Here is a 143,144-nt window from a genome sequence, read left to right as displayed (position 1 = left end):
GGCACCCAGCAGAGAAGGCCCAGAGTGCCCTGCCTCCTTCCCTCACCCTCCTTCCTGGGACATTTATTTGAATACCACCGGGGAGTGGGTCACTTTGGGGTATTTATTTGTTTAAGCATGGGTGGTTCCTACTGAGGAGGGTGTCGGGTTTCAAGGTTGGAGGACCAGTGCAAACAGAGAGTGGGTGGTCTGGAAAAAGTGGGCAAGGGGCAGGGGACGAGAGAACCCATTCGCCCTTTTCTGTTTGTAGGTGGAAATGCTGAATGAAGGGTGACCTTATGTGTGACCCAGTTATCTCTGAGACAGAGTAACTTGGGAGGGGGTGTGTTCAGACTCTGGGAGAGTCTTTTCATGGATTGTTGAAGAGTATTTGGAAATCATCGGGCAATTATTTAGGGGCAATAACTCTCTTATTAATTTATCTCGAGGGCTCTCTGGTGTCTATCTGAGTGTCTTGAGGAGGAGAGGAAGTGGAGTTAGAACCGGGCTGGACTGGTTCTAACCGCAGACCCAACTCAGGGATTCTGGAAGATTCCTAAAAAGCTGCTGGGTGCAGTAGTGGCATGACGTGCTAGTTGTTGGCCAGAATGAATGGTCCTGCCTTGTGTCCGAGGGCCCGCCTCCTTTCCGGGTTAAAGTAGTCAGAAAAATATCTCTGATTCGTTTTGGGGTTCACATCAGCCCTGACTGACAGAGCTCGGAGCTTTATATTGGGCAGGTCACTGTCAAAAAGAAAACAACACAAAAACAAAGAGAAGATGAAGGAAAACCAGATGCAAAGGTGACCTTGGGACTCTCTGGGCCACAATATCCTGAAACCCAGCAGCAATGAGCAATGGCAACGTAGCATGTTGTCCGAAAGTCCATTCCAAAGTTCTTGACTATAGAATTGGAAGTTTATAATGACAGGCTCACCGTTAGTCTCCACAGATGGGATGTGAAAGAACTGAAGGGTTTGCCAGGAGGGAACACACCAGGGAAGGTTTGGGGAACATGGTGGTATCCAGTTAACTCCATTGCTAAGTACAAGAGATGCAGGGAGATAGGAGGAGTGGCCATTGTCTCCATGTCCTACCAAGGGAAAGAGGAGGTGGGGTTCACGGAGCAATGTGGAATGAAGTCAAACACCAGAAATTCTCCCCTAATCCAGGGCATCACTTTTTTAAGAGTTGGAGGGAGAGGACCACTTTTTACCACGTCCTAAGTCCGGTTCCCTCTGGACAGAAAAAAAAGACTCACTAGATGAATAGCCGCCCCTCTTGGAGACGTTGGTAGAAATTCCTGACGCGCGCACTGAAGTGTTTAGGGATGAAGGGTTCAGATGTCTGCAGTTGACTTGGACATGCATTTAAAAAGTGAGATGAATTGACGGATAGATCTGTGCACAGGTATGCGATGAAGCAAACATAGCAAAATCTTGACAATCGTAGCATCTAGGTGGTGGGTGTGTGGGTACAACATTTCTCTGTGTTTGAACATTCTCAAATAAAACGTTGGAACAAAGTACCAATCCCTGGGCCACCCATGGTGATTTCGATTCAGTGAGATGGTGATGAGATCTAAGAATTTTTTAAAGCATTGCAGGGGATTCTGATAGAGAGCCAAGTTTGGTCAGGCATCTGTGGGATAGATTGGTATTCCTCCAATTGGATGTACACAGGAATCCCCTGGAGATTCTGTCGAAACACAGAGTCTGATCAGCAGGTCCGGGGTGGGACCCGAGTCCGACCTTTCTCACAAGCTCCCAGGTGCTGATGCTGCTGGGGCACGGACCCCACCTTGAGTACTCACAGCTCTGAGTTCGAGAGTCGCATACTCGAATGCCTGAGCCAGCCAGGAGTCCCTATAAACAAGGCTTTGCTAGAACATGGCCATGCTTGTTCATTGCCATATTGTGTCTCCTTCCATGCGACAGTGGCATTGTTAAGCATTTGCGACAGAGATCCCCATGGCCCCAAAGCTAATAACATTTACTGTCTGGCCTTTTACATGAGAGGTTGGCTGACTTTTGATGGATTGGCGAGGCAGCCAACCAGAGCCAGGGTGCAATCTTCAGCCGTGCTTTCCAGCAAGAAGAATAGCCCGAGGAGGATGAACTTGAACTCAGCATCACTGCAGCTCGGGTTTCTGCTCAGACTTTTTGCTTCAGTCTCGTGGCCTGCCTTTCACTCCGACAGTTAGTTGCTTCCTCTCAACATATTTTCATTTGATGCCAAAATTTCCGATCTGTTTTCTTAAGAGCAGGAGGTCTTGATCCCAAAGCCAAGGCCATCGCACAGCTCTCTGTGGAGTGGGCTGAGGGAGGCCAGCTGCTGGCCACCTTCCACTCCCACACCGTGGGGGGCCTTCGTGGACCCGCTCTGAGCCCCGCTGCTCCTGGGAGATGGCAGCAGCTAGAGGCTTCCGCCCCATCCCATCAACCAGCCACCGTGAAACCCTACGGAGAGGTCAGGAGGGAAGTGGGAGGGGAGGAAATGCCAATCAGTCCATCAAAGCCCCACCCTCCCGCCCCTTCTAGTCTGGTGGTGAGCAGGGCCTGAGGACCCTTGGCCCACCCCCAGGGGCCGAGGGCAGGGCAAACAGGGGAAGTGCATTTGGTAATGATTCTAGATTTCCTGTTTGGTTTCTGTGCAGGGGGCGTTGGGATATGCTAACTTGCTGTATGTGTGTACCCGCACGTTGTGCCCCTCTTCTCCTGGGGTTGTTGGTTTTTTGTTTTTTTTTTTTTTTTCTTTGCTACTTTTTCTCCTCTAGGGCTTGTTTGCATTTTTTTCTTTTTATTATTGTTAAATGGTGTGAGGCAGAACAATGGGCCAGTTCCCAGCCTCCTCTGGGGGAAATTTGTGGAAAAGGAGAGGTGAGAGGAAAGGAGAGGCCAGGATCCCCGGCCTGGGTTCCTGGGGATTTGGCTGGAGTGCCAGATAGATTCTGCGCCCCATGGACATACACTCGTCAGGCTGTAAAGAATCTGTTTGGGGGGGCTCCTGGGTGGCTCAGTCCGTTCAGTGTCTGCCTTCGGCTCAGGTCATGGTCTCAGGGTCCTGGGATCGAGCCCCACATCAGGCTCCCTGCTCAGCGGGGAGTCTGCTTCTCCCTCTGCTTGCTGCTCCCCCTGCTTCTGCGCTCTCTCTCTGACTAAACAAATAAAATCTTTAAAAAAAAATCTGGGTAAACATTTATTTGGTGCTTCCTGTGTGCATGGCCTACAAAGACACACAGAAAGCCTAGTCTTGTCTTGTAAGAGGTCAAAGGTGGGAGAGAGAGCGAGACTTCAAAGTCGTATAATAAATGCAGTAAATAGCAGAAACAAGCAGGGATGGAGGTGGGGGTTTGGGGGGGGCATGTTAGGATCCTTTAGCTCAGCTTTCTCTTCCTAGCAGGACTGAGCCCTGCTCTTGAAGATGGCGAGGGCATCTCTCACCAAACAGCTGAGAAGAAGTAAGCCCCAGCGTCACCGCGAAGCCCCTCCCAGCAGTGCTGGGTGTCCCGGTGTCCAGAAGTAGGACGGTCAGGCTCCGTAGTCTCCCTGGGGATGTGAGCTTCTGCCTCTGCGGGGCCAGGGGTGGGGGTTGGGTCTCAGGGTCTCCCTGCCTGCTACCTAGCCTCTGGGAGCCTGGGGCTCCAGGGAGGAGGGGCCTGCACTTCCTCGGGGGCACAGACGTGATCTGCCTCCTTTTCATTAAGTGCAAGGACTTTGATCCCCCCAACAGGGAGAAAAAGAGAGCCCTCCTTTTCAACACCTTCCAATATCCTTCCCCCTCGCTGTGCCTGGCCGCACTGTCACCTCACCTTGAAGGAGACAGGATGTGTTTCCAGCTGGGCCCTTTCTCTTCATGATTTAGACAGGGAGTGAGTGGAGTTTATTATACTGATTGTGGCCCCAGCCACGTGGCTCAGGTTGTCCCTGAAAGCAGCAGGTGGAGGGGAGGGGACAGAGACACAGGGTTCTCAGTGCCCCCCCCCCAGGCCTTGCTCAGCTCAGGTTTGGGGGGCGGGGGGCAAGCTGCGTGTCATGCAGCCGTGCCTCTGGGTTTCCAAGCTGGCAGGGAGAAAGGATCATGACCCCATTGTCATCTCTCCTCTTTCCCTCCTGTCCCCTCTCACCTGTTGTTCTAAATGCTAAATGGTAAAAAAAAAAGAAAAAAAAAAGAATCTTTGGCAGGGTTCATATGATGTGAGTGTTTTCGATTTGCTTGGGAACTCGCCACCTGAAGTTCTTTCGGAGCTGGAGAAGCCTGAGCCAGTCCGTGAACTCTGAACTGAGGGAAGGCGGGAAAATAAATAGAACGCTGCTGTCCCTGTCTTGGTGTATCACAAAGGGCAGCTTAGAGAGCCCATTCCGTCCCATCGGGCTGCTGTGGTGCACCCCGGAGCCTTTGCAAACACCCCCTCCTGACAGCACTTCCTCAGACAAATCGCTTTGGGGTGGGGGGACTCTCGTGGATGCGTGGCGGGGCCAGTGCAGGTGTGCTCTGCTTCCCATTAGAAAGAGTGCGGCAAAGACGGGAGCAAGAATCTTCTAGAAGCTCTGGGGTTTCCCCGGAAATGAAAAGATCTCAGAAGCACACGGATTTCCTGTTGCTTTCCCATCTGTCAGCTCGGTCTTTCTGGATTTTCCTTCCACACCCTAGCATTGTAGAGAGGAACGTCACACGTGGTCATTTTGCCAAGTGAGGATTCATGTAGAAATGGGAATAACTACTTCCCAATGTATGTCTTTGGAAAATTCATATACGTATACGTACGCACCTGTGTCTATGTGTGTGTGTATATACCTTTTGGGCGCATATATAATGTAGAAAGAATTTTACAAAGGAGGGAAGCCCCCTGTATACGCAATAGCTGCCCCCCCCCCAAGATGAACGCGCTGTGCCTGGAAGGGTCACCGACATGTCCCGGTTTGCTGGGGGATGTCCGTATTTGAAAACTGGAAGTCCTACATCCCGAGATGACACTGTCTGTTAGATGGTTTTGTACACAGAAGGAACTTGAGACAGACACGTCGAGCGAGTTGTCCAAGGCCCCGCGCAAAGTCCGTGGCTGAGGCGAAGCTTCTGCTCTTTGGCCTCATTCTGCGACGCGTGCGTGTTTTATAGGGACACTTCAGATCTTGCAAATATAAACAGGAGATCCAGAATGACGGGCAGTGGCTCCGGGGGGTGGAAATCTGGAAATGATGAGCTCTCAAAAGGGAGGGCAAAGCCAGGAGGAGGATCCAGACCCTCCAGGCTCTCGAGCCTGGGGTTCTAAGGAGGATCAAGGACTGGCCTGGGGCCCAGTTCACCTTATGGATGGACGGAAAGCCACCCTCCAGATGCCTGAAACTCCTCCCTTGGGTCCAGTGTGTAGCCCTCTTCCTGTGGTCCGGCCCATGAGTCCACGAACCAGAGGAGCCAGGATTAGAGGAATGAGGATTTGCTGAGGGCTTTCCTCATGTGAGCAGCCTGCATCCCTCTCCCCCCTCAACCCCCAGTCCCATTCCAGCCCTTCTGCTCCCGCAGGGGCTTCCAGAACAGGTCCTCCTTGCCTGTTGGCCAGACCTGCTCAGGGCGGGCAAGCAGAGAGATGGAGAGCTAATTACTGTTTTCTCTTTTCAGTCCCTGTAGCGCTGCCAAACGAGGAGCCCTGTTCTGTAGGGACCCTAATCCTTTGCTAGGGCCTGGAGGTGTCCCAGGCAGGTTTCCATCTTGCTCATTATCATGGGCCCGCTTCCAGAACACGTCCACTTGCTTTCTGTGACTCCGCCCACCTCACACACCTGTACTTCCTGCGGCAGGGCCCCCCTCCCCCCACTGCCCCAGCCACCTAGAGGAAGGGATGGTTGGCTTTCTGTGGGTCTCCTAATCTCCAGAGTGGAGCTGATAGGAAACCAGGCCGGGCCATTCCACCTACCTGGCCGAAAAAGCAGGGGCCCTCTTGGGAGTTTCCTAGTTTCAAAAGAAAGGGATGGCAGGGGCCTGGGGTGTGAACGTCCTGGGGACAGAGCTCCCTGGGATAAGCAGTAGTTCCAGAGAATGCGAAAGCCAGCAGGAATCCACCTCGGGATGATTTCCTGGGCTGCTGCCTCCCATTTTGAGGGAAAAAGCCTAGCTCTGGCCCATGCAGCTGGGTATGGTTCCCCGGCACCCCTCTGTCCCAGCCCCATCTGCCCCCATCCCGTTCCCATTGAAATAATCACAGGGTAGGCCCAGCCTGGCAGCGTCGTCATGACAACTGCTCTAATTTCTTTTAATCCCAGTGTTCCTTCCTAAAGGGACCTCCTCCAGCCCCCTCTCCCCCCTGCAACGTGTTTTAATTGTAATAACTCCTGGGTTTTCGGGAGGTAATGACCGTGTGTGGGGAGCCGGCGTTGGCCTGGCTCCATCCCCAGAGCTGCCCGCCCAGCGGCGCCAGGCGGCCCTCCGCCTCCCAGCGGGAGTCCTGGAGGAGCCCAGGGCAGGCTCAGGCAGGGTCTGCCAAGGGGGTCTGCGGCCTCGGCGCTAATGAACACAAGCCGGGGGAGCCCCAGCCCTGCAGGGTTTGTGTCCCGAGGACATTTTATGGCACACCACCCCTTACCCCCCATCTGCACGCTCTCCCCCACCTCTGTGCACACCTTGAAGGGAATCCACAGGCCATTACTCTGCTCCAGGCCCCAGCCAGCCACACTGCTTCAGGGATGTGACCCTGAATGCGTACTCAGATCACCTGGGGGCTTGTTAGGATGCAGTTCCCAAGTCTTGGTGAGGCCCGAGATCCTGCCTTTCTCATCCCCTCCCCGGGGGGTTGCCCACGCTGCCTCGCCTCAGACCACATTTCCCATAGGAAGAATCTGGAGCGACCCTGTGCCATGGATCTTTCTGCAGAGACGGAGATGCCCCATATTTAGACTGTACAATGTATTCCCTAGGCGTTACCCACAGGAGCCTGCTGAGCAGTCGGGATGTGGCTAGAGCTGCTGAAGAAGGGAACTGTCCGTTTGATGTCACGTTCATCCGTTGCAATTTAAGTAAGCACATGGAGGCTGGTGGCTGCCACACTGGTGAGCGCAGAGGGCCCAGTGCTCAGCGTGGGTACGACTTTGCTCGAACGGTCTCTGCAACAGAGACCATTGGATGCAGCCACCTGGTCATCGTGCAGCCTGCATCTGCCCCGTGGACCCTCCCGTCCTGTTAACCTTACGCTGCGGAGACCCCCACTCCTTTGCTCCACGCAGTGCTCCTCTCTGGTTTCTGTCCCGCTGAAAGGGGACTGCAGAGACGGGAGCACAAGGTCTGATGGCCCGGCTTGGAATCAAGAACCTGAAGTCTGACCAAAGCCTGCAAAGGTCTGCAAGACGCCCAGTTCTTCTGGGAAGCCGGTTATTTTCAAAGCAGCCCCGAGGTGCCTGGACTGCTATGGGCCATCGGACACTGCCTTGTGACTGCTCTTTCTCTAATAACCTAAGGGACAGTTTTGGGGTTGACGCAGTAAGGCTGCGGGAGCACTTGGCCCACTTTTGCTTCCACCCAAGCCTTCCCATTCGCACGCTGAAATATTAGATGTGCAGTTGGGAGTCCAACAGCAAAATATTTCTGAAATTGTGTGTGTGTGTTTTTCTTCTAATTTAATGTGCCAGACAAGCCTCCCTGTAATTAAAACCAGAAACAAGGACCAGACTTAGACAGAGATTTGAAGGCTGTAAAATTCTAGGACAGGTTTATGTAAAGCAATTAAAAAGGGAGTTAAAAATTGTTAAAAAATTAAACACTAATTACTTTTTTTTTCTCCTCTCATTTCTGCTGAGCTGTTTTGGCCGTGGAGCTCGAAGAACGATATAAAAAGGAGAAAGTTTTGCCTCGTTGCTGTAAATCATGTTCAACAAATGCTTCTCTGCATTTTGCAGCTGAACCCATCTGCTGTCAATTAGCCTAAATCATGCCTTTTCAATTAAATGGGCTTAGGGAAGTCTGGTAGCGAAACGGGTGTGCATGCGTGCGTGTGCGTGCGTGTGTGTGTGCGTGTGTGTGTGTAGGGGGCCAGGGCGGTGGTGGTGGAGGGTGGGAGAAAGGTGAAGTCTGATTTTAGTCTGTGAGGTGGAAATATCTTTTAAAAGGTGTGATCCTATTTTAGTGTTTTCCATATAAAATGGGGTCTTATTTGCTGTGCTGTGGGGAGTGGTGAAGGGTGGAAACACTGTGAAGGAGGTGAGCCTTGAGAACTGGGAGTAAATTAATTCTCGTGAGCTCCAGGGGAAGCAGCCGGGCTGAGCAGGCTGCCTGGAGGTGGCGTGGGGGGCTCCGAGGCTGCTGGGTTAGGGGCATCTAAGGAGGAGCGATGGCTGCAGCCAGGGGCCCTTGGGGCTCACAGACAGACATTCCTTTCAGGGACAATGGGCTGAAGTCGAGGACCGGGTGACACATTCTGGCACACGCCAGTGAGCAAGGAGGGAGGGGGAGGTGGTATAGTCTTTCAAAATAAAGCGGACTCCTAATACCAGTAGACGGTCTGGGCTTGGTCTCGTCTCTAGGGACAACATGGGGGTATCTGTGTCTGACTCTGTTCCTTTTAGAGTCCCCAGGCCATGTAGCTGCCTGTGGTGTCCTGGGGAGGGGAGGGGGAGCTGGGTTGTGATTCCCTCAGAAGCCAAGGGCCCTTGAATTTCGGAGCAGCTGGACGGGAGTGTGTGTGTGTCTTTGTACGTGGGACCCCTCTGTGTGCTCATGTGCCCACCTCTCGCTTCCCAGCCTGTGATGGTCCCAAACCCTCCCAGCTCCTGGCTCCTTCTCAGCTCCGGGGTCCATCACGTGAGGCTGTACCTGAGACAAGGGGACATTCGGGGTGGTCGTTTGTCGTATGTGGCACTCGCCTTTCATTTCCTGTGGCCGTCTCTCCCTTGAAGAAGAAACACGTTTGCCTTGACTCAACGCAAAATTTGCATTCTCTCCTCCCATCCGCAGAGGGAGGGGTGGGCGATGAAGTGTGTGGTCTGCTGATGAATGTTTATTTTTAGTCACCCAGCGTCCTCTCCGGCTGGTCTCCGCTCCCACTGCGGGACAGCCCTGAGCAATCAGCAACCTGCTGGGAAACCTGCAACTTGTTTGGGGTTAGAGGGGGGATTTGGTAAAGGAAGGTCTGGTGACAGGAGCTAGGTCTTTGAGATTCAGGTTGATGTAGACTTGACCAGTAGTACCGATCGCTAACATCCATCGAACACGTACAGCGTTCAAGCACTAGCCTCAACGCTCTACCCCCGATCCTTCATTTCCTCCTCACAGTTGAGCCCCGAGGATAGAGCATCCATAGCTCTGTTCTTCAGAAGAGGACACTATGCCACAGAGAAGTTAAGACACTTGCCCAAAGTCACACAGCTTGTAAGTGCAGCATCCAGCTTTGAACTCCGCCTCGTGCTCTTGACCCCGACACTCGCTGCATCTTAGAGTCAGGGTGGCCCTCTGAGAATTCCCACTCCGGCTGCTGCGGTGCCCCGGGGCGGGGGCAGTGCCCAGAGGTGGTCTTGGGTGTCATGGACAGAGTTCTGACTCTGGAGTGAGGGGCACCTAGATTTGCATCCTAGCTGGGCCACCTGCTGCTTCTGTAACCGCCACCAAAGCACTGATGGTCTTGGCTGGCCTGTGAAATGGGGCAAAGCCTGACCTCCCTGGAAGGGTGCCGCTGCACATGTGTTGAGTAGGGCCGGCATGGAGAAGACACTCCATAAACAGTGGGCTCTTTGCCTTCCTTCCTGGTGGCCTGATTCCATGAAGCTTGACCTGGTTTCTTTCTGGCTCTTGGCCTGTGATTTCCTGTAGGATACAGTTTTGGGTCTCTTTCCAAGTGATTCACTCTAAACAAGACCCGGGTGGGACACTGTCCACGGTGCAGGTCCACACCCTTCCACGGGGACTCTGACCACACGGAGCTTTCCTTTCCCTAGGAAAGGCCGGCCACCTCCGGACCCCAAGGGCTCTGCTCTTTGTGGCAGCTGGAAGGAAAAGGTGAGGCCACGTCACCCGCTGTTCTCTGTCCCCAGCCTCTTCAGGCTGCCTGGCATCCCACTGGCTGGGCAGGGGAGGGAAGGGCCACCTGGCCTTGCTCCAGAGCCGCCCGGCAGGCCCAGCCATGCAGGCTGCCCTTGTTCTGAGCCCCTTTAATCCGATGGCTGAGTGCAGTGATCCGTGCCTAGGGCTTCCAGGAGCCTCCCTGAGCCAGGCACCAGTGTTCCCAGCCACGTCCGAGGGAGGTGGAGAGGTTGCTGCCTGGCTCCACGGAGCTGGCAGGATGTGGGCGAAAGAACGGGGGGCCAGAGGCTTCGCTGGGAGGCACAGAGGTGCCTGGTCCCCTGGGAGGTCCTGTCTGGGTCAGGGGATGGAGGCTGGGAGCTGACGCTGGGAGAGGCTGCCCGGGGAACACGGGATGGACGAGCTGGGGGAGCCCACTCTGCAGGTACTGCTCCCTTCCGGTCATGGGCTCCCCATCCTCCTCCTCCCACCCAAGCATGGCACCTAGCATTCCCCAGCCTGAGCCCCCATGACTGCATCGTTGAGCCTTGCCGCAGCTCTCGGTCGCCCACGTCCTGTCCTTCTCCTCTTCCCTGATGTTAGGATAATTTGAAAACTACCTTTTGAGCAGGGACACTGGTGTCACATGAACCAGGTTGTGACTTCAGGTGCTGTCACCTGGGCTGCTGGACCTTTGGCAAGTTACTTAGCCTCTACGAGCCTCCGTTCCTTCGTGTGTGAATGGAGAACAAATCGCACTTCTGAGCGTGGCTCAGATGATCTGCAGTGACGCACACAAAGCCCCTAGCCGAGCGCCCGGCATAGGGAACCAGCGAGCAGTCAGCTCTTCTATGTCCTCTCTGTCCCCCCAAAGTCACCTGGGCTTGGCACCGACCCGCCCACCCCCGTGGGGTCCTCACGGACCTTCCTCTGTCAGACCCTGTCCCATGGGATGCTGTCGGAGCCTGGTGGCCAGGCTGTGTCTGCCTCCCCTTTGGGAGGAGCCCGGCTGGGCCAGCGTGCTCCTCGGCCTGTAGTCGGTCACAGGATGGGGTTGAAATCAAACTCAGCGCTGCTGGTCCCGCGCTCCTGGTGGCCAGCTAAGAGGCGGCCCTCTCTCCTGTGTGCAGACACAGCCTCTGGGCACGGCCACGCCGCGCCGTGACTGCGGGGAGAAGCTCGGCGTCTGGAATAACACCACTGGCCTTGAGGTTTGTGCAGCGTCTCCTCACCTGGGAAGCTGGCCAAGCCAAATCGGCATCTCGCTCTCCAGGGGCCTGGAGAGCCAAACTGGTGGTTTCTCCGCGGGTCCCCATGCCCTCGCTGCCTGGAGGCACGAGTCCCCAGTAGCCCATTTCTGGGGTTCTTCCTTCCAGCCAGCACACCCCTTCATGAGGACAGCTGTCATCAGAGCCCTCCCCGCTTGCCTCAGCTTCTTGGTTCTAGGGAAACCCTGTTGCTAACCCCGGAGAAAGGGCAGACCAGCTACCAACGGGGGAGCAGGGTCCCAAGAGACCCGGGTAGCATTCCCGGGAGACCACAGCTACCGGCGTGAGCCTAAGTGTCTGCCCACTTGAGCTGGTCCAAACGGAGCCAGCAGAGCCATGACTGGAAACAGAATGAGATCCAGGTGTCGTGATTCCACTCCAGCATCACCTCCTCCAGGGAGCCTTCCCTGAGTTATATTCATTCAAAAATTTTTTCCCCTGGGTTATGGTTTACCCTGTGTTTCCCCCCCTTCATACGGTGGACTTGACAAGGGTTTTAAAGATGAGCCAGGTACCCCGAATGTGTTCCTTGCAGGCAGAGTCTTGGGTTTGGCTGCGTGGGTCTCAGGTTTCTGGGAGACTTACCTGTGCTGGAGACACAAGTTGGGCAGAGGACACAGCAGTCAAGGACACTGCTGACGGCCCCCATGTGAGGGACTGACGTTGGGTTAGACGCCAAGTGGCAGGACGGACGCCCAGTTTCTAAAGCGGGGAGAGGACGGGGCTCGTCTGGTGGGAAAGCCGTGCTGCCCGCTAGCCAGGGAGCCCGGGAGCCCAGGAGCCCAGGAACACGGTGGCGGGGAGGAGTGACGGCCGGTGGTGTGGCCACTCCTTCCAGCACAGCGAGCATGAGTCAGGCTCCTGGGCTACTTTAAAGGGGAAAAATGAGAGGCATAGTTCAAGTTACCAGGTCTTAGACACACAAACACTATTTTGGAGTCAGGAGCTTGGGTAATTTGAGGCCCTCCGCCAGCAGCCCTGGGTCTCTGGGGTTTTGGGTATCCTGGAGTGGAGGACTGGAGCTGGTGACTCTTCTGGGAGGCTCCGACCGCAGTGTGGGAGAGCCACCGGCCGTAGTCAGGAAAGGGCTGTCCGTGGGTCCAGAGGCCCTGGGCGAGGGCCGGCTTGGCCCCTGCATCGCTGGCTGGCTTTGGAGCAGTCCCTTAACTGTCGGGAGCCTCACCTACGGATTGTAGTTGGTGGACTCTGCCTCACGTAGGCTCCACTCTTGGCATGACAGTTAACATCAGGGGGTTCCCGTTCAAACGTACCTTCCAAAAAAATACTCTACAAATGTCAGCTGCTGTTGATATTGGTTTCAAGGGGTGGTTAGCAGGGCTCAGGGGAGCTCAGCCCTGACCCCCACCGGCACCCCCTGACAAGCACCTTTAGCTGGGTCCTCTGGAACCTTCTCTAAATCAAGAAGTTGGTTTTGCCTGTTTGTTTTGGCTTCTGATAGAGACGAAAGCCTCATGAGAGGTGGAGAGCCTCCTGACAGCCAGGCCAATGCCCAGGATGCCTGGCCTGGACACCACCTCCGGGAAAGTGGGGCTCTTGTGACCGGTGACACCGCATGGGATTTCTCTGCAGAAAGTAGGTGGACGTGGAATTTGGCAAGCTTGCTGTGTCATCGACCCTTCCAGCTCCTCCTGGAAAAGTCCTGGCCCGTGTGCCCTAGGGGAGCAATGGTCCCTTCGAGCTGGGCCAAGTTATTGTTGAACCCGTTCTGGGTTGTCCTGTCCCTGCCCAGTTGTCGTGAAATGCCACTTAAGCCAACAGTACTGTCTTCCCAGGGCCTCTGACTTAGCCCAAACCCTTTGTCTTTGAGTATTGGCAACTATTTATAAAGAAATATCATTTTATACATTCAGCTTGAGTGGACCCTGTAAGCCAACATACAGAAGAAGTTTACGAGTAAATTAGTGCAAAAAGTACGAAGAACAACAGGCTTATGTTTCCTTTCAGGGACCGAGAAATATGAACTTGGACATGAAATACAGTGTAGCAGAGGGATTACGAGGCGAGACTCAAATCCACGGATGTTTTCAGATCTCAGCAACCCCTAAGCTTCTTACTTTTGGAGGCCCCACCCCTCATCTTATCAAAAGTCTTAAAATGTCCCCACACCCCACATTAAATATAATTTTATGGGGGGAGGAGAACGAGAAGACTTTTATTATTTTTTTGAGATTTCAGGTCTATTCTCATGATTTAAACTTGATTATGTTCATTAATAACTATTTGAGAATTGAGTTAAATTGCCATTGGCCAGTTAACAAGGTTATTTTGAAGATACTCAGCTAAACATTTGGTAGAAATAGGTTTTATAGTCCTTTAGAGTCCTCAGCCAACATGTTTTCTTTACTTGAAGGGTTCGCATGTTTTGTCATGGGCTCATGAAAAGCCTGTCGGCTTAAGTCCTTGCACCTGTATGTCCTAGCAAAAGAAAGTCTTCCTGAAGTCGGGAGGCCTGAGTTTGAGTCCTGGCTTTCTAGAAACTATTACTCATTGTGTGATGTGTCTCAGCTCCCCTGTCTCCATCTGTAAATGGGGCTGATTTGTTCTTGCTGTGAGGATTACCAGGGAGAATAAATGAAGGCACACAGCCCAGTGCCTGACTCCTACATAGAAAGCTGTCCAGTTAAATATGTTAGCATTAAAAACCCTATATTTAAAAAAAAGGCGGCGGGGGATGGGGGCGCCTGGCTGGCTCAGAGGAGCAGGCGACTCTTGATCTCGGGCTTGAGTTCAAGCCCCACGTTGGATGTGGAGATGACTTAAGTAAATAAAAAAAAAAACTATAAAAAAGGACACATGATTCTAGAGTCTGAAAAAAAAATAATTCGGACAATATTCTCCCATTTTCTAGTAAGGTCCTGGAAGCTCAGATTATAATATATATATTATACACAAACACACACACACACAGAGTAATTATCAGAGATTTCATTCATTAAGAATTGAGAATAGTTTCACCATGTTTTAGGTTTACCTCTAGATTTCCTATGATAAAAAGCATAGCGCAGGGAGTTAATGATAGAATAAATATTTGGTGGAGAGAGGGAAGGTTTTGGTCTACTTGAGGGAACAAGCTTCTCAGGCCCTTAGAAACATCTTCTTGGAAACAATTAGTGTTGTTAATTAGGGAGAATCCTTATCAGATCTCACAGAACCTCTTCTTGGCCACGCCGCCTTAGATGGGGTACTCAGCCGTTGGAAATGGTACAAGCATCCGTCTTTGGCAGCTTTTGGTACCTGGGGGTTTTCACTAATTCAGAACAGCCTTCCTCCCTGAATTTGACCTTGGGAGCTGTGTGGAGGTGGACTTTGATGGGCGGCGTCATGGGAGTCCCCGGGAGGTCTTCCCTGGGCACGTGATGAACATGCACGTGACATGAGTCACACCTGAACGACTTCAGGCAGTTTACCCAACACGATACTTGGCAGTCCTGTTTCTTGTCTTTCTAATTGGAAGGGCAGAAAGGAAGGTTGATGGATGGGAGGCTGTAAGCTGGAAAACATGCGGGCATTTCAGGGGAGGTCCTAATCGACGTGTGGGACCACTTTGGTCGGGTCAGTTTCTGTTTCAAGACCATGTGCCTTGGTCGTCTCAATGTATTCTTGATGGTGTGGGATTCAGGACACCTAAATTCTATGGGAACCCTGTTAATAATAAGCCGTGTGGGCTTCAGATAAGAACCTACAACTGTGGATTAGCTAGGGTTTATGGCGTATTGAATTCAATAGGAATGATATATTGGGGTACGTTAGATACTTTCCAAGAGCAAGCTCGGAATGAATGAGGTTGCATTTGACTTTATCACCTGGTTGAAAGAGTGAACGTGAGCAGGATGAAGCTTTCGCGGGGCAGATCCCCAGACAGTTAAACAACCATACCCGAAGTATCAATCAAAGGCTCGTTGCAAACATAGTTGTGCTTTAAGCCTCCATCGGCCTCTGAATTTTTATCAGTGACCTGACAAAAGATCAAGAAAGTCTAAGGATGACCGTAGGCTAGAATCGAAGTCCAGATGATGGATGCAAGCCTTAGCATCCCTGATAATCCCCGCAGACCCAAATGCTCAGCCAAACCCAACAAGATGGAAGACTTTCAACTATTGCTGTTCAATTTTGTGTGGTTTCAAATTCAGAAGCACAAGAAGTAGATTAGAGAGCCCTCCGTTGGCAGCAGTTCACATGAAAGAGATCTGGAGGTTTTAGTTGACCACAAGCCTAATATGATCCAACAGTGTGACTGTTGCTAAAAACTAAAATCCTTGTAGGCTGCTTTAATGGACATATGGTACCCAGATCCAGAGAGGTGATTCTACAGGGTCCCCTGCACTGGGCAGGCCATGTCTAGAGGAGTATGTTTAATCTTGGACATCACATATGAAGAGAAACAGGATGACCGTGGAGACGTGTGACGGAGGTGAAGCTGAAGTTATCTACGTGGATTAACTGGTATGGAAAGACCCCTAGATGCTCTTCATCCCGTGTTTTCTTCCTAGGTATGCTGGATGTCAACATTTACTGGCCTCCCCCCATCCCCCAACCCCCGGAGTTCGTTTGGGCCAACAGCCGACTGGCTTCTGGATGATGGATTATGGGTAGCTCTGATGCACTCCGTTTCTGCTGCCCATGAAATGTCCTCATGATGCTACTTCTGTGACTGCTCTTTCCCTTCCCTGGTCCTGAGAGTGTGACAAAACAAGATCCGAGGAGCTGGGCACCCCGACTCCTTTGAAATCCCACTTGGAAGGCTCCCTCTCAAACACATCCATTTGGTCTGTGGCAAGAATGAAACATACACGTTTCCAGGGGTAAGGGAGCGTTTTGTTACAGCAGCTCGCGTGAGTTGCCCTGATTACTCTAGTACAGCCGTGGGAAAGAAAACCCAAGGAAGACGTGATGGTTTTGCACTAACAGTGTGGGTGGCAGAACAGTGTCTTAAGATACTGCCTTGTTCTCCCAACTACACGGCACTGAAAAGAATGTAAAGGTGATTTTATCCTCCTGGAAATATTCCTGGAAAATGGCTCCTGTCTGACCGCACCCCCTCCCCGAATGCCCTCCCCAGGACAGTTTCTTTTGTAATCCGACTCCCCCCACTTGCCAGTTATGTGGCCTCCAATCAAGTTACTTGAATACTTTGTGCCTCAGTTTCTTAATCCATAAAAATGGGCACAAAACAGTGCCTACTTACTGGAGCTGTCACAAGGGTTGAATGTATTAATCATATACCATGCAATAGTGCCCACCTGTGTTAGTTTTTATTGATTTTTTTTTTAAACCTTGTTTAAGGGGCTGTCCTCAAGAAACTCCTCGTTCCGGTCTTTAGAAAGCTTGGCAGATAGGGTTCTTCACCAACGAGAAAGAGACAGGTTTTGGTTTTTCCATGGGGGATGGAGTCAAAGTCTGGCTGGCCCTTGAGTGCCCTGGATAAGGGAGAGTGGTGACTGCAGGGATTCCTGCAGGAGAGGGGTGTGGGGGGGCAAGGGGCCAGATGCTCAAGCCAGTGGGGGAGCTTTTGTTCAAGTTGGGGGAGCAACCACCGTTGAACCCAGTGCTGTGAGCCTAAATGATGGAGGCCGCTATCTGGGACACAAGGACCAGAAGCTCCCCTGTGTTCAAGAAGCCACGTGAGCCCCAGGGTTTGGAGAGAATGTCTGCAAAGGATGCCACTAGCCAAAGGTGGGGCTTACCCACCTCTGGGGCAGATCAGTATGTGGATAGGGGGCCACAGGGGATTGCTGAGGGCCAGAGCCTCATGCCACTCCGGGCCCCCCCCCACCCCCATGACCTTGCCTTATAGTTGCTGTGTGTCCTTGGAAAAGCCACTTGACCTCTGTAAAATGAGGCTAACAGTGCTGCTCGGTCATCTGCAAGAGGAGGTGATATTGAGTAAGACCATGGGTAGAAGACTTACAAACTCACTTGTCAATCACAGAGCACTGCCCGCCCCCCATGCAGGTGTCTCTCCTGTTTTAGTTATGAAGGAACTTCCTAACCTTCTCAGGGGACTCGAGATGTTTTTCCAGGCAAGGGGCGCTGGGGAACCAGAAGTGACCAGAGGCCATGGAGGCAGGGCAAACGTTTTCAGGCAGGAGTGATAATGGAACCAGCCATACTCTGGGCTGGTCCTCTTCTTGGGGAGTGTTTTCAGGGCCCTCGAAGGGGATGCCGCCTTGGGTCAGGCTCCCTGCCCCGTTTCAACCACACTGTGCTGCCCTGCACTTCTTGACCCTTCTCAGTCCTCTCCCGAAAGGGGGCTGTGCCCATGCACCCCTCAACCGATGGGGTGGGCGGGCGGTGGGGGGGTGCTGTGGGGAAGGGGAGAGCCCAGGCGCCTGAGCATCTCACGTCATAATTCAGGACTGCCTACAGCCCAGGGAGCTGTTCCACACTGCGGAGGCAGATAATGAAGCGTTCTTCCAAAATAAGAGAATGCGCCTTTTCTTTGCCCCCCCCCCCACCTTTCCCAATAAAATAATTAAACAGGGATTTCTGGAAGCCTGACACCTCACCGCCCTCCCAGTTTCTGGCAGTTTCTGTGGGGAGGGCGAGAGGAGGGGAGAGGCTGGGCTGGGAAGGGGCCTGCTGGTGACAAAGAGAGAGCAGGCCCACTGAGAAGGGTGTGGGGTGTCAGAGAGCACAGGGGAGGGGCCTGCTGATTTCTCACCACCCCAGATGACATATGACTTAGCACGTCCCCAGGTCTCCTGGGCTGCGGCCTGCTGTGTACTTTCAACATGTGTTTGGTATTATCAGTGTTTTTATAATAATAACTGTGGTCTTGAAAGGGACTAAAATTAATTAAAATGCAGCACTCTGCCACATTCTACATTATTATCATAGGAATGCTTGCCTGGAAAGGACCTCCCTTGGGGGGGGTCATCTTACCCATCCCCCTCCCTCTGGCTGGGTCTGTAACCCAGTTGGCTCTACCAGCCAGCCTGGAAGGTTGCAAGTGGGGGAGAGTCTGCTATCTGAAAGGTTAGATTCTCTCTTTTAAGGAAATCTTTCTTGGTATGTTAACGACAGTTACGTAAGACGGCGCAAACATGCAGATGTGGCTTGCGAGGGCAGGATCGCACGGAGGAAGCCCAGTCGGTTGTGTTTATCAGGCTCTGTTGCAGGCTCTCAGCAGAAGGCGCCTGCCTGAAATCACCCCGTGGTTTGGATGGGATCACTGGGATCACTGAAATCAGGAAATAGTGGGGGAAGAAAATTCAGGAAAGCTGGGGTGGGGCCCGGGCCAGCGATTTGCATGTCGAACGTGTTCCCAGGTCAAGCTGAAACTCTTGGTCTGGGAGGTGGACGGGGACAGGACCTGCTCCAAGGCAGGCTTCCCGCCCCTCCTTGGCACCTCTGACGTTTGGGGCCCCGATCAGTTGGGTTGGGAAGCCGTCCTGTGCTCTGCATCCCCCTAAATTGTAAAAACCAGAGATGTCCCCAGACATTGCCAAATGTTCCCCGGGGCGCAAAATCACCTCTCGTCGAGAACCACTGATTTCGGGAAAGGCTCTCTGGAGTTGCTGCCGAGACCCGGTGTCCAGGTGGGGAGAGGGGCTGTTCATCGTTCCGGAAAACCCTGTCCTGCGACCCCACCTCCAGGGAAGCAGCTCTTCTCCAGGGAGAAGTGACACGCGAGTGTGTCAGCGTCACTTGTGAGGAGGGGAACAAATGACTTGCTATGAATAACATCCTGAGGTTTGTGAGTGATTCACTTCTGAAAACAAATTAGAGCAGGTACCGACATAGCAACGCCGTTTGCAGTCTCTCGAATTCCAGTATGGTTTTCCAAGTGGCCGGAATTGGCCACCACTCCAGGCCCGTCTCATTGAGGTCACAGCTCGGATTGCGGGGGCAACTTTTGCTAATATGCCGAGTCGTGTTGCAATTACAAGTGACTGTCATGTTGCACTGTTCCGTGACATTTGGGTTTGTCCAGGGGCCATGCCGCAGATAGGACAGCCACCCTCCAACGCCACCAGGAAGAGAACCCCGGGCTCCTTGTGGTGCTCAGGGGCCATGAGCCCTGCTGGCTCCTGTCCTGTGCCTCCCCTGTCACTCGGCGGCTCTGCCTCTGACATGATTCTCCTTCCCCACACCACCTGGAACCCTCTCCCTGGTCCTCAGGGCATGGCTGACGCCCCCTCCTTCTTCCTGTCTCGGCTCCAATGTCACATTCTCAAGAAGGTGGGTACAGCGGACCTCTAGCTAATGTTGTCCTCTTTTGCCAAGTCCACTGCTATCATTTTGCCCTAATCTCTTTTTGGAACACCTGTCAGTCACCGTGGTTTGTGTGTACGGTGGGTTCCCTGGGAAGCAGATGCTGAGATGGAGTTGTGGGGGCGGGGAGGGAGAGCAGCCTCGGAAAAGAGGGGCCATGAGAATGTGGACGTGAAAAGTCCCTGGTAGCCACGAGGAGCTCTGGAGCAGAGATTGCCCGTCGCAGAAATCCCCTGTGGGTGGAAATGGCTTGGCTCTTGGCCCACCACCTTGCTCAGGCATCAGCCAGGGGCTTCCCCAAGAAGAGCATGACCTCAGCTAGAAAGCCAAAGAGGACCTAGGAGATACTGGGGCTGGGGGCTGCGAGCCAGTCAGGCTCCTTCAGCCAGGCCAGGAGTCCTCAGCAAGGGGACCTGAGTGGCACGGCTCCACGTCAGCCCTTCCGGGCTAGAATGGACATTCTCCAAGGGCAGGGATCTTGTGGCTCTTCCTTGTGGCTGATCTCCACTGCCCAGAACAGAGCCTGCTGCAGAAGGGGTGCACAGACAGCACTGCGGAAAGACGAATGCGTATTCGGGGGGTGGGCAGAGAACGGGTGCTCGGAGGTATGTCAAGCTCCTTTCCACCCACAGATGCAGGTTTTAAAGGCTTAAACAATTATCATGACATTGGGGCACCTGTCTCTTGTAGGGTGGCCTCCGGCAGGGCGGGGTAACCTGCGTTGTGAGTCAGGGGTGGGGAAGGCTGGGGAGGGGAGGGGAGCAGCGGCCCAGGGATCCAGAGGAGAAGGAAAACAGAACTATCAGGTGGGCCAGAGGCACATACCAGGGGGCCGTGGGTGCCTGTCAAACCGGAATGGTTATCTGGTCTGGCAGAGCCCAGCACCTTGGGTGGCCAACAGACCTGAGATATGGTGTTCCCAGAGACGGCGGGGGGGGGGGAGATTGTCCTTTTCTAGTTCAGCCTGCCTCCCTCCCCAGCAGTTTCCTCTGCCAGTGGATGGGGCTGGGGTGGACTTGTCACCAGAGCTGCTGCCCTTGTGAGCAGGCACCTTGCAGCTCAAGGGTCGGTGTGCAGCACCCCGTGTGCGCGGCCTGCAGCGAGGCACAGGGATCTTCCTGGGTGGCAGAGGCGCCTGGGGGCAGGTTCTCCAGGGGCTTGGGGTAAGGAGCGGAGCGTGTCAACTCCATGCACCATGAAGAGGGGAAAGGGGGGCAGGGGTCTGTCCTGGAGAGATGCTGGCACAGAGAACAGAGGTGAGCCTCTGTTTATAAGTCAGAAATGCAAGAACTAGGCTTGATTTTCTCACAACTGCATTCTACCAGGGCATTTCGGCACCCCCCCTTTCGTTGGGGCCCCATTGAATTTCAGGGGACTGGAAGGTTAACAGAGCAGGGTGGCATTAGGGGCCAGCTGCATCTGTGTCCACGCTGGCCTCCCCTGACCCTTCCATCAACTAGTCGAGAGGTTTTTGGCCATCAGTCCCCACCCGTCACTGCTGAGTCATCTTTTGTTCCCAACCGGAGACCCTCCGGGGCCACAGGCTTCCAGCTACTGCTTCAAGGAGCCTTGGAAGCACCCCTGCCCGGGTTCCCAGGATGTCAACTCAGTCCCTCCCCCCCAAACACAGGGACTCTCTCCTAGTCTTGATCCAAGAGCTTCTTGGCTCTTTCTCATCCTGTGTTCTCCCAAATGTGTTGTATTTGCCATACATTTCCAAAGCCTTCTTTGAAACTCGAACTGGAATTGATTATTTCTTTGATTTTCTGCTGTTCTGTCCATTCTCCAATGCAGCAGATTCCATCGGGCCTCACCCACGAGCCGCAGAGAAGCCAAGGAGGGCAAGGCGACATTGTACGGGGAGGCGGGATCACGAGCATTGGTTCCAAGACTTCCAGAACATGATCCCACCACACCTGCTTTGGGGAGCTCATCCTGCTTAGAGCCCAGCTCCTTTCTACTCTTACCTAAAGCTTCTTTCCCCATTTGTGCAGGTCAGGCGGGCCCAGCCCGGAGAACTTAGCAGCTGGTCATCTTCCTTCTCTCCACTGCTTCCCGTAGCAAGTCCTTCCTGTGCCCTGGCCAGACCTCCTTGTGCTGGCGAGGGTGGACAAAGTGGTAGAGCCCACGGAACAGACGCATGCCACGTGACACCATGCTGGGACCTCCAAAGCTGTTAGATCCAGATCTGGTGCCCCCGAATCCACATCTAGTTAGTGTGCTGGGGTGGATGGGGCCCGGGCTCCCAAGTGAGAGTGCCTCAGGCTTAAACAGTGGCTTTGCAGGTTGGCAGTGACCCTGGGAAAATCCATTTCCTTTCCCAGGGAATGTCTCCATCTTTAAATGGGCATAATAATTGTGAAGATAACATACGGTGGTGTTTATGAAGCTCTTTGGCCAGTCTATTCATGACCGATACTGTGCGTTCCCTTCTCTTTCTCCCAGGACGTCCACAGATGAGAGGACGGCTCTCATCTTCTGTGATCCCGAGTGTTTAATGCTGAGAATTCGCGGGGCACTCAGATAACCAAATCAACCAAATGTGGAGGAAGAATTACTCAGAGCTTTCTATCTTTTCTTTCCTAGCTCTGATACCTGGGGAGATGGGGAGATGGGTATCTCAACTTGGCACAGGCTCCAGCAGGGTGTGACTCAGTCTCTTGCAATGCCCTGCATTGCTGGGGACTTATTTCATAGCTGCGAATGTCCTGCTAGTAAGACATGTTTCCTTATTCAGTATCAATTTCTTCAGCTGATTGGCACCGTCCCATCTCTCCTTGTTATGGGTGCTCATCTAACAGAAGTACAGCTGTAACACTGTAGAAGGAAATGCACCATAAAACTCCTGCCTTTAAGTGAACTTGCCATCGACTGAAGCCGTAAGTCTGCAGGAAGGGCGGTGGGAGTGCTTTGTCTTTAAGTCGCGGAGGAAGCATTTGCCATCACCACTATAGCTCCTTCCAGGCATGAAGCTGGGTTCTCTGCCCTTCTGAAGTCAGATGACTTCTCAGGTTTTGTGTGCTCCTGGTTCAAGGTCACTGCTAAGAGCTCTTCTGCTCTGGAGAGGTAAAGGAGAAGTCCTGGGATTTCAAAGGAATGGCTCACTTCGTGAGAGAGGAGCTCAGAGCCTAAGGCCTTGGAGGGGGCAGGGCCAAACCACCATGGGTTCACTTGGGCACTGGACCATCCTCCTGCTCGGGTTGTAAGGGGCCCAAAGAAAAGGTGCACCACGCATTCCATTCCTCAGGCGTGAGTCTTCGGTTGAGGAATGAGGGTTCTTGGCAACATACCTCGGGAATGGAACTGTCTTTATTCTGACTCAGAGGGTGGGGGTTGAGCAGAGCATAGAGGAGAAAAATGGCTCTGGACTAGGTGAAAATCGTTTACCTCTTTTTACCTTTACCCCATCACCTGCCCCTTGTCTGAAAGTGGTGACTCGCTAACCCCACCTATGGGTTCAGTAGTGCCCATAGAATCCCACTTGCGGTCCTAGAGCACCGGCAGAGGGGGTGTTAAGGACTGTCCTGTTTTTGCAGAGCTGTTCTACCTTCTTTGTGCCAAGCAGAAGGGGCCATAGGTGCACCAGTATCTCTACAGCCTCAAGACCTGCCACAGTCCTTCAAAGCTGGCGGCTTCCCTGTGGCCGAGGCGCCAATGCCGTGCCGCGTACTTACCCGCCAATGAAAGGGCTCAAGGCTCAGGCAGAGCTCCAGACTCAGACTCATGGACGTGAAAGCTGGAAGGCACCTAGAAAATAATCAGATCCACTCAATACCTCATCTTACAGATTAAGGCAGGAGGGGCTCGAGACTGGGGTAGGAGGGGCCGAAGGGCACAGAACCAGTTCATGGTGGAGACTCGTGCATATCCAAGTAAGTGGGCATGTGATCCTGGAGCTGAAAGTCCATTGTGATCAGGCACGTCTTCTGCATTCGAATGGACAACCGTGGGTGTGCATTTCCCCGGTTTGCCCCTCTCCACCGTGCCCCACCTGCTCTGTCCCCCAGGAGACTGATCTTCGAGAACTGCATCTAAAGGCTCCCTGGTCCCCTGGCTTCTGGACCTTGACTCTGGACCACGGCGAGTTTTGGAGAAAGACGGGAGAGAGGGAGGACAGTGAAGCCGGGGTGTTCGGTACCTCGTTCTATCCCCCTGTGTTCACTGGGCCGCAGTTGAGCCCCAAAGGATGGTACCACCCTCCCGATTTCCCTACACCTGCCTGCACCTTGTAAAATAATCCTTTTACTAACTCACCTCCAATTACCTAATTCGAGCGTGTCATCCATTTCCTGCCGAGACCCTGACCGACACCATAACTGGAGGTTTGATGGAAGAATTTAGAAATTGCTGTGGCGTTTATGGATCCCTTTTGCTCTCACATTCCTTAAGAGTAAGCTAAGTTTCTGAGAGCCTCACCCAGGAGAATCTGGGGAGCAGGGAGGGGGAGGAAGGACAACACGGAGATAATCACAGGAACTAGCAAAAGGCTAGTGACTCTTCTGTTTCTGCCTTTTATTTAATACTGTTGTTGCCATTCTTATTGTAATTGAAATTATGCAGCCAATATAAACAATACAAGTGCTTGTAGGGTGAATAATTCAGGGCCTCCTTGTGCCATCACCTCTGTCCTTCATCCTAGTGCACTTTGTTCTAGTCTTTCTTTCTAGATACTTTTGTACACACACACACACACACACACACACACACACACACACACACACAGAGCTTGTAAAACAGAACTTTGGCTCATGCTGCTCGCGTCGTTCTGCCACTCTCCCTATCCATGTATGTGGACCCCTCGTTCTTTAACTGTTGCATAAAATTCCATCACCTGGATATATAATCAGTTATTTAACCATCCTGTGGGTTCTTTGTAGTTTTTTGCTGGTAGCCACAAGATTGCAGTCAGCATTCTAACACATATGCACCCCAAGGTGGGCATTTCCTAGGGATAGATATCTACACATAGAATTAGGTTGAAGAACATGAACTTGGTAGATCTGCCCAACGGGCCTCCAAAAAGCCCACGTCGACAGTGCGAGAGGACCTTTTCCTCACGATACTTTCCAAAGCGTTGATTTCTGTGATTCCTGCGTTTTGCCATTTGGATTCCTTCCGCAAGCCCCCTGGTCCCCTTTCTGCAGTCTTGTCTTTCTCCAGGGTGGCTCCTTGACTTCATAATCTTTCGATATGCAGACAAGTATACGTTCTCTTCAGACTGTTCTCTGGAGCTGTATCCAAATTTGAAGCATGTGTTTTTGCCAGAGGTTTTCAGCAAGTGTCCAAAGAGAACCACGATTAAGAAATGAAAGAGGAAAATACAAATCTTAAAACACATGGAGCACATATCCCCTCATGTTGGCTTATATAATTTTATATTCTAGTTGATGTATTGAATTACAGATTTTAGGTCTACCTGTCTATCATCTGCCTACCTACCTACTTTCTGAATTTGCTCAGATGTTCTCTGCCATGTTCTTGGGGTACCACGCACACACAAGCACAAGTACATACGTACATATCCCACTATTGGTTCTGTTTCTCTGGAGAGCTCTGCTGATCAGAGCATTACTCCCTTGCCCAGCTTTGCATTTTAAGAAGAGGAGACTGGAAGCCCCAGAGGCTGCCGAGACTGCACACTGAAAACTCACGAGGCCAGTCTGGACCATGCCCCAGTCCCGTTCCTATCTATGCTCAGCCATATTTGGCCCTTGGGTTTCCTCCATGGCCAGTCCCTGGTCCTCCTCTGTCAGCAAGAGAGCTCTTCTCCAAACCTTCTTGGTGTCAACAAAGACCATGCCTACGACAGGCCCGTTTGGCCGTTCTGCAATCCTTGTCATCTGCAGGGAAACATGCCTCAACAGCCTGCCCTCTCTGACTTCTTCCAGATCACTAGCCCCAGGAGTGTGCCCAGCTGTCTCGACTGGGTCAACTGCTGGCATTCCCCCCTCCCCCACTCCGTGGCAGCTTCTCCCCACCCCCCCTGGGGGGGGCTTGTGCCACATGAGATCTGCAGAGGTCACGCGTCGGGTAAGGGGGAAAGGGGGCAGGCATCCGGCACCATGCTCCCGTGGCCCATGAGCCAACAGAGCAGTCACGGCTCCCTCTCACTGCAGCAAAATGACACCAAAAAAAAAAAAAAAAAAAGTATCTCGGAAGAGATTTGCCCCATTTAAAAAATAATAATAATAAATGATAAAAGGAAAGCCTCTTAGGCCGTGTTGCTTTGGGGTAAGGAAGAGGTGGAGATCTCGCCCGAGTAGGCCTCCAGAGCTTCCTGTTTTCAGGCAAGCGGGAAGCATAGTGCAAACATCCTTCTTCGTTTATGGTCTTTGTTCTTGCTCAACCAGTGTGCCCTTCAGCAGGGTGGCCTATCACACGCATGCTCCCGTCGGCGTTATCTGCCTCAGATCAAAAGAGAAAATTCATGAGAATGCGCTCGGAAGGCCTGGTTACCACACACATGCCAGTTATAATCATAATCATACATGCTTGGGCTGGGACCTCTTGGGGAATCTAGGACTCGGTCTCCCCCTGGATCGGTCTCCTCCCTCGAGCTCAGCCCACCGACGCAGCCTGCGTATTAATGTGCCAGGCACCAAGCTGCCCCCCGGGGACTCCCTCCCCAGTGGGACTCTTGAAGAACCCAGTTAGAGGACGAGTGTTTCCATTCCTCCCAGGCAGTGCTGTGACGGAGGGATCCATTCCTTCTGCCCCTTTGGGCATCCAGCTTTCAAGTGCCATTTGAAAAAGTGCACCTGCCTTCTCCCTTCTCCCCTGAGATCTAGAAAATGCGAAACCACACCTCCCTATTTGCTCCAGACAGTCCCAGTTCACACGAGTTTTCCCAGTGTGGTTATGGATAGCACATTTCTGCTCTCAAGAGTGTTCCAGTTTGGGTGAATGGGTCTGTGGCTCCCTATTCGTAGCCCTCCTGGGCAGCCACGACCAAGTCAAGGACCTTTTCTAGGAACTAGCACAGGGCTTGGCCCCGGGAAGGACCCTCAGAAATGCCAATTATCAAACCCATTTGGGCTGTTGGATCTTGGTGACTTGAGACCTGTGAAAAGTACAAGACCGGGGGTCTGGGCATGATCGTGTGGGTGTCCTGTACAGCCCTCGAGTGGGTAACTGTGCAGAAGGAGTAGGCGGTCAGAGGAGTGGGGGGTGACGTTTGCGTGGTATCCTCACATTGCGAAAAATGAGCCCCAGCTTTGAAACCCCGTCAGCAGGATGCCTGAATCAAGTCAAGGTCTTCATGGAAGACACCAGGCTTTAGGGGGCACTTGGGTGGCTCAATCGTTAAGCGTCTGCCTTCAGCTCAGGGCGTGATCCCAGGGTCCTGGGATCGAGCCCCACATCAGGCTCCTCCGCTGAAAGCCTGCTTCTTCCTCTCCCACTCTCCCTGCTTGTGTTCCCTCTCAGGCTGGCTGTCTTTCTCTCTGTCAAATAAATAAATAAAATCTTAAAAAAAAAAAAAAGACACCAGATTTTAGGAAAATGGCACACGAGTGTGAATGGAAGCGGTTGCTGCCTATTTGTGGCAGCCCGTTGCCACACGCCCAGTGGTCTGGAGAGCTAGGAATATGTGTCATTTGTTTCGAACTTGGCATGGAAGGAAGCGTATTTGCATGTATTCTCGCTGTGGGCTGACGGCACTGGGAGGCAGGAAAGATCAGTGCGCTCATCCCCACTTTTGGTTGTTATCGTTGTTACGACAAGGAATGTTTTGCAGCTGCACAGCTCAAGGGTGGTAGAATCCAGGGTCTTGAGGAGTGCTCCTCGAAGGCCAGTGCTCCTTCCATTCATCATCGTAGGAGCGGCCCTGGAGGGCTGGCAGAAGCACTCTGCCTTCTGAGGGGTGCTTAGATGCTCTCTGCAGGGAGAGTTCGCTCGCGGGACCAAGGATGGGGTTCTGTTCTAGCAGTTCAGGCAGTGACCAGACAGACTGGGGGCAAGGACAGGAGGGGGTCACACCAGCTGATTGCCCTGCACAACTTGCCTCCTGGGCGGCCCCAGGAGCGGGGAGCAGAGGACAGACATGGCCCACGTGTGCCAGGCGGGCGCTCCCCGCTACGTGATTGGGAACATGTGAGGGCAGGGCGAGTGAACTGCGGGTGACCCCGCGGAGCAGGGAGGCTAATTAAAGCTTCTCTTCTCCGCACTTTCAGTCACAAGCCCCCCTGCCCTTCCTCCTGATGGTGCAGCTGATAAGGAGGGATTGAATTTATGAAAAGCGATGAAGACGTTTGGATAAGCCACAGTACCAAGGCAAGCCGGCCGGACGAGTTAGGGCCTGACAAGGCTGCAGGGGTGCCTGAAAGCTTCCGAAGCGACCAGCGAAGCCAGGCCGAAAGGAAGGGGGAGAGCCAAGGTGATTGAACCGAATGTGACCCTCTGGGGGCGTGGCCTCGGGCCTGCACACCTTGTCAGGGCGGGTGGAAGTGGGCTTGCTGAGCGCGGGCCCTGCAGGGGGGTGGTCTGGCTTGGCCCAAGGCTTCCAGACCCGCCACCTGTGTCCCAGGTTCCCAGGAGAGCCCGTGTGAGCTGAATAAACAGGAGAACGTGAAGCCGATGAGTAAGGAATGGGTGGGAGGTGAGGAAAGAGCACCTCCCTTCCAGAGGTGAAGGAGTGAGACCGCCCCCGGGGGAGAAGCAGGGAGATGAGAAAAGCCATCGATTTTGAGCATTTGCCGTGTACCAGGCACTTGCAGTGGGCCTTATATGAAGGAGCTCACGTAATCCTCTGGTATGAGTGCTGTGGTTGTTATTATGCCTGTTGTACTGATGTGGAAAAACAAACCTCAGAGAGGGTAGGTAGCTGGCTCAAGGCCACACAGCTAGATCTAGGAATCTAAACCAAGGAGTGAATTAAAAAACAGAAAAAGTGAGACTCTGGAGGCTTTGTTCTAAATGAGCGTGCTCCCAGCCCATCCCCTGTGCCCCACGGCAGGGCAAGGGCAGGCGGGTCGGCCAGGATTGGAGGGTGAGCTCCATCTTCTGTCTTAGGATGCCTCAATTCCTTCCATAGCTGGGCTCCTTTAATGTCTTTCCCCACCAGTTCCTCGAGTCTTCCCCTGGGAGGAGATGCTATCTGCCTACCAGAAGCACCCCCAAACCCTCAATCCGGCCTCGTGGAAGCACCGGCTTCGTAGGTCTTTGGGGTGAAATACCCTGACAGCTGCCTCACCCCGAAGACCCGTGCCCTCCCGTCACAGAGGAGCCTCAGGATCCCGTGGCCAGCTGGCCTCCTGGTCTGGCCCCCGTGTGCCCGCTGCAGGGCAGCCAGAGAACCAGGGCTGCCCATAGCTGTGTTTCTCCCAGATGCTGCGCGCCTGCGTGGAGTCTGTGAGTCGCGGGCGGAGGATGCAGGCTGAGCGGCTGTCTTGGGGTGTGTCCCTGAGGCCCAGGGTGGGACCAGGAGGAAGGCAGGCTGCCTGGCGTGAGTGCGGGGTTCCGTGGGATGAATGCATCACTGACTTCTGAATTCAGGGAGACCCCCAAGCCCAGCACGCTTGGGAAAGGGTAAGGACAGCAGTGCGGCAGGCTTCTCATCGTTGGCAGGATTTCTGCCACTCAGTCCTCCTGGATCCTGACTTTCTCTTGCCTCCGGAGGCCAGCCTGGAGGAGTTGAAAATAGTAAGCAACACCGGCTAAGTTTTTTTTTTTTTTTTTTTTTTTACCCAAAGTGGATACTCAAACCATTTGAATGAGCCGATTCTGCCGCATGCTCGTCACAGCTGATTCCAGAGCCACACGTAGCACGGTATTTTCAACCCTAGATTTTCCACGAAATTTCCCCTTTGTTGGGAATCCCTTTTGACCAAGGAAGCAGAACTAGGATTCCAGCCCTTAAGGCTGGAACCATCCAGTGTGGTCCAGTCTGATCCAGTTGGCGCTGGGACATAATTAGAAAGAATAAAGCCAGGGTGGGAGAAATGTCCGTGCATTTTGATATAAAATACCCTCCATTCTGGTTAAATGCAAGGCACGGTGTATAAATCAGCCTGGGTCACTGAAGTTAACGGTGCAGACTTGGTTTTAATATTGGTCATGGTGCCTGAGACTCATTTCATTAGTGTCAGTTTAACAGTTGGATACATGGGCCAGGGGTAATATTAATGATTACTTGTTAGTTAAGTGGACGCGGAGCTCTTCCATAAAATCCCAGAGGCACAGGGACCTTCCCGGGCGCTGTTTCCGGCAGGCGCTGCCTTGGCAAGCGCCTGGGGAGGCAGGGTGTGGCCATGGGTCTGGGAGAGCGGGAGCTCCCAGGAGGATGGCTGGTGAAGGGTCCCCAAAACCCCAGCAGGCCTAGCCGGGCTTCACCTGGAGCTCGGCCCATGAGGCCTCTGGGAAAGTGAGCTGCCACCCCTTTGGGGCTGACTCATTGTCTGAGCAAGAGCTTTCCCTATGGAGTCAGAGAACCTCTCACGAGGCAGCTCCCTAGGGTCCAGAAGAAATGAAGGGAGCAGCCCCTGGGCCTCTCTCTTGGGGAAGAAGCCACTTTTGCAGCCTGGGATGGGTTTCCTGTGCCAAGTGGGAATGCTCCCCAGTGATTTATGCAGACATTTATAGAAAGCAGGCTTGTTCATTCATAAAATAGAAGAACAGCGTGTTTTTGCTCTGGCAGGGCTCTGGGGCAGCTCTCAGGGTAGTGTGGCTGATTGTAATCATTTCTAGAAATTCCCCGATTTTCTGGGGGGTGGGGGAGGCCAAGGTTGCACGGGAAGGGGCCGCAAATGGAGCCTCAGTACAGGTCACCTGCCCCAGAGAGCAGAGCTGAACCGAACTGTTAGCGAGGATACCTTCCCTCTCCTGCAGCCCTAGGGCCCTCCCCTTCCCTCAGGCCTCCCTTCTAGACACTCTTCTGTCTTCCAGAGCTTCCTGGCTGGTAGGGGGCCGCGGCCAGGGCCACGTGACGTGAGCATAAGAGGGCCACCTTGTCAGAACACTGAAGGAAGGCCATTCTTCCGGGCCTTGTCTGATCAGTCAGGCCAGGGGCTTCTGGGGAGCCTGGGCTGCCTGTGGACACTGGCCCAGTGGGGCTTCAGGCCCGGCCCCCCGCAAGCAGCCCGCGTCCTTGATTGAGCTGCCTGGTGACTCACCACACCCATGTCTTCACCACGCAGTCTCGCCTGCGGGCCCGGTGGGTGGGTGGGCAGCAGAGAACCAGTTTTGTCAGAAGTCAGAGACCAATAAATAGTGATTTTATTTCAGTGTTGTTCTGACCTCCCAGTTCTGGATGCCAAGTCCTAGGCCATGGGTTTTGGTGGTGTATGGGCCACGCGACAAACGTGGCAGGCAGTAGATCTGGAATTTTTAAGTGAAAAACAGAATCCAGGCAAAATAGAAAGTCCTATTTTTTTGTGTTTTTTTGCCATCCGCTTGAGCCAAAGGCTCAGAAATGGGAGGCTGGGACCAGGCAAGCCCTCTGAATCGTGTCCCAGGAAGAGCGGTATCAGCAACACCTCAGCCACAAGACGCTCTAGAAAGATCCATGGGAGCCGTGAGCAGGGCAGGAGGAATAGAGACAAAGAGAGAAAGGAGAAGGGAGAAGGAAAAGACAGTAGGAGCTGAGAGTAAGGGCAAGTCTGCTCGAGAGCACCATAGCCCGAGCAGCTTAAACCAGAGACATTTGTCTGCTCACAGTCCTGAGGCTGGAGCTCCAAGGTCAAGGTGTCGGCAGGGTCGGTTTCTTCTGTGGTCTCTCTCCTTGGGTTGCAAACAGCCCGTCTTCTCGCTGTATCCTAATCTCCTCTTCTTACAAGGCCACAGGTCAAGATTAGATTAGGGCCCACCCAGATCATCTCGTTTTACCTCTTTAGAGGCCCTACCTCCAAATATAGTTCTGGTTTCCGCGTCCTGGGGGATTTCTGTGGGCCAGACTGAGCAAAGCACCAGAGGGAACTACGGTGTCTAATTTAACCATAACACAACCCGGAGGTGGGGGTACCCTTGTTCCCACGTACAGAGGACATAGGCTCGCGGGACCTCAGGTTGAAATAAATTGTTCCAGTTGCCTGATTTCCAAAGCTCCACCTCTTAAGCAAAAGAAAAATAAAAGGCCGTGGGAGGGAAAGAATAAAAAAACAAGGTTTCCAGGGGGCTGGCATCAGAAATACCCCTGCAGACTCTCCGTGGGCCTTTGGCATCCCTGTTTTACTTAGGGAAGAATCTGAAGGCCATTCCCTGCAGTCCTGTGATGGGGGACCGTCCTCCAGCCAGCACTGCCGACCCATGTGGCAAGAGCGGAGAGTCTCCCAATCTGTACGCTTTGTCCTCATTCTGACCCCAGAGAGAGGGATGCATGGTGTCACCTGAATGGGTTCCCTTCTGCTGGAACATCTGGTGGCCTCCTCGCCCTGCTTTGGGTGTGGTTCCTGGACACCTGCCCTGGTCTCGTCAGCGTCTTAAAGTTGCTCCAACAGGGCCCCAGGGATCATCCCACTGTTTGCTTTTGGATGTAGCCATAGTCCCCTGCCTCGTGCTGGGGCCCGTTTCGGCGTGAGACCCGCAGCAGGGTACACCTGGGTGCATGTAAAGTGAGTGGGGGTGAAGAAGAGCCCATTAGTATCTGCTTGCTTTGGTTTGCTTCCTGCCTACATGAACTGACCACATCATAGAGTGGCCAGGATGCTGGCATCCAAACACCTGGTTGTGTGACCTTAGATAAGTCTCCTGATGTTTTGGGACCTCCGTGCCCTCATCTGTAAAATGGGAATAGGAAAACCTTACCCNCGGGGGGGGGGGGGGGGGGGGGGGGGGGGTTAAGATTTTATTTATTTATTTATTTATTTATTTATTTAACAGAGGTAGAGAGAGCACAAGCAGGAGGAGTGGCAGGCAGAGGGAGGGGGAGAAGCAGACTCCCCACTGAGCAGGGAGCCTCATGTGGGGCTCGATTCCAGGACCCTGGGATCATGACCTGAGCCGAAGGCAGACGCTTAACTGACTGAGCCACCCAAGTGCTCCCCAAATGTTTTTTATTAGGAGATCATGTTGGAGAGGGCAATAATACGAAGAATTAGCTCCAGTGCCAAAAATGAGGGCGGTAACAGGGACTCTCGTGTCCAGGCTGCTAAAAACTCACAGAACTCCACAAACATTACAAGAATGTGGCATTTTTGAGCTACAGCAGTGCAAGGAAATGGTGCCTTCCCACCTCTGCCCTGCGCCTCTAAGCCTTTTACTCTCCGCTCCAAGAAGTGTCTGTGAAAGGAAACGGCCAGTGAGACTTTTCTATAGTCATTTGTTTGACTATGTTTCTTAGGTTCTCGTTACGGTTTGTGTTAAGAGGGGCTCGTCAGTTCCCCCACAAGGCAGATTCCTCTCCCCAGAATGTTGGAAAGCCAAGCAGCTTGTTTCCCGAAACTCTCTTGTCTTCCCGAAGTCTTCAGCTGCCTCATGATCCCGTTGCAACATCCAAGTGAAGAAGGTCAATTTTGGTACCAATTGAAAACATGATATACATTTTTAAAAGGATGGGGGCTTGTCATGAGGACGCAGAAATCACCATGAAGGAGCACTCCCCTTGGCCGAGTCTGGCACAAATCTGAACACCACCATGATCGATTATGGAAATGAATTATTATCTTAGCTCCAGCTGCTGTAACACAAATACTAGCGACTGGGGGGCTTACACAGCAAACATTGATTTCTCACAGTTGGGAAGGCCAAGGTCCAAGCACCAGTAGATCCGGTGTCTGCTGAGGCCTCACTTCCTGGTTCAGAGATGGCCGTCTCCTTGCTGTATCCTCATGTGTGGAAAGAAATGGAGGGCTCTCTGGGGTCTCTTTTCTAAAGACACAAATCCCATTCATGGGGTCTCCACCCTCATGACCTAATCCCCTCCTAAAGGCCCCATCTCCTAACACTGGGGGTTAGGATTTCAACATATGAATTTTGGACACAGGGGGACACAACGTTCAGTCCATAAATATTACAAACCATGAAAAATAGGAATTCATGAGTCCATGCTAATGATATCGCTAGACGGATGATAGAAAGATAATGGATAAATTGCTAACAGAGTCCTGAGGGCCCGAGGGTAGATTTGTGCGGGAGGCAGTAAAGCCCCAAAGCCACCATTTTGAAACCATTTGTTATTTTTAGCCACAGCGACTTGGGGGTTATTTGTTATCTTCGCATAACCCATCCTTATACGCTACGTCTTTGCAAATGGAGTTCCCTCTACTTAGAATATTCCCCCTCCTTCCACCTGCCGAATCTTCGTGTAACTTCCAAGGCCCTTGGTTTAGGTATCACCTCCTTGCTGATGTCCTCCAAAGATAGAACCATCCTTCTAGGCGTTGCTTCACTTTGGCCATGCAGCAAGGATTTATTGAGTGTCTGCTGTATACCAGGCCACACACGGGGTGCACACCATCAATACAACCGAGTCCATGTCTTCCTGGGGCTTTCAAAGGGGGCCATTGTCTGCACAGCCTCAGTGTCCTTTCCTTGATCGAAGTGCCCGAGGGTAGAACTCAGACCTAGCCGTATCTCTATTTCAACACCTGCCACAGAGTAGGAAATCAGTATTTGCCAAAATAGGGCTGTTCGCCCCTTCTCTTGTGCGTCTCCAGCCCTGATCCATAACACTCATGTGTGCCATTTGCACATATTTTCATGACCCCTGTTTGTTCTCCCTTCCCGGAGGTGGGCCCCTCGGGAGCTGGGCTGTGCCTTCCAGTCCCGTGCGCGTCGGGACCGCTGGTCAAGGGGGAGTTGGATGTGCGGTCGATGTCTGCAGAGCGACTCTCACTCACACCTCATAGGGACGGGGCTGGAGATCATCATCTGAGTCCAACACCGCAATGACTTATGCAGAAAATGGTAAACAGATGATGCTGAAAGTGAAGGCTCTCTGTCCTCCAGGGCTATCGCCGTGTCGGGGGCTGGTCTCGAAGAATGACCAGTGTGCAGCCGACAGAGTTCTGGGTCCAGCTCCAGGTCTACTGGTGGCTCTGTGGGTCCTTTGGCCGGTCCCTTCCTTCTCTGACCTTGATGCTCACATCTGCAAAATAGGGAGTGGACACGGATCTTGGCTTCTTTATTTCCTCAAAGGTGACAGAGGTGGGTGGGTCTGTGGGGGACAACTCCAGAAAGAGTTCCAAAAGACCACCGTGGGGGAACCTACACGTTTTGCACTGTTCAGGGGCAGGGAGCGGGCCGCCCTGGCCTGGTCTGAGCCCTTGGACACACCGTTCCGGGGCTTGGACTCCTGGGAACATTTTTGCGAAATAACACTGCTTCCCAGTCCCAAGAGAAAAATCTGGCAGGAGAAAGCCGTGCACACTCACCCTCCCCTCTGCGTAGGGGTAACACATCAGTAGGCGCTCTAACGAGCCAGCACCCCTCCCTAAAGCCATGGCTTGTTTGCTTCTCCTAGGAGCCTGGCACCGAGCCCTAGATACTGTCATTGTCTTGGGGACAGACGCCCCTCCCCCAGCACCTTAAGTGGCCCGCACCGCCAGGTTGGGCGGCTTCGCCCCAAAGCAGGCTCCCACCCTGGAGCACCTAGAGCATTTCCTCCAGCCCCATGGCTGCCGAGAGCCGCCTGATGTGCCCAGCTGGTTGGGTGTGAGTGTGTGCGTCTTTCCGTTCAGAAAGTTCTCAGGCTGGGGTGGTGGGGGCTGGTCTGCAGACACTTCATTCACAACTTGTTGTTGGTTGGTTTTTCTCTTCCAAGGGAGGCGGGGGTGTGGCTGCAAAATAAATCTCAGGGTTTTTTCTTCTCCCCAAAGAAATCATTGTGTTGTAATGCAGGGAGAGCCCAAGCTGATGACATTTTTATGGGGCTGCCTCTAGTGAAGACTGTAGTGTCTGCTAGGGCCATCCAGAGAGCCGGTAGATCTCTCTCTCCCCCCTTTGCCATCACCCGCCCTCTTTCTCTCACAGCAATACAACTTGAGCTCAATACTTGTCTAGAATTCTCAGTGGGGCTACCTAGGCCAAAAGGGGGTGGGGGTGGGGGAGATGACATCATATCCTCATGAGCCGATTGGCTGCTTTCAGCCTTCAGGAATGATATCATCTCTGCTTCTGCCTCCCCACCCCCCTTTTACTTCCAGTCCTTTCCTGGCCGGGCAAGCCCCCCTCCCCAGCACCCCACCCCAGGACACCCCGTTGCCTTGGAGACCACGAGTTTTCAACCTCGTTGTCTGAAGGAATGGTAATTCATTATATGTCTGACATGGGGGTGAAGGGTACAGGGAAGGAGACCCGGGCTGGACGGTTGTGAGGGGAGGTTGTGGACAAAAAAATAATGAACAAAAATATGTTTCACGCATGAGAAACTGTCAAAGATGGTGGAGAGGGAAAGGTCATTGCAAACAGCGTTTGTGAAATCAAAAAACGGAGACAGAATTCTAAAAAAACCAGCAGTGGCCGAAATATGGTTGAAAATACCCCACCCCCGCCCCCCCAGACAGCTCATTAGGAAGGTTTTGGAGGGAGAATCACTGGCGGTCTGGGCCTGTTGTGTTATCTTTGGAGGAAAGGCCATTCCCCTCATTACCCCCTGCCTAGGTGTATACACTGAGACAGTTCTCCCCTCCCACAGGCTTTGCTCAGGGTGCAGGCCGTTTCTGGCCAAAAAAAAAAAAAAAAAAAGGACCAGATAAGGGCCCACCCACACCCTTGGTGTTTGTGGGTATCTCCAAGAACGGGGCACCAATGCCTGGGTTTGAATCCCCAGGAAACAAGGCAGGAGTGAAGAGTCTTATTGAGGTTGCATGCTTGTGTGTGTGTGTGTGTGTGTGTGTGTGTGTTTCAATTATCCATAGATTCCCTGTCTACATGGATCATATTCACTAGGGGGTAATTCAATCCCTGATTTACCTGGGGCAGTTTAAAGGCAACATACAAGTTCCCCTTGGTCGTACCCAATCTCATCTTGTGTCTTCACTCTCTTTCCTCCGCGAGGCTCCTTCTTTTCTTCAGGTGCTGCTGATAATGTGTCTATTTGTGGTTTCCCCGTGTGTGTTCAGTGTTTGTTTTCTTGTCGGGAACATTCTTAAGAATCAGGAATTCCAGATGTGTGGTTTAGAGTATTGGCGGGGCACCTGCCTCCTTTGGTCCCTACTCTTTACTCCTAATCCCCAACCGTTGCTCCTTCTGGGTTTTCTCGGTCCCTTACAGGGAATTCTGAATCTTCTGGTCTGGGTCAAAGGAAAAAAGCAAATGATGAAGAGAGGCTTTAAAGATGTACTTGCTGGGCAATGAGGGGAAAGTCTATAGGTTCATTTAGGAATAGACCCTTCTAGATGTGCTTGCGTATGGCGATTGATGACTTTTTCCCTATATGCCCAGAATATACTAACAACTCAATAAAAGTTGGGTACTGTTAACTTCGTATTTATTCATACGGATTCTTTCAGCTAAAAATGTATTTTATTTTTTTTTTTTTAAGATTTCGTATTTATTTGACAGAGAGAGACAGCCAGCGAGAGAGGGAACACAAGCAGGGGAGTGGGAGAGGAAGAAGCAGGCTCCTAGCGCAGAAGCCTGATGTGGGGCTCGATCCCAGAATGCCAGGATCACGCCCTGAGCCGAAGGCAGACGCTTAACGACTGCGCCACCCAGGCGCCCCTAAAAATGTATTTTAAAATACCAGCTAGAAATGAATGAAAACTATAGCTACATAAATATGTATACACATACACATGCATACGCCCTCACATACACATGGAGGTCTGTGTGTGTGCGTGCATGTGTGTATATGTAATTGCATTCCCTTATTTCTGTTTTTGAAGTTTCCCAATGTTTTGCAGTGAGTAGGTATTACAAATATAATCAAGAAAAAAAAAAGCTATTTAAAGAAATCAGTCATTGGGCAGGATGTTCCAAAGGGCAGATGAATATAATTTCCAAGATGAAGTAACCGGATGTCTGTCAACTCAGCGTTGCAGAAAAAACAAGGTATGCGTTTGTCCCCAGTAGGGTGGTGACACGCACATCTCTGGAGTCCCGTGGCTTCTCTTCCATTCTGCCATGGCCTAATTTCTCAGCCTCAGAGGCAAAGCAGAGTCACTGAGTACCAGGATGGAGGTGATCTTGGGCAGCCTTCCGAACCACCCTCCTCCCATCTAAATTGGACATTTAATGGCTCTTGAAAAGTGAGTATTAATCCGAGATTTACACAAGCTGTGGCCTCGGAATCCACATGGCCAAAACCAAAGTCATAATTTCCCAAAACCGTCTCCTGCCACCCCTTAAAGTTCCCAAGTCTGCCCCCAGAACCACTATTTTTGTCCAAGCTAGAAAAGTTGGAGTCACTTTTGATTAGTCCCTAAATGTCAGTCTCCAAGAGATCTGTCAAGAACAGTTTGTTTTTCCTTCCAAGGCTGTCATTGCCTTCATCCTTTCCAACTTCCCACTGTGCTAATCCAATCCATCCTTCCACTTCCAGCTAAAATGCCATCTCTTCCATGAAGGCTTCCTTGATCATTCCTGCTTTTATGGATAAACATCTAACCTGAATTCCAACAGGATGAACAGACTAGTTGTACCGTCCATCCTGGATCCTGCAGCCTTGCTTTGTTTGATGGATTTGACTTGGTTTCCCACCCAGACCATATGGCTCTGGAGAGCAGGGACCTAATAAGGTTACATTATAGGCACTTGATACAATTTATTGATTAAACAAGAGGAAGTGACCTGCTCTCCTGACAAACCATGCTGGTGTTTCACCTTGCTCCCTTTATAGGTATTTTGCCAAACACCTGATCCGAATAGATGTCTACTTTTTAACTTAAGCAAACTTTTCTCTCTTGCATTTCTGCTTAGTCTGACTTCTTATATGTTCTTATCCTTGAAAATATTAATTAAAATCTACCTCTGGATTTTAATTATTCTCCTAATAAATAGATCCAAATTCTCTCAATTGATTTAAAAGGCAGGATAGTCTAATGTTTAAGAGTATGGATTCTGGAGCCAGACTGCCTAGATCTGGGAGCCCAATATGGTAGCCACTAGCCACATGTGACTACTTGAATTTAAATACATTAAAACTAAGTAAAATTAAGGGTTCAGGTCCTTAGTCACACCACTCTTCAAGGGCCCAGTAGTCCTATATAGCTAGTGGCTTCCATATTGGAAAGCACTGATATGGGACACATCTACCCTTGCAGAAAGTCCCATTGGATAGCTCAGACCAGATCCATATCCCAGCCCTGCTACTCACCATTTGCATGAGCTTAAGCAAAGTATTTGGCTTTCTGGGCCAATTTTCTCATAGTGCCTACCTCCTTGACTTGTTTGAGCCTCATATGAGTTAATACATGTAAAGCACTTATGTCCAGAGCCTTATAACGGATCAATCATAGTTAGCCGTGACGGTCTGCACCAGTCTCCTTTCCCAGCTGTTGACTCATCTCTATGACCTGAACTCTAGTCTGTGAATCCGTATCACATTTTTCATAACCACATTCTCACTACCTCCTGCCAAGAGTTCTCTTTGATGTCCCTTAAAACACAGCATCACCTGGCCAGAAACTCTTCATGGAGACCACCTTCTTACTCACCCCCATTTCAATTACTCTATAAAACCATAGCCAACCCTGGGAAGTGAGAATCACTGTGTGTTGGACCCTCACGGCCTTTCGGCTGAGCTCCTGGTCTTGGTTACCACCCATCCAGCGCTTTCCCTGCCTTAGACCTAGGGCAGCGAGTGGAGAAGCTTGGGTGTTGTTGAGCCAGGCTGAGCATTCTTCACTGGTGACTTAATGAGCCGGCATGACTAAATGACCATTAGCTGGATGTTTGTGTGAACTGCAATAGAAAAGTTCCTCTAAACTTCCTGAAAAGGAAGATAATATATCTAAATAGCTTCCTGTCTCTCTGCTGCCAAGCAGCAGAAGCAAAACAAAGTCCCCGGCAGGGAAGTATTTAGCACGTTGGGTGAGGGAACCAAGCAGGGAGATGAGTGAGACCCCAGGGACTCCCAGCTGCCTGTGACGTTTGGCGACGTGTTTCTGAGCAGATCTCGGACGACATCGAGGATGTACGGAAGGTAGGAAGGACATGCGACAGAGATGGGGTGACCTTGAGGCTCCCAGTACTCACTTCGACATGGTGTCATCTGGGCCCAGAGCGATCTTTGCTTTGGTTCTTAGAAACCTCGGTTCATGTCTTAGCAGGACAGGGAAGAACAGATTGCTTCCCGCCTGCGGGATGATTGCTTCCAAGCCTCCGTGCGTGTTGCTCTGGAAGACCTTTCCATTGCTATTAAACACATGTTTGGGGGCTTGACTTTAAATCGAAACTGCTCCTTAACGTAGCCAAACCACAACACGGACGCCAGAAAAGCCCCTCTTCCATTCGCCGTGGTTGAGTGTGGGCATGTCAGAACTTTCTCCGAAGTCCACATCATGTGTCCCTCCAACCCCCACTCCCTGAGGTGTTCGCAGTGGGGCGAGGCAGGTGGTTTGAGAAAGACAAAGAGTGCCCTGTCCGGGCAGCCCCGCCGGTTACATCCCTGAGGACTCCCTGGGGTCAACTCTGTTGGAAATGGCCCAGATGTGATCTTTGGGTCCCTCTCTCAGCACGCCTGCCCAAGCACCCTTTCTCCCTTTCTCTGACGGCCGGCGACCCTGAGCCCCATCAGCGGCTGTTCTTGGGATCTAGACCAGAAGTTGGCAAACTTTTTCTTAAAGGGCCAGAAAGTAACTATTTTAGGCCTTGCGGGTCAAGAGGCAAAGTCAGTTCTATTATGTAGGTGCTTATATAACCACTTAAAATCTAACCCTTTAAACATTAAAAAAAAAAAAAAAAAAAACCTGAAACCTTCTTAGCTCGAGGGCCATGCAAAAGCAGGGGGTGGACTGGACTTGGCCTGTGGGCTGTAGTTGGCTGACCCCTGATGCAGGAGTAAACCGTGATGAAGAATTGTTGTTTCATAGATGACAAATATTAACTGAGAAGTTACCGGGTGCTAGATGCCATTCCGGATGTTGGGGACACCACTGAATAGCCAAACAAGGTCAAACACGGACTGTGTCCTCAGGGTTCACTCCGTAACGGGGATGATAGGTCGATAAGAAGATCGTTAAGAGACAAATGCAGCCCAGCTCTGGGGTGCGTGGTGTACATGTGGGGATGGGGGAGTGTGTGTGTGAGAGAGAGACAGAGAGTAGGCGTACTAGAGAGGAAAAGAAACAGCTCCCCAGTTCAGGGGATTCTCAAGGTGAGGCTCTGGGATCTCTTGGATTGAATGGGAACCACTGAGCCTGAGGCAGAGGAACAGGGAGGCCGGGCGTTCCCGGCAGAGGGGACAGCATGGCGGTGAGAAACCGCACAGAATTCTGAGAGCGGAAAAGCAAGCCAAGAAGAGGGGGACTTCGGAGTGGGCCATGCCAGCTGTCCTCATTATGCTCTGGTGGAAGGGGTCACTGGGGCCTCACATGTGTGCTGGGGACTTGGCGTCCATTATCAGGGCCTCAGACATGGCCCTGAGGTGTGCTTGTGTGAGTGTCTAGAGCAGGACGGAAGAGCGAAGTGACACGCGAAGCCGCCCAGACAGAAGATGGGACCGCATCCCAGTGGGAGGCTGTGTTATCCTTACGCTAAACCATCCTCTGTCCCTCACTCCCATCACAGGGCCACCAGACTCTATGGCCGTCCCCTCAGTGGTTCTGCCAGCTCAAGCCACGGGTTTGTCGGGAGCCCTGGTGTTCTAAGCCGTGAGCCATGAGTGGCTGGTGGCTGTCATATTGGACCGTTCTGCTGGATGGCACTGGTCTACAGGACCTGAACTGTGTTCCTAACTTGGCTTTGGGCAGCAGTTAAACAACAGTAGAAGAAAGAGAGAGAGAGAAAAGAGAAGGGAAGGGAAGGGAAGGGAAGGGAAGGGAAGGAGGAGAGGAGAAGAGAAGAGAAGAGAAGAGAAGAGAAGAGAAGAGAAGAGAAGAGAAGAGAAGAGAAAAGGGAGGGAGGGAGGGAGGAAGGAAGGAAGGAAGGAAGGAAGGAAGGAAGGAGAAAGGGAGGAAGGAAGGAAAGAAGGGAGGAAGGAAGGAAGGGAAGAGAAAGAAGAAAAGAAAAGCCAGCTCTTCTTCACAAAACAGGCAGTCCCTCGTGATGTGGGAATGTCAGGGCCTCTCAGTGAAGTGAGCAAGACAGAAGAGAAACAAATGGAGCTGAGGTGAGGACTTGGTGTTTTCCCCAATATTACTAAGCAACCGTGTCCTAAAATTTGCAGAGCCAGCGACAGCATTTTGTTTACCAGGAAGAAAACACTTGAAAAGGAGAATATTTGGCGGAAATGCGCTTTGGATTAGCAGGGGTTTTCTTTCTTTCTTTCTTTCTTTTTTTTTCTTTTAATGCTGTTTTGTTTTTCTTCTGGGTTGTTCAAGGTACTGACCTAGCGCTCAGCCCCCTTTGCCAAGAAACTCCTTCCCGGCCTAATTAGCCTGCGGTATTGTGCGAGGGGCTGGGGAGGAGGGAGGGCCGCACAGCCAATGGGGGCCGCAGTTGGCCCCGGGGAGGAGGGGGTGGCTGGGCTGGCCATTAGATGCCGAGGTCTTGAAAATCCCTCTGTAATTAATTTTCTCCTGCATTAATTAGAGAAATGTTGGAACGGGTGCGAGAGGGAGGGGTTTGTTGCCCCTGGGCTTCTTTTCAGGGCGACTTAAGGGAAAGATGGTAATCTGCGGGAGAGTTGGAGACGTGGCCCGGGGGTTTCAGGAGAGGCTCCTGCCTGTGGGAGGGAAATCCAGTTTAAACCAGGGTATGCGGAGCCACCAGCTTTTTTCTGCCTTGGGCTGGATGATGGTAGGCACCTCTTCCCAAGCCTGGGGTGTCTGTGGGAGCGCGCGCACAGACACACACACACACACACACACACACACACACACACACACGATCAACTGCTTCTCCATCATTTGCCCACGCACTCTGAATGCACATTCAGCCCAGTTCTCCATAAAGAGCCTCATTGCCCTCCTCCCTTGCCCCATCCCTCAACCAGTGGCATTCGAATAAAATTGGAGCACCACTGGCTTGTATCCCCTCAAATGACTCCCTTTTAGCCCGCACAGAAGCTTGAGGTCATTTTCCCTGTGCTTTTTCTCTGTTTTTAAAGAATCCGATATGGTGACCCGCCTGCAAGGGAGTTTCTAGCCCCGTGGAAACGACAGTCCTGAGAAGATTCTAATAAAAGCTTCTGGAATCTTCCAGCCCACAGATTTTTCTATCCTGAGTCCCAGTGTGTTGAAAATGACGTTTGGGAGGCAGGAAGCCAGCACACTTCTAGAATCCAATGCCAATTCCCTGGTCCTGTTAGCCGCTTTTATGGAAATTTGAATTGAGCCCAGCTTCTTCTAAACTCTGGTCCCGTATGGATTTTATTAATTCCACCAATGGCTTAATAGTTGTGTTCGAGCTGGTGGGCCCCATCCAACAAGCAATAACCCTATGTCTTCAAGCCTGTCCCTGGGGCCAACACCTTTAGTTAATAGTTCGATGGAGTTCTCCCAAAGAGGGAGGGCCTGTTACTATTCTCAAAGTGGCCAAACCAGCGCCTCCGAGGTAACAGTGTAAGATCTGGGCTCACATGCAGGAGGCGTTTTCATTGATCGCTAACAAAAAAAAGTACGCCGTCAGTAGAACGAGGCCTCCTGGGATGGACGGGCCTGTTGCTGGAATAGAAGGAGGTGGCCTGAGATGAGGTGATGGCCAGCTTACGTGGCTGAAAGTCTTTGACTCAGCTTTCTTCCTCTATAGGCTGGGCCCAAGCAGCTGGACCATGGGTCCCAGCCATTCCATCTGCAATCATTATTGCCCACTGAATGCACTGCTTCCTTATAAACCTTTCAGGCTCTAGGTTTCTTTGGTAGGGCACAGAAGCTCCACATTGCCTCCCCAGCCCCATTCCCTGCTGCTCGTCACCAACAAGCCGCCCAGTGGTGGGAAGGATCTTTGACCCCGTTCTACTCGGCCCACGTGACTCTTATCTCCCCGGAAGGAAGGATGAGTGGAGAGAGGACAACAAAAGAAATGAGGAGCTTGTGGGGCAAGTTCTGGGCAGGAAATGGGGCTGGGAGTGAGGGTGATAAGAACAAGATGGAATCTCCTGGAAGCTATCAGCACCTCTGGGAAGCTGTCCGTGCCCTCTCTCTCCCTGGGCCCATCCCCATTGCATTCTTCACAGCAGCTGTTTCAACTCTTCTCCTCCCTCCTCAGGCCTCTGAATCCACCCCCATCATTCACAGTGGATGACTTCACCTCCGGCTCTACCAAGAGGACGAAGCCACTGGTCTACACGGATGGACTCCGGGTGGCCTGCGAGTCCGGCCGCGCCATCTGGGAGGACCTGGGTTTCAGTCGTTGCTCTGCCACTTCCACAGTTGCTCGCCGGCAGTGGACTTCACCTCCCTCGGCCTCAGTTTCCCCACCTGTCGAATGGGTGGTGGCGAGGTTTCAATCAATGCACGGAACTTGCATGTCAACAAGAAGTCATCGTCGCTATTAACTGTGGCGAATTGTGACAAACGAAGGCCACCTCTGCCGCCACCACCACCATCACCACCATTCACTTCCCTAACCTCACAGCCTGCCCTCGTGTCACAGCCTCACTTCCTTCCGGCCTTCTCCACGACGGGGAGTCCTGCCTCTTGTCTGTGGCCGGCCTCTCCCCTGCAGCAGGAACCAGCAGCTCCCATCAGATTCCGAATGAGCCACTCCCTGTCCTCTTGGTGCTTAGCGGCCCTCAGGTTCCACTAAGCTCCCCCCCAGTGCCTGCCTTCTTGGTTACTCCCTCAAACCGCAGTCCCATCTCTTTCCTTCCTTTCACTAGCAGATCGATCCAAAGAGCCGTCTCTGCTTGTTGACACCACTTCCTGGCCTCCCACGCCCTCCTCAGCCCCCTGCAATTTGCCTTCTGCCCCCGCTGCTCCGGTGAAATGCAGCTTTCAATGGCCTTTCTGATGGCCCTCCTCCAGCCTCCTCAGTCCTTCGGGAGCGTCCGGCTCTGGGGAGGCCAGCGGCCATGCCCAGACTCTCCTCTCCCCTGGCATCCATGATTCTCTTGCTTCCTGGCTCCTCATGTCTTTTGCTCATGACTCATTATCATCTGTCAGGGAGCCCCGAGTGTCGTCCTGTTCGTCCTCTTCCTGGGTGGTCTCCCCCTACTCCCTCTTCAGCCACCATTTTACCCACGAGCCTGCCAGGGCCAGTCCCCAGCTCTGACCTCTCCTGCACTCCAGACGCGTATTTCCAGCTCCTTGCTGACTCTTCCCCCCCAGAGTGTGTGGCTCACCCCACGGATTCGGATTCAACTCACCGAACACTGAAAAAACCGGCCCCTCCGTGCTCCCTCCTTCTCTCCTCTCCCAGTGCACAGGCCCTGCGGACCCCACCTTCAGAGGGGGCGTCGATCTGTTACTTTCTCTCTGTTCTCCTGGGTTCTCTGCCTTTGGAGACTCTCATTTCCTGCCCGGATACTCGAAGTGGCTTTTGAACGGATCCCTCCGGGGCTAGCCTCTGTTCGTCCCCGTGTCTTTCTCGCATTGACAGCAAGGTGAAAAATGGGGGTGGCTACGTCATTCACCGTCCACACACAAACACTTTGTGAGTGCAGGGAGTTCTGTTAATAAGCATGCAGCCGGACCTTCCCAGGCAGACAGAGAACAGGTTCACCCCGTCAGCATGACGTTCTGACGATGCCATTTCCTGGTTTTGAAATCTCATGACGCTGTAATAACACGAGGTCTCAGCACAGTGCTCCTGGGTCCCTTGTGATCTGGCCTCCTCGGTGATTTTAGCCGACCCTTGCTTCTGGGCTCTCTGCTCCTGACTGAGCAGCCCACCCGAGTGCATCATCATGGCCTGAAATGCTGTGTCCCTTTCTGTCTCTGACAGGTCCCCAGCCCAGAAGCCTCTCTGACATCTCCATCCCTGCCCCTTAAGGCTCAACTGAAACGTCACACCCCCCGTGCCCCCCAAGAGGCCTTCACTGATACTACTGGCTAGAATGACTCTCTCCCTCTTCTCTGTTCTGACAGCACATGACACAATCCTTCCTGGCATACCCCACATTTCAAATGACCTGTGCATATTAATATTATTCCCTAAAGATCCAAGGCTTGGGGGGGTGGCAGGGCCAGGTGCCATTTCTCCCTGCATCTCTTGGAGTTTTTAGCACCATTCCCTGCTTAAAGAAGGGAAGAGGGAGTAAAATGTTCTGTCCTACCCTGGGCGTTCACATGCGGTCTCTCGTTCCGACTTTGCAACTCAGCGTGACGGATATCATTGTGCCTCCCACCCCCACACTGTTCCTTTTTTTTCTTCAAACAGAGGAAAGATAAGGCTGGGAGATTAAGTAATTCACACAGCTGGGAAGTCATGGAACTGTATTTCAAACTGGGGCCCGTCTTCTGTAGCGAAAAATGCCTAAAAAGCAGGCTGCATGAATTACTTCTAATCCTGTGGGCTTTCAATACACCCTGCTACTCCCAATATTTGTTTATTGAATACGATTTAATAAAAAAAGAGGGCCTGGTGTGCAACATTGCAACTCACAATGGGCCTTCAAAATGCCCTTGTTCTGACGAAACAGTAATCAAATGCCTCTAACCGGGGCAATCGGAGTGGGACCTGCAGGACAGTCTTGAGCAGGAAAACAAGTCCTAGGCAGGCAGCCTAATGCAGAGTGCGAGGGTTTGCTGTAAATATTTTCTGTCTTAGCGAGGGTGTGAGAGACATTTTATGAGCAAAATAAGCTAGTGGGGCTTCTGATTTTTTTTTTTAATGCAAAATCTCCTTGTTCTCTCTTTCCTTATCATTGTGCAATTAATTGCCAGGATGGTGGGTCTCTATGGAAAGCTGGTGCAGGCCAGCGCCTGTCTCCTGGACTCACAGCCTGGATTCGGAGTTAGGAGAAAATGCGGCAGTCAGGCCGAGCCAAGTCAGGGGTCCTCCCGAAAAGGATTTCGGGAGAAGCCCCAGATGACTGCTTTTTCTTTCCACTTGGGCCGTTCTCACTTGGTGGTTCTCAACTTGACATTTGATTTGGTGACATTTGATTAGAAAAGTGTCAAGGTAATAAAGAGCCCTGGGATGTCACTTTCATTTTATCACCTCCCGTCACGTCACTGGGTCTGAAGTAAAGCTGCTCTGAGAAGCCATTCCTGCCTCCTGGACAAGTGTCCAGTGTCTACAATGGTTTAGGTCAGGTGTCCCCATTGGAAACACACACCAGGGGTTGGGGCAGGGAAAGAGGTGGGAGTGGGGAGAAAGACTGCCTGTACCGCGATGACCTGTGTCCATGCCGAGGTGAGTGGGAAGGATTCCAATCCCGGGAAGGGGAACTGCAAAGCTTCATATCGTAGATAAGTATAGATACAAGTGCATCGTGTGTTCTCCCCGAGGGCTCAGTTTGTCTACAAAACCGAGCACCCCCCGCGCAAAAAACATCTCTTTGCACCCCTTTGAACATGGCTTGGAATGCGGCTAATGTACGATCAACCTTCCAACACAGTGACTGGAGGAAAATGTGACAACAGACCTAGGACTCTGGGAGCCTCTGTGGCCACATGCATGGCAGAGAGAGGAAATCTCAAACCAGCGATCAGCGGTGCCAAGTCTGCAGCCCCTCTGCTGTCATCACTTAGACTCCTGGCTTCCTTCACTCCCCACCCCACCTCCTGCATGAAGGGCTCATGTGGGGTGCGGAGCAGCCTACTTGGAAGGTGGTGCTGAGGATGGGGAAGAGGGAACACCTTGCGGTGGTGACTCAGCAAGGCCCCTGAAGACTGCCCTTCGCCGACTGCTTCTGAATAAAGGTTTCCGATGGATTGTCCGGAGAATGGGGAAGAACTTGGCCTCCTCTGATTCTTCTAGAAGTCTCTCCAAGTATATTTGCTTGAAACTATAGTTTTGTTTTTGTTTTGTTTTTTTTTTTTGAAGCTGGGAGAAATTCCAATCATCTAGGCCAGGGGTCAGCAAACAAAGGCTATGGGCTCAAAGGAACTTGCTGCCTGGTTTTGTAAATAAAGTTTTATTAGAACACAGCCATGTCCACTTGTTGACGGATTGTCTGTGGATGCTTTTGCCATACAACAGCAGAGTCGAGTATGTGCAACAGAGACTGTGTGATCCACAGAGTTTGATACATCTGCTCTCTGGCCCTTTCCAGAAAATTTCTGCAACCCTTGATCGTCCGTTGTTTAGGTTTTAGAATGTGCTATGGCAGGACAGGGACCATGCTGAGCTACCTAGAAACATATATAAGGCCACATGAGCTCTTAAACAATTTTTTTTTAGTTATAAAATTATGAAGAAGCAAATAAAAAGGCACCCATAACACCCATAATTCTGTCACCCTCTAATAAGAACCGTTAATATTTTGCTGTGTTTGCATCTAGCCTTTCCCTGTGCACATTAAAAGTATAAATATATGTCATTATATAATTAAAATCCTACAGTGTTTATTTTTGTATCCTGTTGTGTGTGCTTGTGTTTCCCATTTTATGGTGACCACTCTGCGTGTCCTTGAATATTCCTTGTTAACATGACTTTTAATAACTTGTTAATATGTGTCACGGCATCCCTGAACTTCTGGGTGGTTTTACTTATTCACAAATCAAAATACCGTGTGTTAGAACAAATCCCACGGAGCAGAAATCTGTGTCCGATTCTTTGATTATTTCCTTGAGATAGATTCCCAGAAGTGAAATTACTGGGTAAGAGGGTAAGGACAATTTTCAGGGTCTTGATAACATATTGCCAAATTGCTTTCCAGAAAGACTGTACCAATTTATGTTCCCACCAGCAATGTACGAAATTGCCGCCTTACCCTACTCTCACCAGCATGGAGTACTATCATTAAAAAAAGTTACCAAATTGATAGGCAAAGATTGCATTTTGTTGTTTTGATTTGGATTTCTTTGATTACCAGTGAGGTTAAACATTTTTTTCATCTGTTAAACACTTCTTCATATGTTTATGGCCAAAGGGAATCTTAATAATGGTCTTCAAGTGTGCAAAGGGGTTATTTAGTAGATTGGGACCAGCTGTTCTGGAGAAGAAACTGGAAATGTTGAAACTTGAGCAAGAAAGCAATCGGCTGAAGGTCCTTCAGTGGAAGATGATCCCAAGAGTGGTCAAAGGCTCATGGAAGTCGCCATGCTGCTCAGCGCCTCTTCTCTCAAGGTACGAGGAACAGATGGCAAGTAGCTACAAGTTGTCCGGGGCTTCCAAGTGCTAGGAAGGCTGCTAACAGTTACATATGTTTGCATTTAAATGCTAACAAAAGCCTTAGGGGACACAGGGGACTTGGGCGTAATTTATTATGAATTATCCCAAGCAGGATTAAAATCCTCACCCCAAACCCACTTTACTGCACTGCCTCTAGAGAATGGATTAAATGAGAAGTTCCGGCTGAACAGTTTTGCACAGTCTTCATCAACAGGATGAAGGAAGAGTGAACCAAACCTCCTGTCGTAAGACCTCAGCAAGCCGTCTCGCACGCAGATCATGGCTTGGGCATGGTCGTTTGCTACCAAGAACCCAGTCGCTGCTCTGAGGTTTGTGCTGTTTTTTATTTTTGTTGAATCCATGAGCTTGCACTGCTGGGCTTGGTTCTTTCTTTTCTCATCTTTGTCTTCTGTCCCCACCCTGCTCCAGAGGAGCCACCAATAGCAGGTGCATGCCTCACTGCCAAGTGTCATCCTCGGCAGCGGGTTGACCAGTGGGCTATGCTTTCTTCCTTCTGCGTCCTCCCCTGGCCGTGGAGATGGGGATTGGGGTAATGAAAACCCACCCTGGGCTCTCCTCCTACCCACCACTCAATGGGAGCTTTGTTTTTGCAAAGAACAAACCTGAAACCCATCCGGCCGTGGCAATTGTTGTCTGTGGACTCCTGGGCCATTTGGGTTCTGACTCTGTTAGAGATCTTGTAATTTAAACTTCAACCTGCTTGTTAGAAATTCAAGGAAATCCTCTAATAATATTTTAAATCTTAGGAAAAGCAGCCAAACCCTCCCCTCCCCCATCCCCTTCCTTTGCCCATCCCTCATCTCTCCTTTTAGAGGCGCTCTGAGATCCGGGTTCCGGACATGGTGATGGGAAGTTACTCATTTTCCACAAATATGGTGAATTGCTCTGGCGAGCAATGTCCAGGGTCACAAAAACAGGACGGCCAGACTTCCTTCATTTGGGGAGAGGAGCTGAAGGCATCAAATCTGCCCCCTTTGGTTTTTCAACTGAGAATTTTAGTAGTCTCATCTTCTAGAAGCTTGGAGTTCTTTGTCCTGTGTGGTCCAACAGGAGTTATTGCTCTGAGAAACAATGATCCTTCATCTTCCCTACTTGCCCATTTCCCACCCTCCGTGTCTTTGGAGTGCTGACCCTCATGAACCCCTGTGTGTGTGTGTGTGTGTGTGTGTTTGGAAGGGGTGGATGGAGGGAGGAGCCATGTTTTGTTCACTTCCCGTTGAGATGACGACTCAAGCATCATCATTTCAGGAATGGGTTTGCTTCTGCCCTCTGAGCACAGAAGTCACTAGTGCTGCCTTGAGCGAGGAAGAGTAGCTCTGCTACTATCGAAAGAGCCAGAAGATTGAGGTCACTGTGGCTCTGCCCTGGTTTGCTGTGTGAGTTGCTTCCACCCACTGGATTCACTTCCTGCCCTTTTATAACAAAGGCGTTTTGGCCACCACAATCCATTTCATCTCCCAGAGCCTGTATTTCCACAGTAGGGAGCCATTTCCAGAGTAGCAGGCGACTTGCGTGCCCAGTGTCAAAGTGCCAGACTCCTTGGCCCTCCTGCCCTAAGTTCAACCTTCCCCAGCTCTTCCATCCACCTTTTTCTTCCGTCTGAGCAGCGAAGGCAAATTACTAGTGCTGGCTTGGGTGTGTTGGTTGCATGAAGGATAATCCCCTGGGGGATTCCCGATGTGCCCAGGACCAACAGCATCTCATCATCTGGGAATTTGTTAGAAAGTTCTACTGAACTCAGACCTACTGAATAAGGCACTGTGGGGATGGGTCCTAGCAGCCTGAGTTTTAACATCTAGGGAATTTGAATGCGTGCTCAAGTCCCACACCCACTGCTGTGGGCTAAATCTGGGCAGGAGAATCCAGACACATCCCAGGTCCCCTCTTGTCCCACAACACACTGGAAAAGAAGGGGGACAGGATCTTTTGTCCTTCGTGCATGGGAGGGAGCCAGATCCTGCTGGAGAGATCTGATACTTTCTAAATGAGCTCAGGCTCTTTAACACTACTTTTTTTTTTTTCCTGGAAAAAATGGGCTTCTCCTCTCTCTGGGGTGTGGCAGCAAGCATGTTTGGATTTGGGAAAACAGCTGCCTAGGGAGCAAGGATGCAGTAAATAATCAAATGGAGACAAGAAGGTTTTCAGTTGGGCCACACAATTTAACATTAACTGATGGTTTAGCAGTTAATCGTGATTAATATTCCTTTCACATGTATTATCTCAGAAACTTCCCATTAAGGCATGGCTAAGTTGAAAGGAATTGAGGTCAGAAGAAGACACAGCATATGACCCCTTGGCAGGTTTGATGCTGAGGCATCCTGACTCCTTGATTCTGGCAATGGAGGGGGTTATGCCAGGGACGTCCTTTCCTCCAGCTACGAACAAAGCTGCTCTCATAGGAACTGGGTCTGTAAGCAGCTGACCGTTAGATCCTTGATACATACAATGTTATTTATCGAGTGTTTGTCCACGGATGTCTCAGTCCTGAGCATTGGTAAAAACAACCGACCAGATCAATGAACAAAACTCCCGAATAAACAAGGACGGTCTTACAGAGCTTAACATAGTTTACCATGCAATCCAGCAACTGTCCTCCTGGACATTTACCTAGCTGATTTGAAAACGTATGCCCTGCACACAAATGTTTATAACAGCTTTATTCACAGTCACCAAAAACGGGAAGCAAGTATGATGTCCTCCAATAGGTGAAAGGGATCGAGAAACCGTGGCAGTTACCTACAATGATCAATGGAATACTATTCGGTGGCAAAAAGGAATGAACTATCAGGCCATACAGAAGCATGGGTGGGTCCTCCATGCGTATCGCTAAGTGAAAGGAGCCAGTCTACATGCCCGCGAGTCCATTTTTATGATATTCTGGAAAAGGCAAAAATACAAATGGCAAAAACAGCGGAAAAAAAAATCAGTGATTGCCAGAGGTTCAGGAGGGAAGGACCGCTGAATAAGCAAAGCACGGGGGAGTTTTTAGGGCAATGGAACAATTGTGTTAGATTTGGTAATGGTGCATACGTGACCCCGTGCATTTGCCAAAACCCATAGAACTTTACAGCCCAGAAACAAACCTTAATGTATACAATTGAAAAAATTATTTGGGGGGTGCCTGGGTGGCTCAGTCGGTTGAGCGTCCAACTCATGATTTCAGCTCAGATCAAGGTCCTGTGGGTCGTGGGATTAAGCCCTGTGTCTGGCTCCACGCTCAGTGGGGAGTCTGCTTGAGGTCCTCTCCTTCTGTCCCTCTCCCTTGCACTCATTCTCTCTCTCAAATAAATAAATAAATCTTAAATTAAAAAAAAAAAGAAAAATTATTTGGGAATTTGGAGGATGCTAGGATGGATTGCAAAATGCGATAGAAGAAACTAACCATGTTGGAAATACATGCAGCAATCTCACAGAAGGGTTGGGGAGCGAAAGGTGTGGACCTATGGGACTTTGGAAATTCCTCTGTAAGACTAACGGCAAAAGGGACTGCACACAATGGTACTGTGGTTCATACAGCTGGTCCCCATGGGGGCACGGGCTGATAGTTCTCATACTGCTATACATGTTTACTGGAACTGAACAAGTAAATTAATGGACAGTGGATGGTGGGAGGCCAGCTTCTCACTGTGGGAGTGGGCTTTTCAGATAAGCAAAGGGAGGAGGCTAGAATGATTCATGCCGTAACGGATTAGAGTTGGAAATATCAGTGTGAACTCAAGTTTAGCTTAATATAGATACAGATGTTTACATACAGAAACGTTTATAAATGTGTGTGTGTGCAAACATGGATTAGTATATAAATATGTTTCCTTGCTCTGTCTGCTGAGAGGATTTAGAGTAACATTGCCACACTACCAGTGAGCACACTGAATCCCCCTTTGTTTCTGGTCCTGTTCTCCAGTAAGAAGAACCAGGGTCCATCGAGAAATGGCTGCTTCCAGGGCCAAGGCAGGAAATATCCAAGATGAGCCTGGAGCGTCTGTACTGCCAGAAAGTAAGGGAATGCCTAAACTACAAACAAATAAAAAAAAAACAACCAAAATACACATACACACAGTGATGAGGGTATGTCAAAGGAACATGGGAACCAAAAGGAAAGCGCTCTCAATGGCCAAAGCTGAAACAATTTGAGCAAGAAAATAAATAACATGGTATTGGATTATAAACCAAAGTATAAAATAAATATCCATGAGTCCATACTGATGTAAATAAATGATTGAATAAATAAATAATTGGGGAAGACCATTCTCTGTGCAGAAGAATTTCAAATAATTTATGTCGATACTCTACCATCATGGAGATAGGACCTAGTGACTTCCCGCCGAAGAGCGCAGTCAGGAAAGGAGGCGAGAGAGGGATCTTCGCGGTGGAGAAGCCTGATGAATGCTACCTCAGCTGGGAGGTCAAGGTCAGTATCAACAGCAGTAAAACATGTCGAGAGCATGTAGCCTTGAGATGAGGTGAGAAGGATGGCACTTCCCCTCCATGGTCTTCTTTCCCCGAACTCGTAACTCCGGTCTTACCAGGAGAAAAACGTCAAATAAAGCTGGAGGGAAATTCTACAAAATATCTGACCAGTACCCTTCAAAACTGCCAAGGTCATGACAAACAAGGGAAACTTGCAAATGTCGCAGCCAAGAAGCATGTGAGGTGACGTGGTGACTACACGTGATGTATCCTGGCTGAGAAATTGGCACAGAAAAGGGACATCAGGAAGGACTAAGGACCTCTAAAAAATGTATGGGTTTCATTTAATAATAATGCATCAATATTGGTTCAATAAACCATAGTAATGTCAGGTGTTCGTGATAGGGGAAATGGGGGGGGGGTATATGGGAACTTGCCATACCAACCTCACAGCTTTCCTGTGAATTGAAAGCTATTTTAGAATAAAAAGTTCCCTGAAAAAGACCCGAGGAGATTCTTGCCTTTGAGATTAAAGTCAAGGTCATGGACACTGATGTGGAGTCATCATAAAATACTGAGAACAGATTGATACTGAACTGTGAACAAAATAAGGGAATGAAGTGAATGTAGTTGATGTCCAAGGAAATATGTCAGCTCGCATAAGCTCCGTGAAAACTGCAACTCCTCAGTCTCTAACTGCCACGTCCCCAGCGGGCGAGAGGATGAGTTGCTTGGGCGTCCCAGGGGAGATGCAACTTTAAACACCGTGGTCAGAGAAGGTGGTGCGAAGAAGGTGACATTTAAGTAAAAATCTGAAGGACAGAATAAGCCAGGTGTCTTTGCTGGGGTGGCATGGGGGGACTGAGCTTCATACCATAGAAATAATATTTTTGTTCATCTAATCATCCCAGGATTTAAAAAAAAAAAAAGGCAATCCTGGGTTTAAACAATGAATACGTGTTCTGCTGTATGGAAATGACCATACCTGTAATAGAATTTGATGAAGGGAAATGTCATCGGGGGTTGGAGAAATTCAACAAGGCTTTGGGGAAGGCTGAGTTTGCGCTGGGACGGGAGGAATGGGAAGGGAGTGGGGAGAAAGACACGCACTGCACGGGAAGATGTAGCTGGAACGCATGACGCAGAATGCAATGGGACAGGATGCATCTTAGGGGATGCAGGACGTATGGCTGCCAGTGCGGGAAGGTGAAACAGGAGAAAGGGGAGTTGAAAGTTAGTGAAAAGTTCTTGATTTGGGTATATGGAACATCAACGTGATGTCCAGGGAATGTTGCCTTGACAGGAGGAGATGGAAGGATTGGAGGAGGAAGTTGAGAAGACCAGGGTCTTTCTCGAAAAATTTCTAGGGTGTGTGGATGAAGGATGCACTTTGCCTCGGGTGGTGGCAGAGAGCATGGAGAGGGAATGGCAAGTGGGGGTTAAGTACTGAACTGGGCCAGGGAGCATCAGAGAGCTGATGGAGAGGGAGGGGTCAGAGGGGAAGCAGGCGCTTCTGCAAAGGGCTCTTAAAACTGGCAAGAGAGGAGGCACCTGGCTGGCTCAGTGGGTAGAGACTGTGACTCTTGATCTCATGGTTGTGAGTTCAAGCCCCATGTTGGGCGTGGATCCTACTTAAAAAATAAAAGGAAAATTTTTAAAAATTGGCAAGAAGAGGACAATGGCAATAAGTACACTCCATCTTTGGAATCGATAAGAAAGTCTGTTGTCTGCCCACCTTATGCTGGTGCTACTGGAGGTCAGCGGGCCAATGTCACCGCCTGATTGAATGGATTGGTTGTCGTCACTGGATAGAATCAGAAGAAAGCCGCGTGTCTTCACCATCAGTTACAATCCTTCTAGCCTCACTACAATCCTCGTACTGTTCTGAGTGTTCTCAAACAGTGGTTCTCAACTGGGGGCGATTTTGCCCCCCAGGGGACATGTGACAATGTCTAGAGACATTTGTGATTGTCACAGCTTGAGGGAGGGGTGCTCATGTCATGGGTGGAAGCCAGGGATGCAGCTAAGCACAGAGCACACAGGACAGACCCCCACAATAAGCACTCATCTAGTCCACAGCGTCATGGTGCCGAGCTTGAGAACACTTGCTCTCTGTAGGTGGAAAATCTCTAGGCTCTCAGGACCTGGACAAAAGGATCGCCTCTTTCTCAGTCTAGGGGCGAAGTGAGGAGACTCAGATCCAGTGGCGCTCCCCTAGGTAGGGCAATGTCCCCTAAGGGATGTTTGGAACATGTGGGACGACCTGGGAGGCCCTTTAAGAAGGTGTTGCTTGGGGACGCCTGGGTAGCGCAGTCGTTAAGTGTCTGCCTTTGGCTCAGGGCGTGATCCCAGCGTTCTGGGATCGAGTCCCACATCAGGCTCCTCCGCTGGGAGCCTGCTTCTTCCTCTCCCACTCCCCCTGCTTGTGTTCCCTCTCTCACTGGCTGTCTCTCTGTCAAATAAATAAAATCTTAAAAAAAAAAAAAGGTGTTGCTTGTAATGAGTAGGTGGGTGGGTTCTAGGGATGCTGAATTCCTATGATGCATGGACATTCCTGCGAATACCCTCCTCATGGAGAAAGCTCTGGAATCCATGTGCCCAAGGCCAAATGGCTGTTGGGGGGGCAGGTGTGTAGAGCCAGGCTTGGAACTTTGGCCTGACCGCCTACTTCTTCCTCGTCTGGGATGTGTTTCCTTGGGTCGGAAGAACTCAGAGCTCCACGAGCACCGTTTCCCACCAACTATGAGCAGAGCTTTTCTCAAGAGGACTCTTCTTTGGCCGAGGTGCTCCAGATTCTCCAGCCACCCATCACGAATATCAGGTACTAACTAACATCCTGGTTTCCTCACCTGTAAAACGGAGGAAACAATAGCATGAGGATGAAATGACCTAGTCCTCACATAGTTCCTTGGACAAAGGGGGCAGTGAGGGGGCCGTGTCACCAGCGCTCACTGGAGAACCAGGAGCGGAGAGCCCAGCACCTTGCGTAACCGTACGGGAGTTGTCCACGACTTCAGTTCCATGAGCGTCCTCTGCAGGGAAGGCCTGGGGAAACACAACAGTCACCAGAGACAAGCCGTGGGGTGCGAGCTGTTGTTGGCGAGTGTGTCTGTTTCCTGGGCTGCCATCACAAACCCCAGATCGGGAGGCTGACAGCAGAAACGTAATGTCTCACAGGTCTGGAGGCTGGAAATCTGCCATCCAGCTGTCCATGGGGTTGGTTCCTTCTGAGGGTGAAAGGGAACCTTCCGTCTGAAATCATGCCCTCCTTAGCCCATGCAATTCCTCTTCACGCCATGCTGAGACACACGCCGAGGGTCCAGCATTGAAGGAAGCCTGGAGACTGGCCCCTCCGTGGCCAAGTGCAGCCCCAGAGCAAAGCAACGATGCTGGCTGTTATCCTGGAAAGAGAGACCTTCCAGAAGACTGACCTCAAGGAGAGAAATCAGAACCGTGTGGACCCATTTACTGCCACCTCTGAACCTTACACCAGGGAGCTCATGCATGTGGCAAGAAGCTGATCCAGCAATTACTTTGTGCCTTTGAATTAGGTGTCCCCTTGCAGTGTTAGCAGATGTCTACACAGCGGGGGCATGCAAATAGTTTTGCATTGGGTGTTGCTCTTGGGAACGTGGAGAATCACATTTGGTTAAGTCCAGTCTGCACCCTGATTAATCCCAGCTCCCTTTTCGCTTTAACACATTACCTCTCACCCTTATCATTTCCTCCTTTGGGATGCCCTTGCTCTTTATGCCTGGGTTTCCGTTGTTGTTCCGTTGCAATGAGTTACTGACAGCTGCTATCTCATGCAAATAAGCAGGGACGGGTGGGGGGAAAGCTGGTGGGAGGCACCTGGGCCAACTTCCCTGTTCCCCGGTCTCTGTGCTCAGCCACTAACGTGCAGGTTGCAAAGGGAGTAAAGAGAGGAGTCGAAGGCCAGGGCAGAGCCCTGGCTCGGTCAGCCTGGGCTGTTTCTGCGCGGCTCGGGGAAGTCAGGAGCGGCTGGCCCTCGAGCGAGCAAGAACTTGCTTCCGTGACCAACCGCTCCCCTGCCACTTCCCACCTCGCAAGAGGACAGTCCCAAGTCTCGGCCCTGGCTGCCTCCCAACCTCATGCCCACCCTTCCCCTCACTGGGCTTCAGCCATTTGCTCGTACCATTCTGCTGCCTCAAGTGCTCTTCCCCTAGAAGGGCCCAGGGCTGGGTGCCGTCTGTTCGAATGTTCTCTCCCCAGGGAGGCCCTCGCTGCCAACTTTGTGCAAGATGGCATCTCACCAGCTCACCGTCACTTGTCCTGGCCTGTTCTGCTTTTCCTTCTAGCCCTTTGTACCACTCACCTTAGTTCTCTCTGGGTTGTCCGCTGGCAGCGTGCCCCGGAGGCCTTGACCTTCGTCTCTCTGGTCACCGCCAGGACTGGCCCGGAGGGGGCCCCACGGTGCGGATTTGAAGAAGGGACAACTAGACCATGCTCTCCCCTTTATGAAGCTCTTTCTTTCTTTTTTAAAGATTTTATTTATTTATTTATTTATTTATTTATTTATTTATTTATTTGAAAGAAAGAGAGAGGGAGAGAGAGAGAGCGAGCAGGAGCAGGGGAGGGGCAGAGGGAGAAACAGACTCCCCGCCAAGCAGGGGGCCGCGCTGGGATCATGACCTGAACCGAAGGCAGACACTTTGCCAACTGAGCCACCCAGACGCCCCTATGAGGCACTTCAATAGGACATGTCATTTGTCCCTCACAGTGGCCCTGCGAGGTGTGCAGGGTCGGAAGCCTGAAGGCCATTGTGTAGCCGCGGAGCAGGTGGGGAGAGGGTCTCTTGGTCTGAAGGGTCGGGCGGCCCTGGGTTTGAATCCCAGGGGGCGCAGCCGTAGAGAAACTATGTAATGTGCCTGGAAGGCAGGACGAGTCCACTTTTGGTCTCATAAATTGTTGGCAGATGAACTGAGGTCCTGAATGTGAGATGCTTGGCGTCTTGCTGACCCGGGAAGCCCTCCAAACAGTCGGTTATTATCATTATTGCTGCTGTGGTGGTTATTCGCACTCTCCTGACCAGTGTCCTGTAGCCGTCAAGGCAGAGCGGCGGGGAAACGTTACCTCCCCTGGCTCTTTCTCTGACAGCAGCGCCACCGGCCCACAGAGGGGTCCCCGTGGCAGTGGCTGGAGTAGACTGGGCTCAGAGCAAGCAGGGAACTCATGGGTCTCACCTGCACATGTCGCACCCGGCTTCAGGGCATCCCTTTTCTATCAGATTCAATAACGATGCTTCAGTCTTGTTCTATTCTTTCTAGACTTTTCCATCATAAGTCTTTATTCCCTCATTTCCTGCTGCATCTTGAATCATCACTCTTTTCTTTTCTTCTCTGATCAGATTGAGTTGGTCACACATTATCTTTATAACAAATTTTTAAAAGCCAGCTGCCGTGCCAAAGTGCCTCGAACCCAGCGCTGGGCAAGCCAGAAGGGATGCCCGTGCTACAGCAGTAGGCTGCTGGGGAGGGCTCAGTCTGCGTGCCGTGTGTCACTGGCTGGTGGTGACGCTTTCTCTAAGCTTTGAAGCTTTGGTGTCAGCAGAGAACTATGCTCTCATTGACTTCATTTCGTATTTCCCAGCTTTTCTCGGTAAGTTTTGGAATTTACATTTTAAACTGTGCCTCTAAATGGCTAGAGCCCCTGTAATCTGTCTTAGGAATTGCTTTGGGGAATAAAGGGGGGGCTGGTAGAAGATACTCCGGTTTCTGCTCCCACTTCCATGGCACCATCTTGACTTTGTTTTGCCTTGTTGCTGGGCATTCACATCTGAGTTTTCTGCAACTCTGCAGTTAATAGTTTAGAAAAATCACCGTGTTGTATTTTTATACAATTTGGAGCCGTTTTCTGAGATTTCACTGTGCATTGGTGTAAAGTTCTTTTTCCGGAGAAGCACACCTTCTCCAGACATTATCCTACAATAAATGTCATCAGGGAAATACGATTTGATCCTTAGGACTGTACTTAGGGGAGCCTTTCCAGGAAAGGGAGATGCTGCAAGTGCGATATTCATATCATAGCCTGGGAGTGATTTGGACAGATTATGTTGCACTCTGATGTTATTATAGCATTTATTTATCCACTTAATATCCATTGTGTACTTATTATATGTTAGGCATTAGGCATATAGCAGGGAACAAAAAAGCAAAGTTGGTGCCCTTATGAGGTTTACTTGCAGTGAGGGAGACAGATAATAAATACATCTGTACCATTCATGTCAGACAGTGATGCACTGGGAAAAAAATTAAGCAGGATAAGAGGACAGATGGAGAAACCACAGGGCTGTCCCAAGTAGAATGGCCAGGGGGCCTCCCCAGAGGGACAGGAGGGCAGAGACTGAATGAAGTATGGGAGCAAGTCATTGGCATGTCTTTGGGGAGAACATTCCAGACAGAATAGAAAATGCCAAGTCCCCAAGGCAGGAACATTCTTAGCACGTTCAAGAATCAGCCAGAAGACCAGCATGGCTAGAGTGGAGTGAATGAGGCAAAAGTCGTATGGCATGTGTTCAGAAAAGTAGGTGGGACCAGATCACATAAGGTCTTAATGATCAGAGGAAGGAGGATGGATGTTATTGTCATTTTAAAATATATTCGTTCATCTGTTATCTTTAGGGACTCTGTCCTCCTAGAGAGGAAAGAAGGGAACATGGGTTCTTTGTTTTGCACTTTTGGCACCTGGGGACAGAGTGAGTGCTCAGTAAATATATGTTAAGGGGTCTCTTTTGCTTCAATGTTACAAGTGGGAATAACTTCTCTCCGTGATCTGTCTCCTTTTGGCCTATGAGCTCGGAGGAAGGGTGTGGTGGCCATCAGGAGAGGAATCCAGAATATCTTTAGGGTGCAGGCTGTATGGCAGAATCTCTTATCACTGCTACCCACTCTTCACCACCCTTTCCTTGAGTGTTCTCAACACACTAGGCGCCAGGTGGGGTGTGTGTCTGTGCGGACTCGGGGCCGAGAGTCCCGTTGATCTGGATGGAGTGAAAGAACAACAGGCCACTTTGCATCTGTTTCCAGCAGTCTTTTTTTTAATGATTTTACTTATTTATTTGAGAGACAGAGACCATGAGCAGGCGGTGGGGGGTTAAGACAAAGGCAGAGGGAGAAGCAGACTCCCCGCTGAGCATGGAGCCCGACGCGGGCCTCGATCCCAGGACCCTGGGATCATGACCGGAGCCAAAGGCAGACGCTTCACGGACTGAGCCACCCAGACACCCCCGTTCCCGGCAGTTTTGAAAGGACGTTTACTGGCGTTGTCTAATCAGCTCCCAACTGCTAATGGGAGTGCATGTGTGCTGGAGGTGGGAGGTGGGGTAGGGAAAGCGTGGGGTTGAAATCCGGGAACGAAACTCGCATGCGGGCTGTAGCTTGCATGAACCAACACGAACGATGGCTGAGAAATCACAGCAAGCATCAAGCGTTTGACTTCTCCATTCTTTGAAGACCCTCTCAAAGCCGGCTGGATTCGGCTGTGGAAACGGTCCTTTCCCTGGTGGCCCGGGGTGCGGATGGGGCTCGGCAGGGGAGAGATGCTGGATTTCTCTCCTGAGTGACTGCAAGAGCCAGTTAGTCTCAGCCTCTGACCAGAAACTGAGATTTATTCCTTACTGGCCAGAAGAGAGTTATTTCAAAATCATCTTCCTCCGTTACAAAACCCCCCCCTGGGAGCGCGGTTGGCTGAAGCTGCCTCGGTCTTGGTTTCCCTGTCTTCGATGGACCTAGAGTTATGTGCTGGAAATGAGGGGTTGGGTTCTGGAGGGCCAGGCCCGGGGTCCCTGCCGTCCCTGAAGCTGTCAGCTGGCCGCCTTGGAAACGGGGCCCTGCTTCTGCCACATTCTGGAAGGCCCCGCCCTCTTGTTGTGCGGGTGGGTAAACATTCCCTCTGAGCAGAAGGGCCAGCAAAAACAAACCTCCAGCAAAAGTGTGGGGTTTTTTTGTTTGTTTTTACATTTCTACTTTATTTTTTTGTGTGTTTTTGTTTGGCTTTGCATAGCTTTCTCAATAGAATGCTCAGTTTTTAACCACAAATCGCTATATTTGAGTCCCAGGAAGTTGGGGAATGTTGGAGCGAAGACGGAGAAACATCCACACTGGGGATGCGGTGATGTGTCCACGGCACCGTTTTCTGGATTATGACCAACGTTCGTGCCCGTGTTCGCGTGATGCCTGGCCCTGCTCACGATTCTTTATGGCTTTCATAGCCATCTGAGGGGACCATCGAGTCGCTCGGTTGTTCCTGTGTGCTCCTGTCCCCCTCCCATCCCCATTAGAACATACGTTCCATGAGGACAAGCAGTTTATGTTATGTTGTTCGACACTTTATTTCCAGTGCCTGGCACAGAACCTGCCCACAGCACGTTCGAAACTCAGCAGTTCGTGGAAGGACAGACGGATGAGCGGTTGCGGGCCGCCAAGTCCTCAGCTGTGCGCCTGAAAGCATTAGCTCACATTTTCTTTGTTCTTCCCGTCCACACTCGAGCAGCGAGGTGTCGTTGTGATCCCAAGTTACTGGAAGAGAAAACAGCCTTAGAGAAGTGATAGCACCCGCCTGCGTGCCCGGGGCGGGTGAGTGGTGGAGGGGACCCGAAGGCCGGCCGTGGGACCGGGACCCGCCGGAGACAGGGGACCCTGAGCGTCAGTGCCCTTGGCATCTCACTCGCTCCACCCTGGTCCCGCCCTGCCCAGAACCTGAGCTCTTCCCCAAGGGATAGAACCTTCTCTCGTGGAGGGATTATTCATAAACACGATGTCACACACGATGACATGCACTCACCCCATGCTCACACATATTCACACACACACTTGCACACTAACACATTCACACTCACACACTGACAGTGCACTCACACATCCTTGCACACTGACACGTGCACACTGTGTTTGTCTTCACACACACACTCACCCACAAACACAGTCTTATATTCATGCATGCACACACGTACGCACACGCACACACATGCACACTACCTTTAAGAGTGATCATGGCAGGGGTGCCTGGGTGGCTCCGTCGGTTAAGCGGCCGGCTGCCTTTGGCTCAGGTCATGTTCCCAGCGTCCTGGGATCGAGTCCCGCATCAGGCTCCCTGCTTAGTGGAGAGCCCACCTCTCCTCTCCCTCTGCTGCTGCTCTGCCTACTTGTGCTCGCTATCTCTCTGTCAAGTAAATAAATAAAATCTTTAAAAAGAAAAAAAAAAAGAGTGATCTTGGCCTTCTGGTCTGACTTCTCCTTACCGGGAGCCAAGGAATGGACCCCGATCAGCTACCTTCCCAATTCGTATCATAAACAGGAAAAATGACTCCTTTGGGCCTACGGGCTTTAGAAGAACACCTTCAACCTAGTTGAAATGAAATTTTCTCCAGCTGGGCCTCAAAGAGACCTCTACTAGGGGTTCCTGAGTCTGGAAGCTTTGGCAACTACCCGGATGTTCATTAACGAAAACCCTTCCGGGGCCCCCACCTCAGTTCCGGGCGGGATCCGGGGTCCGGATTTCTGATAGATGGCTCTCACAAGTGACTCTGAGGCTACCAGTCCGTGGGCCGGCTGGCGTTGGGCAGCCTCTGGAGCAAACTGAGGGATGTCTCCTTAAGGATAGAGCCGGCCCTTGGCATCCAAGCGAAGAAACATGCTGAGTTTCACTTACTGCAAAACGAACAGCGTACCCCTAGGAGACAGGTATGGCCGAGTCACCTTTTAGCCCAGTGTCTTATTTGTACTAGAAGGTCCTCCTTAAATAGTTGTTGAAGCCATTAGCCATCAGAGGAGGGAGCAGTAGCCAATTCCCAATCATTGCCAACTCTGTAAATACACGGGGTTTCTCCCAACTTTGTCTGGACTTAGCAGCATAAAAATCTATCCATGCCCAAGGCTACTGCTGAACTGATTTGGAGTGGACCCACATGAGTCATTTTTGCAACTTCCCAGGTGATTCTAATGCAGTGCTAAGGTTGTCGCTGTTCTAGACCAGAGGCTGGCAAACATTTCCTGGAAAGGGCCAGGTTTTGAGGGTCACGGATCTCTGTGACAGTAACTCAGTTCTGCCATTGTATTGCAAAACAGCCATAAACAATATGTAAACAAGTGGGGGTGGCTGGGGCTCAATAAAACTTTATTTATAAAAACAGGCAGCGGGCCACCTTTGGCACCCACGCTATAGTTTCCCAATCCCTGTTCTAGGTTATCCTTGCCTCCAAAAATGTGTGGCCAGAATCACCAGAAGGATGTTTTAAAATGCCAATTTCCTCGCCCCCTTTGATGCTCTTCTCCAAAGTCTGGATGGCAGCCTAGGAATCAGTGTTGATCAGAAACAGCCCAGAACTGGGGGCAATCCTGATGTGGGAGCCGATGACCCACACTTAGAAATTACCCAACAATCATCTGGCTGATCCACCAAGGCGCTAATTTTTCTCCACGCTTTCCCCCTGCCAGGGACTCTCGCTCCAGAGGTGAGGGACCACCTGGTCTGTGTTGCCTTCCTTCCATCTTTCCTTTGCATTCTTTGTGCTTTTGTCCTCGAAGCCCTTCAGTTCCTAAGTCACACCAGTGTGAGGGGAGAGGTGGTGCAGGGCCTTTCGGCTGAGCGGGTGGGAGAGCAGGCGGGCCCTCCTGCTGTCTTTCCTAGGGGGACAGCAGGAGGGGGGTCCCTTCAAGGCTGCTATGGAGGGCACTTTTCCTAGCTGCCCTTGCCCCACCCTCCACGGCCGTGACTCTGGTTCCTTTGGAGCCCCAGTTCCAGGCCCCTGCACCCTGCTGGTTATTACTGGCTTATTTTCACAGGTGAGGTGACAGGAGCCTCTTCCAACTTTCTGCTTTGTGATACGATACTTATCTCCCTGGCCTTCTCCAAGCTCCGGGGTGATGTCTCTGTGGAGGCCTCAGCTTCTGCTCGGTTGTTCTTAATTAAATCTGAAGCTGACTTGAACAAGAGGGCTTTGGGAGCTTGGTGGGCTGCGGGCCAAGGGCCCGAGCAACCGCCACAGAATAGCACCACCTCCCACAGTCCTGATCCCCGGGACATGTGTACAGATTATGGAGAAATCTTCCTGCAACGAAGTTATGTTAACTCTTTCACCTGGGTGCTGGATTTCAAAAGCAACCACAGATCAAGGGCCAAGGCTCTGGCTTGGCTTGCCAAATATAGGGACGGGTTATCTGGAGCCACAGGAATCAAGATCCCCTGGAACTCCCAGTGTGATGCGGGGGTGGGGGGCTCAAGTTCTGAGACACGATTCACCACACCAACTGTATCCGTCCGAACTTTATTAGAGGGTTTTCCCCTTAAAGTGACCCAAGAAATTGGTATATTCAGAACAGAGTATTTGGAGCCTGGGGTACCTGGTTGGCTCAGTCCGTTAAGTGTCTGCTTTCCATTCAGGTCATAATCTCAGGGTCCTGGGATCAAGCGCCACGTTGGGCTTCCTGTTTAGTGGGGAGCCTGCTTGTCCCTCTCCCTCTGCCCCTCCCGCTGCTCCTGCTATCTTTATCTCTCTCAAACAAATAAATAAAATCTTTAAAAAAAAATATTTGGGGCTTCAATGAAGAGGGCGGGGTGCAGAGGCAGGCTTCTAGGGACAGGGACAAGAAGTCTGGGGCTGATTTGGGGTCAGCACTGGGAGGAGAACGTTTCCTAGTGCCTCCATCTGTGCAAAGCAATGGCAGGTGCTAGGGGGCACCGGTCACCATCATGCACACGGAAAGGAGCAGGAGTCGTGTGTCGCAGAGCGGCAGGGAACCCCAGCCTCACTCCACACACACACGTATGTGTTTTACATATGCTCTCTTATTGAATCATTACAATAACACAGAGGCTCACCATCATCTCCACCAAGAAGATAAAGAAACCAAGGCACAGAGAGGTTAAGTAATTTGCTCCGGGCCAAACAGGTGGAAGTGACAGAACTGGTATTGGACTTCAGGTTAGCCTGTTGCCAAAAGAACTGAAAAATGTCTTAAAGTTGACAGGATCCGCCCCCTGGTCACCCCTGGAAGGTATTTTGAGGGCAGCCCAGGAGCAAAGGCAATGTCGCATGTTGGGCTCTGGAGGGAGTTCAATGTGGGAGCAGGTTATTAGAGTGACTGAGGACTTGGAGAAAGGGAGTTAGTGAATACCTCCACGTTCTGCCCCCTTCCTACAGCTGCAGAGCACCCGTGCACCCGTGTCACCCGAGGGGCAGGTGCAGAGGGAAATGGTGACAAATGTAACAGCGAAGTGAAGACTGGTAAGGACCACCGGGCACCGAGACCGAGTGTGTGTTCCTCTCCCCGCCGCCCCCGGGGCTACTGATCCCTTCTTTCAGGGCCTCTGCTGACTGGCAGGCTTTCTTTCTCCTCAAACCTCTCTTTGTTTTGCTTCTGTCCCAAAAGAGGGAGGTTGGTTAATATGGGTAGTTAATTGCACTGTGTCCCCCCTCCCTCAAAATGCACATGTTGGAGCCCTAATCCCCATCCCCCAGAAGGTGACATATTTGGAGATGGGGTCTTTACAGAGGTGATCAAGTCAAGGTGAGATCATGATAGGCTGGGCCCTAACCCTATATGACTGGTGTCCTTATGAAAAGGAAATCTCTGGACACAGGGACACACATAGAGGAAAGAAGATGCGAAGAGCCACAGGGACAAGATGGCCATCTGCAAGTCGAGGAGAGAGGCCTGGACAAATCCCTCCCTCGGGGCCCTCAGAAGGAGCCAACCCTGCCCACACCTTGGTTTCGGACTCCGGGATTCCAGAACTATAAGATGATACACTTGGGTGAAGCCCCCCCCCCACCCCAGTCTCTAACATTTTGTTACTGGAGCCCTAGCAAACTCAAGCAGTAAGTAATTCATACCCAGCACCACCACCAACAATCTCAGGAGCATTTTAAATTTCAAAGAAGAGAAAAAGTTCAAAGAAAATGCATCAGGCGGGGATGGCATCCAAGGTCCTCTGAACCATGGGGAGGCAAATGCTGGGACGGGAGCGGGTGTTGCAGATCTCTGCAGGCCTTGGGCTCCCTTCCACTCACTGCCTGACTCCCTTCTGAGAACCGTCGGGCTGCTTCGTTTGGTATCCTGGAAACTGAGCCAGGCTAGCACCACCACCCCGAGCAAGCAGGGCTCCCTAGAGCTGTGACTTCTGGAAACGGAATGCTCCTGGTCTCTGGCAGGTTAAGAAGCTTCGTGGGGTCACTGTCTCCTCAGCGGCCAAGGAGTCATGTCCAAGCTCCGTGTGAGTTGTATCGCGCGGCCCCACAGCCGGGGGTGTTCCACACGGGGCCCTAGGGGAGACCTGCGCGTGTACACCTAGCCATGAATAAATCACTGGGGCAAAGTTTGGGAAATCTTTGCCGGTGTCTTTCTCTGTTTCTCTGTGTCTCCTCTGCGACAAGCCGAGGTCATCTGTGTAGCCCCATGCTGGGGAGACAACCGTGAATGAGTCTGACCCTCTCGCCCTCCGTCTAGGAGGGAAAAGCCGCAGTGACCGTGGGTGTTCAGAGCTGATGATCGTTCAGAGAGGGGACGTGTTGGTCCCGTGCTCCCGGCTCTGCACTTGGTGCCTGTGGTCCTTTGTGGGTCTGTTCCCATCAATCTTAGATTACAAATGTTGAGGGTACAGCCATGCTGCGGGCATTCTTCTTCCCAGAGGCTTTTCGTGCTCCTCGTACCAAGGAGATGGTTTCTGTTTATTTATTTATTTGTTTGTTTGTTTATTTGTTTGTTTAACAGAGAGAGAGTACACGTGGGTGGAGAGGCAGAGGGAGAGGGAGAAGCAGACTCCCCGGGGAGCAAGGAGCCCGACATGGGGCTCGATCCCAGGACCCCGGGATCATGACCTGAGCCGAAGGCAGACACTGCACTGACTGAACCCCCCAGGCGCCCCGAGGAGATGGTTTTTACCAAACTTGAGTACACGGGATCCCTTGGGGGAAGTTGTGGAAATGTAGGTTCCCTGGCCCTGTCTCTAGAGGACCTGAATTCATGGATTAGGGGGAGGGCCCAAGGATGTGCGTTTTTAACAAGCACCCATACCCCCACCCCCGCCACCCAGTGACTGCGGTGGTTGAAATTGTGCACCGCAGCTTGAGAATGTTTTCCTGGGATACGGGGCCACTTGCTATTTTTCTTTGTATTTTCACAAAATAAAATAGAAGACAAAATTGTGAAAAGTGAAACTGGCAAATGTCAGGGAGAAAAAAAAATTATGTTGCTGAAACTAGCAAATCAATTAAATGTTGGTTGGATTAAATTGGATCCCTGCCACCATAGGATTTTTTTTTTGAGCCTTTTTTTTTTTAGAGCAGTTTTAGGTGTGCAGCAAAACTGAGAAGGAGGTACCAAGATTCCCCATATATCCCTGCCCCTCGAATGCACTGTCTCCCTGACTGTCGACACACCCCCCCAGAGCAGGACATTTGTTCCAATGGACGAGCCTCCGCGGACCCACCATTATCCCCCAGTGTGCATAGCCTACCTGAGTTCACTCTTAGTCTCTCACATTCTAGGGGTTTGGATGAAGGTTTGAGGACATGTATCCACCAAGACAGAATCATGCAGAATAGTTGCCCTGCCCCCAGACCCGCTGGGCTCCACCTCCTCGCCCCTCCTGGCAACCCCTCGTCGGAGGCAGGTGGTATGGTGTTTACATCAGCCGTGGGTCCCTTTCCTTATTAATAATAAAGAGCCGTAAGAGTCTCAAGCTTTACAGTGTTTGATTGAAAAACTTTCCATCACGGATCCATGTTTAATCACTTGGATTCCTTTGATTTTTGTAGGATCGGGACCTTGTTCATCACAGATCCTGGACTCTAACCTGGACTGAGACACCAAGGTCGGTGGATAACATCAGCTCTGTGGCTGTCCTGAAGCATGCAGGTGGCAAGGTGCTGGAGAGCTGTGTGGAGGTCAGTGTCCCCCCAGAGACAGAGATGTGGGGTTCATGCACTGCTTTTCTGCATTGTCCTTGCACTTTGTATCGTCCTAGGGGCCAAAAAAGGCAAAGTCTTGCCAGTCAACTGGGTTGCTGTGTGCCTTAGGTAAACTCCTTGCTCTCTCTGAGCTTTGGTTTGCTTATCTGCAAAATAGTGGTAGCTGAGAACAGCTCTAAGTCGGACATTCTATGGTGTAACCACATCAAACCAGGTCAGCACCCTGGCTTCCTTGTTCCCATCCAACCTGCCCCGGTCCCTTTATCAGCCTAGATCGGGAACAGCGTGAGACACCGAGCGAGCAGTCAGTCCAGACCTGGAGATGGCTCCGTGGCTCTCAGACCTGACCACTCTTTATCAGGCATATTTCTGAAACTCCAGAGTAGGTTAGAAAGAAGGAAGCTGGAGACAGTGATATTGTTTCCCTTAGGGATCCCCTGCCTTTTCCATCAGCCCCATCCAGCTGGGGGCCCCCTGGAGCCCATTTCCCTCCCAGTTTTTCTGACTCATCTCTTTCATCATGTCTCAGGAGCGCAGCGTCTGTCACTCCCTTCTCCTGGGAGACAGGAGGGCCTCGGGCAGTCAGCTGCAACTCAGCGCAGCCAGGACCAGGCATAAGCCTGGAGCAGTTCACAGAGCGGGGAGCTCTGCTTCTAGCGCCGGCCCCATGCACAGCTGCGTGAAGGAAGTTTCCTGCTTTCTTAGCCACCTTCTTCCCTTCCCCGTGAAGCATGAATTAGGAATAAGGAAGCATTCCTGCTTCTTTTCCCTCTCCTCCTCGAGCTGCGACTCTGAAGGACACTATAGATGATTCCCTCTGCTGTGGGGGTCTAGGCATTTTTCACAGACAAGTGCACAGCAGCGCTGAGCTCGCTCAGGGCCAGTAAGGACGTTAGAACCGCTGGAGTCTCACCTCCCTCCACACCTCCAACCTCTTTTCCATTTGATTTCCAGACCCGCTCTTTGCTGAAAACCCAACCAGAACCCTTGCCAATGTGTTTGGGAGAGAAAGCTTACTTTAGATGGGCTTTCCAGTGCTTTTCTATAATTACAGCTTGATTCTAAAGCACGAAATGGTTATTATTATGAAACCAATGTGTTTGCTGCCAAGGCGATAGGAAAGATACCACATAAGCCACACCGACACAAGGTTCAGGGAAATCAGGACTTTTTACTGGATTTGAGAGGAAGGCATACCAGTGAGAACAGAAGACGGGGATTGTTAGCCATGTATACACACTCACGGGTTCTTAGGGGACCAGGAGAGAAAGAAGGAAAGAAATGGACGAGAGAAACACCTTAGTACTGGTGACAGGGAGAACAGTGACTTTGAGCACACAGACACAAAGCCAAATAGCCATTTGCAAGGGTTCTGGAATATATAGACAGCTGTGATGTTGAAATGTATATTTCCCCAAACTCTTACTCATTTCAAAGTGTTTATACAGCGCACTGTGTGCCAGGCATTGTCCCTCACCCTCTCCATATATTAACTCATTTAATTAAATTTCCATTGAGTTTCACAGTTTCTACATTTATGCAGTTTTCACCTGGAGACTGTGAGTGAAATCTGTGAGCACTCCTCACCCAAAGAAGCTCTTGGAATGGTGATAGATTGTTCTAGATTCCAGCCCACACTTTCCCTGTTAGCACCTGCACCTCTGCCTCCTGGCCTCTCTAGTTCTGGGAATGTTTAACCCTTTGTCTGCTGGGCAGGACAAGAGCTAGTGAACAGGAAAGGGGAGGCAGGAGAGCCTAGAGAGTGGGGGAGGGGAGAGGTCCAACGGATGGGGAGGGAAAGACCCGGACCTGCAGGCAGGCTCAGAGGAACACCGCGCGTCAGTCTGATCAGTTGAGACTCTTTTTCCAAAGACCTACCATCTCAGCAGCAGGAGGGAGGTCTGTTCAAACCGGCAGGGCAGCGGAGAGCTCGCCACACCCCCCGCTTAGCTCCCTCCTTGCAAGCTCCTCTCGCAGCCACGGAGGCGAGCAAGGAAGTTCTGATGAGCTAATGCTTCCAGGAACTGAGTAGGAGGGGATCACCTTTCTTGCCAGGGCGCCATCCCACTCTTTGACGGGTTGGTTTTGAAGAAGGACCAAACTCAGGCTTGACGCAACAGAAACAGGGCACACGGTGGCATTGCTTTGACCCTGGGACGTGCGTCTGTCCATCTCCAAGGTCCCTTGCGGCCTTCCTTCCCCACTTGGCACCATCAGTGCCTGTGTGGGACCGACTGTCGGGAGGTGAAATTCTTCCCAGGAGCCCTTTGCTGTGGCCCCTCCTGCCGGTTTTGAGGGGCCTGGAGCCCAGAGGAAGGATCACAAGGCAAAAGCAAATCAGGAGCCTATGAAGAGTCAGAGGTCAAATTCCGAGAGGTCACACTCAGAGGGCCGGAGGTAGGATTCTTTGGAAGAGTTCCGAGCCCAGTTTGGATGGAGCAGAGAGTGCCCCAGGCAGCCATGGGGAAAGGTCTAGGAGGTGCGTGCTTCCCTTCCGCGCTGCCTGCTGGGGGCTGGGGGCTGGGGGCAGGGGTCAGAGGCAGGTGGGCAGACGTCCCTTTTCCCTTGGTTTCCTTACAGAGAGTGGCAAAAAGTCTCTCGTTGCTGTTAAACGACCCAATTCATGACAAGTGCCTGACAGAGCTCCGGATATAAATATTCAGTAGGTTGGCTTCTAGGATTCCGTTTTGTTAACCAAAGTCTTTAGAGGTCATAATAAAATTCACTACTGGAAGTTGGCCCGCTTACCAACAAGCACATGGTGACATTTGCTGGAGGTAGCAGGAAATAGCCGGATACGTTTTCTTCACCTGGAATGATCGTTTTGGAGCCCCGGGTTGGTGGGCCTGTGCTTGTCCGCATGGTGCCTGAGTACATGCTGTTGAGTTTGGGGAACCATAGAAAAATCTAGTTTCGGGTTTGGTGGTTTGAAAGAGGAGTCACCGAGAAGGTGGCACTTGTCTTTGGCTGTTCTCCGGCAGTAGTCTGACGATGACCTAGAGACGGAATGGAAGACGCTTGGTATATACATTTTTGAACTCCAAGTTCCTTTGGTGTGTCTCGGGGTAGGGTGGGGGAGGGGAGGGGAGGGGTGAAGAGCTGGGAGGTAGATAGTAGGGGGCTCCTCCCTATGGAGTCATCCAAAACAGTATTCCCGAACTGCAGGCACACCCCAAATTACATGAAATGGGCTAAAACCTTTTGGGATTCCTTGCTCTAGAAGAAGCGGTGACATGATAAAGTTCTTTTTTTTTTTTTTTCTTGAAGCCATTTCTCTCACACCACCTCCTTTGACGTGGCTCTGTTCTCAAGAGCCTTGCTTGTCCAGAGGTCTGGAAAAAGCAAAATATCTTAGAAGCTGGAAAACCAGACTGGAATCGGGGTGCGCCCCTTCCTGGCCAGCTCCCCCTGTACACGCTTGTTCCCCCCGCCCAGGCTTGGCTCCTTCCTAAGTCACCCTGGCCCCATGTCCCATCTCTGCCAGACTGGGGCAGCCGCTGACTCCTGCCACGACCAACAGGAAGCCTCAGTTTCAGGAAATTTGAAGTCAGGGTAGAAAGGGTCTGTGGGAGCGGCAACCCAGCTCGTAAGGGGGCTGTCTGTTCTCCGGGGTGCAGACCGATCTGCTCCACGAGCCACGGTCCAGCGGCCAGATGCTCAAAGGCAAGGCTTTTATTTCTGGGGTGGTGGAGAAACCGAGTCAGAGGCTCAAGGAGGCTTGGCACACAGTGAACACTCCACAGATTGAAGGATGATTTGATATCAGCAATCCCATACTTCAAATAATAGGGACTCACGCGTAGTCAAGGGTCTTCTTAAAGTAATCTCGTGCTAATTATATGATCCAGTTTGCAAAATAATATTCTAGATAAAGACCTTCATATTTGGACCTGGCTGCATTTATGGCTGCGGTCCCCTTCCCTTTCCTCCTGCTGGCACATTTGTTCTCAGTTGTCTATACTTGAGATGAAAGACTGGGAACAGTTCTGCTTCTTTTATTTCATTTATTCATGTATTCGCGCTCCACGTGATTCTATGCACACTCACTATGCCTGACTCTAAGCCCTTGGAGTGTAAAGGTAAAAGAACACTATTCCTCCCTTAGAAGAAAGAAAGGAGCAGATAAACAACCCCGATGCCATGTGACGGAGTGCCAGAATCTTCTGTGATCAGGAGAGGCTTCTCAGATGAGATCCCAGAGTGGAGACCCCTTCCCCACCCAAGACAGGCAAGAAAGCGGAGGGAGATAAGGTTAGAGATGAGCTATTTCAGGCAGATGTGAAGCCCAAATGTCAAGGCACCGAGGTGGTCAGAGCAATTACAGATGGCTGGAGTATCACACGCAAGGGGAGCCATGGTGACAGGGAGCCAGACAGGAGCAAAGGGGCCAGGGTCCCAGGAAGTCCAATGCCATGAGAAGAAGAGCACGCTTCACCCTGCTGTCAGTAAGGAGCCAGTAAAGAGCTTTACCTGCATGGGGATGAGAGGATCGGGATTGCAGGCTGGAAGGGTGACTCTGGCGTCATGCAGAGGACAGCGTATAGCGAGTTAGGCTGGAGGCAGGAAGACCACATAAGGACATTCTCCAAATCCTAGGCAAAGGAAGCTGACAGTAACGTGCAGATGGAGGTGCCAATGGGAGGGGGCGGGGGGCAGTGGTTGAGAGATTTCGGGATCAACTAGATTTAATTTTCAATTACATGTGAGTGAGTAGGGGAGCATTCAGCATGCCTCGATTTTCTTACTCGGACAAACAGTGGTGGGTGGTTCTATTCATGGAGGGAGACAGAGAGGTCATGAGGGAAGCCAGCAGTTAAGGCGGGGGTGTCTCTGAGGCGCTCCAGGGAGGTCTTGGTGGAGATGTCCAGCATTCTGTTGGCTCTGGGGGTACAGAGCCCAGGGGAGAGTGTGCGTGGGGATAGTCATTTAGAAGTCGTTCGCATGTGGGTGGTGGTTACCGTCTCAGTGTGAGTAAGTTCCCCCCTGGGACAAGAGGTAGTGGCAAGAGAACTGAGTCTTGGAAAACAGCCACATTGGCGAGATGGGGAGAAAAAAGTGAAGTTTCCATAGAGCTAAGGGGGTGCGATGGGTGTAGAAGGGAGCTGGTTAGGAAGTAGTGACCAGTGTCCGAAAAGGAAGCAGGAGCATATGCAAAGGAGGATGCACAGATAACACGGAAGACATAGCAGAAAGGCAAACAGGACCGCCGAAAATCACCCTTACGTCCGGGAGTCAGGAGCCCGCGTGCACCTTGGAGCGAGTTGCTTTGGTGCAGAAAAGGAGGGGACACATCCAATAAGCTGAGGGGCATTGACAGCGAGAAAGTAGCTACCCAAAATGTAGGCTTCACTGCAGAAAACCTGGTAGTGTGCATGTGGGGAGATAGACCGGCGATTGATCAAGGAATAGGTAGAAGATAAGTAGACAATGAACCGTATTTAGAGGGGATGCAAAGTTAATGGACCCTTCAAGATAGAAAACTCTTGAATATGCCAATAGACCAACAGGAAGAAGTCAATGGAGAGAGAGAAGGAAAAAATGCAGGGAGGTTATTGGAGAAATGGGCACGATCTGTGGGTCTTCTTGGATGGAAGGCAGGTACCACTCGTATTAGAGACGCGGGAAGGAGGTACAGATGCAGTGAGGGTTGGGCACCGAGTGAGGAAGTTCACGTCTACTTGCCTCTTTTTTCTTTCCTTTTTGTTTTTGGCGAAATAGGCAAGACCTCCTCCCCTAGGAAAGATGGCAGAAAGGGCTTCGATCCTGGCATTGCTGTGAGGAAAACAGGGGGGGTGAGGTTGATGGGAAACTTGTAAGAGGATGGCTCAGCACTAAGGAAGTCACTCTGGCTCTTGGCATGCTGCCATCCTGTCCGTGTGGGGGTCTGTGAGCCAATCTCGGTGGTCCCGGGCCCCCGGGACGTGGGGGCAGAGCAGATCTGTGGTTGGCCTGGCGCACGAGTGGGGCTGGAAGCGGAAAAACATCATCACTGTTTGAGCTGTTGGCAGGAGCGCGGCCTTGGCTGGTTGGGCTTACCTGGGAAGAAAAGGACAGGAGGGGAAAGGTGACAAAGTGAGAGAAAAGGGAGGAGTCCAGAGTCTGAAGAGCATGACGAGGTGAGAGATTGAGCAAGAGAAAAAGCTGGAAAGATGGGACACTGTGTCAGGGATCTCAGGTTTTAAATGTCAGAGGTGGGACTGTTTTGGGATGATGGCAAGTCTAAGACTCGGCCATAAAACTGGGTCGGTGAAGAGCAAAGACAGTGGCATTGAAACTGGGGTCAAGAAACCAGAAAGCTATAGTGCCCACTGGACTTAAACCACCTCTGGGACACTCGCGGGGACTGTCTTGGGAAGAGGCCACAGGGCAGCAGGCATGACATTGAAGGGCTCAGAGAACTCAGAGACGAGTCTCCTGTTAGTGAGAAAGTCTCTATAGTCAGAATTCTTGATCAACACGGTCTCCTGAGCAGAACAGAGGAGGGGCAGGGCAGGCCCCTTCTGCTTGGTTCCACCGCCCTGAGCCTGTGGACCTCGCTTCTTTTAACAGTCCAGGGGCAAAGCTAGTTATTCCCAGCATCCGGAGAAGTGGAAACTTCGACAAGACTGTCAGTGACTTTGCCCAAAATGACACCACTGAAGGGCTGACCTCAGTCTGTCACTTCATCTCCCTCTCCCTCCCTGCTTGGCTTTCCCTCTCACATTTGACCGACTGCAGCAGAGCTGGTCCCCGCGGGCCTCCTCAATGCACGCCCTCCAGAGATTTGGCATGGAGAGTTGATAGAGGGATGTGGAGGGGAATTTTCCCACTTGGCAGAGCGGTGTGAAAATCAGGAGGGAATGTTTCTCCTGCTCGGCAACAAGGGGAATCAGATCATTAGTTCGTGTTTCTCCCTCCAACTCTGTTGCTATTTACGTACACGTATTGGTTCCCTAACAATACCTTTTGCTTGGAAAGCGCCTTCTCTTACTAAATGTCAGAAAGAAAAAAACCCAAAAACCCACCTATAGTTTCTCATTCCAGAAGTAGGCATGTTCAGTTGTCTTTCCACTTCCACTTTTTAAAAAAATAAAATGATCTATATATGCATTTATGTCCCACCAATCTGACCCCTGCATCGATGGGAGGTCCTTGAAGGTTGGGATCTCCTGTCTCATTGATTTCAGAACCTTCTAAACATTCTAGTCCTGAGCATACAGCCAGAGTGTTTGTTGAGTGAATAAGGTATAGTGGTTTTACCCACCATTCTAACCAGGTGTTTTGAGGTTTGAATAGCTGTTTCAGGGTTCATTCTGCCCAGGTCCCAGCTCTAACCCATTGTTCTCTGTGGTTAAAGGCAACATCTCTAGTAAGAAGAAGGATCAGGTCTCAAGTCAGCTGGGTGTGATCTTGGCTTTACCACCGGCTGTGTATCCTCAGGGAAAGCTTGGAGCCTCTGAATCCAAGTTCGTTTGGGGGAAAGCTGAAAGAAATAATATCTCCTTCGTTTGAGTATTAGGAGGAGTAGATGTGATGATGTGTAGCTAGCCTGGTAACCGAAATCTAGGAACTGATCAATTGAGAGAAGATTCTTGATTCCCATCCATATAGACATCCATCTACCTGTCTTTTGGTCTTGGGGCAAGAATCTCCGAGATGTCGAATTAAGAAGTGGTTTCCGAAGCTGTGGGAGAACTTTTTCTCTGTATAGAATTAATCTGGGATTGATTTCCTGATTAGGACCCAGTACACGCCATGCTCTGGGAACACTGATTAGCTCAGATGCCCATGTGGGAAAATTGAGGCTGAGAATAGAAGGTTCCCTATAAATCACCGTCTCTCCTGTCACCAGGCAGTAGTTTGGTTAAGAATACAACAGAGGAAACTCTTTCCTAAAAGGGATGAGGAGACATGCCCGTGGTGGCCAGGAGGCTCAAATATCAGAACATGGGAATTTGCTTCTTGTGGGTATTTACCATGGCTCAGGCACTGTGCTAGATACTTTCTTTCTTTCTTTCTTTTTTATAATACTGTTTTTTTTATTATATTATGTTAGTCACCATACAGTACATCCCTGGTTTTTGATGTAAAGTTCAATGATTCATTATTTGCTTATAACGCCCAGTGCACCATGCAACACGTGCCCTCCTTACTACCCATCACGGGTCTATCCCATTCCTCCTCCCCCCTCCCCTCTGAAGCCCTCAGTTTGTTTCTCAGAGTCCATAGTCTCTCATGGTTCATTCCCCCTTTTGATTACCCCCCCTTTCTTTATCCCTTTCTTCCCCTACCGATCTTCCTAGTTCTTATGTTCCATAGATGAGAGAAACCATATGATAATTGTCTTTCTCTGCTTGACTTATTTCACTTAGCATTATCTCCTCCAGTGCCGTCCGTGTTGCAGCAAATGTTGAGAAATTGTTCTTTCTGATAGCTGAGTAATATTCCATTGTATATATGGACCACACCTTCTTAATCCAGTCATCTGTTGAAGGGCATCTCGGCTCCTTCCGTGATTTAGCTATTGTGGACAATGCTGCTATGAACATTGGGGTGCATAGCCCTTCTCTTCACTACGTCTGTATCTTTGGGGCAAATACCCAGTAGTGCAATGGCTGGATCATAGGGTAGCTCAATTTTTAGTAGCATCAATTAGATGCTTTCAATTTATAACATCTTTTAATTATTTAACAACACTCCTTCAAGGCGTTGGGAAAGCTGGAACCCCAGAGGAAAGAAATTCTGGGTATGTCAAGCTTTCAGACTACCTCTGAGTTTTAAAATATATGAGCACAGATTGAATTGTGCAAAGCCGTTTTATACAATCAGGATGGAACGGCATCAGAATCACTGTAGATGGCCATGTCCCAGGACATTCTCTGGACTAACAATAGACTGTAAGACACCAGAAGTCAGGGATCTCCTGTTTGGCTCATCCTTGTATAGTGCCTAGCAGACGACAGATGCTCAATACAAGATTTGATGTTTGGAGCTGTGGTGGCCATTTTGTGACCATGAGGAAAAGAGAGGAAAATTTCAGGGACTGTGACCCAGAGCCTGGAGATATTCGAGCTTCCAAATTAACTCACCCTGGGACCACCTACCTTCAGACCTCTTCCTCTACAACATAATTAAATGTCTTTGTTTTTCAAAGTCACTTTTCTCGGGCTTCTTCTTCTTCTTCTTTTTTTTTTTTTTTTTAATCATGGCCAGAGACAACTTAATTGACTCCATCTCTAAATATGAGCTTCGGCTGGCCATTTCACATTTCCATGCTTCGGTCGAATGACCTGGCCACCATGTTCTTTAATGGAGCCACACGTGATGAGAATGATGGCGGGCATCTATTTCTTAAGGCTAAACCCTCAAGTTTGCCGAGACCCTTGGGCTGATCTCCCCTACTTTTAAGCAAACTCTCATTTCGTCCAGAGGTGGATTCCCAGCAGCGCGGGTGGCAGAGGATGAGCCTGGCAGTTTCATGTTTGGTTTGTCAGGGTGCCACGTGGAGCCGGGTGCCAGGGTCATGTTATGTGGTCGGGGCCATCCCTCTGACCCGCCCACTGCCAGGCCTCATGGCAGCCCAGCCGTTGAGAGAAAAGCATAGTTTGCATTCTTCCCTCTCCTGGAGAATTCTAGGAGGAAAGACACCCGAACTGGTCTAGGAGGGTATTTTCCCCTCCCTTTTCCGGTGGGATCTGCAGTCTCTCGAACCTAAACTGGGGCGCGAGGGGGCATTGGTGCACCCGTGGCCTATTAACCAGTCATCAGAGAGGACGGTGATCTGAGTAAGTGTTTGGGGCAGATATTTGGGCGTGTCTGTGACTCTGGTGGGTGAGCACATGTGTTTCGTGCCGATGGAGCGATCAGACTTCTTTTCCTTAAACACGCTACCCTGACATGCGCCTGGCTGCCTGGGAGGAGCCATCCCATCCTGGTGGCCACTGGGTCCCCCTGTTATCTCCTCTGTGGTGACTCAAAGTGGTAAGGATAAAGAGATGACACAAGGCCTGGAATGTATCTGAGGACCCGCTGCTAGGAGGTTTGTTAATATTGGACAAGCGGGAGCTGTGGTTCCAGCGCCTCTGTCATTGTCCCCGTGAGCTGCAGGCCACCGGGCGCCACAGGGAGGAGCGGGGAGAGGGGCCAGGTGGGACAGACACACAGCCGCACCACCACAGACGCAGCCAGCTTTCTGGGAAGCGTGCCGTAGGGGAGCAAAGGAGCAAAGCCTTCCCCAGGACCCCGCTGGTAAAGTCAAGGACGTAGGCATGGTGTCCTGGAGCAGAAGAAAATCCACAGGGAACCAGCACCAGGACATCTGGTTTACCTGCACTGATTATGAATCATCACAAGCCCTTTGGGGAGGAGGAGCTGAGGAGGGCCCACCTGAGAATTTTGCGCATCGCCTCTGTGTTTCATTGACATGAAGTTGCACAGGCGGGCCCGTAGCTCCCAGTTCAAGTTTGGGCCCCTCAATTGTACTCAACCTCTTTGTCTTGATAGAACCCCAAATCCAGTTCCCTCACGATTACCTTTGGACGTCTGTATCTTGTCACCCTATGAGGCTTTTTTTTTTTTTTTAATTTTTAGGTTTCTATTTTGAAACAATCTCAAGCGTACAGAAAAATTGCAAATAAAGTACAAAGAACTTTTGTCTTAGGAAGCACTTGAGAGTTAGTTGCCAACGTGATGCCCCATCATCGTGAAAATCTTAGTGTGTCATTCCTACAAGCAGCATAGCTTCCACATAACTGCATCCTACGTAAGCTGGGGTACAGCCATCCTGATCCTGACATTAGCACCCAAGGCCCATTCACATTTCACCAATGGTTCCAATAATGGATCCAGTTGTCGTGATCGATGCGTCTCGTTAGGCCCCATTGAACCATCACAGTTTCTTTTCTTTTTTTTTTTTAAGATTTTATTTTTTATTTATTCGACAGAGATAGAGACAGCCAGCGAGAGAGGGAACACAAAGCAGGGGGAGTGGGAGAGGAAGAAGCAGGCCCATAGTGGAGGAGCCTGATGTGGGGCTCGATCCCATAACGCCGGGATCACGCCCTGAGCCGAAGACAGACGCTTAACCGCTGTGCCACCCAAGCGCCCCTAACCATCACAGTTTCTTAGTCTTTGCTTGACTTTTGTGACATTGGCATTTTTTAAAAAAGATTTATTTGTTTATTTTGAGAGAGAGAGAGAGAGTGGGGGGGGAGGAGCAGAGGGAGAAAATCTCCAACAGACTCCATGCCCAGCGTGGAGTCCAACTTGGGGCTTGATCTCGTGACCCAGGAGATCATGACCTGAGCTGAAATCAAGAGTCATTTGCTTAACTGACTGAGCCACTCAGGCACCCCTATGTCACTGGCAATTTTAAAGACTACAGGCCAGTAATTCTTAGAATGTCCCTTCGTTTCAGTTTGTGTAATGATTCTTCATGATTACCTTTACATGGTGTACGTATTTGGCAGACATTATCATAGAAGTGGTGCTGTGTCCTTCTCGTTACATCTTGACACGTGATACACACCGCTGAGCACTTGAAGAAGGCGGGCCTACCGGATTCCGCCATCAGAAAGTTACCACTCTTCCCTATGTAGTTAGTAAATATTTTTCCTGCATGGGGAGGCATTTTGAGACAACGCAAATAATTTTGTTTCTCCTAAAAATTTCGATTTATTTCTATCTGTATGGACTCATGCATTCCTATTTTCATTAGTCATAAGCCATTGCTTCATTAATTTTGTTGTTCAAATTATCCCGGATTTGGCAAGTGGGAGCTCCTTCAAGCTGACTTTTTGGGGCTTTTCAATGCTGGGCCCGAGGACTCAAAGATTTGCCACAGAGAAGCACAGGATAGCAATGTTTCCACCTCCAGTCCTCATCACATCCCTTCCCTGCCCCAAGATTCTTGAACTGTGTAAATCCTTCCCCAGAGAACATAGTGGCATGGTCATAACTTGTTAAATACTGTAATTAAAATAGTTCTCTTATTAACTTCGTGATAACGCTTTTCCCCCCTCCTCCTCGAAATTACATGTTAGCATTTTGTTAATTAAATTTCCAGTTCCAACAAAACTTCTTGCTGCTGCCATGAGGTTTACAGGGGGCCCTCTTCCTGGAGGGTGGGAAGGTGGCCCAGCAGGTCAGACAGGCTCTCATCTTTTCTGCTGGAAGGTTGAGGGAGGGAAACAGAAGAGAGAGATTGTCAACAGTCTGTGCCTAAATCAGGTGGCCAGATTTAACAAAAACAAAGAAAGAGCGCTCCATTAAATCTGAATTTCAGATATACAACCAATATTTTTTTAGTGTTAAGTATGTCCCAAAAATTGCATGGGACATACTTGTGCCAAAAACTTCATTGTTATTTCTCTGAATTTCAAACTTAGCGTGATATCTCGTACTTTCTCGGCAATCCTACAGCTACCTAAACCTTGGCTCACGGCTCCAGAGAAGAGAGGTTTTCCACTCTTCTTTCAATGTATGTTGGCTCTGCAATTACTGAACTAGCATTGGAAGTTGTTTGGATTGTTTCGGTCAGCTCCTTAAGGCTCACAATCTCAAAAAGATTTCATAGCTACCTGTTTTACTAATACTGGTGTGACGATGATTATGGATCCGTTCATCTATTAATCATTTAAACAGTGTCTGCGATGCACCAGGTGCAATAAGACACAGGCCTTGACCTCAAGGAGCTCACTGCTCAGAGCAGAGTCCTAGGCCTGGCCAAATCCGGCCGCCATCTTTTTTTTATAAGTAAAACTTTATTGGCACATAGCCATACCCATTTGTTTACTACTGTTTATAGATGCATTCACCTACAGCGGCTGAGTTGAATAGTTGTAACACAGACCCTGTGGCCCCCCAAAACATAAAATATTTACTGGCCTCTGATCTTGAGAAAGAGCAAGTCAGAAATAGGACTAGGAGGCTAAGAGATACAAGGAAAGCACATAGAGAACACAAGACAGCACCTGCCTCTGTTTCTGGGACGCTGCACCAGTTTGCGAGAACAACACCGGAACTGAGTTTTAAAGATCTGTCAAAGGGTGAGAAGGGAGGGGAGCTAGGATTCTAAGTAGAAGCAGCAGCATGTGGCAAAGGCCCAGAACCTCCTTCTGGGCCATGATCCAGGGATGTGGAAGGTGGATGACGAGGCTTAGGAAGATAGCGTCCCTTGAGGGCCTCCGCACGTCAGGTGCGTAGGGATGTTCGTCTGTATAAAGCACATGGTAGGGCTTGGAGTTGTGATTAGAATTCGTATTTTACAGATGAGTAACCGAAGGCTCAGAAAGATTCATGAAACTGTCCAAAGTCCCACAGAAGGAAACAGAGGAGTCAGGACACTAGTTCAGGTGACCCCATGGAGAAGCCCATGTCCTCAGGGTCCCCCAGGCTGCATTGCACAATCTGAGTCCATCACTTCTAACAAATCACGGGCAGGCTCTCAGAGGCCAGGGAGCATACGTTATTCTAGAGCTGTGGTTCCCAACTGTGGATGATTTTGTCCCGCTGGGGGACATTCTTGGTTGTCACCACGTCGGGGGGAGTTGCTGCTGGCATCTAGTGGGTAGAAGCCAGGGATGCCTGCTAACGTCCTATCATGCACAGGACGGGCCCCCACGACAAAGAATTCTCGGTGCAATATGTCAACAGTGCCGCAGTTGAGAAACCTAGCCCTGCATCCCCATGCCCAACACGGGGCTTGGCAAATAAAGGGGCACTTGGTAATGTTTGTGGAACTGGGAAAAAAAAAATTGATGCATTTAGGGAATGGGGGAACCACAGAGCAGACATTAGTGAGTAGAAGACAGGGCAAGAACGTAGATTAGAAGGGGGCTGTAGGCATGCAAGGACTGATCTCAGAGAGGTTTAATTTCTTCTGAAAGCCTGGTGACATCAGCAAGGCATTTTATAGTTCAGAAGAGTGAACTGATTAGATGGGTTTGCTGGAGAGTCACTGACTCTGGCATGAAGGGGAGATTCAAGTAGGGAGGTCTGATGGCAGCCTTGATGAGGCAGTGCCGGCAGGAAGAGAGAGGCAGAAGGAATCCTGTGAGAGGGTGGAAAGTACACTCAGCAGGATTTGGGGTGCACGGAGTGAGAAGAAGGGTCATGAAGACGCTTGTTTGAACGATTATAAGACGGGCTGAGGTAAGGAATATGGAAGGGTAGACCAGGTATGTGGGTGCAGGGTGGGGAGAATGAAGATTTGGGATTTGCCGATTTTGAGGTGGCTGCAGGATTCCTGTGTTCCCATGCGGCCATTTTCAGTAAGCCACTGGGAATCTGAATCTGGAACTTGGAAAATGAAGCTGGGATGAGACTATTGGTCTATCTATGTATGTTTTTCCCATTGATGTTGTTCGTTCTTTTTTTTTTTTTTTAAGATTTTATTTATTTATTTGACAGAGACAGAGACAGCCAGCGAGAGTGGGAACACAAGCAGGGGGAGTGGGAGAGGAAGAAGCAGGCTCACAGCGGAGGAGCCAGATATGGGGCTCGATCCCAGAACGCCGGGATCACGCCCTGAGCCTAAGGCAGACGCCCAACGACTGTGCCACCCAGGCGCCCCGATGTCGTTCTTTCTTACCTGGCTTTGCCCATTGTCTCTCACCAGACCATAAATCCTCAAGGTCAGGCATGATGCAGGGACTATGAGCTCAGACAGGATGAGTGAATTCCGGCTCCCCCGTGTCCTAGTTACATCATAGTAGGAACTTACTTTGCTTCCACGAGCTGTAGAGTTTCCTCATCTGTAAAATGGGGATAATACTAGCTACCTAGAAAGCTGTGGAAGTAAAACATGTCGAACGGCCTCAGTAATGGTAATGCCTTAGTATCTTACTCTCTGGTCCTAGTGTGTAACATGCACATGTGCACGCATGAGTGCTCACACGCACGACCTGGTGCATCTCAGCACTGACCACGTGGTCTTGAAATTTGGGGCTGGGGTGTTCATCTTCCCCAAAGACTCTTCCAGGAGAGGTGGTTACCTTTGCATTCCCAGAACCTAGCACGGCTCCGGGACCACAGGCGCGGCATCCACATGCCCAAGGTTACCCAGCTTGCAAAGGGCAGAGCTGAGGCTTCGCCTTGGCAATGTTGGCAGATGGAACTGTCTCTGATCCTTCTAACCAGCAGAGAATCCAGACAAAACAACAGCAGCAATTAGCTTTGGAACACACGTACTTAACTTTGAAGGTGAACTCACACGCATGACTGTACACTTTTCTTTGGGCTGGTGTGAGGATGAGTGTGCACTCCTGAAGGCTGCCTAGCTGGACAGTGACAGGAAGAGGCGAGTGTGAGATCTCAAACCCTCCCAAGGGGAGGTGAGAGTTAATTGGGTCTTACCTTGGCGTGGGCTTGGCCATTTCCAAGCCCGGCCCCTTGGGACTCTGGATACTTGGAACCCACTCTGAGCTCTGTTGCTGCCTGAGTCATCCTGGAACACACATTGCCCCACCCACCAATCCGCTGCTTTCTGACTGGCACCATGTCTCCTCCATAGAACAGCAACGAGCCTACTTTCTATGGTGTGTTCAGCAGGAAATACCTACCTGTCCACTTCTGGACACCTCTTGTCCACATGGGGCCTCACGCACAGATCCTTTTCGGTGTCAACCTGGTTAAAACAATGAGCGAAGTCCGTCTGATGAAACAGCTTTAAAAAGCACTCTGTGATAGATCTCGAAGTCAATCCCACGTTATTTTTCGACTTACCCATGTCCACGGTTTATTTCCTCTTTGGTATGGCAGTAGTGTAAGCCAGAGAGGGGCCAGACTTCTCCTGGTTTAAATCAACACACATGTACGGAGTTTCTATGACAGTGCCAAGCGCTGTTCTTGCTTTTCCCCTGGGGATCCTCAGCAAGTGGCAGCAACATCTGTCTTATCCTTGGTACGTAAGTAAGACATCTCCTGGTGCCCTGGGGTATTGAGGTGTGTTCTGCACTCCTCACCAGGGAGCTCCTAAAGCCCGAGTTAAATTCTGCCCCCTCCTAGACTTTTCGAAGGATCCAGCTTCGGATGCCGAGCGCTGCGGAGTTTTAGGACTTCCTACCTCGGCGCCCTGCGGTGTCTCATCAAGCAAGGAGGCTCCCCCCTAAGCCTGCAGGCTCCTTGCTGTCTGACCCCAGCCATCTACCCTCGCTTCAAATTACAAGTAGGACTGGAAGCCAAGAGCCAGCCAAATGCATCATGGTTCCCACTAAGGAGACACACCAAGCTGCCAGCCAGCAGGGCTTGGCTACAAAAGCCCAAGAAGGAGGGAGCTTATCCTGAGAAGATGCTTTTGTGTGTTTGTTTCTACATGTAGCTTCTCTCTCTGCAGAAGCTACGCATTTCTCCAAATGCTTTTCTATTTATAGATGAGCGGTGTCATTGGGATGCCATGGGGGGGGCGGTTAACGCGGCATGCAACTGGCTAATTTAATTGGCTTCAATAAGGTAAGGACACCACGGTTGGTTCAGTCCCCTTTAAGTGCTAATTAACCTCGCTGTAATCTTGAGTCACAAAAGGCGCTTGCCAATCCAAGGTGGCATTTTATTCATTCATAAATGAATAACCCCGGTCCAAAATGGGACCTCACACAAAAGGATGTGTAAGGATTACGTTCTCAGTCTACTCATGCCGCATGCAAGCAGCTTCCCTCCTCACCGCCCCAAAAATGCACACCGGAACTAGAATTTTGTTCATCGATCATTGTTATGCCTGCGATGGGTGGAGTGGGGGGCACTTATTAATGAGAACCCTGGGAGTTCTCATTTTCAGCAAAGGTGGCCACACCTGGAGTCCTGGGAGAGGGCTGGCACCGGATGAGTTATGAACTGGGTAGTTAGGGATGCAAGGTCTTTGCAACAGGTGATTTCATTGTTGTGAGTTCACTTTGGAATCCAGAAACCCTGGAAAGAGAGACCTATCCATTCTCTGATTTTGTAGTCATTCATTGATTCATTGATCAAACGTCTGTTGCCCTCCTCCACGTGTGGGACAGACACAGCACTTCCTATGAGAAGTAGGTCGGTTTCCTAGACCATCCTGGGGGATGTCCTTGCCATATATGTCAAAAGGCACTGGATGGGAGACGGGAGATCAAATCTGTCTTTACTGGGTGACTGTGAGCAAGTCACTTTCCATCCTGCGGATTCACATTTCTCCCTGGGGTGCCTCGCCGCTCTGCAGCTCCGTGTTTCTGCTTAGTCAGGCAGGGTAGACCAGGACGCCAGGGCCAGCCTCCCTCTGCCTTCTGCTCTGGGCAAAGACTGCAGGCCAGACCTGGTGGGGCCAGCCCCACTCTCCCTTCAGGCTTGTCCTGGGGCTGTTGCCACCCCCCCCCACCACATCCTCTCTCCCAGCAGAGGTGAGGAACGGATGAAGAGAGGAAGAGGAATGCAGAGAGAAAAACAGAACACCAAGTAACTCGCGACTTCCTGTAGCAAGGTAGAGCTCTCAAGTTTCAACCTGAGCAGAAACATGCCTTCCTGCTCCCTGGCTATCACCTGACTCTGGAGCCCAGACGGGTGTTCTCTGTCAAGTCAGCGGTTGTGGTTCAGAGTGAACACCGACTTCTATACACATCACCGTGGCAACGTTTAGGCAAACCGGCTCCAAGGCCTGAGGATGGATATTATGGGATAGCTTCCTTCCCTTTTCTTTCTTTCTTTCTTTTTTTTTTTTTGTCCTTTCCTCTCTTAACAGTAGCCTGAGGTAAAGAACGGCTGAGTTGGATTAATTGACTTCTTAGAGATTTCTTACCTCTGGATATATTTGGCTCTGGAATTGTTAGTGGAGATTTAGCTAAGGTGTCAGCCCAAAGCATTTGGGGGTCCTTGAGTTTTATTGATAAGTAAAGGGTGTGATTGATGAGTTATGTTGAACGTGACTGATGATAATACTAGAGGGAGAGGGGGCCACATGTATGCACGTGTGTGTGTGTGTGTGTGTGTATCTGTGCGCGTGTAACTGCATGTGTGCGTGTGTGGTTCTGCTTGTGTGTGTGTATTTGTGTGTGTCTGGACCTGTGTGCATGTGTGTAACTGTGTGTGTGCACGTGTGGGTATGGACACACGTGTGTGTGTAACTGTGTGCACGTGTGTGTAACTGTGTGTGTGCACGTGTGGGTATGGACCCACGTGTGTGTGTAACTGTGCACGTGTGTGTAACTGTGTGTGTGCACGTGTGGGTATGGACACACACACACGTGTGTGTGTGTGTTGGAGTGAGGATGGTGGCGTGACATTAATTCAGATGTCTCCGTTCTCCATTCAGAGGCCATCTTCTGGTCCCAGATTCCCCTGTAACAGTCGTGTCCAGTGACACCCACATTGCCTTCTGTCTGCTTAGCCAGGATTGGAGCCACCATCTGTCTAGTGCCCCATGATCATACGCTGGCCGGATCCCAGAACGCCAAAATGAGCTTCCTCCAGAGAGGCGCAGGGAAGATGCAGGAGATAAGCCGATACATTACATTAATTATACATTAATTAATGTATTTATACATTACATATACAATACATTAATTAATGTAATTATACATTATACATTAATGTATACATTATACATTTAATGTATAATGTATAACCCCCTCTGGGGGTTAACACTAGAGACCTCTAAAAGCTTCTATGGAAAGCAATGAGTCTCTTGGACTTCCCTGGCTGTTTTATTTAATTTATTGCTTTTCTGACCTTGACCTTCAGGTTGCAGGCTTAAAACATTAAGCTTACCAGCATAGAAAAAGATTGGCCCAGTAAATACTGATACAGGGTTTCTGGAGCTCATCGTCTAGAGATGGGTGGTCAGCCTCCAAGGAATAACAGAAATCTCCTTTGCCAGGGTTCCATGAACCCCACAGCCATGGGCTTTGGGAAAGAGCTCCACGGCAGCAATGGGGAGAATTTGGTGCAGCCAGTTCTCCATTCTACTTCCTCCCAATCTCCCCTGTAACTAACTATAACTTGGTGAAGGGTAATTTTAATTGTCTTATCAAATGGGATACAGATTTTTTTTCCCCAAAGACAAAACATCTGAAAAGATACAACTTCTGCAGATGTGGGTGCCTTCCATTTGCAATGGACAGGTGTTTAGACATCCACATGGACGTGGGTGCATTTTACATATATTTAAGGAAACCACCAGAGGAAACCTTCGGTGCTTCCTTCGTAAAGTGCGTCGTTTCTTTCGATATTCATTACCCAGATCTTTCTGCCTTCGGTTGGATGGGAATAGAGTGTCCCAACGCTTTGGACAAACAACAAAATGCGCTTGGCCTGGGTAGAATTCAGAGTAAGCAAAAAAGGTTTTTGGCAGCTACATGCCTCTCCTTTTGATACCCACTTAGCATTTTTGGGATGTGTGGACATTTTTTCTACCAGTCTCTACAGTTGCTTAGGTCACATTTCTTCTTCTTTTTTTAAAAGATTTTATTTATTTATTTGTCAGAGAGAGAGAGCACAACCAGGGGGAGCAGCAGGCAGAGGGAGAAGCAGGCTCCCCACGGAGCGGGGAGCACGTGCTGATCGATCCCAGGACCCCGGGATCCTGACCTGAGCCGAAGGCGGGTGCTTCACCGACTGAGCCACCCAGGCGCCCCACATTTCTTTATAAATCAAATGCCCTGGTCAAAAATTCTTTAATTCTTTGTGTGTTTGATCTTTGTTTTATTTGTTTGTATTTTAGAAGCTTCTATGGCACAGAGACTCCTGAGAAACTGAGCCTTTCTAAAATCACCTTTAACGTACTTTCTGCTTTAATGTATAATCTACTTTTCAGAGAAACCTGACTTTTTTTTTTTGCCACCTCTGATAGTAAACCCCATTTCAATATTCACATTATTCAGCCAACAACTTCGCCAGGAAGAAGTGACAGGAACTAATTAGAAGAAGCTTGCAGGGGATACTGGACAGAGATGGAATAAACCCATTTTAGATGTGGGGCGTGCCTTCCAGCTCCAGGTTGGGGTCCATACAGGGCTCCCAGGACCCTTTCAGTTTAAAGAGCTAGTGGCATCTCTCCTTTGGTCTTGCCTGGCCTCTGATTGATTTTAATATAATTCAGCTCTTGGCAGTGTAGACTTGGAAGCCAAAAGTGGACTCTTTATACTTTCATCCTTAAGGAAACGGGAACAAATCAAGTTTTGCTTATTAAAAAAAGAAAAAAAAAAAGCCAAGGGTGAGGTCCCCTGGGGTGTGGTGTGAGGATTGTGCTGGAAAAGGGAGGCCATGGTCCAAGCAAACACTGCTGAGAAAAGTCTTCCAGCTGGACTGGGTTCCTAACAATTTCTCCGGGCAAAGGGGAGATCCACTCCCCGATAAAAAGCAGCTCATCGCTCTCTGAGCAGCAGCTGGGCGGGCAGCCAGGCTAGGAGAACAATGATTTCCTCGCTTTTAAATTTGATTGTTAGTTCCTAGTTATTGGAAGCCTGTGCTGCATTTCGCCTCACAGCCAACATGCAAGAGGAGGCAGCCCTAATGGGATTCATTTTTTCCTATGAACTTTTTCCATATTTCATCAACTGAGTCAGCATCTCACTAGTTAAGAGATGTTGAGCCAAATCTCATCTGATTGCCATAAAATGACTCCTGCCTCCTTGTCATTCCCAGCCCAGCCCGTGCCTGTCCCCCGCCCAGCCCTCCCTTCTGCATCGGTTATCAATGAGGTGAAATGGCTGATTTCATTGAAAATGCCTCATCTATCAAGAGTTTCCTATTATTGCCCGGAACAAACCATTCCAGTGTTTAATGCAGTATTTTCTCTAGCTTTAAGGATAGAAGGAAAGAAAATGGGTCAGGATTATAAGCGGGGTTTTTTTCCCATTTGTTTTTAATATGGACTGAGGGCTACTGTCTGTTGGACTCAAGGCTTTGTGAATTCTCTCACCGCTCCGCACAAGCCTCCTTCGGAGACAGGCCATGTTCTTGGCCCCATTTCCAACAGTGGAATCGGAGCCTAGGACAGCTATAGGAGATTTCAAGGCCTGGAGGTTGATGTTGGTCTTCCCACCGACAACCTGGAATGACCCACGCTGCATAGCGTCTCCCGTGGCTTTGGACACTGGTCAGAGCCCAGTGTCCTCAAAAGTCAAAAGCCAGTGGAGAAGTACCATGTGGCAACTCCACTGTTCCTCTAGGAAAAGAACTGGGCAAGTGCATCTAAAAGTCAGGTATGTAGAAATGTTTACAATTGGAGGTGTGACTCGTAGGATATCTTGAAAAGAGGCATCCATTCCAGAATGCACGCTCGTGCTCGAATGTGCTGTCAAGACCAAACTGTAATTGTCTTATTTTCAAACTGCCCTTGTGAGCAGTGCCTTGAAATCCCACGTTGCCACGGTATGTGCTCAGCTTCGACGCACCCAGGGGGAGAGCTGCTGGCGGCCTTGTCGGACAAGCTGGTGGCTGTCTGAAGGTTGAGCAATCTCCCCCATGCGTCCAATGGAGCGTACGTTGGTGACCATCCCTGGGGATTACTGGTTTGGGTGCTACCTAAGGTTGACCCTAATGAGCTGTTTCAGCTCCTGTGTTTGCCCATTAGGTGAGCTCTGGATGCAACAATTTGGGTATGACTAAGGACTATAGGGGTTTGCATGTGAGGCCAAGATTTTTGCAATACGTCGATGTTTATTCTTCTGGGGCTACCGTGGATTGTGGTTCACGGCCAGGGGTACAGCCGTCATCGACCAGCCGTAGGGGAAGCCAAGAGCAGAGGGAGCTGACAGCAAACATTGGGTCCTCTGGGGTGTTTGACGAATGGCCCGTGGTTGTCCCTGAGAAAGTCAAAGTAAAACATATAAAGCAAGTGTCCACACAAATCACTCTGGGTCCAGAAGAAAGGCTTCTCATGACGGGAGATTAAGTAAACAGCGCTGGGTATCCAGTGGCGTCTTGGTGGGGGAGCTAGTTGGACAGGAGTGGGGTGATTTCTTGCTTTCGGAAGGGATAGTAGGTGACCTGTGTGATCCGGCAGGAGTCCTGGCGCCCATGGGTCCTTTCTAGGCGATCATCTCCAAAACGAGACTTGAGTGCAAGACGCAGTCCTCATTCGCTTGAACTCAGGGGTGAAGCAAGGCAGACCCCAGAGGCTCTGAGATTCTAGAGGGCTGGGCAAATAGGCACTTCCTCCCTGGGCAGGCAGGGCCCTGGAGCCATACTCAGCCTGATGCCCCACGATGGGATGGATGGCACCGTTCATGCTAACAGCCACCAACCAGTCAAGTTCCAGACTGCTCCGTGGACGATACTGGTGATGTCACCCAAGTCTACCAGCGTGGCACTCCTGGGTACACGGAAGCATTGGTTCTGATGGACTATACTTAGCTCTAAATCTGCCTAGATTATGGCAGGACAGACCTGCAATTTGCAAATATTTGTTTTTGTATTCTTGTAGACTCTTATGTCTAGCCCAAATCCCCTCTTTATCCCATAAATATTTTAGATAGTGAGATTTCCTGTTAATCCCTCCCCCTGGACCTAATACAAGAGGCTACAAAGAGCGGGTGTGTGACCAATTTTATTGACGGCTTGAGATCTTTCTTCTAAATGTTCTGTTCACCTGCTATGCCCCCTCGTCATTGTCCCCATACCTGGGAGGTGGCATTCTAGGACCAATAACCAGTCATCATTCCAATTCTTAAATCTCCCTTTCCTCACTGGTGAAAGAAAAGGGTCATTGTTGGAGATGATATTTATCCCAAGCTCACCTGTGTGACCTCATTTAATCCCTATGATTACCCCATGAGATTGTGCTGGGTATGTTCAGTTTGCTCTTCAGATCCGCCCTGTTCTGTGCTCCAGGAGGCTGAGCTGTAGGGACGGTATCAATAGCTTGCCTTGCCGTTGGCATCCAGTTGGGTTCAGCCAAAGGAGGGCGGGGGACGATGGTGAGCCAGTCGCTACCTTTCAGAGTTACCCTGGCTGGTTGCATCCCTAAATCCAAGTTCACAACTACTGTTAGGGCGTGTCTCTCTTCTTCTGCATTCTTGTCCTTCAGTCCTGGGTGATGGCCCTGCTCTTTCTAGCCCTAGGGGAGTGTACTATCCCCCCTATTTCCCTACACTCTGCTTGCTCCTTCATACATAGTTCCTTCATTAAACTCTCCTTAAATTACCTAACTGGAGTGTGTCATCTGTTCCTGCCAGAACCCTGCCTCTACGGAAGTCGTTTCTAAGATGATCCCCATTTTACAGGCAAGGAAACTGAGGCTTAAGGAGAGCAAGCCACTACGGCCAAGGGCTCCCACCTAATAAGAGGTGTTCAGATTCCAGTTTGTCTGAGCTCAGAGTCTAGTGATTGAAGACTGCACCCCAAGCCCCTGACAAGGACACCAGAGACTCACCAGCCACAGAGCATTGCTCTCAAGGCCTACTCCATACCCCCTGGCCCCAGAAAGGGGAATCGTGCAGACCCGTCTGCTCTCTCATTCCGTCTCGTTTGGGACAAAAGACATGAGTCTGTGTGGCAGACGATCTGGTCTGGGATGCCGACGACATGGCAGTGTTACGAAGCCCCTTGAGGGGGCTGAGCCTGGCTTCCCTGGCACTGTGTCCCCTATCAGAGGGGCACTCACGGCATGGAGGGAACACTCCAGGAGGCGCAGGCACTGCAGAGTTGCTCAGCTCATACTGGGGTCATCCCTCGGAGCATATATTCGCTTCCAGGGGGCCCAGGAGTCGGCTCAAACCCTGTCCCGCACTTCTTCAGGGCTGGGTCATAGAAGAGGCAGGTGCACGTGGTTGAGAGGATGCTGGGCGTGCTCCTGCTTTTGCGCGTCTCCATTATGCTCTTTTCCGTTGATGCTTGGACACCCGTGGGCATAGTTTCCTCGGTTAAGACGCTTGATATGCAGTAAGCTCGCAATGTTGTTGGAAGAATGAAAGAACGGGATAAGGGATCACACTCTCGGACTCTGAGAGCGCTACGAAGCACTGGAATCACTTCCCATCTCTCCTTTAGAACGCAGATTAAGGGCAGGGCCAAGAGAAGACATTTGCTGGGAATTTAATCCTGCTGGGAATACTTTCTGGAGAGATAGGAAATGATAACAGTACCATTTTTGAGAGTGTGATACATACCAGGCATCATGCTTAGGTTTAACAGGCAGTATCTCGTTTAATCTTTACAACTCGGTGGGATTGAGAGAATGAGCCCATTTTACAGATGAAGAGGTTGAGGCTCAGTGAGAACATCTGCGCTGCGTCCAGGCGTGCGTTTCTCAGTGGCTGCATTGGCACGAAAAGCCAAATCTGTCTTCAGACCTCGGAACTTTGGCTAATTATTCAAAACTCTGGGTCGGATGTCTGGCATTTATGGTCTGTTAATCCGATCTTGTGGGTACGGTCTCGATGCCGCCCAAACGTCCCACCACACCTATAACCTCGCCACCCAAGCAATTTCTTTCCCCACATGATTCCTTCTCAACCTGTCCCCTTTTCCTGAGGTTTCTTTCTTGCCAGTTTCCTCTTCTCATTGTGAAATGGTTTTCTCTCTGTTGCTGCCTGTCCCAGCCCTTAGGCGAGAGGCCCTGAAATGGATTCAACAGCGTTTGTCCTGACCTGTCTGTCGCATCTCACAGCACACCGGGGATGCCTTGCCTCTCAGCCTTATTAATCATTTCAATTTGACAGTGTGTGTGTTTTACGGTCTTTCCTTCCGCCCCCACTTTGCCCCCATTCAATTATGTTTACCTTTTAAAGCCGCACTGGAAAGGAAAAATCTATTTCTCCTGCCAGATGTTTAAAAAAAAGAAGAAAAATACCCCCTACACACACACACACGTATGTTTCCAGTTTTCCTCTTTAACACACACAGATAAATAAGACAGATGAGCAAGCCCCACCTCCTTGTTTGTAATAATGAGCAGCAGGGACGTTGTCCCGAGTGTGAGGACCTCTGAAGCGATGTGTCTCACGCTTGAATGTGCGTATAAAGCCCCAAGGGTATAATGTGAGTATTCAGATTCTGATCCGGTAGATGTCAGGTGGAAGGAGAGATTCCGCATTTCATGCCAGGGGCGGGGCGGGGGGGGGGGCATGCAAGGTGAAACTTTAAGGAAGCCTCCAGAGTTTCCCCCAGCCCTGTTCTGCAGGCCTCCAGAGCCCTGGGCATGATGCTTCTCCCTTCCCCACCGCGCAGGGAAGCGCGTCCTTGCCCAGGAAACTCTTCCAGGCGCCCCAGCTGGGCCACGTCTCCCACTAATGCTGTTCCTAACTCAGCTGAGGGCCTTTTATGGTTTAGGTTGGAGTCTCCCTACTAAGCCCTTCGGAGGATAACAGTTAGTTGTCACTGGCTGGGAGACAAAAGAAATGCATTTTGCTGGAGCCAGTTTTCCCCCAAACGCTAATGGCACCTTTATCTCTGGGTGATTAAAGCTCTGACTGATGAATGCATAATTATGCATAAGCCCAACTGAATGATTACCTTGCTCTTTCATCTTTTCGCTTACTTCATCGAGAGGTAACAGTCTCAGGCCTGCTTCAGAGAATAGCTGTTTCGAGGTGTCTGAGTTGGGTGGGGTCACTCGGGGGCCCAGCCGTCGCCACAGTGACTGCGGGGCGTGAAGGCCGGAGCTGTCTCCGTGGCCAGGATGTAGTGGCTTCTGGTGGCTGCAGGGGCCTTGGGGAAGGCACAGAATGTGTCAGGATTTGCCAGGCCAGTGTGGAAGTTCAAACTGTGGCCCATGGGTCTGGTCCAATTCTGCCTCTGGAGAAATGAGGTGACGGGGCTGGGCTCAGTCTCGGTTACTCGGGCCACTGACCTCCCCTCGGGGCCTCCCTGTTTGGGAACAGGCTGGTTCTTCACTCTGGCCGCCCTTGAACGTAGCTACGCGAGTATTCCCACAGTCATCCTGTGACTGCCGCACCTCTCACGGCTGGGTCAGGGCTGCCTCTCCTCCTGGGCAGACGTTCACGGAGCAGGGAGAGCACAAGGAAAGTTCTGGGTCTCCACACACCTCAGCAGAAAGGAAGCCATCGAGTGATGGCACAACGCATGGGTTTCAGACCCGGACTGAGCTCCTGACCGTCTTCCCCCCACGAGCGCTGCACAACTTGTGAAGCTCTTCTGAGCCCCCAATTTCTCACGTGTGAAATGGAGAAGATCATGGTGCCGACTTCTTAAGATGAATTAAGGGAAATAAAGTCTGTCTGGGCTTAGCACATGGTCCGGCTACCGTATGGGGGGCCATCGTCTACTCCTTGGGCACCGGAGATCTATAGGGACGGTTCTGGTCACCATTTCTGAGGTTTCTCTCCCCTGCCACAGGGCCCCCAAAGCCGCTGGGAAATCTGTGGCCACGTGGGACACGGGGCACAGGTGCAATTAGACTGTTGCCTTAAGTGGTTGGTCTGGGTTCACGGTGAGCCCGCATCTGATCTCCACGAGCACAGGGACGTTCATCTGAAAGGCAATTAGCTAGGCCTAAAAGTGCCTGACGGAGAGCTCATCTGAAGGCTCCGAGGAGTAAGACGTTTGGTGGGTAACTGCTACCTGACAGGCTTCGTGCTGTGTATTTTCACAGTATTCATTTATCTTCGCCACGATCCCATGTGGTAGATAATAATACTTTCATTTGACACACAAAGATACCAAGACTTAGAGGGGTGGCTCCTCCCAGTTTATCTCAGTGCTAACTAATCCATGTAGGGCTCCCCATCGCAAGCAAGACTTTGACACCACTGACCTCTTAGGCTTACTTGCTAGCTCCTTTTTTCTTTTCTCAGTGCATACACAGGTTTCTTAAATGTACCTCCCTTTACCTATTAGATAATTATTCTTCAATCCCCTTAAAGCAGGCTTTCATTCTCAGCCCTTTGGTGACACTGTCTCTCAAAGGCCAATGATGACCTATCTCTTCATTGTCAAATTCAATGACCTCTTCTCATTTATTCTTCTTTTCTGGCACATTCCACTGTTGATGGAAGCTCTATCCTTGGGCTTGAAGACAATGTATCATACCGATTTACTTTCTCCTTCTCTCTCCCTCTCCTCACCACTTCTTTTTCCCTCTGCTGCCCCTTTTTCCCTCCTCATGCTTATGATTTTGGTCTGATTCTCTAGAACATTCCTTGGCAAGCTCATCTAATGTCACAATTTCAACTCTATCCTTTATGCTTACCATTGTCCGAACTTCTATTTTTTGACTTGTCCTCTGTCAAGCTACGGGCATGGACGCCCCAGCTGTCTTTTGCTAGACGTATTGCCATGATCTCCAGCTTCATAATTCCAAAGCAGAGGTCCCTCTGTGATTTCTCTTGCACTTGCTGACTTCTCAGTGTTGGCCAACGTACCATGGCCTTTCACAGAGAAATCTCAGTCACCTTGGACTACTCTGTATCCCAACCCTCAATATCAGTTTAGTGTCTGAATCCTACAGCTTCAGGCGCTGACTGCTCGGTCCTGTCCCCTCGGTGAGGCCCCGAACACCTCACGCCTGTCTGACGGGTATGATATTCCCTTCGTTCTCCAAACTGGGACACTCCACAAAACACAGCCGGAGTGCTTAGGCCTCGGGAAATGCCACTGTTACTCTACTTGTCTGCCCAGAAACCCTACAAAATCACTAACAGTTGCCTTAACTTGACTCGAAACTTCTGTTTAAAGACACTTTGTGGAAGTTGTAGAGACAGCTTCCACTTAAATCTTATTGGTCAGAATTTATTACATGACCACATCTGAACACAGAGGAGGCTAGGAAACGTATGCTTTCCTATGGTGGGGCGTTGTGCGGGCCTGGCTGAGACTCAGGGCTTTATTACCAAAGCAAGAAAGTGGGAAAGGCTGTTGGGAACAACCCAATAATCCTTGTTAGAGCCAACCCTTTCATTTCCTCACAAAACATGATATTTTTGGTAACCGTGTTCTGCTGCAGAGTGGTCTCCCCTGCCTGCCACACGCTCCTGTTTATCTAAGTCCTTCTTGTCAAGGAAACGCTCTGACTGTGAAGGATGTGCACCGACCCTGGAGTCACAGAGAACGCGGTTCAAATCCTGCTTTTACCACTTTCCCTCGCCGTGAGACCCTGAACTCACTCAATGTCTCTGAGCCTCAGTCTTCACCTCTGTCAAACAGGATGACAAAACTCATGTTGGCTGTTCCAGGAGAATCCCATGGGGCAGTTCTGATTAAGCACAAAACACCTTGTCTGGCACAACCCACACAGCTGAGAAATGAAGGCAACTTGTCTCATCAATAATCATGAGATTTACCGTATTTTCTCAAAAGGCTCAACTCAAATCCTTTTTTTTTGGCAGAGACTTTCCTATCCGTTTCAGATCAGGGCAGCCATCCCTGCTTTCAGCTCTTTCTAATAATACAAATACCATTTAAGACACTTATGGGAAAGTAAACATAACCTGCTTGTAACTTGTGTATTTGTTACCCTCAGAAGAGCTGAAAGAATAGGGCTTTGACTTTTCTGGAATTGTTACCTTAAGTTATTACCTCTTCGTGTGCCGTTTTCTCAACGAGATGGAAGTATCTCTTGAAAGCAATGCCGATTTGAAACAGGAAGTTGCTTTTGTTTTCGATCCTTTTTTTTATTCGCTTAGTACCGCCAGTACTGCTTAACAAAAATGTGCAGTTCACTTTTCCTGTCTTCTCCTGTCTTTGATGATTTCCACGGGTGTCTGAACAGCTGAAGGCAACAAGGAATGTACAGGATAAGATTTTGAGACTTATCTAAATTGTCCATTATTGCTTCCAAGGCACCGTTCTGGGGCAGATGTGTCTTTCTGTCACTTCCTTGTTCATATCATAACACCCCGTAGTATCCTGAAAACAAACAGACAGCTGCTAAGTGAGTGAGGGAGGGAGTGAATGGCTAGAGATCCAGCATATGGTGATTGGGGGTAACTCAGGTGGTCAGTGAGAGAACACGGACTGGCTGTCCATAAGTCAAGGACTCGAAACTATGTCCTGCAACAGCAAGCTCACCCAGAGGCAACAAATGGTCCTGACCATGCTTTGAATGTAACTCCCCGCTTTCCTTAGGGAAATACTAACTAATTTCTATCCCAGTTTCCTCTTTTAAAAGAATTGTATTGTTAAGATGTATTCTCCAAAACTCTGCAGAAGCTTGATTGGCTATAATTGATTGTCTTTCTTTCATGACACTGCAGGGGGTTAAGGTGACCTCCCAAAGACAGTCAGAGAGCCACAGTCTCCTTCAGTAATTTACTCCCTTGATATAGCAAGTCGCATCTATTCTGCAGTAGGTGGGAAGGGTGTAAAGACTGGAGTAAAACCACTCCCCAGTTGTGCACTTGTAAATAACAGACAATAAAGCCATATGCAGTGGTGAGTGCATACACGATAAAACTTCCAAGGTAGGAATCATTATTCCATCTTGCAAATGAGTTTAACTGAGGAGCGAAGAGGATCACACAAGATCACACAGCTCCCAGGGGGCAGAGGCAAGATTTGAACCCAGGTTTGTTTAAGCCCGAAGCTTTTTTTTTTTTAATTCTACTGTGGAAGACCCTCCATAAATATTTCATTAAAAGAGAACATGTTTCAGAAAACAGCCACAGAAGCCAGTTTGCTCTAGCAGGTTTGTAAACAGGAAGTGAACATGCAATAATGTTTCTCTTTGGTAATATGATGGTCAATTTCTCAGCCCACCCCCACCCCTCCCTCACTGCACTCCCAGAGAATAGATTTGACACTAGATGGCAAGGAGAATCTTTTAGCTTGTTCTTTGTCCAAGCTCTTGAAAGCAAGAATTAACATAGTCATTCTTTATATTCTTATGTTTTAATTATTTCTACTTTATGAAATGGCCTCTTCTCAAAATCACTACTTGGCTGGAGATGACCATCACAGGGTGCCCGAAGGCTGGCTCGCCCAAGAGAAAGCAAACTCTCACTGAGTCACAAGTATTTGCATTCTATCCTCTCTCCCTGGCACGTAGTCTATATACTTTAGAGTCCGTAATATGCATGTACACCCATGACACACACACGTAATAAACCGAGAAGATACAGTGCATTATTATACCTTGTCCAGATCACCAAATAACGTCCTGACGGAACAAAGGCTTTTAGCGGAAAGATTGCAGAGTATGTTGTCCTTTGTCTTGCTTTCCTCTCCTCTTCGCTCTCCCCCACCCTCCACCTTCCCCGCCCTCCCTGGCTCAGAGCGCTCCATGTCAGGGCTACAAAGCATGGAATTCCTCACCAGGTTTAAGCTTTGCAACATTCCGGCCTTGCAGTTATTAAGTGGAGATTGTGCAGAGCCGTGATGACGGCTAGATGGAGACTTTTCCTGGATAAAAGGCCCTTGCCTGGGATTATCTTTACTTCATTTGCGGTAATCCCACCGCCCCTCGGCTGATTTTGCCATTTTGGGGGCTAGCTGGGGTGGAGGCAGGTGCAGAGAGAGGGCTTGGCAGGGCCCACAGAGTGGTAGCCATTAGGGGAGCTGGGGAGGGGTCTGAGACCTCTACTCTGGGAGGGTAGAGTCTGAACGAGGCCCCGTTGCAATAGCCTGGGTCGGGCTGGGGAGGGGGGTCCTCTAACACTTTTCTTCAAAATGCAAAATGATGCCAAACCATTTGGTTGGCTTTGGGGTTGATGTTAACAGTGGGTCCCAGTGCGCTGATGGCCAGCACCCAGGTCCGAAATACGCAGTTCAGTTTTGCTTCTGTTCCAGCCCTTTCCATGCTTTTTCCACCTGCTGCCTCCAGTTGTGTCTGACAGGGGCGTGCCTCACTCTCTTTCCCCAATTACTTGATTATTTCCACTGATGTTCGAATAGGTAAAGGCGACAAGATCTATGCAAATTAAGATTTGAAAGGGCTCAAATGTGATTTGTCCTTCCTGCTGATAGGAGAGATGGGAAGTCACTTTCTGATACGGATTTTAGATGTGGATGGCAGATTTCTCGTCTATGAAAAGGGTATCGGGGTAGCTAAGCAATAGCATTGACATCGAGTGCTGAGCAAATGTCTGGCACGTGGGAAACAGGGAACAGGTCGGGGCTACTTGTAGGGACTGAGACTGTGTCCCAGGAGGTACTGTGACCGCAGAGACCACCACTCTTCGAACGCCCACTGGGTTCAAAGGGTTTTTCATCATGGCAAATATAAAGATTACCTGGGGAACTTATTAAGTATATGGCATCCTAGGGGTGCCTGGGTGGCTCAGTTGGTTGAGCATCTGACTCTTGATTTCGGCTCAGGTCATGATCTCAGGGTCCTGGGATCCAGGCCCGTGTTGGACTCCCTGCTCAGCAAAGAGTCTGCTTGGGGATTTCTCTCTTTCCATCTCCTTCGGCCCATCCCCGTGCTGACTCTCCACCCGCCCAAAATAAATATATAAATTAAAAAATATATATATAACATCACAAGCATGATTCAGTGAGGTGTTGTTTTAATTTCAACAAACTAGTACTCCCAGCTAGTATGAGAATGCTCGGGAGGGTGGGAGGACTGGAATGGGGAGTGAACAGTGGCCGGGAGTCACAAGACTGGTGGTCCAACCACCGCGGGCAAGACCTCTTCTTTGTGGGTAGCAAATAGAAAGGGAAGGAAAAGATAGATACATGAGACATTTCCAGGAAGAAAGGGCACATTTCAGTTACTTATTGCTGTGGGAAGTAGAGAGGACAGACAGAAAGTCCTGTGCCTTCAAAGCTGAGTGCCTAGGAGAATAGAAATGAGGGGAGCGGGAATCATGGAAAATGTGTGGATGGAAATAGGGAAACTGGGAGGAGAGCAGAGTTTGAGGGAAGGTCGTCCAGATATGTAGGGTCACAGGAGAAAGTGTAGAGACTAATGAAAATACCCAACAGGAAGCTTGGGTGAAGTGTAGAACATGGGAACAAACATGGGAACCAGGTCATAATCAAAGCTCTAAGAATGAATGAGCTCTCCGCGGGCTGGAAAGAAGAAAGATCACATTACTGAGAACTCATTCCAAAAAGCAGGGGCGAAAGCCAAACCAAACCCACAGAGAACTCTTATTGTGAGTGCACAGTGAGCCCACCGGGTACCCAGCATGACAGAATGAGGACAGTGTCTCTCATAAATGCTGGGGCACTCTCGTTGTCATCGAACCCTAGAAGCAACCCAGTGAGTGGCCTTGAATGTGGCCACCACAGGCCTGTTTCCTCTCGATGCAGGGACCAGGTTGGAGTGTCCAACTTCCTCCTCAATGCTGGACATCTGGCTTATCAAATTTCCTCCTGATGTCTTTCCCGGAAATCCACCATCTTAATTTCTGCCCCTTCCCTGAAACTTACACATTAGAGATCCTCATTTGCAGATGCCTTTAACTTGTGGCCCTGGTACCTAGAACCATTTTTCCTCCCAGAGTTAACCACTCAGGTTAAATGTTTATTCTGGTCACGTTGATGTTCTAAGGGCAGGGGCTTCAGAGGAGAAGAGGTGCCTTCATCCAGAGACCAATCACGTAATTTCTCTGAGTCTCATTTTCCTCATCTAGCTAGAAAAGAGGTGGAATTAGATTTTTAGAATCTATCCATCACATTCTCTTTCAACAGTGCTGTATTACTTGTTTCTTCATATCTGATTTATCTTTGTATCTCCCATGCCTGTCATCCATACTGAATTCTCAATTAATGTTTGTTGAATGAATAATCGAGGTATTGGGGTACAAAGGCCAGAATCAAGCACGATGTGGCTTCCTCCTAAGCCCCTACTGCACCTCCTTCCTTCTCTTTTAACTCAGGGTTTCTCAAAATCTGTTCCTCAAAATTCTCACTCTGTGGGATCAAATATCGCTATGACATTATCAAGTGGTGGAACGTGTTTGTATGTGTAATTTCTTGTAGGGAAAGGCTGTGTTCTACTTCCTTTGGGGGATTCTGTGTTCAAACCAGCAATGAGCAAGGCTCTCTTCCTGCAGGACTTCTCAGAGCCTTTATCACACTAACGTGTAGTGTGAATTACTAGAACCCGTATCACATAGGCAGCGTTTCCCAATTAGGTTTGATTGCAGGAATCACTCCCCACCCATTTTTAAAGAATATTTCACTCCCCACTAATTTTCCATATTCCATTTTGGGAATCACTCACTAGTTGCTAGGATATAGAATCGTAAGGAAAAAAAAAAATCTATGTATACTAGCATTGCGCTAAAACAACTAGAGTCTTTTTTATTTCGTTAAAATCTTTCAGGATCCCAAGTTTCAGATGTTTTCTCTTCCCCAAAGTGGAATTTGAAAGAAGAAGCAATGACGTAAGTTTTTAGCGGGCTGCCAGATCGGGATATTTCAACTAAGGTCTCGACAGTGTTCGTATAGATTTTTGAAGCATTCCATTCAAAATAGTGTTTGTACTGCAAGTTTGAGGCTCCTGTAAAGAGGAGTGAAATCAAACCCCTGGCACACCCTGAGTGCTATAAAATTACTCAGGAGAAACTTGTTGTCAATTACCAGAGTAAAATAATAGGGCGTTTTTTTCTCTCTCTTTATTTAAAATACCATTCGCAGCCAAACAGTCATGAGAGTGCCGTCAAGGGCCGGATGTGTTGTTTCCCAGCAGGGTTGGACAGGTTGCTGGGGCTCACCCAACGGGTGGATTTATGGCTTAGCTGGCATTCTGGGCGACACAAGGCAGTCTCGTGAGGAGCTGCAGGAGAGAGTCTGTGCATGTGACGGGTCCCATTTTGTTTCCTAAGATGGTACCAACCAACCTCCTGGCCCCACAGTGGCTGGCCGTGCCCCTGAAGATTGCTGTTCTGACCCTGATAGGCTTTCTGTGAGCATCATGCTGGCACGCCTTCCCCATGCTGCCCATGGCCGCCTCCTCACTGTGGAGATGAACGGAAAGCTCCCACAGCCACTGGGAGGCTGCCATTTGGTCTCTGGGGGAGGCGCTCTTTTTCTCCATTCTCCGGATCGATGGGAAGGCAGCAGATGCCTTGGCAATTGAGCTGGGGTTTGTTCACGGCTCAATCCAGATGGCAAAAAAAGGAAAATCTCAATGAATTCACCATATTATAACATTTGTAAACACCCCCCGAATCACTGGCTCTCAACTAGCAAGAAGCATTAGCTAAGAGACCCAAGCTATGTTCTTGACTATTTTAGTCACTAGTCGTTTGAACATTATTTCACCTCTTGAGTCTCAATGTTCTGAGCTAGAGAAATCGATATTTATAGGGAATCATTAACAAAATGCTTTCTGGCACTGAATAATTTTACTCGTAGTCTACAAGTATGATGCTTACAATAATACTGTGTGTCAAGTGTGATCACTTATGTCCTACACGGTGGAGAAGTAGGGCTCAGAGACTTTGAGTAATTTGCCCAAGATCACACAGGGAATGAAAGACAGATTCAGGAACTAAACCCAAGTGTCTGACTCCAAATTTTGTACCCTTCTTCATCATTATACTGAGGAAATTGAACTTGACAGTTCAGCTCTTAGCATCATCTTACCGTAGGGTTCGATGCCTGCCTAGAAGAGGCTGTCTCCTACACAGAGGCCAGAATTCAAGAGGGCCATCGGAGGTCATCTCAGCCTTTTAGCCAATAATAAATGGAGTCAGAGTTCCCTCTTCTAGTGCAGTCTTGAACCATTTGGTCTTGCTTTTAATCAGCCTCACTATTGATGAGGCACCTTTCCTCTACTTTCTCCTGCTCCAGAGCTCAAGACAGTTTTAAATTTTCACTTATTTTTAGCCATTCGAGCTTAATCACACAGATCATTAGTTCAGTAAATGCTATTTTTCATCAAAGACGGAACACGTGCTCTTCAACAACCAGTGTTGTTTCTCCCCCTTTTGATAAGACTTATTTTTCTCTTACTTTTCTCATGTGTGGTTTCTATCTGAATCCCTCATCTGCTCCCTACTTTTTAAGGCTTCGGATGTGCCTGGGTCAGCCGCTGACACAGCCATGACACCATACTGTTCTCTTAGCTTCATCCAACCCCTTGAGGTTTCTACCTTCACACTTCCTGAGTCTCTCTCAGGCTCTCTGAGTTATCTTTCAACTTCTAATTTTCTCTTTGCCCCTACCACTTTACCCCTTCCTGTCTCGCTGTCAGTTCTCAAGCCTGCATGCTAAGAAGAAAAGTGAAAAAGTGAAGAGTCTGAAATCTGATGCCCAAGCAACCTGTCCATTCCTGTCCCCTGGTATAGCAGAGGCTGACATAACCACACTGCAGAGTGAAGAGGGGGTGACGGGCACCCCTCTCTTTCTCCTTCATTCTGACAAATGTCTGTCAACACCCACAGGGGTGTCGTAAGGTCAAGAGGCAGTTCCAGATTGTTATTTCCTTTCATATGGTTTGGGAAGGACCTTATTCTCCTTGGAAAAGGAATGATCGAGATGGCGTGAACTAAATTGAACTTTATGTTCTGGGAGGACAGGAAGAACTCAAGTCTCAGTGACAGGATTACAATCCTGGACATAACCTCTTTTAGATAGGAGACCATGAGAAGTCACTACCTTTACCATCCATTTAATCACTCAAAACCTAGAGATTACAATGTCCTCACAAAGACTGGGAGGTTAAAATTTCGAGATGTGAAGGGATTGAGATTATATCACACCGGACGGGATGGCATAGTTAACTCTTCTCGCAAGCATCGCTTTTGTGGGTGGAGTCTTCAAGGGAGAGTATCAAATTCCCATGGGCTTTCCCCATTGGCTATACTCTGTTGTGGTTGATTGAAAAAGACCAATCGATTTTGATTTATTTGTGCTGTGTTGTGTAATCTATTCCTATCTGTTTACAGATGTGAGAATGATCTGTCACCCACTGATCACAGGGTTTATTTGAATGATCTGGCTGGCTAAATGAGCCACCATTTTCTCTTTAATGCACGTCCTTCCCACATCCATACGCTCAGTGGAGAAGAGCATTCTTCTTCCACAGAAAAGGCCAATTTTTCCATCAAGTTATGTGAGTAGCTCACCTCTTGCTTGCTGTTATTTTGCAGTTATATGACACATATCACACAATGGGGAAAGTTTCCAGAACTTTTTTAGTGATTTCCTTTACTTATATTTCATGTCATGCTGAGGAGGAGCTCAACGCAAGCTTTGTTCCTAGAAAGAAGACCCTATAAAACCACCTCTCAGTGATCAGATTGCAGTGAGATAAACTGAGGAAAGATTCCGTCACCAGCACTCCCTAACTGCAGCTGTCCCACCCAGCCCCGATGTGAGTTATCCACTCCTCATATACGCTCCTTATGTAAGTAAGTCTCTGGGATCCAACATGTTTTAATATAATAATTCCAGGATTATTCTTTTCAAAAGAAGAAAATCTAAGCCATGCTATTAGGAGGGATGTGTTTTCCTATGTAAGACCAGATGGGGCATCTCTGAGAAAAATGCCATGTTGCTGGCTTCGAGGAGAAGGTCTGGTTTCTTAGGTAACTTGTGAGCATAGGGGTGGCGGCTTCCTCTGGAAGCAAATGTAAGGTACACTTGAGCTCCCGCCTTCTACCCAGCTCTTGGGGACTCGTTTCCTTGAGTTTCCAAACACACAGATGAGATCCTCATTAGCGTCTAGTAGAATGCTACGTGTGGTAGATCCAAGTACGAAGTGAGGGGAAGGGGGGATGTCTTGAGGTAAGAGTATGGGGTGCATTCTGGAGGGTTCTACGAGAAGATAAGGAACATGAAGAGAGGGACGGGTCAGGAGAAGAGGAATCTGTACACGGGATCTCTACTCTCCTGAGTTCTGTAATACCTCTTCATCTTGGCATGGTACAAGGAAATAAGGAAGGTGAAGTCCCCAGTATGGCTCTTTGAGGTCTTCCTGACCCTTCAGTGTAAAAATGTGGATGTTCAAGCAGATGGACTGGGGAAGACCGGAAAGGCAGAGGGTCCCAGGGCAGGGAGGGATGTCTGCTTCCCCTTACCTTGTGGATCGTTCCAACTGATACGGGGGGGGTGGGGGGAGGGGCGGGGAGAGCACCAAGCCTCACCTCTGCGGCTCACCAGCCACATCACCTCAGGGTGGCGGCCGTTGTGGAGGGACAAGAGATCGGCAGCAGCTGAGACGGTTCCCTGAGTACAGGGAGGCATTAAAGCTAAGCGAGGATGCTCCTTCCCCTCCAGGCTCAGAAAGGAAAACCCCCGGGTGAAAGAGCCAAGAGCTGTATACCACGCAGGTCCTTCATGGGTGCCGTCCGCGTGCCCCGTCCTTCACATTCAGTCCATATTCCCCACTCGTCATCGCTTTGCTTCCACTGCACAACGGATACATGATCAAATGATGCAGAATAGCATTCATGGGAGCCAAAGCAGCTCTAAGCAGGTAGAGAAGCCCTTGCAAAATAAAACATACATCGCTGATCTCAAAATTAAACATAAGTACCTCTTTATACGCTCTGTGTTAAACTTTGTTCAGATGGATCATCAATAGTAGCCTTTAAATCTCCAAGTATGAACACGAGGTGTTGTTGTTGCTTTTGTCTGTTTATTTCTATATGGTACAGCCAAGATTTGCTAAGAAATCCGAGACGACTGTGACCAACGCCCTATCGCTTTTCCATGGATCTCTGAGCTCCGCTGGAATCATTGGCTGGGCTTCAGGGGCTCATCCAAGGGCTTCTTGCCTTCGTCTTAGAGGATGGGACAGGTTGAGCTGGTTGTTGCCAGGTTCTTGAAAACATTCCCAGGTAGGAGTGAATGTCCCTGCCAGGTGGTTGGAACAGGAAGAATTTCTAGAGAGGAGTTCATGTTGGGTCTAGTTTTCATTACTAATTAAAATCTGTAGGTAATGGGTTACTAATTTGTTGGTTTCTTTTATCATGCTACTGCTTTTTAAGGACTTGGGGGATAAGAAGAATCCATCCGTGTAGCTCTTGTCTGTTTGGGGTGGAAGGATCTGGCAGTGGTCTCCAGAGCATCTGCCCTTGGTTCTTTTTCTCTGGCCTAGGATTCTGGCTGATGGAATTCAGAAGGGCCTTTCATTCTGGGTCCCTAACCACTGGAAATCCAAGCCAAGCTGAACCAAGTTTCTCTTACGTTTAAGCAAAAGAGAATCGCAGCTCATTGAGCAACACTCTTTTCCCAGAGGGAAATTCATAATCCATTCCCATCAGCCTGCTTGCCCGTCAACTTTGCAGGAAGTGGGACCAGTGGTGACTCTTAGTCTTCTAGAACAGGCTAGGGTGGAAAGTCTGAGCACTGGGCTGGGCGTCTGGACCCTGTCATATGCATCTGGGAAAGTCATTTGAATTTTCTGAAACTCAGTTTCTTTATCTGTGAAACCAGTAAGAATCCCTCCTGTTGCCCACTTCAGAGGGTTGTTGGAGGCAAGAACATTAAGATGAAATATTGTTTGTGAAAAGGCAGTGGAAAGCGTGAAGTGCAAAACATAGTGGGATGAAAATCGCCCAGGGAATGAGAAGCCAGGGCATGTGATAACTTATAAACGTAATCCAAATAGAAGACGCACCACCCCCAGCTCATTCCCTAATATCTCCTCTCCTCTGCGGCAACCCTCGGAGGACTTTTGCTAGAAATACTGAGTCTTGGGTCAGGAGAATAGCAGATTTGTTCTTGATTTCACACTTCTGCACCCCCCTGCTGTACAAAGACAGCCTTGTGCACGCACGGACTACCCTCCTAGCGGCTGTTGGGGCGACTTCAGGTGAATCTGAGCATTTCTACAGCATGCCTGTCTCCTTACTGAATTCTTTGCTTTGAGAGCTTCATATGCCAGCGTCGTAGCACGAGTGGCTCCCAAGGGTGAGTGTTCCAGAAGCTCACGGCCCCCCAGGAACTGCTGTGGAAATGCAAGCCGATCTCAACAGGCTGATGAGCCGGCAGGTCCAGCACCAGCCACAGGGAAGAACCTCGGGCCAGCTGCCAAGTTTCAGCCAGGAGGGAACATCTCTTCTGGAGTTTCTAACCCTGCAAAGGAGGGAGTCAGTAATGAAAAGGCTGCACCACGCCCTTAATACCACAACATTACTCACGAACACCTTGCTGTTAATTAGCAGCGGTAAATACCACTGTTATTTCATTTTGCTCACCGGTCTTCTCAGCAGCCCGGAGACACCCGGCAGTGGGATGAGGGGCAGCTTGTCCTCACAAAGTTCCGGGGGTCCTGCTGACCCCAGCACCCCAGCGGCTCCAGTGGGTCTCTCATCAAGGGGCAGACTGAATCCTAGTCTAGCGGCCCACATTCTTACACCAAATGTAGGGTATGTGGCCATGACTTCTCTGGAAAGTTCAAGTTGGAACCTGCTGATTTTTGAATACTCCAGCAAGGGCTTATTTGATATAAACAAGTCTCCAATCGCCTGTGAGCCTCCCTGCTCCCCGAGAGGGCCTCTGGAATGATGGGGCAGCTCTCACCCGGCATTGACTTGTGCTCATCCCCCCTGCCCACGACCTGGAAGGTCTGACTCAGGGAACGGTTTTCAACTCACTATAACAACCCGGGTTTCCCCATGTAGACACGTCCCCGTTGGATGTTCCAATTGCTCAAGGCCTGAAATTGTTGTTTTTCCTTTTCTTTTCTTAATTTATTTCATTCAATCCAAGAAACGTGCATTGAGGATGACTTCACGCCCGATACTAGAGAGACAACGGATGAGTAGGATAAGAGGCAGGAACGCATGGTCGAGCAAGGTATCCACCTATCTATCCAGATGGGTGACAAGTTCAACCATAGTGTTAAGTCATGCATACGACGATGGTAGAAGTTCGAGGTGCGATGGCAATTCCCAGGAAAACGGTCAATTTGGGGGTGAGAGATGAAATGAAAACTAAAGCTTGAAGGCTGAATAGGAGTTTTCTAGAAAGATCAGTCTTTTCATTGCGAAGAGAGAAAAATTCTAAGTCAAAGATCTCAAGGTATAAGAAAGCAAAACACGTTCCCTCCAGTGAGAAGAAGCAGGTGGTGACTGCTTATCCCCAGTGGGCCTTTTCCTGCGAACGTGGAAGGATGGAGCCCATACCAGCCACTCTGGGTACCTCTTCGGCCTGTGCTAGTGGGTTTATGCTAACATGCGATGCGTCCGTAACACATTCTCATATCACCCTGCAATGATAGTGTGCTTTGTTTCTTCTTCCTCGCCTCCAAATATGGGGCTCAATCTCCATTCACCCCAGATTTATTGCCTCTGAAGGTAATAAGCTCAAATGCTTCTTCAAAATTCACCTCGATGCCCCCTTCTAAGCTGATGTGTAGGAGTGGGGTTGCAGGGGAGAAGTGTATGGAGGCTCGTTGCTTTTTCTCCAGCTCACGAGCCGTTTGCCTCCATCCATCCCTCATGGGACGAGTGTCTAGGTCTTCCAGTGGCTGTTTCTCCCATTCCGTGGGTCTCCAGCTACAACCTTGGCCTCATGTCTCACCTCTATGCTCCATGGACACAGTGAACGTCCTCCATGAGGTCGATATGACAAACGAGGGCGGAAAGAGTTCCAGGCACCAGCCTCATGGGACTACAAAGGTCCATGAAGTGCTTCTGATTTGCTTATTCCTTCATTCATTCTTTCACTCACCCACTGGGCTCCAGGCAAACTATTCGGTGCTCCGGTTGCCACACCGGACAAAGCAAATGGTCCCTGCCTCCGTAAAGCTTCCACTCCCTCTCGTGTTGTGGCCGCCAGTCAGGCTCAGATCCGGGCTCTCTGGTACCCAGCCACCTTCCACGAAGGGCGCTACCCACACTTCAGAACTGCAGGTGCGTGTCGGGAGTGCGTGTCACCACTGACCTGGGGCAGCCACAACTTCCAGCGAGGGGCCAAGGCAGCCTCCGAACCGGCCATAGGTTCCAAGGAGCAGGGCTGCTGAGGAGAAGAGGCTCCGGAGAGTTTTGGGCTCCAAATAGCTTTACAGCGAGTATTCCTTTGGGCCAGAGATTTGGAGATCTGATTCGTTCCTGGAGAAGATGCTTCTCACGTGGTCTAAACTCAGACTCCTGCCCCCAGTGGCCTCGAAACCATACACATCTAAGTCCCAGTGGCAGTTTTTGGAAAGGAGCATATAAAATGAACAGTTTTTTGCTTGTTTGTTTTAAGATTATTTGTGTATTTATTTGAGCGAGGGAGCAGAGGCGGGGGTGGGTCTGGGCGGGGCAGAGGGAGAGGGACAAGCAGACTCCTGCTTGAACAGGGAGCCCGACGCGGGACTCGATGCCAGGACCCTGGGTATCATGACCTGAGCCAAAGGCAGAGGCTTCACTGACTGAGCCACCCAGGCACCCGTTTGTTCGTTTGTTTAATGAACAGGGTTACGGCAGACTGATGGGTGCGGCGGCGGGACTGGGGTTCCACATGTGTGGCTGTATCTGCCACCAGCCTCTGTCCCCACGCTTCTTAGAGCCCCTCTCCTGTACCCTCTACTTGGGGCAGGGGATTCTGCCTGTCTCGCTCGCTGCCACACCTCCAGTGCCTAGAACAGTGTCCGCGCCGTAGCGAGAGCTCAGTACATTTTTGTGGGCTGAGTGGCTGAGTGTTCGTTTTGACCCAGACACAGCCACCCAGCTGCCAACACCTTGTGAAAAGGAAGGCGAGGTGCTTGCTCTTCTCCGGCTTAATAACAGTCTTCAGGAACTGTTGTCTTTTATATGCCTGCTTAGCTCATTGTGAAGGCCCAATAAATATTAATTGATGGACAAGAAACTCCGGGGTTTGGCTCCAGCCAGATCCAAGTACTGTGTTTTGAGGACGTTTATAAGAGCAGGGGAATGTAGGGTGTTGTGTTGTGAGTCTAGAGGCCCTCAGGACCCCCTCCTCCTTCTCCCTTACCCAAGGCCTGGGAGAAGTGGGTGGGGACAGAAGGGAAGCGCCTAATTATATTCGTGGGTTATGTAATAATTACACTTTCAGGTTCCCACTGGTGGTGGGTTTTAAAGAAGCTTTGAGTAATTTCAATTTTGAAATGCTTTGTTTTCCTGGGCTTTGTTTTACCCATGCCTTGCTCAGCATCCTTGATCTTTCCCTGGTGCCCTCCAGCGGGAATTATCTGGAGATCCGCAGATATTATGTTGCCTAGCTGGGCCCCCCGACGGACTTGGTGTCCACACACAGCAACACGGAGATCTGGAGAGCCTGGCTTGCCGCTGGTCTCAGCACAGGATTCACATACCCTGAACCAAGCCCATGCTCCTCTGTCTGCTCAAGGCCCTTTCACGGTCCGACCTCATGGTGTACTAAAATAGTGGTTCTCACAGTCTGGTCCGCAGCAGCCCCAGCAACACCTGGGAACTTGCTAGAAAGGCAAATTCATGGGTCCCACCCCAGAACTCCCAGAAACTCTAGGGTGGGGCCCAGCAATCTGTGTTTTAACAAGCCCTCCAGGGGATTCTGAGGCATGGTAACATTTGGAAATCACGGCTCTAGATTCTAGAGTCTAGAACAACGATTCCCAGGCCAGGCGACCGTGTTACAATAATCCGCTGCCCGGTTGCCGCACCAGACCTACTAGACGAGCGTGCCCAGGAGTGTGGTCCAAGCATCAGATTATTGTTAATTCTTTTAAGGGGTTCTGAGGATGCGCCGTCAGGGCTGAGCGCCTCCACACCCTTTGCACCGGACAGAAGTCAGGGCTATCCCCATGAGCCAGACTCTACAGAGGAGGTGGTGGTAGGAACAAAGGTGTGGGCCTTCCAGATCCTGCCCAAGAGCATAACCAGCTCCTGCATGCTGACCACATTGTGCCCCAGGGCCTGACTGCAGCCAGCAAGGGTGCCTTTGAACATGCTGACGCCGGGATCCAGGGACCTGTGTGGGACGGCATCATGCCACGGTTTCAGGAGAAACTGAAATGATTCTAGAGGCATCTCAATTTGGAGAGAGAAGCCTGTTGGAATCTGTAGCTCCATGGGGTAAAAGACTGGCAGAGAGAGAGGGAGAGAGGGAGAGAGAGAAGAGGGCAGCAGGCAGAACTCCAGCCCAGTTTCTGCTGATATTCAGGCTTGGGTGCTGCCTGCCCTGGTCGTCCTCATCAGGCAGGCTCGGGGGTCTCCTCCAGGATGTAGCAGACTTGCTCGGAGCTCTAAGAAAGACTCCGAGGCCCAGGCTCATGGGAGAAAGAAAGGGCCCTGGCCTTTGCATTTTTTTAAAGACTTTTTTAATTTATTTGAGAGAAAGAGAGTGAGCCAGAGAGAGCATGAGCTGGGGGAGGGGCAGAGGAAGAGGGAGGAGCAGACTCCCCGCTGAGCAGGGAGCCCCATGTGGGGCTCGATTCCAGGACCCCGGGATCATGACCTGAGCCGAAGGCAGATGCTTCACCGACTGAGCCACCCAGGCGCCCTAAATGAGTCTTTTTTCAAAAATTAGAAAAAAAGGGAAGGGGTTTCACTTTCAGGATTAGGCTACAAAAAAACTGAGATTTCCATCTTGCTTGCTCTCGTTCTCTCTGTATTAGTCAGGGTTTGCTAGAGACACAGCAAGCAGGACAGCTGGATAGATGATAGGTAGGTAGATGGTAGACGATGGATAGATTTTAAGGAATTAGTTGTGCAATTGCAGAGGTTCAGTGAGTCCAAAATCTGATGGAGGAGGCCAAGAGGCCGGAGGCTCAGGGAAGAGACCAGCTCAGGTCTGAAGCCCATCTGCTAGCAGAACTTCTTTCTCTGGGCAGGTCGGTCTTTGCTGTGTTAAGGCCTTCACGTAATTGGACGAGGCCCCCTTGTACCACAGAGTGGAATCTGCTTGATTCAAAATCCACCCATTTAAATATTAATCTCACCCAATAAGCACCTTCACAAACACATCCAGATTAATGTTTTGAGCAAGTATCTGGGTGCCATGGTACGCCCAGGGTGACGCATCAAATTAACCCTCACATTTGCCGCCCCCCCCCCCAGTGTTGTAAGGGAAGCCAATTGCTAAGTTGTGAGCCATGCTCTGGAGAGGCCCGCAGGACAAGGAACTGAAGGAGGCTTCAGGCGAACAGCCCGTGTGGACCCAAGTCCCTCTGTCCAGTAGTCATGATCCTAGCAGAGGGGATTAGAAGTAGGTAGGACTCCCGCTCCCCTAGTTGAGGCTGGAGATGAATCCACTCTGAGCACGAACTCCAGCCACGGCCACAGCTGGGCTGAGCCCAGATTCCTGACCCACAGAAACTGTGAGATAATAAATGTTGGTTGTTCGAAGTTGCTAAGTTTTAGGGTCATTTGTGTACTGCTTAAGCGGGCTCTGAGATTTTTCCCTAAAGTTTCATCGTAAGTGTGGGTGCGTGTACTGGGGCCCCAGTCTAGAGAATGATTTGCCACCCTTCCAACATTGGAATGGATGGACCCCGTAATATTTTTAGTGCTGTCCCTCCCCATCCCCATCGTTACTGTGGACAGTTTTAATCCAGTTCCCAGAGGTGGAAACTGAGTTTGGAGGGGCCTGTCCAGAGTTATAGAACAGGAACTGGGCCTCCCAGTACTGGGGTTCACATTTGGAACTCCTCGGCCCCATGGATCGACTCTTCCCCCGTCAAAGCGTGGCTTTCCTTCAGTCAGGGCCCTTCAGCAAGGAGGACATGATCAAATTCAGTATTGAAGTGGAGACGCACTGCATCTGGGGAAGGAATTCATTCTGCTGAGCGCTCAGTGGTGGGGCCCTCGCGGTAGGCAGTCCATCCATGTTAATAAATGTCTCACCTACCAGACAGCTTCAATAAGGTGAACCGCCAAGGGGAGGTCATGCTTGTCAGTTTAGTTTTACTAAGACATGGAGGGCCCGTCTGATGAGGCTCTGGAATTTAGCTGTTGTCCTGAAGGAAAGACAGACTGGCAGCTTCTCCCCAAAGACCTGGCCCCCTCCCTTCCCAGACACGCCCTTCTTCCGTTTCCACTCCTCGAGTCTGGAGACGGCTGGAGTCACGTTGCCCTGTGTGTGTGCCCCACATGTGTGTATGCCCCACATGTGTGTGTTATTAGGTATAATATGTGTAGTGCCTTTCTGTTTTTATTTTTTTAAAGGTTTTATTTATTTATTTGAGAGAGAGAGCGAGGGAGAGAGAGCATGAGCAGCAGGCAGAGGGAGAAGCAGGTTCCCCGCTGAGCCAGGAGCCCGACGTGGGGCTCGATCCCAGGACCCCAGAATCATGACTTGTGCTGAATGCAGACGCTTCACCGACTGAGCCACCCAGGCGTCCCCAGCCTTTCTATTTTAAAAAGTGCTTCCCTAGCACCTATCTCATCTGTTGTCCCAATAAATAAACTGCAGGGATTACTCCCCCATTTTACAGGTGGGTACAACAGAGGCTCAGAAGTTACCTGCTTCCCTCGGGTTACGCTGTCTTTGAGGAGGAGCCCCTCGCCACTCAGGTGTCTGATCACCAGTCCTCCCAGGGACTAGGTTCTCTTGTCGGACATGGTATCCCTTTGCATCATCTTCAAAGAAAATCTTAGGGTTCAGGGGTTCCCTACGGTTAAGCAGGGCTTCAGATTTTCATGAAGGGCAGTCAGGAGCAGAATACCCCCAAGCTTTAGCACGTGGGGCAATCGAAAGAAAAGCAGAGCAGTTCAAGGCAGAAACCAACAATCAGAAGGACTGGAAGGGTCGTTTGGATGAGGTCTCTCGCTTGACAGATGAAGAGGCAGAGCTGTGTATGGGAAGGTAAGTCAGGCAGGTCAAGACTAAACTGTGGCCCTGAACCCCAGCCGCGGCCACAGCGCTGTCCCTGTGACGCGGACCTGGATGGGGAGGTTTCAGTGGTCCCGAAGGATCTGCATAAGCACCTGTGTTTTCCTGTTCCCTCCTTCCCACGTGTACGCGCCCCTGAAACTCTCTGCTCGGCTCAGGGTCAGCTTTGCACTTGCTCTGGGGCCTGGCCTTGTTGGACTTCCCTTCCCGCCCAGCTGCCCCTCTCTGCCCCCCACTCCCCTGGATTCCCAGAGCCTTCACCTGCCAGGTCTCCTCTTCTCCCTCTGGCCCTCCTCCCCTCTGTTCACTTCGTCAGGTCATGAGCCATGGCACCTCTCCTTGAAAGAGGAAAAAGATCGATGGCAGAGGAAAAGGCCAGGGAAGATTCCCCCTGCCCCACGAATCCCAGCAGAAAATGTACCTGTTATGTGTAGGTTTATGAAGTGACCGCATTTCCCCTTCCAGATAAAGCCTGGCAGAGACTCGTCTGCCCCCAGTCACATGTCATCTCCGCAGCCAGGTCCAGGGAAAGATTCTCCAAGGTGGGTGTGCAAATAGGACCAGCAGGGAGCAGAGGCTACTTTTTCAGACAAAGAGAGATTTAGACAACCATGCAGACATTCTCTGGTCTCCCAGTCCAGCCTGAATTCTGAGAGCGCTTCAGTGGGATTAAGGGGAGACCTGCCTTTTTTGTTTTCAATTACAGGTCAAATCCTGCTCCAAGAAAATGGAATATTTCTGCACCATGAGAACATCTCTCTGGATTTTCTCCTTAGGTGGTCACTGCCACCTGAACATAGTGTTGCCAAATAAGATACGGGATCCCCAAGTAAATTTAAATTCCACATAAACAACAAGTAAATTTTTTTAGTATAAGTATATCCCAAATATGACATGGGATATATTTATACTAAAAAAATGCATTCCTTCTTGTCCTTGTTGCTAAATTGGACAGCCCTATCTGAAGAGCCATATGGCTTGTCTCTCTATGTTTGTTTGGTTTTTTTTTTTGAGATTTTATTTATTTATTTGACAGAGAGAGAGACAGCCAGCGAGAGAGGGAACACAACAGGGGGAGTGGGAGAGGAAGAAGCAGGCTGCCAGTGAAGGAGCCCAAGGTGGGGCTCGATCCTAGGACCCCAGGATCACGTCCTGAGCCGAAGGCAGACGCTTAACGACTGAGCCACCTGGGCGCCCCTCTTTCATCTATGTCCTAAGGATGAGTTTAAAAGCACTTTGGGGCAACAAAATTCCCTGAGGTCGGGACCTGGGGGCACCCTTCTTTGTATTTCCTTCCTTGCTATGTCCCCCAGGGCCCCGCTCCTCCTGCCTGTCCAGAGAAGGCCCTTGGGCAGCTAGCATGGTCAGGGTGATGACGTTGACTGGAGGAGGCAAAAGGGAGAAGAGCAGTGATTTTCAACTGGGGAAGATCTTGCCCCCGGGGGGACATTTAGTAATGCTTGACGATACCTTCTGGTTGTCACAGCTGGGTGGGGGATGCTGCTGGCATCTTGTGGGTAAAAGCCAGGGATGCTGCCGTATACCCTGTAACACAGAGACACGCACAACATTACAGACTCGCACACACATGGGTGATCTGGCCCCGAATGTAAATAGTGCTGCAGTTGAGAAACTCCAGGGTGAGGGAGAAATGAGTTTTATTTCCTTTTTTATTTTTTTAAAAGATTTTATTTATTTGTCAGAGAGAGAGAGAGAGAGAGAGAGTGGGCACAAGCAGGGGGAGCAGCAGGCAGAGGGAGAAGCAGGCTCCCCGCTGAGCAGGGAGCCTGACGCGGGACTCGATCCCAGGACCCTGGGATCATGACCTGAGCGGGCGGCAGTAGCTTCACCGACTGAGCCACCCAGGCATCCTGAGAAACTAGTTTTAAACTAAAGGGCTTGGAGTGTCTGGCGGCTTAGTTGGCTGAGCATCGGACTCTTGGTTTTGGCTCAGGTCGTGATCTCGGGGCTGTGAGATCGAGCCCCTCATCAGGCTTTGCGCTCAGCGGGAGTCTGCTTGAGAGTCTCTGCCTCTCCCCCTGCTCTCTCTCTCTCCCTCTCTCACTATCTCAAATAAATAAATAGAATCTTTTTTAAAAAATACAATATAATACAATAAAGGTCTTGAGTAAGCTCTCTGTCCAGTGTGGCACTTGAACTCACAACCCTGAGATCCGGAGTTTCATGCTCTACTTAAAAAATAATAATAATAAAATACAGGGCTTGAGGCCTGTACAAACCTTCAGCCTCAAAATACCCTCAGGCCCCCGAACAGCGTCATGAAGGATTGGAGACATAGCCTGGGACCAGAGACCCCACCCCCTCCTGTACTCAGACCCCCAAGGCTGCAAGACCCTGCTTCTGATTTCCCCTTCAAGGCTACGCTGGGTTAATTTTAACCATCTTTCATGCAGGGAACAATGTTGGGGGCTGGGCAGTCTACGTAATGTGGGCTGAGCCCTCTTCTCCAGCTTCCTGCTCTTCCTCGCCACCAGGCCTCTCTGACATGAGCCAGTTCAGGCTCTGCTATGATTCCTGCAACCCCTTTCCAATGACCCATGGAAGGTTCTTTCTGCCTGCATGGAGGCTGAAGGTGAGATGTCCTCTTGCTTGCTGCCCCATGGGAAATTGGAAAGTCCTGAGACAACAAATATCAGGCCTGCCATGCTCTGGGAACACACCACGCCGCCCCACTCCCCAGCACGCCCCACTCCCCAGCACCAGAGTCCCCAAGCAGGACACTTCCAGAGTCAGGATTTATTCTGGCCTTGAAGTTATCCTAGCAAAGGAGCAGCTCTCACCTTCAGCTAATGAAATGATTTCTCGGATAGCTTCTAGTTCGGGGAGGTTTCCAAGGTCAGCTCTCTTGTGTGCCTGTTCGTCCTTGTTTCATCCTTCTGTACCCTCAGCAGAGATGACCGAGAGCTGGGCCCTCACACCCGCAGCTCGTGAGCCTGCTGAGGATGGAAATATGAAAACTCCCCCATCCGCTTCTCTAAGAACCCCCTGCAATGCACAGACACACACAAAATCACACACACATGGTATAGGTGAGGGAAATACTGTCCTTCCCTTAGAATGCAAAAAAACAAAAACAAAAAAAAAAACCAAAACCAAAAAACAAACAATAAAATAAAGGGCAAAACGAAGGCGGAGACAAAAATAAGCAACACCCAAACTTTGCTTTTTACGTAAAATCCTATGATATATAACCTTGAAATTGTTTTCGGAACTCGTAGAATTAAAAAATGGTCTCATCTTACGAATTAGATTTGCCACCACCTCCTACTGCTTCGCCGATCACTGGAGGAACAAAATACTTGATCTTATGTGACTTGTGCCTTTCCCCTCTGCCAAGCACATGAACTAGTGGCGGCCTGTTGGATTGTAGCGGTGAGACTCGGAGCAGCCCGCACCCCTCCCTCTCCTGACCCTTTCTCCGTCTACCCCTCACTTTGCCCCCCGCGCCCCCCCACTCCGCCCTGGCCGAAAGATTTATAGAGCAGAGTGGCTTGAGAACAAATGAGCAGACATTAGGCTGATGTGTTCTGCATACTAATGACAAGATACTGCTTCTGTACCTAGGGGCAAAGCCAGGTCAGGCCAGTGTAACCATAAACTTTATTTATGGGCTTAGAACCTTGCAGCTGCAATAGCTCTGCCCAATCTTGGGGCCGAGATCCGGCTCTCTCTGTAGATTCATACATAGCTCCTCAAACAAATTAGGGGGATGGGAGAGGGAGTGCTGGTAGACCTGCCTTCCTGATCTCCTGGGCAGATCCAAAGAGAAGTTTAAGCCAAAGGGAAACGTTGTGAGGCAGACAAGAACATCATAGCAGTAAGAGTAGTGGCACCAGCGATACTAATACTTCTCATAAAATAATGACGAAAGTGCCCAGGTCATCGGTTTGGTGCCCACTGAAATGGATTGGTCTTGCGTGGCGTCGGTGCCTGGACGCAGCTCCAGGAGAGAGACGGTGTAGAGAGTCTCAGGCATTCGCTAAAGGTGGATGGGTCACCTGCTATGTGCCAGGCACAGTGCTTGGTGTCAGGGACACCACAGTGCACAAGATACAATGAGCCCCGCCCTGCGCTGAGCCCAGTGGGCATGGGTGAGCCCACTCCCACTGCTGAGAACACATTTCAGAGTGTTTGCTGGCCCTGTTCTGGTTCCTGACCTGTTGCTGGTACAGCAGGTCTGTCCCGTGGGCTCCAAGGCAGGCGGGATCAGATGAGTGGTTGGATGGCAGCCTCAGGATCCTGGCGACTTGGGTCATAATCGCTGCCCATCCTCAGAGCGGTTAATCCATTTTATCTTTCTGCACTTCAGCCTGCCTTTCAGAAAGCATCTAAGACATTCTGAGTAAAAAGCAGGAAGAGTTTGTAAACACCTGTGGCCTTCCACGGAAGCTCAGGAAACCCATGGTCACCTTTTGACACTGCTGCTTTTCCCAGGTGTTGGGACTTCGCCTGTCTGTTCTGCTTCCTTTGAGGTGGGAAGGCGGATGAGGTCGCTCCTTGAGATTTGCTCACAGCAAAGTATCCCCCTCTGGGGAAGGAACCCGGCCAACCCGTCGTGAGATGCCAAAAACGGCTCTGCTGGTACAGGCTCTGGTTCCTTATGGCTTGGATGCTTAGCTGCTGCTTGGTGTTGAAGGAAGGTGGTGAAAGAGTCTCCAATGGTCCTTCTAGGGAGTCTACACCGATTTCCATTTCACCCTTCCTTGTTTATCCCCTGGAAGTGGTAGGAAATATGGTATGGAAGACACCAGAGGGGTGTGGCAGGATGAGAACAGGGGGGCTGGTTTGTGTGTACCTTGGGGAAGGGTGAGGCAGTGGGTTGGGGCCACAGGACTTTGGAGTTGGACCAGATTCACTTGCCTCATGCTAAGAGGTCCGTGGGAGATGCCCTGGCCATCGCGTTGGGAAGATGCCTGCTGAGGCTCCGTGCTCCACCAGTGAGAGGTAGACTAGATCAGCTCTGGTTCTGGGATCGGGAGCAACCTCATTTTGCTGGTCACAGGAGAAAAAATTACCAAACACTTCTAGGAGAGGCCATTCAGCTTTGAAATTCCAGGAGAGAGAAGGAGATTCTCATCATTGCGTGCTCAGTGAGCAAGGAACTGTGGATTTCACATGGACAGAGAGAAAAGATTAGCACATTAAAGCTCTGGGGACCTGAGGGTAGTGGAGGGAACTGTAAGCTAGTGGACAGGAGTTGGCTTACTAGCTGTGACCTTGAACAAATCATTACACTTACCTGAAGCTCAGTATACAAAGATTTGAGATGGGTACAATGATAATTCCTGTGCTAGGTACTTTGTAAGGCAGGAAATGTATTTGTGAGGTCTGTGTAAACTCTAAGTACTATGAGAATGTTAGTTGTTTGTTGTTGTTCTTATTGTTTAGATGACACTTAGACCGTGGCAATCAGAAACCGTTGAAGATTTGTTGTATAAATGAATGCACAAACAATTGGAGAGTTTGAGGTCCCCACAGTTGAATCATACCAACTCAATGCCTATATATATATAAATCTATATAGTTATGATCACCTGTCTAAATGTGCGTTTTAATGAATTCATTGACTCTCCTGGTGGAGGTACGTGTACATGCATGCTAGACTCCCAAGGAGAACGTGAGGTTCCTGTGGGCAGGAAGTAGGTCTCTCCCTTTGCTGATGTTCCTCCAGCGCCTGCTATGGAGGGCTGTGCGCTCAGGTGGAAGTCACTCCCTTGGTTGCCCAATCAACTGATTAATAAACTAGGAGCAGGGATGGACTTTCACGGACGTAGAGACATGTCTGCTAGTCTCTTAATGTCTATGACATGCCTGTGAGATCCCTGGAGTTGGCATCTATAGATACCAACCGTAGGATAGCGGGGAGCTCTACAGCATACTCTGGTGTTTGCTGGCACTCGCATTGAATGTGGCCGAAAGGTAACATGTGGATCAAGATTCCTTTACACCTCCTCCCCCAGTTAGTTTTGTCTCTGTTACTTCAAAATGAAGAGATCTTGAAGGAGTCACTTTGCTCTCTGATTCTTAGTTTGCTGATCTTAAAAATTGGATCACTAAGAGCTACCTTGCAACTATTGTATGGTTTAGAAATAGTATGTGTAGGGGCACCTGGGTGGCACAGCGGTTAAGCATCTGCCTTCGGCTCAGGGCGTGATCCCGGCGTTATGGGATCGAGCCCCACATCAGGCTTCTCCACTATGAGCCTGCTTCTTCCTCTCCCACTCCCCCTGCTTGTGTTCCCTTTCTCACTGGCTGTCTCTATCTCTGTAAAATAAATAAATAAAATCTTTCAAAAAAAAAAAAAAAAGAAAGAGTATGTGTAAAAACCCTAGCATGAAGCGTGGAGTGTGATAATGCTTAATAGACCTTCTTCTCCCTGTTGCTTTGGTACTGATCCAGACTCAATTCAAGACTGCATTTGCTAAGTGTAGAAACCAGTGTTCATGTTACCTGTTTGCTTCCCTGGGAGACTCAAAGGACCATCTTTTTTATGTATCTGCTGCTAGCTACATGGCTCATGCATCTCTCCATTTATCCCCAGTTTCATAGCTCCTGAGGATGTTAATTCTGCACTTCAGCAGACCCCAGAGGATTCTTTTGTTACACATTGTTCATTCCTTATATCATTCTTCCACCAAACATTTATTAAGAACCTCCTGTGTTTCAGGTGCAATGATGGGCATTAAGATACTGCTAGGCCAACGGCACTGAGTTAAGAACATGAACAAACCTATAAATAACCTACTTCTAAACTCAACCCACAAAACCTTGATAATGAAGAAGTTTCCTATTGAGCCTCTGTTTAGTGCCTGAAAGGGAGAATTTTTAACTCATTGCTGAGGTTCAAGATGCCCTTATTCCTTTTTAGATGATGTCTTCTTTCCCAAAGCCAACAAAGAGAAAGAGATAATTGAAAGCAGGGCTGCAAGAAAGATGCTCGGCAATTTAAACTCTGCATTAGGGATCAGAAAACTTTTTTCTGTAGTGGGCTGGATAGTAAGTTTAGGCTTTGTGAGTTGTAGTCTCTGTTGCAACTACTCAAGTCTGACATTATAGCATGAAAGTAACCACAGATAACATATAAATGAACAAGCATGGCTATGGACCAATGAAATGTTATTTATAAAAACAGGCAGGAAAACAAAAAACACTGGCGGGGAAAAAAAATCAAAGATTTAAATAAATGGAGAGCTATACTATGTTCATGGATTAGAAGACTCAATATTGTTAAGATGTCAGTTCTTCCTAACTTGATCTGTATCAAAATCTCAGCAAGCTATTTTGTAGATATTAATAAACTGATTCTAAAATTTATATGAAAAGGCAAAGGACCTCAATTAGGCAACACTATGCTGAAGAAGAAGGGCACAGTTGGAGGAGTCACACTATCAGATTTCAAGAGTTACTGAAGGGCTAGTCAGGGTCACCTGGGTGACTCAGCAGGTTAACAGCACCTGCCTTCGGCTCAGGTCATGATCTCAGAGTCCCGGGATCGAACCCCACATAAGCCTTCCTGCTCAGCGGGGAGTCTGCTTCTCCTTCTCTGTCCCTCCCCTGCTCCTGCTCTTTCTTTCTCTCTAAAATAAATAAATAAATCTTTAAACAAACAAACAAAAAACCTCAACAATAAGAAAACAACCCAATTAATGAGTAAAAGATATGAACAGAACTTCACCAAAGAAGGCATATAGATGGCAACTCAGCACATGAAAAGAATTAAAGAATGTCAGTATGTCATTAAATAGTTAAAAATTAAAGCAATAAACTTTTTCTTCATATCATTAAAATAACTAAAATCCAAAAACTGACAATCCCAACTTTTGGCAAGGATGTAGATCAGCAGGGACTCTCATTTGTTCCTGGTGGGATTGAAAAATGATACAGCATCTTTGGAGGACAATTCGGCAGTTTCTGATAAAACTAAACACAGTCTTACCCTACAATTCAGCTATCACACTTCCAGGTATTTACCCAACTGGTTTGAAAACTTATGTCCACACAGAAATCTGCCTCTGCATAGCAGTTTTATTCATAATTGCCCCAAACTAGAAAAACCAAGATGTCCTTCGTAGATAAAGGGATAAATAAATCATGATATATTCATACAATGGAATAACATTCAGCAGTAAAAAGAAATGAACTATCGAGCCATCAAAAGGCATGGATAGATCAAATGCATATTGTTAAGTGAAAGAAGACAGTCTGAAAAAGTGTAAGATTACAATTATATGACTTTTAGAAAAGACCATAGAGATGGTAAACAGATGAGTGCTTCCAAGCATTTCAGAGGGGATGGATAGTTGAAGAGGTGGAACACAGGGGATTTTTTAAGGTGGTGAAATTGTTCTGTATGATACTGTAATGATGAGTACAAGGCATCAAACATTTATCAGAACCCATAGAACTTTATAGCACAGAAAGTAGACTTTATACAAATTTTTAAAGAGTATTTATTTGAGAGAGAGAGAGCACAAGCAGGGGGAGGGGCAGAGGGAAAAACAGACTCTCTGCTGAGCAGGGAGCCTGATGCAGGGCTCAATCGTGGGACTCCAGGATCATGACCTGAGCCGAAGGCAGATGCTTAACCGACTGAGCCACCCAGGTGCCCCAACTTTATACAAATTTTTAAAAATCACGTAAGCATTTGGGGGAATCCCAAGATGGAATGTAGAATGTGACGGAAGAATCCCCAGTGTATTACAAATGTCAGCACAGAAATGAAGGAAGTCGGGGAACAAAGTACTAGCCTAATTAACTTTGGAAATGAGTGGAGTTTGTAAGACTACAGGCTGATGAGTTAAGAACTCTGAAGCCATTATGCATGAATGCCAGAATTGGGCAATTAAGCTGATGGATGGAGGATGGTGGGAATCTGGTTTCTTGTTGTTGGAGTGGGAGATTATAAATAAATAAGGACAGGAGGCAAGAAGTATCCATGTGGTAATGCATTAGAGACATCCGTGTGAACTCATATGTAGCTTACCACAGATACAGATGATTACATATAGAAATATTTATAGATGCATGTGTATGTGCACAGGTTAGTGTCCATGCATATGTCTCCTGGTTCTGTCCGCTGAGAGAACCTAAAAGTCACGACACCTCAGAAGCAATGAACGTACCTAGTGCTCGTGATCTTCTCCAGTAAAAAGAACCGGGATCTTCGGAGAAATGGCTAATTCTATGGGAACAGGAAATATACAAAGTGACCCTGGAACATCCTGTTGCATCAGAACGTAAGACAATGTTCCAAAAAACAGAGCAACAACAGCAAAACAAAAACAAACACCCCACAATGATGGGAATATGTTAAGAAGATACAGGAGCCCACTGAAAGCTGGTTGAGCAAGAAAATTAAGTAATACGATGTATATCCCCAAGTAGAAAATATAAATACCCATGAGTTCATAGTGACATTAATAAGCAATTGAATGAAGAACAGGCAAAATCTCCTGGGCAGAATTCCAAACAACGTATGCAGCTCCTGCCTCTTAAGTGTGGGTTGTGCATAGTGACTTTCTTCCAAAGAGTACAGCTCAGGCAAGAAGGGGAAAGAAGAATAACTTCTCAGTGGACAAACCTGGCAAACCCTCCCTCAGCCAGGTGATCCAGATGGACATCTACAGTGATACACCTTGTGGATTGCTTGTGCCCTGGAAACGAGCTGATGAGAATGGCACCTCACATCTGTGCGCTTTCTCTCCAAAACTCATTATCCCAGCCTAATCACGAAAAAAAAAAATCAGACAGATCCCAACGGAGGGACATCCAACAAAATGCTGGACCAGTGTTCCTTAAACTGTCGAGGTCACTGGAGCGCCTGGGTGGCTCAGTGGGTTAAGCGTCCCACTCTTGATCTCAGCTCAGGTCTTGATCTCAGGGTTGTAAGTTCGAGCCCCACGTTGAGCTCCACCCTGGGCAAAGGAGCCTACTTTAAAACAAACAAACAAAACTGTCAAGGTCACCAAAAACAGGGAAAGTTAATTCAAGAAATTATCACCACCAAGAGGAGTCTAAGGAGACATGATGACTACCTATGATGTGAGATCCTAGACAGGATCCTGGACTAGAAAAAGGACATTAGGGGAAACTGAAGAGATTTGAAGCATGGTCTTAAGTTGATAATAATTTATCACTACTTGTTCATTAATTATGACAAATGTACACACTACGGCAAGATGTTAATAACAGGAGAGTTACTGGGTATAGGATGTACAAGGAATTTCTGAGCTATGTTCTCAATAATTTTGAAAGTTGAAAATTATTCCCAAATTAAAAATTTCCTTAAAAAAAAAGAAATACAGGGAGCAGGCTGGGTTTTTTCCACAGGTTGTAATTTGTTGACTCCTTTTCTAGAAAAATCTCTTCAAACCTGGCGACTCATTAGAATCACGACAGGAACTTTTTAAGAACTTTATTTGTTTTTAAATAGGTAATTTAGATATTTCAGAAGTTAAGATGGTGTACAAGGTCTGTATCCCACCCTTGTCCCCAAATATTTGTCACCCCCTGCTCTTTTTAGTCACCATTTTCATCATTTTCTTTCTTTTTTTTTTTAAAAAGATTTTATTTATTTATTTGACAGAGATAGAGACAGCCAGCGAGAGAGGGAACACAAGCAGGGGGAGTGGGAGAGGAAGAAGCAGGCTCATAGCGGAAGAGCCTGATGTGGGGCTCGATCCTGTAACGCCGGGATCACGCCCTGAGCCGAAGGCAGACGCTTAACCGCTGTGCCACCCAGACGCCCCATTTTCGTCATTTTCTTGTGTATTCTTCCTGTCTTCCTTTATGCAGATATGAACAATATGAAAGCATAGTCTTGATTTTTTCCCCCTTCCTATAGTAATTACTCTGCCTGTTGCTTTTTTCCCCTTTATCTATATCCCCAAGATCTTTCAATATCAGTGCAATCAGAGAGATCCTCATCCTTTTTTAATGGATGCACAGTATTCTAGGCTGAGATTGTACCAGCCTTTATTTAATGCACCTCTCCTGCATAAACATTTGGCTTGTCTCCAATCTTGGCTGTTACAAATTATGCAAGTGTGTGGGGCGCCTGGGTAGCACAGTCGTTAAGCATCTGCCTTCGGCTCAGGGCGTGATCCCGGGGTTCCGGGATCCCGGGATCGAGTCCCATATCGGGCTCCTCCGCTGGGAGCCTGCTTCTTCCTCTCCCACTCCCCCTGCTTGTGTTCCCTCTCTCGCTGGCTGTCTCTCTGTCACATAAATAAATAAAATCTTTTTTAAAAAATTATGCAGGTGTGAATAATCTTGCATGGATGGAAGTATAAGCTTGTAGAGGGATATCTGGGATGCCTACATCCCACTTCAAACCAATTAAATCAGAAATTCTGGGGACAGGTCCTGGCCATCCTCATTTTTACAAAGTCCTCGGGTAATCTTAATGTGTACCCCAGGATGATCAGCCTTGTAGCTGAAACACACCCCGCAAGGTAAGAGGGCGGTAGGGATCCTTTGAATGGATTTTCCAAGGGGGACAATGGTTCTCAAGCCTGGCTACACATCAGAGTCACTGAAGAGCTGTTTAAAAATACTCCCATACAAGGCTCACCCCAGAAAAAAAAAGTGAATCAGAACCAATGGGGGTAGAGCCCCAGCACAATTTCGTAAAGCTTCCTCCGAGGTTCTAATGCACGGTGGTCAGAGTTAAAGCCTGGGGGAAATGCACCTGGTTAAGAGAAAGGAGTTGTTTTCACAGTCAGACCTCTACCCATGCTTCTCCGCTGAGCTCTTCCGCTCACTTTCTGTCTGTCCGTTCCCCTCCCTGGCCTCGTCTCAGAAAGTAATTTGGGGGTACATCTAGAACAGAGGACGCATGGCGCGTCATGGTGAGTGCCCCCGGTGCAAGGGTGGGCTGGTGGGCTTGTCCAGCCCACAGGTAGTAGGAACATGAAGGGGACGCCTGCTGCCGGAGAGCCCGCATCACTGCCCATCCGTGAGCTTCCAGATTAATATTTTGCCAACCCTTGATGAATTCCCGTTTCCTTCCGGCAGCCTCTCTTTCCCATCAGCAGAACTATGTGGCGAGTGATGAGGACATTGGTGTATACCAAAAACTTCTCTTTCCTGGTCTCGCCTTGATTTCAATGAGTTGGCTTGAAATCCAAGACATGACATGCTTTGGGCATTGCTTCCTAATTGTGTCCTGGGGAAGGATGTATTTTCGAAAAAGAAACAAAGAAATAGCCCTTGATAATTGATTCTTGTTGAGTGCTTGCTCATAGAACCCTTGCCCCAACTGCGTGCTATTTTAGCATCCTCATTTATAGTGGCAAACTGAGGCCCGGGGAGGTTAAGAAATCTGTTCAAAGTAACACAGCCAGGCAGTTTCAAAGCAAGTGGATCTCAAAACCAGGGGTACACAGCTCCCAAACCCAAGCTGTATGCTATACCATCTTCTTCCCGTAGGAGCTGAGAAATGTTTCCTCGTTTCTGTGAGCTACTCTAGGCCTACAGTATATTCTTGACAGTCGCCATCTTTGATGGAACCCAAAACGTTGTTGGCCTCCACCTTGGGGAGAAATAAAAGGAGTCTTTTACATTATCTGCCATGGTTTCCTGATGAACTTTCTACAGGAGGCAACAAGGACTGCTTTCCATCTCCAATAAAATCATAGTGGCTTTTCATGGTACTGCACCCAGATGTTTCTTGTCAGGTTCCTCCTAAAACACTGCAAATGCCACCTGCTACAGCACGGTTCCAGTTACCTTTATAGTTGCCAGGTGCATAGAAGTGTTACCCTCGTTCCCTCATTTAATCCTCATTCCACCCTATTCAATAAGCAAACTGGGCTCCCAGACCTTAAATAACTTGCCAACATCACACTGCTAGGGAGTGGTGTATGGCCAGCTTCAAATGCAAGTGTCGCTTGACACCCATGCCTATGCCCGGCCCATCCCTGCGTGTTTTCTAGGGAAATGTTCTTTTCAACCCTGGTGCATCTTTCCACCTTCCTCTTATTACCCCAAAAGACATTCAGATGTTTGGAGTCTCTATTTCTTCTCCTACCCAAGCCAGAGAGCATTAGGACACCGCATGCACAGCCAAGCCCCGTCTTCCCCAACCAGAGCCAGAAGAATTCCAGACATTAGAGTGGAGACAAGGAGCTGGAGTGAGAACCCAAGGGTTAATATTGCTATAGCGGGAAAGTTATCTGCTTTGTTGTACCACACAGCTTCCCAGCCCTGCCGAAGGGGCTATTAGCATGCAAATGTACTTTGCCTCTTGCTCTTTAATGTTTTACTTCTCTTAATTGCTGAAACCGGTTGTAATTTCTGAGCACTGCTGGCTTCAGGGAACTAGTTTCCTCTAAAGGGATCTATCATTGCACCTGGAAATATTTTTGAATTCTAATTTTATTAACCATTTGGGTGAGGCATTTTCTCTTTTTACCAAAAGGGGGGGGGGAAGCCCAGGTTGAAGTTAGAAACCTTCTTGTTTTGCCTTAGTCTGATTTAGTGCTTAGCTTCCCCTGAATTCCTTGGTTTTGAGTTTGACCTTCCAAATAAGAGACCAGAAATCACCTCTGATATTTGATGAAGGTAAGAGGGAGCTTATCAAAGATCTCAGGTATCAGACTCCTGGGAATGAATTTGTAATGAGGAATCTTTCTGAGTGCTACCTGGATTGGAGCATCTTCTGTTCTCGTGTTCAGACGGATTCCAGACGGGTGCATTATTTCTCTGATGCCCAAACTACGTCCCGTGAAGTAGGAAGGACTGGAGAGCCTCTGTCATGGTAAGACACGTTAGCCCGAGCAAGACATTCTCAGCCAGTTTAAGGAATAATTGCCTCCCCCTTCACCCATCCATCCCAACTGAATTTTTTGGAGACACTCTGAAATCAGAAGTGGCCTCTAGAAAGCAAGTCACTCTTGTTGACCCTCCCCAGGTGCCATTGTTGGCCAAGCCATTCTGCGTCCCGGAAGCACGTTACTAAGCAACTCGTGGAGACCATTAGCCTGACGTGGCACTTCTTTCTGGTTGAAAAGCAGTCTTACGGAGGCTGAAACCTGGCAGAGGCCATCACTCCGTGCAGATCCAGGACCGCAGTATGCAGAGGTGGGTACTGGAGAGAAGGTGGGAGCAACGCAGTGGCATCCTATGTGGGGGAAGGAAGCAGCGCCCAGTCTGCCCCACTTGGTGCACAAAGTCGATAGTAACATTCTACCTCCGATGGATGCGTGCGGCCTCAGGGGTATCTTCTTGCCCTGTGCTCTGTAGAAGAGATCATCAGGGTCTTTAAGTGACAGTCCTTTATCCACCACTTTGTTATTTAGCTTGCAATTGGATTCTGAGTTTCTGGGAATCCCAAGTGCAATGAGAAATGGTGGAGAGCCACGATCTCGTGCCTGGCCGAACAAAAGGGCAACACAGCCACAACCGTAGAGCGAGGGCCAGCCCGCAGAACGTTCCTTTTCTTGTCTTCCCACGCACACTTCTCTGCATCCCCATGAAGCCTTTCCTGCCCAGTGTGTTAATGAATGCACAGAAAAGAAAACCACAACAGAAAATAGATCGTGAGCTTACCCGTTGATTTATTTGTGGACACATTTTCAGGGCTGGGGGATGGGAACATCTGAATGGGCTGAAGTTAAAGCAAAAAGAGACTGTGGCAGAGCTGAGTTCTGGACGGAGCTCTGGAAGAAACCAAAAAGAAGGTAAGATGAGTGTGCTCCCACGGCAAGGAGGCTGGAAGGTCTTAAGGGCGGGAAGTGACATTAGTCCACTGTCTCAAAGCCCACCTTTTTATATGCCTTTTTAGTGGTAGTTGGGAGTGGGGTGATGGTGGGCGGAGAAAGGCTGTCCCCTTTCTTTGCACCTCCTTTGTACCAGGCACTTTGCATTCACTGAGGCTGCTAAGGAATTCCTGGTGTAAGTTTTATCTCCATTTTGCATTAAAAAGACACAGGTTCAGAGAGTCCTCCAGATGCTCCAGGCTACAAGACCACGGAGAGAGTGGCAGAACCAGGGCTTACATCAGTTCTCCCTGAGTCCCAAACTTCCCCTGCCACACCACACCCTGGACATGCGTGGAATCTTCCATCTACCCTGGCAGAGCCTCAGAATAGAAGTGCTGGTGGACTAGAAGGTGGACTTAGTCCTAAGTGGCCTCGCTCTGTCCCCAGCCACCCACCAGCGTTTCCCCTCCCCAACAATTTCACCTTGTTTCCTTTGGAGAAAACATGACTTTTCCCATTGATGAAACTCCAAGGCCAACAATACACCCACTGCAAGCACACCCCACCCTTTTCCCCAGACCAAGCTTTAAGGCTGGCTGTTTCCTCCTATCCCCCCACCCCACCTGCCTTGACCTTCCTTTGCAGGGGAATTTTCTGCATGACAATGTCTGGTCCCCGCTGCCCGGAGCTGCCCTTTTGCTATTAGCACCTAATGAAAATGTAACCGTATTTAACCCCCCACAGTCCCAGATTAGCAGGAGAGGGCCCAAGTGGGTTTAATTCCTTTGTATGATAAGCATCCCGCTCTCCATTTGGACGGTCCAGCCCCTTCTCCCTGGAGAGGACGCAGAGCTGTGCAGGGCTAGCTCGGACCTCTCAGCTGTCCGGGCACAATGGGGAAAGTATCTTTTGTGGCATTAACGGCTTTGGGGAGGGGAGAGGGGAGGGTACGGGCTGGTGGGGAGGGGTGCAGTTGAAGAGGAGGAGAACAATGTGTGAGAAGCTGAGGCTGTGGGTTTCCCACACGGACCAATATGTCCCCCCCACCCCCCTCTGGGAGAGACAGATCTGCAGCGACCAGCCCACAGCTGATCCCGCCTTGATTGGCTTTTTTTCCCATTGTGCTCTCAAGGGACGAAAATCCTTTTGTGGCGTGAAAGGAGAGGCGTTCCTGCCATCCCCTCCCTCGAACTGATTGGCTATGTCACGAGATGGCCAAATCCACCCGGATTAATGTGCGGCCGACCGGCCCAGAGTGAGGATGTCTGAGTCCGCCCCTTTGGGCCAGCGTGTCTGCTGCCCTGGGAGCAGGGGAGGGGGACCCCGAGGGGCAGGCCACCACCTTCTTCATATTTATTATTCTCCCCACCCCCCCCCCGCCCCGCGGGGATGTTTATTCATGGGCCACATCTGCTGGCTGGCAGTCGACATGTCTCTTGTTAGAATGCCTGGAGTCCCCAAGGAGCCAGGAAAGTGGGGCACATTCCTTAGGACCTGCCTCTTCACTTGACTCACATCATCCTTTGGCTTTTGAATCCACCTGTAATCTTAGCCCTCCCCACCGCCCAGCTCCCAGTCTTTACCTGCCCAGAGCTTCTCACCTGGAGATTCTGGGTTCTCTTGGCTGCCTCCTATTCCCGTGCTGGACTGGTAGGAGACTGCTTTCTCTCTCTGCCCTTTGCGCCTCTCTTGCTTCTACCTGAATCACATTTCTCCCCGTGGTTTCTTGTATAGATCAATCCAGGCCTTGAAGAACCAGCTCGGATTTTGTCTCTCTGACTGTCCTAATCTGGAGGGGAGATACACACACACACACACACACACACGTATATATATTTACCTCTTTCATTGTGCGTATCTTTCTCTACCATAAGTAATCATGATTCCTCTCAGAACCTATAGGGTCCCGAAGGACAGGCTTTGTCTCTGGTTTACCTTTGTCACCTCACCTGCCCGCACCTAGTGCTGATTCATTAGGTGTGTACTTGGGAGGCGTCACTCTGCACCTGCTGGGAGAATGAAATGAGCAAATGCAGCGGGACCCCAGGTCTTGGACCTCTCTTTCAGACCTGTCATGGGCACTGGGACTAATCTAGAAAGTATGCAATTGCCTTTTTTCCCCCATTTGTAACGTGACACAAGTTTGCTTCAACATAGCTTTCCGTTTGTCTGTCCAGTACGTGGTTTTAGCAGTAGTGGCCATTGGTGTCTGACATTTCCAAGGACAAGAGGAAAAGGGAAGATGGGGGAAATAGGAAGGACCCAACACAGAGGATGGAGAGACCCATGCCCAGATTTGAGGGGACAGGACACTCAGTCGAGCCACTCCCAGCTCTGTGAATAGGACCAGCTCTGTCTGTAGGACCAGCTCTAAGAACTAAGCCACCCCCAGCTCTGTCTGTAGGACCAGGCTAATAAGTACTTCTGTGTCACAGCTGGGAATGTCTTTGCTATTTCCTATGATAATCAGTATTTGGTTTTGGGAAATGGGATGCCCTCCAACATACTTAGGAATATAGGCAAAGGGGGAAAATAGGGAAAAAATGAGAGAAGTTGTGGTATTTTTATGGACAAGCCCCATCAAATCATTACGGGTTTTGAGGGCAGAGGTGATAGCAGACCAGGCTGTGTGGAGTTACACGAATTCAGCAGTGCGATCAAGGATTCAGATGAGACAGTGGCTAGTTCTAGATGTGAGTGAGGAGTAGTCAGTGAGATCCTGGCAAGGGGTGGCGGGTGTGGCTTGTAAGTGGGGTGGCCGACTTTAGAATGATAAGTAGGACATCTTTCAGGTACGCAGTTGAGGGACTAGAAGAAACCAGAGAATTGGACTGCGATTGGCCCAGGGACGCTTTTACCTCTAAGCACTGCTTAAATATTGCTGCACTCTATTAGTCATGTACACGTTAGCGTGAACTGATTCGATCAAATGGCCATTCTTTTCTATCTCAGCTGACATCACCTGCCCTGGGTAATGGGAACTGGATTACTAGGAATAGATGTGGCAAGGCTGGAAAAAGGGCTAAGAAAGCCCTAAGATCCTCCAAGAAAGGATCCCAAGAGGGAGAAAAATGCAGAAAGGCAGGGGTGTGGCTTTGGAGCAAACTCCACCCGCTCGACAAAAAAATTTTCCTGAGAGCGTTCCTATTAGGGTAATATGACTTTTTCACCTCTCTGTTCCCAGAACAAAACAAAAAAGTCCCATGAGTTCTTAGTTCCAATTAAGCTGGACCAAATACTATTTGGAATGCAATCTATCAGCAAACTGGGACCAGTGCATTAGACTGGGCCTGGGAGCTGAAGTCAGTCGCTGGCGGGGCGGGGGGGGGCGGGGGGGAATGGCTCCGCCCCTGAGTGTATCCGGTCCTCCTCCTCTGATTAATGAAGAATCCCAGGGCTTACACGCACCACACCTCCCACTGGGTTTGCCAAGGGGGACTTGCAGCAGTGACCTGGGGGCATTAAATAAAATGCAAGTCTGGGTCCCCAGCCAAGACCTGCCTCTTCAGAATTTGAAAGTTGGAGGGCCCTGGGAATCTGCATTTTAACAAGTACCCAGGTGATGCTTAGGCACACACGAGTTTGAGAAAGATTGCGTTGAATAGAAGAGCTCAATCCAGACCCTCCCTCCAGACGTGCACTGCAGAACCCGCCGCCCTCCCGAGGACACGCTGAGCTGTAGGGAAGCTGACGCGGGAGCTCGGAGTTCAGCAGCCATAGGGGTGATGAACACTTAAAAAGGAAAAAAAAAATCCCACTTTCAATTCAATTAATTAACTCTAAGAGCCTACTTATTTTTTTAAAGAGGACTGGTTTTTAGTAGAAAAACGTTAATATTCGCACATGGAGATTCATCTTTCAAGGCATAGAAGGGGGAAAGGCAGCTTTGTGAAAGTGATGGGGTAACGGAAATGTTGAGAAACGTTTCTTTTTAAAGATAAAATGTTTGTCTCTGGAATGAAAGTCACTGGTTGCCATCAAAGGGTTGGGTGCCTCTCCCTGAGTAGGCTTATGCAAACTTCCATGCTTCTGTTATCTGCTCACCTGCATCAATCTATAAGTAAGGCATTTATTCATAGCTTTCTAAGAACTCAAGCGTCAGGACACAGTTTTATCTGAGAGGGAATTTTGCAAAAGTCAGGCTTTACTCTGGATGTTTATGGCTCCGTTTCAAACCGAGTTGAATTAGGCTTTCAATGGTTGGGGAGAAGATGGCCCAGGGGTTCTGTTAGGTAAAGATCTCAGACGGATTTTGGTTTATCAAAAGGAAGCATTAAAATTGGCATTATTTCTCTCAATTTAATTAGATAGCCACTTTATAGCTAAACATATATATTTTTAAAATAAGAAGAAGCAGGTGCCTGGCTAGCTCAGTCAGTTAAGCATCTGACTTTTTTTTTTTTTAAGATTTTATTTATTTATTCGACAGAGAGAGAGACAGCCAGCGAGAGAGGGAACACAAGCAAGGGAGAGGAAGAAGCAGGCTCATAGCGGAAGAGCCTGCTGTGGGGCTGGATCCCACCCTGAGCTGAAGGCAGACGCTCAACCGCTGTGCCACCCAGGCACCCCAAGCATCTGACTCTTGATCTCAGCTCAGGTCTTGATCTTGGGGTCTTGAGTTTAAGCCCCATGTATTTAAAAAAGAAATAAATGAAATAAAATAAGAAGAAACAACTTTCGTTCTGTTCCTAGTTTTAAGAAAATCTGCATACCTCTTGTGAAGGTCCAGTTAGAGCTGAGTTAGCAGTGTCCTAATGAGTTACTTCTCAGTAAGGTGCATGAGTTGGAAACAACCTCCTAGGACAGAATTTATAACCCAAAGTCAAAAACCACAGTTTTCAAAAGCAAGCATTCTCATGAAGCAGTTTCCTATAACGTTCTTTGTCTCAACGGTTCAGAACGATTGTATGGCGTACAAATACCGTAACCCTCAAAGTTGCTTTGTAAAATCGACGTATGTTCCTAGGTATTCTTTTCTTTTTTCTTTTTTTTTTTTAAAGATTTTATTTTTATTTATTCGACAGAGATAGAGACAGCCAGCGAGAGAGGGAACACAAGCAGGGAGAGTGGGAGAGGAAGAAGTAGGCTCCCAGTGGAGGAGCCCGATGTGGGGCTCGATCCCAGGACCCTGGGATCAGGCCCTGAGCCGAAGGCAGACGCTTAATGACTGAGCCACCCAGGCGCGCCCCCCCCCCCCGGTATTATTTTCTGTTTACCACAGTTAAACACAGAGTTCTTTGCTTTTTTATTGAAGTATCAAAATATACGTGCTGAAAAGTGTTCAAATTACCAAGGCAAGCTGCTTGATGGATTTCATGAACTGAGCAGACCGGGTAACCAGCCCTCAGACCAGAAACGGAACTGTAGAAACCCCTTCATGCTTCCTTCCAGCGACTCCTTACCCCCCTTCCCACGGAGGGAAGCCCCTAGCTTGACTTTTAACACTATCAATTTGTATTGCTTATTTTTGAAACTTACATAAATGAAATCACACAATACGTGTGGTTTTGTGTCAGGCTCCTTGTCATCCAGTCTGATTGTTGCATAAAGTCAGAGACTGTTTATTCTCATTGTGGTAAAATAGTCCATTGTGTGAAAATACCACAATTTATTTTTCCATTCTGCTGTGGATGGACGTTTGGATAGGCTCCAATCTGGGCGATTATAACTGGAACATGCTTAGCATTTAAACAGTCAAAAGCAGGTCGACAAAGCTTGCAAGATGAGTACATTTTTTTAATTGAAAAAATCCTAATTTTTGAAAGACGATGCTTAAAAAAAAAAAAAAAAGCCCTCCTAAGTTGCAAAGTGTCATCGTGCTAACATATTGCACCATGGGAAACAAAAAGAAATTGTCCGTCATCTCCAGAGGTATAATCTAAAATAGGCAAAACGTTAGCATGAGAAAAGACATAGAAGATACAGAAGTGCTGAGTGAGCCGGGAAGATGACATAAAGGTCGCTTACTGAAATGCTCACAATTTGCACGTGTAAATTTTTATTTAGAGCTAGTAATATACTTTGTACTACGGGTGCCTCTAGGGGACTGTATTTGCCCTTGGCCTGGTTTGCCCTGGGAGCCCAGTAATGCTGGACTTCACGAGAACCGTGGGCTGGGCTCGCCTTCCGGTTCCCAACTCTCAGGAGCCAGTGCTCTCTCATTTCTGCTTTGCTGAGAGATGTGCTTCACGAACCCCTCTGCAAAGTTGCTTTGCATGTGTGTACCGTAGTTTCTGCTGTGCCATAACATTGTGCCCATGACCGTGGTTGGCTCCGTGCTGACCCAGCCTAGACTCTACTTTCTCACTTCTTTACTCAGCTCCACCCAGTAACTGGAACCACTTCCAGTGCTCTGTGTCCTCTGCCCCAAGCCCCCAAGGGTGCAGTCTGCTTGGTCCAGCTGCTCTTGTGTTCGCTTGGTGAAGTGGACGGGTTGCCTGTGAGTCAGGGGATGCGGTCAACTATTATTTGGGTTGTGGGTCCAGATGACCTGCCTGCGTATCGGGGGGCGGGGGGTGGAATTAGCTAAGAGATCCCTTCCAACCTGGACATTCTGTGAGCCCAAGAATGGTGGCACCATCCATTTCTGGCATGGGGAGCAGGAAGTCCTTTGGGGACACTCTACTCACTGCCTGGAGAGACCTTCAATTGTCCTTCACCATTATCATTATCGGTAATTTTGATATTGAAGTTCCATGATTCACTTACTAAGTTTACATTTTTATCTAAATGCACCATTTCCTTTCAGGCCAGACACAAAAAACACTGCTCAAGCACCCACAAGGAGGAAGAAGAGTCTTCACCGAGCCCTGTTTAGCCTGGAGCTGGGGAAGTGTTTTCAGGTCCCCATGCCCCCTGGGGGCCCAGCTCTAAAAAATAATGACACTGTCCAAAGAGCAGCAAACATGTTCCTGGCTCTAACTGGACTGTATGGGTCCTTTTTTTTATGGAAAAGATACTCTGATTTAGAACATTGGTTCTTAACACTATTTTTTTTTTAAAGATTTTATTTTTTTATTTATTTGATGGAGATAGAGCCAGCCAGCGAGAGAGGGAACACAAGCAGGGGGAGTGGGAGAGGAAGAAGCAGGCTCATAGCGGAAGAGCCTGATGTGGGGCTCGATCCCAGAACGCCGGGATCACGCCCTGAGCCCAAGGCAGACGCTTAACTGCTGTGCCACCCAGGCGCCCCCTTAACACTATTTTTAAGTGTATGTATGCATCCACATGTATATGAACATATATGATGTACATATATACATAATGCATGTACATAATTAAATAGGGTGGCAAATACACAAATATATATATATGCGTGTGTTGTGTATATATGTGTACATATAATTTTATTTTTATTTTGTTTATTTTTATTTTTTAAATATCTTATTTATTTATTTCAGAGAGAGAGAAAGAGCATGAGCAGGTAGAAGGACAGAGGGGGAGGGAGAAGCAGACTCCTTACTGAGCAGGGAGCCGATGTGGGGCTTGATCTCAGGACCCCGGGATCATGACCTGAGCTGAAGGCAGATGCTTAGCTGACTGAGCCCCCCAGGCGCCCTTATTTGTGTCTTATTCAACTTCTTGTATCAACGTGTTATCATTTTCAGTGTATAGGTCTTTTCTCTCCTGGGTTAAATCATATAAATTATTTCGTTACATTAATATATATTTTATTAATATAAAATATATTACTGTAATTTATTATAGTAACATTTAATATTAATTATACTCATATGTAATTTTGTACAAAAGCAAAGTGGTTCTCTGAGCCAGTACGATTTGCCATCTCATTTAATTCCCGGAACGTTGGCACTAGAAGGGATCTCTTTGCTTTTATAAAGAGAAATTGAGGCATAGAGAGGAAAGATGACTTGCCCAAGGTCACAGAGCAAGCAAGCACGAGCAAGAAGGACTAGACCTCCGGTCTTTAGCTTTGAATCTGTCAGCCCTCTGCCCCTCGCACTTCTTCCCCACCGTGGCTTCCCTAAGCAGTGGGATGGAGTGGGTTGAACTCACAGGCGGGCAGAAAGAACCAGCGCCAGCTCCCCCGTGATGGTGTGTGCTGGAGAAGCCCACCAAAGGGGGCTGTGGACGGGGTGTTTCTTACTCTTGGGAGGAGTGGGCGTCTCTGCGGTGCTCTAATGTCAGGACTCTGGGAGGTGGACCAGTCAGCCACAGTGGCATTAAGGCAGGAACTAGGCATTTCTCTCTACTCTGTATTCTCAGTGCCTGTCCGAGTGCTCAGAGCAAACCAGGGTTCCAAAAACGTTTTCTTTTTTTTTTTAAGATTTTTATTTATTTATTTGACAGAGACAGAGACAGCCAGCGAGAGAGGGAACACAAGCAGGCGGAGTGGGAGAGGAAGAAGCAGGCTCACAGCAGAGGAGCCTGATGTGGGGCTCGATCCCATCACGCCAGGATCACGCCCTGAGCCGAAGGCAGACGCTTAACCGCTGTGCCACCCAGGCGCCCCCCAAAAACGTTTTCTAAGTCAACTTTCTTATGTAATTATCTTTCAAATAGAAATAATGGTGGGGTGGGTTTATATTTTAAATTGTCACCGTCATCCATGCATTGGCACAGGTGCATGAATGAAATGTTTGGAGAGCAGGCTTTCTATCAGGCAGAGGGAGATAGTGTGAAATCACTGGCTTCTGGGAAATGGGGAGGGAGAACAAGTACGGACCAGGAAGACAGTATCAACAAGGACAAACGTGGTGTGTTTCACAATTTGCACCTAAACTCTCCCAGCCCCCAGGGCCACGGTGGCTGGGAGAGATTCCTCTGCCAGGGGCTAAGCTCGTGCCCCACAGGTAATCCTTCCTGGGTATTTGTTCATTTCCTGTTTTCCCTGAGTTAATAGATGCTTCCTTTCTTTACCTTATTGGCTTTAATGTCATAATTAAGACACATTTTTCAGCCATGGGTTCTTATCTATGGCACACTGGTTACCACCACAGGTCCTATCCCCCTGCACCCTGGCACGGGTCCCCTGGTTCCTTCGACCTGTTCCTTAGCTCCCCCCCCCAGAATGACCGTTTGTTGAGCCTTTCCTCCTGTCAGCTTCCATGTATGTGTTCGATTTCATCTCCTTCACATGACAGCCTTGTGAAAAAAGTAGGTAGTTTTTTTCCCCCAATATTTTATTTATTTATTTTTGAGACAGAGAGAGAGCATGAGCGGGGGGTGGGGGTAGGGGGCAGAGGGAGAAGCAGGCTGTACGCTGAGCAGGGAGCCCAATGCGGGACTCAGTCCCAGGACCCTGGGATCATGACCAGAGCAGAAGGCAGATGCTTAACGGGCTGAGCCACCCAGGCGCCCAAGAGTAAGGACCTGTTTCCACACCTTATAGGTGAAGAAATTGAGCTTTCCAATCCAGTAAGTGGCTGAGTTTGAATTCAGATCCTGCGTGTCTGATTGTGAAGTCCCAGCTCTTTGAACAACACCACATACGGTCTTGCCTTGTGAATTCTTAAACTCTACAAACCTCCGTTAACACCAGGAAGTGGCCGCTGGTGGGTCTTCAACAATCCAGTCTTACTCAGATCTGCTATTCGCTATTCCTTCCAGGCTGGACACATCCTCACAGTCCCAGCACCGGGCCAGGCGTGCCACACCTCTGCTCTCCTGCTAGTCATTGAGGCATGTCAGTAACTGTCAGAGTCTTTTCTTGGCATCCACCAACATCAGTTGGAAAGTTTCTCTAGATTCAAGAGCTGAGCTGACATTTTAAAATGAAATCTAGGAAAAGGGATTTGATTATAACTTTGATGTCACTGGGCAACAGTGAATTGGGGGGAGAGAAAATCCTGATTTGGGATGTGCTTGTCATTCGTTCATCGATCATGCATGCATTCAACCCACCAGACATATTAAGCATCACCCAACCTGGACGCCTCAACCGAACTAAGATACCAGCATCTTCAGGCCCCAGCCTGACAACCCTGTGGAGGATGGCACACACTGAAAACTCAAAAGGCCTCTGGAAGGCACTTGGGTGGCTCAGTCAGTGAAGCTTCTGCCTCCAGCCCAGGCCATGATCTCAGGGTCCTGGGATCGAATCTCACATGGGGGGGGGGTCCTCTGCTCAGCGGGGAGCCCGCTTCTCCTTCTCCCTCTGCCCCTCTCCCCTGCTTATGCTCGCTCTCTCGCTCTCTCTCAAATAAATAAAATCTTAAAGAAAGGACTTTGGAGGAAAGTGTGAAGGCTGCCAACTGCGTCTTGCAATCACTGTCTTGATCATCAGTGTTAGGTTAACCTGCATTTAACGTGTCCCTTTCTCAGAGCCATAAACAGTGGTGACGAGCTTGCGGGCATTTCTGCTAACATCAGACTTATATTCCAGATTAGGAAAGAAACAAAACAGTTTGACCCTAATGTTCAGGGCATGGAAGGTTCATCATTTTCCCCCCAATTTACTTATTTATTTCCAACACTGACCATGAATCCATTACATCATTACATAACAACATCAGAAGTTTTTTTTAAGATTTTATTTATTTATTTGACAGAGAGAGACAGCCAGCGAGAGAGGGAACACAAGCAGGGGGAGTGGGAAAGGAAGAAGCAGGCTCCCAGCAGAGGAGCCTGATGCGGGGCTCGATTCCAGAACCCCGGGATCATGCCCTGAGCCACCCAGGCACCCCCAGAATTTGTTTCTTTTCCTACTTTCTTTTTCTTTCTTTTCTTTTTCTTTTTTCTATTCCGGGGTGGGGGGCTTATCTTTAGGCAACATTTCTGGTCAGTCAGTCCTGCCAGGGTTCAAGAAGGTGTAGGGGCGCCTGGGTGGCACAGCGGTTAAGCGTCTGCCTTCGGCTCAGGGCGTGATCCCGGCGTTGTGGGATCGAGCCTCACGTCGGGCTCCTCCGCTGGGAGCCTGCTTCTTCCTCTCCCACTCCCCCTGCTTGTGTTCCCTCTCGCTGGCTGTCTCTATCTCTGTCGAATGAATAAATAAAATCTTTAAAAAAAAAAAAAGGTGTTAAGGGAGAATAAAAGACGTTTCCAAAAAGAGCAAAGAAAATGGAATCGTTTCTGGGAGGTTGTTCTCCTAGAGCAGAGTGACGGGGAGGCGGGGATCAGTAGCTACCTGGATGCTTGTGGAGGGAAGAGGACACCCCCCCAGGACGCAGACGACGGGACAGGCATTTCTGTGCAGGTTTCTCCCTCAGACCCCCACGGTATCAGTGAGATTGGTGCCGCCTCCAGACTTTCACACAGGAAGAAACTGCGGCTCGGAGAGGGTAGGTGATTGGCCTAAGGTGCTCAGCCTTCAGGGTGGAGTTCCCCAGGATTCCAGAACTAAGCCCTGATCAGCTAGCCTTGCATGAAATGAAACAGGAACAGCCAAATCTGCGTTCCCAGACTGAGCCTCCGCTGTGCCTACAGGCCCCGCCTCCGTGCACCGGAGCCCTCTTTATTGCCCCCCGCCACACACACACACCTGAGCAACAGCCTCCAGCCCCTTACTCTGATGGCAAGTGGGGACCTCGAGCAGCAAATGCCCGTACACTGCGGCCAATGCTCTCTGGACACGGCGGGCTGGGGGTTTTCGATGTGACTGAATTTTCCCAATGGAGGTGAAGTGGCCTCCGAGGCCCCGTGGGAGGGGCGGTGGCGGGAGGAGGGCAGCCAGGCCGGACTGGGACTGTGTGAATGTGGCCGGCGCATTGTTCCTTAGCTTTGTGCTGCGGGCCTCGATGGGGCCGATTTAGAAATCCTAATCAGGGAGCGCTCAGGGCTTCCCGGGTGTGACATAACTTGAGCGGCTCTGGGGGATTCTTTGTTCTCAATTGACAGCTGACTCGGTCTCCAGTGGGAACAGTGGGAACATAACCCCACATCGCACGCCCTGGCAGCTGCCGCCTTAACTCTTTCTTGCCCACCTTGGGGTCCCCTTCTTGCCTGCTCCTTCGGCAGCGGGTCAGCTCTTAGGGTCACCTTGCTGCAGAGGGAGGGGGGTGGTGGATGCTGACAGGGGGAGGGGCGCGTTGTGTCCCACGCCTGGGACCCTCTGGGAAAACCCAGCGCCCCCTGCCCTGCGCAGGCCCACTCTGCTAGCTGGAGCGGGTGCCTGCTCGGACTTTGGCGCCGAATGTGACCATTCACCTCTCCACAGGGGCTTGGGTGGATTTCTTTCCACCCGGCAGAAGGGACTGCAAGCAAAGAACAGGGATCTGAAAAGCACGCACACGCTCTGATCTACAAACGGAGCCAATCAGGTCAGGAAATCTGACGCAAACTTGTAAGAGCATTGGGTTTGGAGCCAGGTGAACCCCGCGCGGTGGCAGGGTTACGGACATCACGTCAATGGTTTCCTCCCCGGGGCCTCCCCGTGTCCATGACGTAAGGACAGCCCCGCTGGACCGTGGGGAGGAGCACGTGAGCTCACGCACGTGCCCGTCGGTGGTGGGCGTTACTAGATGCCAGCTGCCGTTGCTGTGATACCGGAAACTTCCTCCAGGGAGAAGGTGCTGCTACCCCAGGGCGCATGGGAGGGTTGAATGCTGCGGACGTCTCTTAAATTAAATCATTATTAATTTCCTCTTTGGTGATGAGCTAGCAAGGCACCCGAAAGGAGAGGGCTAGAAACCTGTATCTGACACCAGATAAGTTCTTTTTTTTTAAAGATTGATTGATTGATTGATTGATTTTTTCGACGGAGAGACAGCCAGCGAGAGAGAGAACACAAGCAGGGGGAGTGGGAGAGGAAGAAGCAGGCTCATAGCGGAGGAGCCCGATGTGGGGCTCGATCCCATAACGCCGGAATCATGCCCTGAGCCGAAGGCAGACGCTTAACCGCTGTGCCACCCAGGCGCCCCCCAGATCAGTTCTTCATTCCAAGACCTTTGAGTGCCAGTGCTGAGTGGGCACTGAGGGTAGCAGAGGTGACAGACGCAGACCTACCTGGTCTCAAGTGGCTGAGAGGTAAGGGTGGCATTGCATAGCGAGGACCCTGGGTTGCAAATATAGAAACGCAACTCCAATTAGCATACCTCAAAAAGGGAATTGAAGAATACTACCGTAGCTCGTGGGATCCAAGGAAGATCTGGACAGCGATGCGCCTGTCAGGGGAGGGAACAGCTAGGGCCAGAGATTCGAGTGTGATCAGTTCCCATTCTCTCTATCGTCACTTCTCACTTACCGTATTTGCTGACTCCACCATTCTGTGTCACGGCAGGCGAGTGTGGGGCATAGCGGACAACACAGGAGGGAAGTATTACCGAGTTAAGCTTTGCATAGAATTCCTCGTGAGGGAACTCACGAACCTAACAATGATCAAATACCCAGTCAGGACCGAGCAGTTCTGGCCATGGGACAGGCTCATGTCCTGATGTGGCCATTTCCTCTGAACCGCCCCAAATGTGGATAGGGGGATTTAACTAACTCTCAAAAGAGTTACTGGGGAGACAGTTGTACGGGAAACCACTACAGAAGCAGGGCAGAGTTAGGGATGGAGTCAGCTCTCTATCTCCAGACCAAAGGGAACCACTGAAAAAATTAAAGCTGGGGAATAAAAACGGCCATGTATACATTTTCCAACTATCACATTAAGAGCAAAAGGAAAGGAGGGGATGATTTTTAGAAGAGGAGAGATCTATCAGAAAGCTATTGCAATAGTCCAAGCATGAACTGCTGAGGGCCCCAAAGTAGGACAATGAAAGATGGGGATGGCCAGGTGACAGACCGGAGACATTTAGGGGGTGGAATCAACAGAACCAGTTAAATAGATACTGGAAGAGAGAAGTGAAATGTTGAGGATGACCCTGAAGTCTCCCCTGAGAAAACACATGCTTATAGGCGTGGGCTGAAGCAGCTGTCCAGTCTGGTCATAGCTGATCAATTACTGGGTCAGTGAAGCTCCCACACATACATTATGTATATATATTCTATACCTTATATATATTCTATATAATCTATACATATAATATAAAATATATACATGTAATATATATTTGAGAGAGAGAGAATATCCTTTTCTGTCTATCTGGAAGGGTATGATGGGATTGCTTTGGCCCCTGGGAGAGAAAGGAGGAGCCAAGGCTAAGTTGCCACCAGAATGGTGACCATTCCCTAGCCTGGTCCCACATACAAGCCCGATTCCTATAGAAAAAAGCAGCTGTGAGCAAAAGCTGGAAATCAGAAGTGGGGTATATCTAGCTGACACTATGAGATACAGAGATGGGGAAAAGGGAATACTTTCCATGGCTTCAAGGCTCTAGAAGGGATCATAGGCCACTGAGGATGGAGGGACACTACCCTCTTTGGCATCTCAAAGTCCTGTGCTCTCCGCATCAGCTCAGCCGCCTTCTCCTGGAAGGTACCAGTGGCAGCAGCGGGGGTGGGCTTTAGCTGTGGGATGCTGCAGAGTTATCACAGGGACTGTCATGGGGGGCAGTGCATCACCTGCTCCCCCACCCCTATTCCAGCGCTCTCCAAAGAAGCCTTGCTTTTTTCCATCTTGTGTAAGACTTCAATTTGGGGCAAAAAGGAGTTTCTTTGGAACATCATATTTTCCTGTGATGGGTAAGGCTGGATATAAGGAGACCAAATAAGATGCAATTATATTGTCTAAGTGATAAGTTAACGCGAACCTGAAGTCGGGGGGGGGGGGGTAGAAAAGGAAAGGAGGAAGCAAGATGAGAACCAATGAGGAGATGGGGTCTTCAGAACTTGCCAGTTGCATGTGGGGGCCAAATGGGAAGTGAGGAACAATTGTGATTTCCTAAGTTGGGGTCTTGGCCAAAAAAAATGGTGTTTCTATTACCAGAGTTTGAAGAGTCAAGAGTTTGGTTGGAATTCAATGAATCTGCGATACATACAAGTCCTCATATTTGAGAAGAAAAAAATCAGAAAGAGGTATATGTGTTAGATGCTAAGTCCTCGTAAGGCCAAGACACAAGAGGTAGGC

General features: G+C 49.7%; 1 protein-coding gene and 1 long non-coding RNA gene across 2 annotated transcripts in view; both read left to right on the top strand.

Moving 5' to 3' along the window:
* SLC39A11 (solute carrier family 39 member 11) overlaps window positions 1-48,282 on the top strand; it is a 590,263-nt gene extending 541,981 nt beyond the window's left edge. The window contains exon 9 of the mRNA XM_034641028.1: window positions 43,646-48,282. Within this exon, the coding sequence (XP_034496919.1) occupies window positions 43,646-43,934 (289 nt within the window). The 3' untranslated portion in view covers window positions 43,935-48,282. The remainder of the gene's footprint in view (window positions 1-43,645) is intronic.
* A 19,579-nt stretch (window positions 48,283-67,861) lies between these two features.
* LOC117795633 lies at window positions 67,862-128,215 on the top strand. Its single transcript, XR_004619707.1, has 3 exons — window positions 67,862-67,991; window positions 127,447-127,616; window positions 128,115-128,215. It is a non-coding gene; the product is annotated as an uncharacterized LOC117795633 (long non-coding RNA).
* Window positions 128,216-143,144: the final 14,929 nt, after the last annotated feature.

The sequence above is a fragment of the Ailuropoda melanoleuca genome, chromosome 13 (genome assembly GCF_002007445.2).
Source record: "Ailuropoda melanoleuca isolate Jingjing chromosome 13, ASM200744v2, whole genome shotgun sequence".
NCBI lineage: Eukaryota > Metazoa > Chordata > Mammalia > Carnivora > Ursidae > Ailuropoda > Ailuropoda melanoleuca.
This window is presented reverse-complemented; position numbering and strand designations above follow the sequence as displayed.